This window comes from Salmo trutta, chromosome 28 (assembly GCF_901001165.1).
Source record: "Salmo trutta chromosome 28, fSalTru1.1, whole genome shotgun sequence".
NCBI lineage: Eukaryota > Metazoa > Chordata > Actinopteri > Salmoniformes > Salmonidae > Salmo > Salmo trutta.
The window spans coordinates 33,632,937-33,777,115 of record NC_042984.1 but is presented as its reverse complement, the minus strand read 5'-3'; the positions used below and the strand labels follow the sequence as shown (position 1 = coordinate 33,777,115).

The following is a 144,179-nucleotide window of genomic DNA, read 5'->3' as shown; positions in this document are numbered from 1 at the left end:
ATGTGTGATTCCCACCATGTAGCATGGAGGAGGAGATGTGATGGTGTGGGGGTGCTTTGCAGCCTTCTGCAGCGATACGCCCTCCCATCTGGTTTGCGCTTAATGGGACTATCATTTCTTTTTCAACAGGACAATGACCCAAAACACACCTCTGGCCTGTGTAAGGGCTATTTAACCAAGGAGAGTGATGGAGTGCTGCATCAGATGACCTGGCCTCCACAATCACCCAACCTCAACCTAATTGAGATGGTTTGGGATGAGTTGGACCCCAGAGTGAAAGAAAAACCTTCAGTCCTTCAAGACTGTTGGAAAAGCATTCCTCATGAAGCTGGTTGAGAGAATGCCAAGGAGAAATCTAAAATATATTTTGTTTAAAACTTTTTTGGTAACTACATGATTCCAAATGTGTTATTTCATAGTTATGATGTCTTCACTGTTATTCTATAATGTAGAAAAAATCTTGAATTAGTAGGTGTGTCCAAACTTTTGACTGGTACTGTAGCTCTCTGAGTGCAACTACGTGGCTACACACACACACACGCACGCACGCACGCACGCGCACACACACGCGCACGCACGCGCACGCACGCGCACGCACGCACGCACACGCACACGCACACACGCGCACACACGCACACATGCACACACACGCACACACACACCCTCATATCAAGGGAGCTCTGTGTGTTTTGATCTATACCTTGAGATGCTTCAGGGGTTTTGGGGCCCATCAATAATGGAACTATTTTGGTAGCGAGGGATTCCCTCGCGACTACTGACAGTTATTTGATTAACATGAAATATATAAATGTAAAATCTATAGCCCTCTTTCTCATCATCATTGTTTTTCTCTTTAGATACACCTGATCTACAGTTTAGATCATTGTTAGTCTGGTGGGTTGTTTCAATGCTGCTCTGGAATAGATGGTGCTGTTCTACTGTGGATACTCTACAATGGAGGAATCTTGAATATCCTAACTTCTCCTTCGCTATAGCCAGGCTCATACTATCTAGCATGTTCTTATTACCTGTTGTGAACACCACCCCCCCACCCCCCGTGTCACACCACCTCGGCACTTCCTTCGCTCTATTATTAAGGAGGCCAGTGCCAAAAGTGAATCCCACCCCTCATTTTTCTCCTCACCAGGTTTAATGAAACAGCTTCTTTTTTTCTTTCCTTTTTCTCCACCTCCCACCCCCCAGCAACAAGCCAAAAGCACAGATGATCTGCCTCATCATTGAAGGTGGACTGTGTACGTGTGCGTGTCGGCGTGTTTGTTTGTGTCAACAACACCCAACCTTAATTGGTCTTCATGTACTTCCTGTCTTTCCCTCAAAATACGTCCTGAATTCATCCGCTGAAGTAATTCGTTATCGAGTCTGAGCAAACAGTCACCGATCAAGTATTTTCTCTCGCCAACACAGATGAACAGAATGGACAGAACGCTCACCCCACACATCTGCCCTGTGTTTGCTGTGTAGCGAAAGAAGGAGAGGAATCTATCTATTCATCTGTCAAGTCCGTGTTAGTCATCACTTGCTGGAGAGAGTGTCTTTGATTTGAAAAATCAATACATATATTGTGGAGGCTTCTCTCTGTGGGTACTCTGTGCCTTGAAAAGGAACTCAGCATCCGAGTAAATGCCTCTTCTTAGTCATCATGCCACTCCTATTTCCTAACTACACTGTTCAATAGTTTTCAATGCAGGGTTTTCGCTGAAGCGGACCTTGTAAGGTAAATGGATAACGCTTGATTGAAGCTTCTTTTAAAACCATTTTCTTCTGTCTGAGCACCCTTTTCAGCTATTCAATGTCGATACCAAGTCTTTTTTTATCATCCTTGCAATGCAAGGTGAGTACATCAAAAAGTGAAAAGCTGTATGGTTCATGCTCAGCTCTTGACTATGAAAGGCCTCATATATATATATATATATATATGCCCATCTTTGCCAATGAGCTGAAACTACAGTATGCCAGCATATGGAATGTGTAGAATGGAGTGATAGGGGAGCATTTGGTACAAAAAATATTAGGCTTTATCTGTCTAAGGGGGGAGTTGAGGTGCTGCATAGAGACAGCTAGGGCTAGAGGGGGGACTATGTCAAGTGAGAAAGAGGGAGGAAGGAAAGGGGGAGGAAGATGAAGATATATCATTCAGGATGAAAGGTAAGACAGGATAAAGAGGATATAGTATTTCTGGAGGTGAAAACAAACGGATGGACTGTGGACAGAATTTGGACGTTGGAACTCAAGGGTAACATGCTGACTACACCAGACACGCGAGTGCGTGCACCATCGTCCACATGTTTATTTTGTCTATCCCACCAGACGCCACCATGACACACAGGTTAAAAAAACTAAATCAACTGAGAGAGTGTGAGTGTGAGCAGAGAGGGAAAGAGAGTGTGAGCAGAGAGAGAGAGGAGAGAAAGGAGAGCGAGGAGAGAGAGATATTAGAGGTGGCGGGGAGGAGGAGGATAGAGAGAGAGGTAATGAAAGAGAGAGTGGGGAGCCACACTTGGCTTGAGGATTCCATGGGGTCGAGGAGAGACTTTGAGATGGTGAGTTAAGGGACAGAACAGAAGGGCTTGTGGTCATTCATATTCATGTATACTAGCCAGCTGGTCACTGAGAGGAGAAACATGCAGATGGAGAAGCGGTACGTCCTTCACGAAGACTCCAAGACTGATTTGAGCTCTACTCTGTCTCCAACCAAAGACTGTAGGAGATCTTAACCATCTATCTACTACCTTTCTGTTTTGTTGGCGACTTGACAGGGTTGGACAAGCCATCCCACATCCAGCTGGTAGAACATTTATGCAAGTTGATTAAAGGGGATTTGACACCCTTTGAAAAGACCGAAGCCCACCAAATATAGGAGAGAGTTGACTACTGGAAACTGCACATTAGCGTATGCACTATGAATCTTTCCAGGTGCTTACGCTTGCTGAGCGCACTTTTCTTCGTGCATCCTTCTCAAGGTAAAGTCTTGTGAAATTCGACCTTTAATTGATGTTGTCTCTGTGAGTTTCAGTTTATAGGCTGATCACTGACATGCTTGTTGGACTTGACTTTACTGTTTCCTATAGATGATAAATTGTTTAGATTATGTCATGATAAAACATGAATCGTATGTTACAGATGTGTATACTTGTAATGTGATCCATAACAAATGTCATATCAAATATTCTCAAACATATAAACCCCACACAATATCAGTTGTTTATCACAATGATTTGCAATGACAAATTTTCATTATGGATCATGTTGATTTTAAGCCTGCTTTTGAGAGACGGATTCCCTGTTGTGCTTGTTGTTTGGACTCAGTTGTTGTGAGGGAGTTGGAATATGGTGTGCATCACAGTAGGTTGATGACACCGTCTAATTGGGGAGGATGGGCTTGTGGTAACGGCTGGTTTCCATGTGTTTGATACCATTCCACTTGCTCCGTTCCAGACATTATTATGAGCCGCCGTCCTCTCAGCAGCCTCCTGTGCTGTGCATACACTATTGACTAATGAAAACAAATTCATCATAAGGAGGACAGATTTAGGTACACTGAATATTCATGCAAGCCAAAGGAAACCACTTCTTTTATATGTGTCCCTGGACAGCACAAATGTATTTTACAGGAGAGACCCATACCAGTCTTTACCAGTCACATTCAGATATACAGTAGCTTTTCATCTAGTTGTGTCAGTTAAAATAAGTCATTGTTTTACAGTAAACAGATTTCATTCACAATTACACAGTGAGGATGATGATAATCGTTTAAGAGAAATTATAAACTGGGTGGTTCAAGCCCTGAATGCTGATTGGCTGATAGCCGTGGTATATCAGACCGTATACCACAGGTTTGACAAAACATTTATTTTTACTGCTCTAATTATGTTGGTAACCAGTTTATTATAGCAATAAGGCACCTCGGGGGTTTGTGATATATGGCCAATATACCAAGGCTAAGGGATGTTCTTATGACCTTGTTGTTTAAATGTTGTCTTTGCCAGTAAGGAGTGGCTAAGAAATGGATAGAGACCATTGTAAAGAACAGTCTATCAAGAGCCAAAATAAGACTGATACAGACACCTACCCTCAGTGTTGAAAATAAACTTGTATCTATTGAGAAGCCATGCAGGATGCATATCTCTTGTTTTGTCTGCGACAAAGCTTGTAAGTCAAAATCCAACAATAGGGACAAACATACCTGTCCCTCCCAGCAGTTATTGGAACGAAAGGTTTCCCTGACGCGTCTCAAGGTTGTCCGGTGTCTGGACATGTCAAGCAGATCCAGGTGTAAACGGAGAGAAGAAAAAACAAGTATATCCCTTTAATACGTTATTGATCCTGAGCCTTTAAAAATAGAAGAGGATGCCAGATTTCAGGCAACTGAAGGACAGCCCATCAGCTTTGATTGAGTGGAGATGAGGACCTGAGTGTAAGGGCAGCATGCTAAGATGCACTGTGTCACCGACTCACCATTGTTAATGTTCACACTTAGGTATCTTTGCAGAAGTCTGTTATATTTGGCAATTAACATCCTATAGGGCTGTGTATGTACAGTACTCAATACATGTGCAATGGCATAGAAATAATGAATAAATAAAAGACTGGGCTTAAACATCCCCCAGACTTTGCTCTCACTCCTCTCCTAATTGTTCTCAGGCATCGTTAGGTCATCCTCCCTGCTATGTGAGCCGATTCTAAAAAGGAGGGATGTAATTGAGTTCACTCATCTGAGCCGAATGGGAGGGAAAGAGAGGGGGAGGGACGGAGAAAGAGAGAGTTAGGGGAAAGAGAGAGGGGGGAAAGAGAGAGGGGAAGAGATAGTGAGAGAGAGCGGCTGAGACGAGAGAGCGCGAGAGAGAGGAGAGAGAGAGAGAGGGGAAGAAAGAAAAGAGAGAGGGAGAGAGGGGAAGAAAGAAAAGAGAGAGGGAGAGAGGGGAAGAAAGAAAAGAGAGAGAGAAAGCGAGGGATGAGAGGAGTTTCGCCTGATCGCGCCATCAGCATGTATAAGCGTGAGAGAAACAATGTACTCCAACTGCCTTCAGCCTTCATTCCTCTTTTTGATCCTCTTCTGCTTCCTTCTCTCTCTCGATCTGATACTGTCTTATGTTACCATATGCCAACACTCAGCAGAGGTCCCCCCCTTTCAGATTACACCTCCTATCCAAATGCAAAGAGCTGTTTTTACGATGGCTGTCTGCCTGAGAGAAACTCATTATAAGATATGAGCTTTTGGTGGGGGGAGGGGTGGGGTCTACAGTTTGTATGCAGTGTTGCATATGTGTGACCTCTCAATTTCTGCGTCTAATAGATCTCTCTTTTTAGATGACACACATGATTGTACTCTGAGTTTAAATGTCGGGGAGTTAAAGGTCCAATGCAAAAGTATGTGTAAAGGTTAAAAGAATCCAAGAATCTAAAAAGGAGAATAGACATGGGAATGAGCTCTCCAGAAGGAGTTTCTGATGGGAATGAGCTCTCCAGAAGGAGTTAATGATGGGAATGAGCTCTCCAGAAGGAGTTAATGATGGGAATGAGCTCTCCAGAAGGAGTTTCTGATGGGAATGAGCTCTCCAGAAGGAGTTTCTGATGGGAATGAGCTCTCCAGAAGGAGTTTCTGATGGGAATGAGCTCTCCAGAAGGAGTTTCTGATGGGAATGAGCTCTCCAGAAGGAGTTTCTGATGGGAATGAGCTCTCCAGAAGGAGTTAATGATAGGAATGAGCTCTCCAGAAGGAGTTAATGATGGGAATGAGCTCTCCAGAAGGAGTTTCTGATAGGAATGAGCTCTCCAGAAGGAGTTCATGATAGGAATGAGCTCTCCAGAAGGAGTTAATGATAGGAATGAGCTCCCCAGAAGGAGTTAATGATGGGAATGAGCTCTCCAGAAGGAGTTTCTGATTGGAATGAGCTCTCCAGAAGGAGTTAATGATTGGAATGAGCTCTCCAGAAGGAGTTTCTGATGGGAATGAGCTCTCCAGAAGGAGTTAATGATGGGAATGAGCTCTCCAGAAGGAGTTTCAGATTGGAATGAGCTCTCCAGAAGGAGTTAATGATTGGAATGAGCTCTCCAGAAGGAGTTTCTGATGGGAATGAGCTCTCCAGAAGGAGTTAAATGATGGGAATGAGCTCTCCAGAAGGAGTTAATGATGGGAATGAGCTCTCCAGAAGGAGTTAATGATGGGAATGAGCTCTCCAGAAGGAGTTTCTGATGGGAATGAGCTCTCCAGAAGGAGTTTCTGATTGGAATGAGCTCTCCAGAAGGAGTTAATGATGGGAATGAGCTCTCCAGAAGGAGTTTCTGATGGGAATGAGCTCCCCAGAAGGAGTTTCTGATGGGAATGAGCTCTCCAGAAGGAGTTAATGATGGGAATGAGCTCTCCAGAAGGAGTTAATGATGGGAATGAGCTCTCCAGAAGGAGTTAACGATAGGAATGAGCTCTCCAGAAGGAGTTTCTGATGGGAATGAGCTCTCCAGAAGGAGTTAATGATGGGAATGAGCTCCCCAGAAGGAGTTTCTGATTGGAATGAGCTCTCCAGAAGGAGTTAATGATGGGAATGAGCTCTCCAGAAGGAGTTTCTGATGGGAATGAGCTCCCCAGAAGGAGTTTCTGATGGGAATGAGCTCTCCAGAAGGAGTTAATGATGGGAATGAGCTCTCCAGAAGGAGTTAATGATGGGAATGAGCTCTCCAGAAGGAGTTAACGATAGGAATGTCAAATCAAAGTAGCAATATAGTTGGTAGGTACTAGCCAAGCATCAGGAGTAAGATACTAGATGATTGTTGTCTGACTTGTATGAAAAGACAACGATTTACTTCCTGATTGCACATGGGTATATGTTTTTCATTACATAATATTAATACCCTGAAACAAAAATACCAATAGAAAAGTGACGACAGTAGGTTATTGAGTTAATGATAAAGAATACGTATTTCACAGAGGGTCAGCCTAAGCATTCACTTGTCCACTGTATGTAGCCCAAGTAAGCAGTGGCCTAAGATCTATTTTCAAACACTCATTTGATACTGTACCAAAATGCAGTAACTTGTTGTTCTCCAAAGCTGTGTGTGGAACTAGACTCCCTGACTATTGTCTTTCTTCCTCCCCCCCAGTGTGTCCTCTTGGTGGACCCCGGGTCCATGCTTTCCATGCTGCCCATGCCGCTGAGGAGAGGCTTCTCAAGAACCTGTTTGCCCACTACAACAAGCTGTCCCGGCCTGTGGCCAACACCTCAGACGTGGTGCTGGTCCACTTTGGCCTCTCCATCGCCCAGCTTATCGACGTGGTTAGCAAACTCAAACGACTCCTATAGTTATTCACATAATTTTGTTGTGATTGACAGATGCACTGGGGTGAAGTCTTTAACTTAAACTTCAGTCAAATTTCCACGTGTCAAAAGGAAACTAGTGATTTAGGTAGAAGTTAGGATTCACTGTGCTTGGCCACACTGTAGTGCAATATAATTGTTTTAAACATGACTTGATCTGTTTTAGTCTTATTGATAGGCTGAAACATGGTTGAAGACTGGTTGTGAAACCATATGAGTCTATAGCCATGTGTCAGGGGCAAGACCTATGCCAGGACCCTTCATTTCAAGAATTTTAAAGCGCTTGTCCCCCCCCCCCTAGAAACTATGAGAAAGTTATTGACTCCAGAGACTGTAATAAACCTATACAGCGAGTTGGATTTTAAAAGGCAAATACAATCATTGGTCTTCACAGCCTTTAACTCATTAATTAAAAGCTTTAGATTAAACTTGTGTACCATGTTTCCTAAGGGGATGGTCCTCACAATGTTGACACACAATTAAAAGGCTTACTCTCTCCACTTGCCTGCTTTGCTGCCTCTAAAGAGTAATTTCTGGCTAGAATTACCGGCCAAAGACTTGTGAGCAGAGAACACAGGCAGATTTTTTTTCCAAAAGGAATGTTACATTGTGTTGTATTCACACATTTGTCTAATGTTTATTTTGTAACTTAGTCATGAAGCATATGGCTTTCTTGGGACAAATAGGACATAGGCGTTTAGGGACCAAAAAGCTGATCATTAGAAATTCAACAAGCACTTGTGGGTAGCATGTTGTTTGAGTTTTCAAAATGCTTTACAGGACTGTATTATCATACATGATTCACCACTATGCATACTTTAACCCAAATGTTCATCTTGGAACATCTTGAAAATAATTTTGAGAGGAGGGAAAGGGATACCTTGTCAGTTGCACAACTGAATGCATTCAACCGAAATGTGTCTTCCGCATTTAAAGGTTCAATATGCAGAAATCGCTCCACTATTTCCTGGTTGCAAAAATTCTAATAGTTTGCCTAATTTCAGTTTATCATTGTACCATCTAAACCGCTGTGAAATATATTTTCAATAACCCACAATATTGTGTTTTCAGCTCATTTGAAGCCGATGTACAAAACCTAGTAAAAGACACAAAAAATAAACGTAAGAATGGCAAGAATTGAAATAGCGCACATAGAACTGATCTACCTCTTCTTAGACTTGCTTTCAATGAAAATAACAGATCTATAATGCAGATTTCAATATGAATTTGGTCGGGACTCCCACTAAATGACATATTGCAGTTTTAACACAAAGAGAGGTGCGGGGGGCTGCTTTAATCAAGGTCCACATCATTGACTCCCAGGGAGCAGTTGTTGTGAGGGCAGAACAGCAGATTTTTCCACCTTTTGGTTACTGTCCCAACGCTCTAACTGCTAGGCTACCTCCCACACCAAAGTTAACATTAATAGGTAATTTGAGGCAAAGCAGTGCAATCTCCCTAAATATTTGTGTGACCTTATGTCTCTATAGAGTAAGAATGTTTTGTGAAGAAAAAAAATTATATATATATATATCTTTTTTTTTTCTTCCAAAAACACATATATATATATGGAGCAGATTTTCATCAAGGATCTCTCTGTACTTTGCTTCGTTCATCATTGGCTCGATCCTGACTAATCCCTGCCGCTGAAAAACATCACCACAGCATGATGCTGCCACCACCATGCTTCACCGTAGGGATGGTGCCAGGTTTCTCATGGTCTGAGAGAATCTTGTTTCTCATGGTCTGAGAGACTTTAGGTGCCTTTTGGCAAACTGAAACTGGGCTGTTATGTGCCTTTTACTGAGGAGTGCTGCAGAGAGAGTTGTCCTTCTGGAAGGTTCTCCCATCTCCACAGAGGAACTCTAGAGCTCTGTCAGAGTGACCATAGGGTTTTGGTCACCTCCCTGATGAAGGCCCTTCTCCCCCGATTGCTCAGTTTGGCTGGGCGGCCAGCTCTTGGAAGAGTCTTGGTGGTTCCAAACTTCTTCCATTGAAGAATGATGTAGGCCACTGTGTTCTTGGGGACCTTCAATGCTGCAGACATTTTTTGGTACCCTTCCCCAGATCTGTGCCTCGACACAATCCTGTCTTGGAGCTCTACGGACAATTCCTTCATGGCTTGGTTTTTGCTCTGACACGCACTGTCGACTGTGGGACTTTATATAGACAGGTGTGTGCCTTTACAAATCATGTCCAATAAATTAAATTTACCACAGGTGGACTCCAATCAAGTTGTAGAAACATCTCAAGGATGATCAATGGAAACAGGATGCACCTGAGCTCAATTTCGAGTCTAATAGCAAAGGGTCTGATTACTAATGTAAATGGGAATTTTTGTTTTTAATTCATAATAAATGTGCAACATTTCTAAAAACCTGTTTATGCTTTGTCATTATGGGGTATTGTGTGTAGATTGCTGAGGATTTATTTTTACTTAATCCATTTTAGAATAAGGCTGTAATGTAACAACATTTGGAAAAGTCAAGGGGTCTGAATACCTTCCGAAGGCACACTATATTTATATTTATTTACATTTTTATGGTACACCCTTCAACTCCATCCTTCTTTTTGTGCAAACAGGACGAGAAGAACCAGATGATGACGACCAACGTCTGGGTGAAACAAGTACGTTCGAATCAAATGCAGAGCTCCATTGTATATTAACTGGGCCATAGAATTAAATAGAACACAAATAGAATAGAATATAATAGATCTCTATGAACTATAATTAAAAAATAATTATAATTAGGTGGGTGCTTATCTAAGTGTGTATTATATGCATGTGTGAAATGAAAATGTATTTTTTACATATCCCAACACACCCTCGGAGAGTGCGGTCACGGCAAGAGCAATTGCCATGATTGTATTTCACATTTACCTTTGACATATATTCTTTGTAATGTAACGTGCCTACATGAATATAACATTTCATCTTTATTCCCCGCAGGAGTGGAATGATTATAAACTCCGCTGGAACCCAGAGGAGTATGAGAATGTCACCTCCATCCGCATCCCCTCGGAAATCATTTGGAGGCCTGATATTGTGCTTTATAACAAGTAAAGTACTTGTTTTTAGGCAATCCTTCACTTCAAACAAGTTGCCTAAGGTGTACCGAAACTAACAGTGTAATAGTTTGACAGCTGGACAGCAACTCGTTATGAAAGACTTCAATATTGACTGATGCATATTCCGATTTTCGATTCCAAATTCCGACTCCGAATTCCAATTTTCCTTTTTCGCTTGGTCTGTCCCTCAGTTCCACTCTGGGGAATCCCCATTGGGACCTGCATGAGTCAGCTTCCCCATCTCAAGGGTCATTCCAATAGTGAACATATGGGGTGTATTTAGTAGTTATGCCCTTAGCCCCTCGCTTTTGCCCCCTCAAGTGTTCTCCAGAGTAGACTGATTGTCACCGTTCGTCACCGTTATAGAGTGGAACTGAATGCGTGGACTGAACGAAAAAGGAAAACCAGAACCGGCTTATGTATTATTGTCTTATATAGACCGCTGTTTTGATGAGTAACGATTGCGGTCGGGGAAATCCCTTCACAACAAATGGGATGAGTATTAGAACAGCTGGAAATATGTTTAAGCATCGAGCCAAATCTTTCGTCCTATGTCATTACTTAATTTGGCTAAAATAGATCTGAGAGAGGTCAGTCAAAATGAGCCTGGTCGTAAACAAAACGTATTTGATTTATTACATTGCACAATGCAATACACTAGGAGGGGAATAGAGGACAAAATGTGATTGGATGTGCTTTGGGAGGTCAAAGACAACATGTATCCTTTTGACTGATACCCATTGTTGGACACATTTTACATTCTGTAAAAGGGCAGTAAATTGATAAGGATAGCTAGATTGGGTTTCTAACCTGCAGCTGGGTTTTCATAACCGGGCTGGTGGCTAGGTGAACCATACAGACATTTGAGAATGATTGGATATCACAAAGAAACATCATCACCTTTCGCAGTTCATTGCATCCAGACTTTTAGTTTCATGAAATCAATAAATTAACATGTGTGGTCTAATGTGAAAATAGTCCAAGCAAACATGGAAGCATGAGTTCAAAGCTCAGTCAATTATTAGTAGTACACAAATTACATTTACTGTTGGCAGCAGGCAGGGAAAATGCATTTGGGAATATTGCAAACTCAGTTCATGAGTACATGCATTTTGTAGTTTTGTTCCTCAAAAATGGTGTTTGTTGGTGTGTTCCTTATTGTACCTGAACATGCAGTCAGTGATAATATAGTGTTGTATTGTGTAAAATTGTTCATGAATAACACTGGGTTTGGATCTGTTAAATTCTTCACAAATGATTTAGTGCTAATTTAAGTCTGGAAACCAATGCTGACTTAAGAAATGCACGCAAAGTAAAAAAAAATGTAAATGGTCCATATAGTATTTGTAGACTAAATCCTTAAAGTAACTGTCATATTTCCAATGATGATATTGCATGAATAACACATTCAAGGGGTTGCTACTTCTCTAATGTATTTCCTCTGTAGCGCTGATGGTGACTTCGCGGTGACCCACCTGACCAAGGCCCACCTGTTCTACGACGGACGCATCAAGTGGATGCCGCCGGCCATCTACAAGTCCTCCTGCAGCATTGATGTCACCTTCTTCCCCTTCGACCAGCAGAACTGCAAGATGAAGTTTGGCTCGTGGACTTACGACCGTGCCAAGATCGACTTAATCAGCATTGCCAGTGACGTGGACCAGATGGACTACTGGGAGAGCGGCGAGTGGGTGATCATCAACGCAGTGGGCAAGTACAACACCAAGAAGTACGAGTGCTGCACCGAGATCTACCCCGACATCACCTATTACTTCATCATCCGCAGGCTGCCGCTCTTCTACACCATCAACCTGATTATACCATGTCTGTTGATCTCCTGTCTGACTGTCTTGGTCTTCTATCTGCCCTCCCAGTGTGGCGAGAAGATCACCCTGTGTATCTCTGTGTTGCTGTCTCTCACCGTCTTCCTCTTGCTCATTACCGAGATCATCCCGTCCACCTCGCTGGTCATCCCGCTCATCGGCGAGTACCTCCTCTTCACAATGATCTTCGTCACCCTCTCGATCATCATCACCGTCTTTGTGCTCAACGTGCACCACCGCTCGCCGCGCACCCACGGCATGCCGCACTGGGTGCGCCGGGTCTTCCTGGACCTGGTGCCTCGTGTGCTTTTCATGAAGCGTCCACCAGCCACCGCCAAGCAGAACTGCCGGAAGCTGATTGAGATGATGCACCGGACCAGCTCCTCGACAGCAGTCAGTCAATCGCAGTCTTTCTGGGCCGGGGTGGAAACAGGGCTAGGACAGCTAGGACAGCTGGGACACACACTGCCTGCCACCCCCTCTGACAGCTCCAACATCCTGGCCCTTTCCCCTTCACCATCTCCCTCTCCTACCCAGGGCCTGCCCTTGGAAGAGCACCCTCTCAAGGCCCCCCAGCTCTTCTGCCGCTCCCCTTCCAGCCAGTACTCCATCCTCCTGGAGGAGCCTGGCAAGCTTGGGAACACCGCCTCCTCTTTGTCCTGCTCAACCCACTCCTCCACTCCGTCCTCCTCTCCCCCGTCTCTGCCGCTGGGTCCCCTGGGTCCAGTCCACTCTCTTCCCCGGGACGAGCCACGAATACTGTCCCCCAACGGGCGGAGCCACAGTGTAGAGCACGTGTTTGACCACCAGAGGGAGCCTAACTGGGAGCCCCCCCAAAGGGTCGGGCACCGCTGCCGCTCCCACAGCTTCCAGTACTGCTGCCTGCACGAGGAAGGGGGTGGGGTTGCTGGTGGTGGCAAGGGCCGAGAGGCTGTAGGTGAAGGAAGGCTAAAGAGACAGGTCCTGCTAGACCAAATAGCTAGAGCCTCCTCCACAGAGCCCACCGTTGATCTAGTGATCCGGGAAACCATGGTCCCCAGAATATCCCCGTCGATGAGAAGGGCCATTGAGGGTGTGCAGTACATCGCTGACCACCTCAGGGCAGAGGACGCCGACTTCTCAGTGAGTTTGTTGACATTACCTTTTCTGTCAGAGTTCCTTAATTTCCTTATGAACCATAAATGGTTTTAATAACATTCTCTCAATGTTGAAAGTACCGTTGTCTTCTATGAAGATCTTGTTGCAAGGTTACCCTATGACTTGATATACTGCAGGGGTCTCCAACAGGTCGATCGCAAGCTACTAGTACTGTAGCTTGCAGCCCACATATGAGTAGCTCGCCAAACAATTCTGAAAATACATGCAATTGTCACGCTTTCCATTGCAAACTGTCATAAACAAATCTCACAAGTTTCAGACACTGCAAGCTCCCAGCTACTATCAAATCAACAAAACATTGACATTCTCCTACCCCTGGTTTGCCACTATTGGCTTAAAAAGCCAAACCTAACACATTATCAGCCAATACATTTTCAGCAATATTGTGGTGCGTGCATTTGTCTTTCACTACGTGTGTAGCCAGTTGATTTGATAACCGCCTTGTGGGTTGACAGACATACTTTCCACAAAACTGTCTCAATTAAATGTTAACTGCAAAGTACACTTACCTGGCAGAAGTATTTCATGAGTAAGTACATCATTTGTATCTATTATTTGTTATTTGCAAACTTTGCCATGAAATGAGCAGCAGCAGTACAGAATCATTGCTAGACCGGCACATTCCTCACAAGCTTGATCAACCAATCAAATGTATTTATGAAGCCTTTCTTACATCAGCTGATATTACAAAATGCTGTACGGAAACCCAGCCTAAAACCAGCAGGGTCAAATAATAATAATCACAGTGTTTGTCGAGGGTGCAACAGGTCAGCACCTCAGGTGTAAATGTCAGTTGGCTTTTCATAGCCGATCATTCAGAGTATCTCTACTGCTCCTGCTGTCTCTAGAGAGTTGAAAACAGCAGGTCTGGGACAGGTAGCACGTCCAGTGAACAGGTCAGGGTTCCATAGCCGCAGGCAGAACAGTTGAAACTGGAGCAGCAGCACGACCAGGTGGGCTGGGGACAGCAAGTAGTCATCAGGCCAGGTAGTCCCGAGGCATGGTCCTAGGGCTCAGGTCCTCCAAGAGAGAGAAAGAGAGAAAAGAAAGAAAGAGAGAGAGAAAAAGAGAAAAAGAGAAAAAGAGAGAGAGAATTAGAGGGAGCATACTTAAATTCACACAGGACACCGGATAAGACAGGAGAAATAACAGACTGACCCTAGCCCCCCGACACATAAACTACTGCAGCGTAAATACTGGAGGCTGAGACAGGAGGGGTCGGGAGACACTGTGGCCCCGTTCGACGATACTCCTGGACAGGGCCAAACAGGCAGGATATAACCCCACCCACTTTGCCAAAGCACAGCCCCCACACCACTAGAGGGATATCTTCAACCACCAACTTACCATCCTGAGACAAGGCCGAGTATAGCCCACGAAGATCTCCACCACGGCACAACCCAAGGGGGGCGCCAATCCGGACAGGAATATCACGTCACTCAACCCACTCAAGTGACGCACCCTTCCTAGGGACGGCATGGAAGAGCACCAGTAAGCCAGTGACTCAGCCCCTGTAATAGGGTTAGATGCACAATTTAAGGGAAATTACACTCAAAAATCTATTTGTTAGTTTTCCCAAAAAATTGTCTTATGTGATTTAAGCATTGACAAGGACTCAGAACATCCAATTTTGTTGTTTCTCAAGGAACAATTGTAATTTTGAGAGTAAAAATAATAATAATTAAAACGTAATTTGTGAAAATATAAAACAGATTTTATGGGGCCCCCCTTAGAGTTGTTTATTAACCACTATTTTACCAGATATATTGACATAGTGGACTACTTTATCTTGTACACTAAAGACCCGGGGAAGAGTTGCAGGGGAGAGGAGAAGAATGTACCTATTTGAAAGCTAGCAAAAAACAAGTAGCTCGCCACACGTTTCATTTTTTAAAAGTAATGCTAGAAAAGGTTGGAGACCCCTGACATACTGTATATTGTAGTCATGATCCACATGAAAAGTCTTTAGGTAAAAGTAAGGTTTAGCTCTGGGGTATTCAGAAAAAATGGCATTTGAGACTTTTCTCACTACCTTGCCAAATCCATTCCTTCATATTTAATGGATGGCCGCTCCCCTAAATCTGTCAATACAAGCCTTTCCAGGTGTCCTTGAGACAAAGTTCCTGTGTTTTCTTTTGAAGCACAACAGGGTCGTGGTATTGCGAGCAGAAAACCAATAGGCAGGAAATCACTTTGATGTCCTTGGTAAAGATATATCGATAGATGAGAGTCATAGGCAAACAGGTGTGACACAGACAAGCTTTGATTAGCAATCGAGGATTGTTTCTACTGTGAAGAGAAGCTGCTGAATAAACAAGCCAGGGCAATTCCAAGGCAAAGATTGTTGGTCTCTGCAAAAGATAGTAGCACAATGTAGCTGAAGTATATGGCCAGGAGCTCTAGCCAGTGTATACTTCTCTTTGAAACAAATAAGGCTTTACAATGTTGTCCTGAATATTTCATAAGCAAGCTGGGAATGACTGACATTGAAGGGATAGCTTCCCCTTGTAATGAAAAAAATCATCAATTCGCGAGAAATCAATCAAGGGCAGAAATTGACAGCCTGTAAAGTGTATGTGCGGTGTGGTGTGGATATTCGAAATGACCATCTCATCTCTTTTCTTCTTCTCTATCAGGTAAAGGAGGACTGGAAGTATGTGGCCATGGTCATTGACAGGATATTTCTCTGGATGTTTGTACTAGTGTGTATACTGGGAACACTGGGACTCTTCCTTCCTCCTTGGCTGGCTGGAATGATCTAGAAACCTAGATTCCAGACACAATGAAACCGTGTGGAAGTCCGATTCTGAGAGAGATTAACAAGAGACACGGAGTTACAATGCAAAGTTACCTGTGAGTCTCTCTAGGCCAATGTATTTCTAGGTTTTCTAATAGTGGTTGATTTGTATTTTATGCCTTTTTTGTTACTTTTTAGATTGAACGTGTAAGCCACTGTCTTTATTTGTGGTTGCCATTGTGTACAGGTTATCATGAGGTTATTCAATGAGACATGGGGGGTTGTCTTTCATTGATTCCACAGAGCATATGAATTCTTTATGAGGCCAAAAGGCTGACAGTGAAAACATCCTTCAAAATTTCAATTTGACATTGAGCTGCGTAGCCCAAGTCCTCACCAATGTATAACGAATTACTGTAAGGATGGGCTGGCCTACGCACACACATACACACACACACACACACAAACACATATACACCTTAGTGTCAGAGGTGACACGGAAGGTTTCTGATTCATTAGCTTGAAATGCTGAAACTTGAATTAATCCGTTTCAATTAAATGGAGGGTAATGTAAAAAAACAAACAGGAATTTGTGGTTCATCAGGAAAAATCATATCCTATCACAGTTTGTTTATCTGATATTTAATTTTGCCTGATGACATAAACTATATATACAATAGTATGTGGACACCCTTTCAAATTAGTAGATTTGGCTATTTCAGCCACTCCAGTTGCTGACAGGTGTATACAATTGAGCACACGGCCATACAATCTCCATAGACAAACATTGGCAGTAGAATGGCCTTACTGAAGAGCTCAGTGACTTTCAACGTGGCATCATCATAGGATGCCATCTTTCCAACAAGTCAATTCGTCAAATTTCTGCCCTGCTAGAGCTGCCCCGGTCAACTGTAAGTGCTGTTATTATGAAGTGGAAACATGCTGAAGCACATAAATATCATCTGTCCTCAGTTGCATTACTCACTACCGAGTTCCAAACTGCCTCTGGAAGCAATGGGATCTTCATGAAATGGGTTTCCATGGCCGAGCAGCCTCAGTCAAGCCTAAGATCACCATGCGCAATGCCAAGCGTTGGCTGGAGTGGTGTGTCGTGACTTTACTTTCATTAATCTGATGACTGTTATTTATCTAATCAACTAACTATGTTTAATTGTTACCCTATTAAATTAATCATGTAACAATTAACTCATTAGGAATTTGGGGCACCACGAGAGCGGTTGTTGAAAGAGTTACCATCTCCCAATTTAAACTTTACCTATTACATCCATAAAACAGTCAACGTATTAATCATAACCTCGTATCATATCATCATTCTGAACAGTCGTAACCTCCTGCATCTGCAGAAAACCCAGCCTTACTTATAATTCAGTACTACACAAATTGGTTTAATTATTTATTTACTAGCTAACTAAATGATAACACAGGATAAACATACACACTTAACCTCTCTAGGGCAGGTGGCACCAAATCGTCCCACCTACGTAACAGCCAGTTGAATCCTGTGGCGTGATATTCAAATACCTTAGAAATGCTATTACTTCAATTTCTCAAACATATGACTATTTTACAGCATTTTAAAGACAAGACTCTCGTCCGATTTCAAAAAGGCTTTACAACGAAAGCAAAACATTAGATTATGTCAGCAGAGTACCCAGCCAGAAATAATCAGACACCCATTTTTCAAGCTAGCATATAATGTCACAAAAACCCAGAAGACAGCTAAATGCAGCACTAACCTTTGATGATCTTCATCAGATGACACACCTAGGACATTATGTTATACAATACATGCATGTTTTGTTCAATCAAGTTCATATTTATATCAAAAACCAGCTTTTTACATTAGCATGTGACGTTCAGAACTAGCATACCCCCCGCAAACTTCCGGCGAATTTACTAACAATTTACTAAATTAGTCACGATAAACGTTCACAAAAAGCATAACAATTATTTTAAGAATTATAGATACAAAACTCCTCTATGCACTCGATATGTCCAATTTTAAAATAGCTTTTCAGTGAAAGCACATTTTGCAATATTCTAAGTAGATAGCCCGGCATCACAGGGCTAGCTATTTAGACACCCAGCAAGTTTAGCCTTCACCAAACTCCGATTTACTATTAGAAAAGTTTGATTACCTTTCCTGTTCTTCGTCAGAATGCACTCCCAGGACTTCTACTTCAATAACAAATGTTGGTTTGGTCCCAAATAATCCATAGTTATGTTCCAACAGCGGCATTTTGTTCGTGCGTTCAAGACACTATCCGAATGGTAAATAAGGGTCACGCGAACAGCGCATTTCGTGACAAAAGATTTCTAAATATTTCATTACCGTACTTCGAAGCATGTCAACCGCTGTTTAAAATCAATTTTTATGCCATTTTTCTCGTAAAAAAGCGATAATATTCCGACCGGGAATCTGCAATTAGGTAAACAGACGAAAGAAAATACAGCATGGGGTCGACTCGGGCACGCGCCTAAGCCCTTTGTCCTCTGATCGGCCACTTGGCAAAGGCGATAATGTGTTTCAGCCAGAGGCTGCCTCGATATCGTTCAGCTTTTTCCCGGGCTCTGAGAGCCTATGGGAGCCGTAGGAAGTGTCACGTTACAGCTAAGATCCTGAGTCTTCAATAAACAGAGGCAAGAACAACAACACCTTGTCAGACAGGCCACTTCCTGCATGAAATCTTCTCAGGTTTTTGCCTGCCATATGAGTTCTGTTATACTCACAGACACCATTCAAACAGTTTTAGAAACTTTAGGGTGTTTTCTATCCAAAGCCAATAATTATATGCATATTCTAGTTACTGGGCAGGAGTAGTAACCAGATTAAATCGGGTACGTTTTTTATCCGGCCGTGTAAATACTGCCCCCTAGCCCTAACAGGTTACTACATTAGGAAAAGGTCCCTAGCGGACTGACACAACATATGGCTGCTTCTTACACAACGACATGGAGAGGGAGAGAAAGAGACACTTATCGTTGATACATTTTAGGAACTACTCTCACTGTAATCATATACTTTGCACACGAATCGCCGGCAGTTTGGAGTAAGAAATCATGAATGTATTTACTTTTATATGCCTTCGTACACTGTGGATCTCTGTCGGAACCAGCCCTCCTTAGGAAGGGTGTTGGGCCTTTCAGCGGCACGCTTGTAAGGCTCTGATTGTCCAAAAGGGGTCTCGCCCTCCCCCGTCTTCTACTGTTGTTCACTCTGGAAGATGCTCCTTGGAAGATGGGCTAAACTGCCATGTCGACGGTTCCCATTGGTGATGATTAGTAGAATAAGGTGATTTGAGAAGAGTAGTAGAATAGGATGGTTTGAAGAGTTGCAGAATGGTCCCACTTAAATGAGCTTTTCTAGATACTTTCTTAGGACAGCTATTCAGCTGTACCAGTGATTGTCTGAGGGGAGTTTTCTTCTCCACCTTGTGTTGGTATTCAGGGTTCAAACCACTTTACATGTACAGCTGCAGCCTGGCGATGTTCTGGTTCATCCCTTTTATGCACTCTGGTCGAAAGGGACGGTTCTATCAGGCTGACACGCTCTCTGACCTCACTACTTACTGTGCAAAGATTATAGGAGACAAATTATCGCATGGCTACTAAATTCACATTCCTATCTTAACAAAAATACTTTCAGCATTTTTCATAGTTCATATATAATGTAAAGGATGGAGACTTCATACACGTAGTGTATATACTTTTCAAGTTACAATATTTCCTTTATAACACTTAATGACATCACAAAATAACAAATCATGTGAAATTATTATTCTTTAGCTCGCCTCTAGACCACTCCCCACGTTAGGAATATTTTTCCAGTATTCGCTTTAGAACATGTTAGAGTTTCGGCAGGAAAATTCTCTGGAGACAAAGGTGTTAATTTGGAGAGGGATGTTCTCTGGATCTCCTCTCCTTTAATTTATGACAGGGTGTGAGCTGTCAACCCCCCACCAGCTCCCTCCTCCCTTCTGTGGGTGAGAGAGGGTCTGGTTACTGTCATCCATTGCCAAGCTGGTCTGATCTGACCCATTCGGATCTTCACAGGACAGTAATACTCGCAGCCATAGGACTCTGGAGCAGTGGAAATGCACTCTCTGGAGTGATGAATCACACTTCACCAATCTTTGGCAACAATTTAGGGAAGGACCTTTCTTGTTTCAGCATGACAATGCCCCCGTGCATGAAGCGAGGTCCATACAGAAATGGTTTGTCGAGATTGGTGTGGAAGAACTTGACTGGCCTGAACAATTCACCTTTGGGATGAATTGGAATGCAAACTGTGAGCAAGGCCCAATCAACCAACATCAGTGACCGACCTCACTAATGCTGCTGTGGCTGAATGGAAGCAAGTTCCTGCAGCAATGTTCCAACATCTAGTGGAAAGCCTTCCCAGAAAAGTGGAGGCTTTTATAGCAGCAAAGGGGGACCAACTCCATATTAATGTCCATGATTTTGGAAAGAAATGTTTGACGAGCAGGTGTCCACATACACTACATTACCAAAAGTATGTTCACCATCCTAAGACAATTATGATAATCAGCAATAGGGACTCACAGATCATAATAAAGTTCACAAATGTATTTTACAACCTGATGAATCGACACAATCTTGATTACCTGTGTTTGGGTGATGAGTGAAATTGATTCTCAATTTGTTTCAGGAGCACGATTTTAATTAACCATATTTGCAGTCTCAGCTGTTAGATATTGATTTTGATGATGGAACAAAGGTAATTTGTCAATGAAAAGAGCACAAAGTCTATTTTTTAAAAGATGTACAATAGTTTTATCGTTCAAATCTTGGTTAAATGTTGTTCACTGTATGATTTTGTATCTCTCTTGTAACACTGCTATTCAAATGTGTCTCTATTGAATAACTTCTGAGTTGTTACATTCGGATTTCAAACCACTATGGATTTGATTAACACATTACTGGTTACCAGTAGCCTTATCAAAGACTGTGCGTCCATAGTGTTCTGTCAAACAAAGAGCAACAGTGATAGAAGCACTATATGATGTTGAAACACACAAGTCAATGTAATACAGTGTGCCAGTGCAGTGACTGCATCTGTTCATGTAATATAGATGGTGTGAAATTTAAGACATATGCAAAAGAGTTCATTTTGGAGTTCAAATGTTAATCCACAAAACAACAAATTGCATAACTGGAGAGCATTTAGATTTTTATTCATCCATATGCTTGTTTGATGTTTTCATTGATGGCTGATATGTCACATTATATTGTCTTCCTTATCATTCCAGAATGTAGTTTCTATTCAACCCTTAACCAACGGGATTTATTAGACTTCTATTTAAAAAAAATAAAGTATTTGTTTGAAAGTTGCCAATGTATGTTTATTTCAGTCCAAGCAGTCCATAGACAGTACCAGTCAAAAGTTTAAGAACACCAACTCATTCAAGGGTTTTTCTTTATTTTACTATTTTCTACATTGTGGAATAATAGTGAAGACATCAAAACAATGAAATAACACAAAATGAAATAACACAAAAAAGAAACTACACCTGGCTATAAGCGGAGCCTTGTCTGGCGGCGAAACAGTTCATTCAGACTCATTTACTGACTTATAAATAACATACTCAGCAAAAAAAGAAACGGCCCTTTTTCAGGACCCTGTCTTTAATAGATAATTCGTAAAAATCCAAATAACTTCACAGATCTTCATTGTGAAGGTTTTAAACACTGTTTCCCATGCTTGTTCAATGAACCATAAACAAGTAATGAACATAAACCTGTGGAACGGTCGTTAAGACACTAACATCTTACGGACGGTAGGCAATTAAGGTCACAGTAAGGACACTAAAGAGGCCTTTCTACTGACTCTGAAAAACATGAAAAGAAAGATGCCCAGCGTCCCTGCTCATCTGTGTGAATGTGCCTTAGGCATGCTGCAAGGAGGCAATAAATTGCAATGTCCGTACTGTGAGACATCTAAGACAGTGCTACAGGGAGACAGGACGGACAGCTGATTGTCCTCGCAGTGGCAGACCACGTGTAACAACACCTGCACAGGATCGGTACATCCGAACATCACACCTGCTGGACAACTGACCGAATTACACCATGAATGCAGAATCCCTCCATCAGTGCTCAGACCGTCCACAATAGGCTGAGAGAGGCTGGACTAAGGGATTGTGGGCCTGTTGTAAGGCAGGTCCTCACCAGACATCACCGGCAACAATGTCGCCTATGGCACAAACCCACCGTCGCTGGACCAGACAGGACTGGCAAAAAGTGCTCTTCCCTGACGAGTCGCGGTTTTGTCTCACCAGGGGTGATGATCGGATTCGGGTTTTTTGTCAAAGGAATGCGTGTTACACCTAGGCCTGTACTCTGTAGCGGGGTTGATTTGGAGGTAAAGGGTCTGTCCTGGTCTGGGGCGGTGTGTCACAGCATCATCGGACTGAGATTGTTGTCATTGCAGGCAATCTCAACGCTGTGCATTACAGGGAAGACATCTTCCTCCCTCATGTGGTACCCTTCCTGCAGGCTCATCCTGACATGACCCTCCACCATGACAATGCCACCAGCCATACTGCTCGTTTTGTGCGTGATTTCCTGCAAGACAGGAATGTAAGTGTTCTGCCATGGCCAGCGACGAGCCCGGATCTCAATCCCATTGAGCACGTCTGGGACCTGTTGGATCGGAGGGTGAGGGCTAGGGCCATTCCCCCCAGAAATGTCTGGGAACTTGCAGGTGCCTTGGTGGAAGAGTCGGGTAACATCTCACAGCAAGAACTGGAAAATCTGGTGCAGTCCATGAGGAGGAGATGCACTGCAGTACTTAATGCAGCTGGTGGCCACACCAGACACTGACTGTTACTTTTGATTTTGACCCCCCCCTTTTTTTCAGGGACACATTATTCCATTTCTGTTAGTCACATGTCTGTGGAACTTGTTAAGTTTATGTCTCAGTTGTTGAATCTTATGTTCATACAAATATTTACACATGTTCAGTTTGCTGAAAATAAACGCAGTTGACAGTAAGATGACGTTTCTTTTTTTGCTGAGTTTAGTAACCAAAAAAGTGTTAAACAAATCAAAATATATATTACATTTGAGATTCTTCAAATAGCGACCCTTTGCCTTGATGATAGCTTTGCACACTCTTGGCATTCTCTCAAACAGCTTCATGAGGTAGTCACCTGGAATGCATTTCAATTAACAGGTGTGCCTTGTTAAAAGTTAATTTGTGGAATGTCTTTCCTTCTTAATGCGTTTGAGCCAATCAGTTGTGTTGTGACAAGGTAGAGGTAGTATGCAGAAGATGATCTTTCACCAAATAGGGCTAAGTCCATATTATGGCAAGAACAGATCAAATAAGCAAAGATAAATGACAGTCCATCATTACTTTAAGACATGAACGTCAGTCAATCCAGAAAATTTCAAGAACTTTGAAAGTTTCAAGTGCAGTCACAAAAACCTCAAGCGCGATGATGAAACTGGCTCTCATGAGGACCGCCACAGGAAAGGAAGACCCAGAATTACCTCAGCTGCAGAGAATAAGTTCATTAGAGTTACCAGCCTCAGATTGCAGCCCAAATAAATGCTTTGCAGAGTTCAAGTAACAGACACATCTCAACATCAACTGTTCAGAGGAGACTGCATGAATCAGGCCTTCATGGTCAAATTGCTGCAAAGAAACCACTCCTAAAGTACACCAATAAGAAGAAGAGACTTGCTTGGGCCAAGAAACACGAGCAATGGACATTAGACTTGTGGAAATCTGTCCTTTGGTCTGATGAGTCCAAATGTGCGATTTTTGGTTCCAAACGCTGTGTCTTTGTGAGACGCAGAGTAGGTGAACGGATGATATCCACATGTGCGGTTCCCACCATGTAGCATCGAGGAGGAGGTGTGATGGTGTGGGGGTGCTTTGCTGGTGACAGTGTCAGTGATTTATTTAGAATTCAAGGCACACTTAACCAGCATGACTACCACAGCATTCTGCAGCTAAACGCCATCCCATCTGGTTTGCGCTCAGTGGGACTATCATTTCTTAGTCCACAGGACAATGACCCAACACACCTTCAAGATGTGTAAGGGCTATTTGACCAAGAAGGAGAGGGATGAGTGCTGCATCAGATGACCTGGCCTCCACAATCACCACTGACCTCAACTCAATTGAGATGGTTTGGGATGAGTTGGACCGCAAAGTGAAGGAAAAGCAGCCAACAAGTGCTCAGCATATGTGGTAAATCCTTCAAGACTGCTGGGAAAGCATTCCAGGTGAAACTGGTTGAGAAAATGCCAAGAGTGTGCAAAGCTGTCTTCAAGTCAAGGCAAAGGGTGGCTACTTTGAAGAAGTTTGTTTAACATTTCTTTGGTTACTACATGATTCCATGTGCTATTTCATAGTCTGGATGTCTTCACTATTATTATACAATGTAGAAAATAGTACAAATAAAGAAAGACTTTTGACTGGTACTGTACATCAGTAAGAAAAAACTTCCAGAAACATATGAAAAACTTAATTGAAACTTTCAGAATATTGACTTTTGGATTAAGCACTCTTCCATTCCTAACCTTTGAGTGGTATAGCTCACTGATCAACTCTTAAATATTGAAATTAATCTTGAGACACACTGGCAAATAAGTTGTATTTGCTTTTTCTTTGGTCTCACAGCTCAATGCCCACTGCTATTTAGCCTCAATGAAAGTATCTAATGTTACACCTGAAGGCTCAGACAAATGTCCTCAGTCCTGACCTCAAGTCCAATGATTGTATTTCCACTGCCTCAGCACAGGAACTAGCATTGATCTGTGTATAGAAAAACACAGCCAGAAATGTTTTTGCCATTAGGCACGATATGGAAGCACAGCACTTTTAAAAAGGTTAAATACTTGCAGTGACTGACTTCAGCAAATGCAAAATAAAAGTTCACTTGAATTGTATTAATTCGAAAGTATGCCCGTTACACTCTAGAGTAAGTCGAGAACACCACATTGTCCGAATCTTTCAGGGTACTTGTGCTCATTGAAATAATCAAATCAAAACAGAAATTAAGAAAACAAAAACAACATTTTAGTTTCCCGTTGATACACAATAGTGGGTAGAAAATTTGATTTCTTGATGGAATAATGAGACTTTTGAGTAAGACTATGGTCTGTATTATTGCAATGGCAAATGGACCTACTGTACAAACTCAAGTAGTTAATGACATATTGTAGTATACTAATATCAATCTTCTCTTCGTTGGTTTGCACCATTTGCAATATTTAAATAGGTGGAGACAAAAGGCCATGGAACTAAATTAACTTAATAATTAGCACAAAATATCAGGTTATTCAATTCATCTTTGAGAAAGGGACCTTTAATTATCTTTGTGATTTTTTTCCCAGCTTGATTTTCAAACCCTTTGATAACTGATTAAAAAGTGATAATATCAGTATAGTTTGAGTTTAATGAGTCAAATCTGATTAGGCAAACAGATACTGCAAATAGACACTGGGTACAAGAGCGAAACCAGTGCAACAGTCAACCTTCAAATATCTGAAAAAAATCCATTGCGCTATGTGGCAGTCAATGATCTGCTCGGTTTCTTACAGCCCTTAAATCCAGTCAAATCAGTTTTCACCAGATTCATATATGGACAATCTCTATATAGGGCTATGGTCAAAAGGGATGAGGAAGATAGGGTGAGAATGAAGATATATGGTATGAGAAAGGACAGATAGATGGAAGGAATGAGGAAAGACAGAAGGGATGAGGAAGAACATTTATAAGGAAGGGATGAGTAGGGACAGAAAGAAGGGCTGAGGAAGGACCAACAGAAGAAAGTGACGAGTAAGGACAGAAAGAAGGAAGTGATGAGCAAGGACAGTAAGAAAGAAAGGATGAGGAAGGACAGAAATGAGGAAGGAAATAAGGAAGGATGCATTTTCCCTGTCTTTCAACAGGTCCACCTAAAATGATAATGCACTGCAGTGGGATATGAAAGTAATTGGTTTCTGATACCTATTTTCCAAATGATAAGCCAATAAATCTTTGAAATGCCTATAGCATAAAGGTTAATGGAATTGGTGGAAAATCAATTCCGTAAGAAAGTATTTATCGGATCCCTAAAAAAAAATGCTGCAACAATTACTGGCCGAAATTGGCATTGGATATTATTGTGTATGAATCAGAAGTAACACATACATAAGGGGACAAGGAAGATACGATATGTTCTAGTTAAGATGAGCACCGCAGCAAGTATGCAGAGGCTCAGTCATTCCAATTAGCCTGTAGCCTAGCTGTCCTGTTGGTAGTGGAAAGGTTATATGCAATCCCTATGTAAAACATCTGTCAAAGAACCACCCAATCAATTCTCCAATCACATCTCCTTAATCACATAAGCCTAGCTGGGATGAGTGCCATTTAGCAGGGAAGACCTCTTAAAAGGCCAATCAGTCTAAATACATCAGGCGAACAACATTGGAAACCCAACAGCTAATGAATCTAGAGCATGAGGCCCAAGAAATGTGAGTGAAACACATACACACTCATGCATGCTCACACACACACACACACACACACACACACACACACACACACACACACACACACACACACACACACACACACACACACACACACACACACACACACACACACACACACACACACACATTCTCTCTCTGGGTCACTGATGGACGAGCTGAGTATCTTGATGTGTGTACAAAATACAATTCATGTTTAATAAAATGACACTTAGGCCCTAATGCACACAGTAGAAGCAGAAAAGGGTTAAATTACAGAGTAGGCTACGAATGGCACATCTCCGAAAGGCGCAATGCATTTATCGAAATAGTCTCTGGACAGGGTTGATTTTTACAATGTTTACATACATTGTCTTTATAGTATTGTAATCTTTTAATAATTTGACATCGCAGTCTTGTGATATTGAAGTTGTCTCCACCTCTATTTTAACGCCACACTAGCATGTGTCTTTGTGAGACCCCCTGAAAAATCAGAAGAAAAAAAATTATATATAAAAACATATATATTTATTTATTTAGTCTTTAACTAGGCAAGTCAGTTAAGAACAAATTCTTATTTACAATGACGGCCTACCAAAAGGCAAAAGGCCTCCTGCGGGGAGGGGGGTTGGGATAAAAAAAATATTTCTTTAAATATATAATATAGGACAAAACACACATCACGGCAAGAGAGACAACACAACACTACATAAAGAGAGACCTAAGACAACAACATAGCTAGGAAGCAACACATGACAACACAGCATGGTAGCAACACAACATGACAACATGGTAGCATCACAACATGGTAGCAGAACAAAACATGGTACTAACATTATTGTGCACAGACAACAGCACAAATGGAAAGAAGGTAGAGACAACAACACATCACGCAAAGCAGCCACAACTGTCAGTAAGTGTCCATGATTGCGTCTTTGAATGAAGAGATTGAGATGAAACTGTCCAGTTTGAGTGTTTGTCGCTAGCTGCAGCAAACTGAAAAGAGGAGCGACCCAGGGTGTGCTTTAGGGACCTTTAACTGAATGTGACTGGCAGAACGGGTGTTGTATGTGGAGGATGAGGGCTGCAGTAGATATCTCAGATAGGGGGGAGTGAGGCCTAAGAGGGTTTTATAAATAAGCATCGACCAGTGGGACTTGCGTCGTGTATACAGAGATGATATACCCGTATACATATATATATAATATCATTTCACAAAAGTAGCGCACTGGGACTTTAATATTCCTGTATTAATGGACCAATACAGCTGTCTGCAGCACAGAGGAGACTTGTCCAGCCCCCCACCCGTTATTATTCGAAACATTAGCATACATTTTTATTCATAGGTCACCTTCAAATAGAAAGTGTTCATAGGTGATAGCAAAAGCATCTGTACCAAAGCAGCCATGAGTACACTACTTTCTCAAAAGCGTGAAGTCACCTTATTTTCTGAATCACGATTTCAACCTTTTAATAAAATAATTGAAAGACCAAGAGTGAGATTGCTAAAAATGTCCGTCTGGATCAGTAGATTCAATCACCACACCCCCATCACACGGCTGCTTCAGACAATGTCTGTGTATGTGGAGAATGAACTCATTCTCCAATTTCATTATTTAATAAAAAGAGACAATAGCAGTAGCTTCAAAGAGGTTGAGTATGAGGAAGGCGGGAGGCGGGTGAAGGGAAGGGCTTCACTTCAAAACTCCCAAAAGGTCTCTGAACTCCCAAGGTTTCAATCCCCAAGTGAGTAAAAATCACATTTGAGGTGGGCGAGAGCCCATCAAAGCTGGCAGCCACATCTGGTCAAAACTATTCCAATTTCTTCTGTCAAAATCTGTCAAAGTTTTCGTAAGAAAAACAAATATGAAAACAAAGTCTTTCTTGAGCAAAAAAAAATTATTTCCAGTACACTTCAATTTTTGTTGTGCATGAGGTTTATATTTACAAAGAATGAAAAATGTACAATAAAATGTACAATAAACATTGGCAAAATATACAGTATCAGTCAAAAGTTTGGACACACCTACTCATTCAAGGGTTTTTCTTTATTTTTACTATTTTATATATCAAAACTATGAAATAACACATATGGAATCATGTAGAAACCAAAAAAAGTGTTAAACAAATCAAAATATATTCTATATTTTAGATTCTTCAGAGTCGCCACCCTGCCTTGATGACAGCTTTGCACACTCTTGGCATTCTCTCAACCAGCTTCACCTGAAATGCTTTTGCAAAAGTCTTGAAGGAGTGCCCACACATGCTGAGCACGTGTTGGCTGCTTTTCCTTCACTCTGCGGTCCAACTCATCCCAAACCATCTCAATTGGGTTGAGGTCGGGTGATTGTGGAGGCCAGGTTATCTGATGCAGCACTCCATCACTTTCCTTCTTGGTCAAATAGCCCTTACACAGCCTGGAGGTGTGTCGGGTCATTGTCCTGTTGAAAAACAAATGATAGTCCCACTAAGCGCAAACCAGATGGGATGGCGTATCGCTGCAGAATGCTGTGGTTGCCATGCTGGTTAAGTGCACCTTGAATTCTAAATAAATCACTGACAGTGTCACCAGCAAAGCACCGCCACACCATCACACCTCCTCCCCCATGCTTCACGGTGGGAACCACACATGTGGATATCATCCGTTCACCTACTCTGCGTCTCACAAAGACACGGCGGATGGAACCAAAATCTCACATTTGGACTCATCAGACCAAAGGACAGATTTCCACTGGTCTAATATCCATTGCTTGTGTTTCTTGGCCCAAGCAAGTCTCTTCTTATTGGTGTACTTTAGTAGTGGTTTCTTTGCAGCAATTCGACCATGAAGGCCTGATTCACGCAGTCTCCTAAGAAATAGTTGATGTTGAGATGTGTCTGTTACTTGAACTCTATGAAGCATTTATTCGGGCTGCAATCTGAGGCTGGTAACTCTAATGAACTTATCCTCTACAGCAGAGGTAACTCTGTGTCTTCATTTCCTGTGGTGGTCCTCATGAGAGTTTCATCATAGCGCTTGATGGTTTTTGCGACTGCACTTGAAGAAACGTTCAAAGTTCTTAATTTTCCGGATTTGACTGAACTTCATGTCTTACAGTAATTATGGACTGTCGTTTCTCTTTGCTTATTTGAGCTGTTCTTGCCATAATATGGACTTGGTCTTTAGCCAAATCTTCTGTATACCAACCTTCCCTTGTCACAACACAACTGATTGGCTCAAACGCATTAAGGAAAGAAATTCCACAAATTAACTTTTAACAAGGCACACCTGTTAATTGAAATGCATTTCAGGTGACTACCTCATGAAGCTGGTTGAGAGTATGCCAAGAGTGCAAAGCTGTCATCAAGGCAAAGGGTGGCTACTTTGAAGAATCTCATTTCTGATCCCCAGCAACATGGAGCAGGTTCCTGCTCCCCGTCACTTGCTCCCCACAGTAAGCACGAGGAGTTGGCTCAGGTCTCCACCCTGACTGCCAAACTTGTGCCCCCCAAAACATTTTTGGGGGGAATGCCTCTCGTGCTTCCTTCGTTGCCTTGCCTGTTGATCTCGTCGCTGTACTTCCCTCGCTGCTTCTACCTGTTCCCATGGGAGGCGATCCATACCGGCCTGGATTTCCTCCCACGTCCAGGATACTTTTCCCTCCAGTTTGTCCTCCCAAGTCCATTTCTCCTGCTGCTCCATTCCACGCTGCTTGGTCCTTTCATGGTGGGTTATTCTGTCACGGCTGTTCGAAGGAGCGGACCAAAATGCAGCGTGTTCATAGTTGCACATATTTATTAAACGTGAAACTTAATGCAATACATAAATAACTTGAAAACACAAAACAACAAACCGTGACGCAGAGAGGAAAACACACTACCCAAAAGATAATAACCCACAAACAACAATGAGAAAAACCCCTACTTAAATATGATCTCTAATCAGAGGCAATGAGGATCAGCTGCCTCCAATTAGAGATCAACCCCAAACAATCCCAACATAGAAATAAACAAACTAGAACTTAAACATAGAAATAGAAAACATAGAACATCCCAAAACACCCCCTGTCACCCCCTGCCCTACTCTACTATAGAAAATGACATCTTACTAGGGTCAGGACGTGACAGAAACTACACACTCTTTTGTCCCGTGCCCTCCTGCACACTTCTTACACCTCGGAATCTCCCTCCTACATACTGCTGCAACATGATCATAAACTTGCAACCTGAACATGATCATAAACTTGCAACCTGAACATGATCATAAACTTGCAACCTTTAAATTTATATATATATACAGTTGAAGTCGGAAGTTTACATACACTTAGGTTGGAGTCATTAAAACTTGTTTTTCAACCACTCCACAAATTTCTTGTTAACAAACTATAGTTTTGGCAAGTCGGGTTAGGATATCTACTTTGCGCATGACACAAGTTATTTTTCGAACTTTTTCGAATTGTTTACAGAAAGATTATTACACTTAAAATTCACTGCATCACAATTCCAGTAGGTCAGAAGTTTACATATACTAAATTGACTGTGCCTTTAAACAGCTTGGAATATTCCAGAAAATGCTGTCATGCCTTTAGAAGCTTCTGATAGAATAATTGACATCATTTGAGTCAATTGGAGATGTACCTGTGGATGTATTTCAAGGCCTACCTTCAAACTCAGTGCCTCTTTGCTTGACATCATGGGAAAATCAAAAGAAATCAGCCAAAACCTCAGAATAAAAATGTGTAGACCTCCACAAGTCTGTTTCATCCTCGAGAGCAATTTCCAAATGCCTGAAAGTACCACGTTCATCTGTACAAACAATAGTACGCAAGTATAAACACCATGGGATTACGAAGCCGTCATACCGCTCAGGAAGGAGATGCATTCTGTCTCCTAGAGATGAATGTACTTTGGTGCGAACAGTGCAAATCAATCCCAATCCCAGAACAACAGCAAAGGACCCTGTGAAGATGCTGAAGTACAAAAGTATCTATATCCACAGTAAAACGAGTCCTATATTGACATAACCTGAAAGGCCGCTCAGCAAGGAAGAAGCTACTGGTCCAAAACCACCATAAAAAAGCCAGACTACGGTTTGAAACTGCACATGGGGACAAATATTGTACTTTTTGGAGAAATTTCCTCTGGTCTGATGAAACAAAAATAGAACTGTTTGGCCATAATGACCATCGTTATGTTTGGAGGAAAAAGGGGGATGCTTGCAAGCCGAAGAACACCATCCCAACCGTGAAGCACGGGGGTGGCAACATCATGTTGTGGGGTGCTTTGCTGCAGGAGGGACTGGTGCACTTCACAAAATAGATGGCATCATGAAGCAGGAAATATATGTGGATATATTGAAGCAACATCCCAAGACATCAGTCAGGAAGGTAAAGCTTGGTCGCAAATGGGTCTTCCAAATGGACAATGACCCCAAGCATACTTCCAAAGTTGTGTTAAAATTCGTTTAGGACAACACAGTCAATGTATTGGAGTGGCCATCACAAAGCCCTGACCTCAATCCTATAGAAGATTTGTGGGCAGAACTGAAAAAGTGTGTGCGTTATGTTTGGAGGAAACCTGACTCAGTTACACCAGCTCTGTCAGGAGGAATGGGCCAAAATTCACCCAACTTATTGTGGGAAGCTTGTGGAAGGCTACCCAAAAAGTTTGACACAAAGTAAACAATTTAAAGGCAATGCTACCAAATACTAATTGAGTGTATTGAGTGTAACTTCTGACCCACTGGGAATATGATGAAAGAAAAAAAAGCTGAAATAAATCATTCTCTACTATTATTCTGACATTTCACATTATTAAAATAAAGTGGTGATCCTAACTGACCAAAGACAGGGAATTTTTACCAGGATTAAATGTCAGGAATTGTGAAAAACTGAGTTTAAATGTATTTGGCTAAGGTGTATGTAAACTTCTGACTTCAACTGCATGTATGTACGTATATGTGTGTGTGTGTGTGTGTGTGTGTGTGTGTGTGTGTGTGTGTGTGTGTGTGTGTATGTATGTATATACACACACACACACACACACACACACACACACACACACACGTGATGTATTTGATACCATTCCGCTTCAGCCAATAACACAAGCCCGTCCTCTGCAATTAAGGTTCCACCAACCTCCTACACAGTGCATTCTGAAAGTAGTCAGACCCCTTGACTTTTTTTACATGTTGTTACATTGCAGCCTTATAAAAGGGATACAATTACAAAATGACCTCCTCAATCTACACACAATACCCCATAATGACAAAGCGAAAACAGGTTTAGACATTTTTGCAAATGTATTACAATTACAAAACAGAAATACCTTATTTACATGAGTATTCAGACCCTTTGCGATGAGACTTGGAATTGAGCTCAGTTGCATCCTGTTTCCATTGATCATCCTTGAAATGTTTTTACAACTTGATTGGAGTCCACCTGTGGTAAATTCAATTGATTGGACATGATTTGGAAAGGCACACACACCTGTCTATATAAGTACCCACAGTTGACAGTGCATGTCAGAGGAAAAACCACGCTATGAGCTCGAAGGAATTGTCCGTAGAGCTCTGAGACAAGATTGTGTCGATGCACAGATCTGGGAAAGGGTACCCAAACATTTCTGCAGCATTGAAGGTCCCCAAGAACAGAGGGGCCTCCATCATTCTTAAATGGAAGAAGTTTGGAACCACCAAGACTCTTCTTAGAGCAGGCCGCCCGGCCAAACTGAGAAATCGGGAAAGAAAAGCCAAGAACCCAATGGCCACTCTGACAGAGCTCCAGAGTTCCTCTGTGGAGATGGGAGAACCTTCCAGAAGGACATCCATCTCTGCAGCACTCCACTAATCAGGCCTTTATGGTAGAGTGGCCAGATGGATGCCACTCCTCAGTAAAAGGCACATGACAGCCCGCTTGGTGTTTGCCAAAAGGCACCTAAACAAGAGATTCTCTGGTCTGATGAAACCAAGATTGAACTCTTTGGCCTGAAAGCCGAGCGTCACGTCTGGAGGAAACCTGGCACCATCCCTACGATGAAGCATAGTGGTGGTAGCATCATGCTGTGGGGATGTTTTTCTACAGCAGGGAATGGGAGACTAGTCAGGATCAAGGAAAATATTAATGGAGAAAAGTACAGAGAGATCCTTGATGAAAACCTTCTCCAGAGCGCTCAGGACCTCCGACTGGGGCGAAGGTTCACCTTCCAACAGGACAACAACCCTAAGCACACAGCCAAGACAATGCAGGAGTGGCTTCGGGACAAGTCTCTGAATGTCCTTGTGTGGCCCAGCCAGAGCCCGGACTTGAACCCAATCGAACATCTCTGGAGAGACCTGAAAATAGCTATGCAGCGACGCTCCCCATCCAACCTGACAGAGCTTGAGAGGATCTGCAGAGCGGAATGGGAGAAACTCTCCAAATACAGGTATGTCAAGCTTGTAGCTTTATACCCAAGAAGACGAGGCTGTAATCGCTGCCAGAGGTGCTTCAACAAAGTACTGACTAAGGGTCTGAATACTTATGTAAATTTGATATTTAAATTTTTATTTGTAAGAAATAAGCAAACATTTCTAAAAACCTGTTTTTGCTTCGTCATTATGGGGTATTGTGTGTAGATGGGGTATTGTGTGTGAAATTGTATCAATTTCAGAATAAGGCTGTAACATAACAAAATGTGGAAAAAGTCAAGGTGTCTGAATACTTTCCGAATGCACTGTATATACACTACCGTTCAAAAGCTTGGGGTCACTTAGAAATGTCCTTGTTTTTGAAAGAAAAGCACATTTGCTGAGAAATGAAGGCTATTCCATGTGAGAAATTGCCAAGAAACGGAAGATCTCATACAACGCTGTATACTACCCTTCACAGAAAAGCGCAAACTGTCTCTAACCAGAATAGAAAGATGAGTGGGAGGCCCAGGTGCACAATTGAGCAAGAGGACAAGTACATTAGAGTGTCTAGTTTGAGAAACAGACGCCTCACAAGTCATCAACTGGCAGCTTCATTAAATAGTACCCGCAAAACACCAGTCTCAACGTCAACAGTGAAGAGTCGACTCCGGGATGCTGGCCTTCTAGACAGAGTTGCAAAGAAAAAGCCATATCTCAGACCGGCCAATAAAAAGAAAAGATTAAGATGGGCAAAAGAACACAGACACTGGACAGAGGAACTCAATAGAGGAACGCAATGCCATTGGGGGTACGCCAAATAAAAATTTGATTTGCATTTTTTTTTCACATTTTCAACGGGGCAATACATTTGGGTGAGGTTTTTTTCTCGCATGAGTAACCTCGTTTCACTGCCCCAAATAAAATTAAACCATCTAGTGTTCAGCGAAATAACAACAATGTCAAATACAGGCAGCCTAGTCAAATAATGAACAACCAATCATATTAACCGTTACTCTCTCACGGGAATTCATGTTGGTATCTGTACTGATGGCGCAAAAGCCATGACAGGGAGACGTAGTGGAGTGGTAACGCGCGTGCAAGCAGTTGCTCCCGACACCACTGCGGTACACTGCAGGATCCACCGAGAGGCTCTTGCTGCCAAGGGAATGCCTAACAGCTTGAAAGACGTTTTGGACACTACAGTGAAAATGGTTAACTTTGTTAAAGCAAGGCCCCTGAACTCTCGTGTATTTTCTGCACTATGCAATGATATGGGCAGCGACCATGTAACGCTTTCACAACATACAGAAGTGCGCTGGTTATCAAGGGGCAAAGTATAGACACATTTTTTTTAATTGAGAGATGAGCTTAAAGTTTTATTTACTGACCAGAATTTTCACTTGTCTGACTGCTTGCATGATGATGAGTTTCTCACACAACTGGACTATGTTTTTTTTCGCCTGAATGATCTGAGTCTAGGATTACAGGGACTCTCCGCAACTATATTCAATGTGCAGGACAAAATTAAGGCTATGATTAAGAAGTTAGAGCTGGGGGGAACAAAATGGCGCCGTAGAGAGAACACGGTGTTTCAGCGAGCTCACGCGGTATTCGTAAATTTATATTCTTACATTAATCTCCTAGCTTGAAAAAGTGGTAGAATTGGCTAAATAAGTTACCCTACAATGAGTCTTGGCGACTATTTCTCAAAAATCTCCGACAACATGCCCAACAGAGCTACTAAGAAGTCGACCAAAATCGCCATCCCTGTAGAGGTGCAGGAGGAGCTAGCTAACGTTAGCGAATCTAACAACATTGCGGATCCAGGCACAATGGACCTGGTGATTCAAAGGATGACAGATAACATTACTAAAGTGATCGATGTTAAAATAAGAACGGTCCTGGAAGCAATAGCAGGCCATTCAGCTGAACTACAGAGGGTTGTCAAACGTGTTGCTGAGGCGGAAGGAAGAATTGCTACTGTGGAAACTTCAACTACATCCATGGACACTAAGATAAAAGCACTTGAGAAGCAGGTGCGCGAAATGGCGGAGCACATTGACGACTTGGATAATCGAGGACGCAGATGCAATATCCGTGTTGTGGGACTCCCGGAAAATTCTGAAGGGACACGTTCAGTAAAAATTTTTGAGGAATGGATCCCTGGCTACCTACAAATGGACACTAAGGCTGGTCGTGTGAAGCTAGACAGAGCACATCGCTCTCAAGCACCGATACCTGGTCCCAATCAGCGCCCACGACCAGTGATTATAAAGTTCCACAACTTTACCGACAAGCAGCGCGTCATGGATGCGGCTAGAAACATCGGTTCTGACGGTAGTCAACGTAAAGGTCCAAAGGTCTCATTCTTCAATGATTATTCCACAGCGGTTGTACGAAGGCGCAAAGCGTTTGATGAGGTGAAGGCTCGACTCAAGAGAATGAAGATCGACTACGCACTGCTGTACCCGGCCACATTGAAGATTATGGTCAACGGATCGCCTAAAAAACTCTACACATCTGAAGAGGCTGCTGCGTTTATTGACTCTCTCGGGTAAATAACCTTAAGCTGCACCTCCGCAGCATTGGATAACGTCTTATTTTATTTTGAATCTGATCATGAAACAGTGATGTAAGTTCTCATGTGCTCCTGTTCAGTAATATTCGTATCGGTATTATTTTTCTTGCTAAAGTAACTGCCGCCGTAGCTCAGACTGAGATATGTGTGAACCTATATTGGTGCCCAGGCTTGGTTTTAGGTGGAAGAGCCTCAATCTTCTTCTATTGATTTTAATTTCCACATATATAAAGGATGAGGCTATTGAGTGGCAATGCGGACTTAAGAGTCTACATTGGAAAGTTGAAATCCCCTGCATGTTAGCTAGTGGGAAAACCCCCTTATGGATTTTTACATGTTTAATTTTTGGGTTTTGTATAGTTCGAGTTCAGGGTTCATATCGTTTGTTTGCGCTCAGTGAGATAGAGGAGAGTTCAACACATGGAAAAAGGTACCACCCCATTTTTACAGTAGGATTCAGTCTGGATATTGAATGGTCAAAGCGCAATGGCAGGTAACAGACTACGTGTATGTACATTGAACATTAGAGGGAGCCATAACCCCATTAAAAGGAAGAAGATACTATCCTTTTTGAAAAAAGAAAATATTGATATTGCCCTGTTACAAGAAACCCATTTGAATGGTAAGGAGCATCTGAAATTACAACAAGGGGGGTTTGGTCAAGTGTTTTTCTCATCATTTACATCCAGAAGTAGAGGTGTAGCAATTCTTGTGAAAAAGAACCTACCACTTAAGGTCTTGAAGTGTGTGAAAGATAAATTGGGTCGCTTTGTTATAATTAATGGTACTTTACAGGGGCAGAGCATTTCCATAATGAATATTTACTTCCCCCCTGCCCACCCCCCTGACTTCCTCACTAAGGTATTTCTAGACTTTTCAGAATTAAACTCAGACACTGCAGTGGTCGGAGGGGATTTTAATTGTTTGTTGAACCCCCTTATTGATAAGCTTCCCAGTGGTATAGCCTCACTCTCTCCTCAAGCTAAGTCACTTACAGCCATTTGTGATGATCTGGGGTATGCTGATGTTTGGAGAGCTTTTCATCCCTCCAACAGAGAGTTCACTTTTTTCTCTTCACGGATGTCAGACTAGAATAGATTACTTTTTTATGCCCAGGACGTCGCTGCAGTCTGTTTTATCCGCTAGGATAGGAAGCATAGTCATATCTGATCATGCGGAGGTGATCCTGGACATAAAACTCAACGGGGCATTCAATCAGTCAAGACATTGGAGGTTGAATACAACCATTCTTAAAGACCATACATTCACATCATATTTTATTACAGAGTTTAAAGCATTTTTCTCTATTAACTCTCAATCAACAGATAACCCCTCACTCCTTTGGGAAACCTGTAAGGCGTACGCCAGGGGTCTGATTATGTCATACGCAGCCACTAAGAGGCGGAAAAAGCGTGAAAAGCAAAAAACACTAGAGGGTGAATTGGGAACTAAAGAGAAGGACTACATTAAAACTCCCACTCCTGCCTTATTAAAGGAAATATCAGTCATTAGATCAACGCTGGACTCCCTCCTAACACAGGACGCTGAAAAGAAAATGAGATTTGTCAAGCAAACTCACTGCCACTAATTGTGAAAGGAGACCAAACTGGCTTCATTAAGGGACGTAGGTCATGTAACAATGTCAGACGGCTCCTTAATGTAATTGAAGTCTACCAACAAAGTGCTATGGATGGTCTTGTGCTCTCCCTAGATGCTGAGAAAGCATTTGATCGTGTGGAGTGGTCTTACCTATTCTTTGCTCTAAATAAATTTGATCTGGGGGACAACTTTATAAAATGGGTGAAAGTTTTATATGATGATCCTCAGGCTGCTGTCCTTACTAATGGACTACGGTCAAATAGCTTCTCTATACACAGAGGTACCAGACAGGGCTGTCCTCTGTCCCCCCTCCTATTTGCACTTGTTATGGAACCACTGGCCGAGGCCATCAGGGTAACGCCTGCTATACAGGGGCTGCTCATTGGTGATGTTCACCATAAAATAAGCTTGTATGCTGATGATGTCCTGATATTCATTTCTAATCCCGAGACTTCAATCACATCTCTGATTAACACTATTGAGTTATTCAGCGAATTCTCAGGCTACAAGATTAACCTAACTAAATCAGAGGCTATGCCGCTTGGTAACCTTCACTCTGTACCTAACACTTCTCCCCCCTTCCCTTTTAAATGGTCTCCCTCAGGTTTTACGTATCTGGGTATATTTGTAACTCCTAAATTCCAACAAATGTACAAAGCCAATTTTGTTCCCTTGTTTGACACAATAAGACAGGATCTGGAGCGCTGGAACTCTCTTCCGATTTCATGGTTGGGTAGAATATCCCTCTTGAAAATGAACATTTTACCTAGGCTACTTTACCCAATCCAAATGATCCCAGTATTACTCTCCAATAAGGTAATAAAGGATGTAAATGGATGGCTAAGTTCCTTTATATGGAGTAAACGCAAGCTAAGACTTAAGATGGCAATATTGCAGCTGCCAAATTCTATGGGTGGCTTGGATCTACCCAATATCAGGCTCTATCAGTGGTGTGCCCACCTATGTTATATTTCGGACTGGATCACAAACGATGACTCCTCTATTTGGTTAGACATTGAGACTTCTCTTTCAAAATACCCTTTACAGGACCTTTTGTTTTTCACAAGTTTCAAGTCTGTAAAAGATCGCTGTAACAACCCCATTACACTTAACACACTCAAAGTATGGAGGTCAGTTCAACGTTACCTGGGAAGGTCCAAACTAACCTCTGCTCTTACCCCAATTCTTAACAACCCAGATTTTGTCCCAGGATTGCTGGATGCTGGCTTTAACGTTTGGCTTAATAAGGGCATACGCAGACTAAATGACTTATTTGCGGATAAGATTTTATTGTCATTTGAGCAGATGGTCGAGAAATATCAACTCCCAAAGCAGGACTTTTTCCGTTTCCTACAAGTAAGACACTATATTCTGAAGAGCACCACCTTAATTGGTAACCCTGATATGTCTGTCATTGAAAGAATGCTTTTTTCCCCACAAAGGAAAATGTCTGTAAGTCTGTTTTATGATGCTTTAAGGTCCTTTTCCGCTATCGACACACAGAGGGTGAAACAAGTGTGGGAGAAAGAACTGTCTGTTACCATTGACGAAGAGATGTGGGAGGACATTTGGAAATATGCAAAAACAATATCTATATGTAATCGTACTAGAGCAATTCAATGAAGAATAATACACAGATTGCATATATCCCCAAATCGCAGACATGCATTTAGCCCCGCTTCCTCCTCTCCTCAGTGTCTCAAATGTACAACTGATACAGGCACCCTAACACATTGTTTATGGTCATGTCCCAAAATACAAAGATATTGGTCTGGTGTTCTGCAAGAGATTGAAAAGATCCTAGGGGTCGATCTAGAATTGGACCCAGTTTCTCTACTGTTTAGGTCTCCCTAGTAGGCATGTAACTTCTGTGGGTAAGAGGAGGCTTTACAACATCCTCACCTTCGCAGCGAGGAAAAACATACTTTTACAGTGGATTAGTGATAAGGTTCCCTCTATTAAAGATTGGCATAAGATACTATTTGAATGGGTGCCGCTGGAATATCTGACATGTGCATTGCACTCTAAGACAGATCAGTTCTACAAAGTATGGGAACCTTACCTAAATTACCTAGAACCTGAAGTATCAGCTATTATGCTGCAAGGATTCTCTTAGAAGGGTGATCTATGTATTCCAGAATTACACTGTACGGTCCGTGTGGGGAACTCAACTTCTTGGTTTAAACTGAGCATTTTATTTTATTTTATTTATTTACTATGTCTTTATTGTTATTTTTTTTCTGTTTATGTTTGTTTAAAATGTATGTATTGAGAGATGCAATGAGGGGGATGGGGTGAGAGAAGCGGGGAGAGGGAAATGGTGGGTGTGTGTGTACGTGCGTGCATACATACGGATATGTGTAAGCGAGTGCTGTTTTTTTTTTGCCTTGTCTTTGTTGTTGTATCTCTTAATATGGGTGAAAATTGTGAAACCCCAATTAAAAATACTGTTACAAAAAAAAAAAGAAGTTAGAGCTCTTCTCTGTCTGCATTAACAAGGATAACACACAGGTCTTTCCATCATTGTATGATTTTTTGTGTGCAAATGAACTCAAGTTTACGGACAATGTCAAATGTGATATAGCAAAGCACCTGAGTGAGTTTGGTGGACAATAACTCAGGTAATTTCCCGAAACGGATGACACAAACAGCTGGATTCGTTATCCCTTTCATGCCTTGCCTCCAGTCCACTTACCGATATCTGAACAAGAGCCTTATCGAAATTGCAACAAGCGGTTTTGTGAAAATGTAATTTAATCAGAAGACACTGCCAGATTTCTGGATTGGGCTGCGCTCAGAGTATCCTGCCTGGGCAAATCGCGCTGTTAAGACACTGATGCCCTTTGCAACCATGTACCTATTTGAGAGTGGATTCTCGGCCCTCACTAGCATGAAAACTAAATACAGGCACAGACTGTGTGTGGAAAATGATTTAAGACTGAGACTCTCTTCAATACAACCCAACATTGCAGAGTTATGTGCATCCTTTCAAGCACACCCTTCTCATTAACCTGTGGTGAGTTACTCACAATTTTCGATGAACAAATAAGGATTTATATGTAAGATGGTTAAATAAAGAGCAAAATGATTGATTATTATTATTTGTGCCCTGGTCCTATAAGAGCTCTTTGTCACTTCCCACGAGGTGGGTTGTGACAAAATTTCACACTCATTCTTATGTTTAATAAATATATTGTATAGTGTGTGGCAGACTTACAATGATGGCAAAAAACAACATTTGAGAGTGCGCTGACCCTGGTGCTAGAGGGGGTATGCAGCTGGAGGTTGAATGTTTGAAGGGGTACGGGACTATAAAAAGTTTAGGAACCACTGCACTATACAATCCCTTTGCAATTCAGTAGTACTTTTCATGAGGGCTCCCACATGCTGACCTCTGTTGTCACCTATTAAGGAAATGACCTCGATAACCACATTTTCGGCAGTTAAATGCAACTACAAAACATTATTTTTTTTAAAGTAATCTGTTAATGTTTTTTTCAACACTATAATTGGTTTACAAGCTTGATCGCTATTTTTGACCATTAGACCAGTGGTTCTTAACCTGGGTTCGATCGAACCCCAGGGGTTCGGTGAGTCAGTCTCAGGGGTTCGGCGGAGGTCAAGACACACACCCGACTCATATGATTCGTGATGACACGCCCCGCTTGGCCATCATTGGCTGCAGGTGATCACGCAACATCGCTTGGCCTATCTGTGCTGCAGGGAATTTGGCGCGCTCAGTAGTCGAATTGTGACTGTCGTGATGGTACGTCGTGTGATTTCTTTCTTAATATTTTAATCCCTTCATACTAACTATGTCGAGCAAAAAAAGAAAGTGGTCGGACGAATATGTACAATATGGATTCACATGTATAACGGAACGTGATGAGAGTCAGCGTCCTAACTGCATGATTTGCAATGCCAAGTTGAGCAATTCTAGTCTAGCACCGGCAAAACTAAGAGAACACTTCCTTAAGCTGCATGGAGATGGACAATACAAGAACACAACGCTCGCTGAATTCAAGGTGAAGAGAGCCATTTTTCCAATTAAGAAGGGTTCGGTGAATGCGCATATGAAACTGGTGGGGGTCAGTACCTCCAACAAGGTTAAGAACCACTGCATTAGACAATTGGGCGTTTCTCAATGAGTTCAAAACATGTGTCATGGCTGTTATAAGGAGCGGACCAAGATGCAGCGTTTGTGTTCCACATATTTATTATAGTGAAACGTGATGCAATACATAAATACTTAAACTAACCAGAAAACAACAAACCGTGATGCAGAGAGGGAAAAAACACTACTCAAAATATAATCACCCTCAAGGACATGTGGGACAAACATCAACCAAATATGGCCTCCAATTAGAGACAACGACAACCATCTGCCTCTAATTGGAAGTCATGCCAAACAACGACCAACATAGAAATACAAAAACTAGAACTGAACATAGACTTACAAAAACAGATAAACACCCCCTGTCACGCCCTGACCACTCTACCATAGAAAATAACAACTTACTATGGTCAGGACGTGACAGCATGTGAAGGCATCCAACTGATATTTGCGATTTCACAACTGGTAAAGTTTCCCACTAGTTATTACCAGTTGGAGGGCCGTTCAAATAGATTTTTCCCAGTCGTGTGTGGTAAACAGAGAGAATAATAAAGCTATAATCTTTACTGTATATATGTGAACGCACGGGCAGTGCCATTGAGGCCATCTGCAGTTTGAAGTAGTCAATTCTCTTCTTCTACAAGTTCTATGAGTTAGCAAACAAACTGAAAGGGTGCATACTGCCATCTAGAGTGTGTTGTTTGAACAGGTATAAAGCAAAGGATGGCAATACTGCCACCTTCAGTTATGGAATGTTTGCTTACTGGCTGATCCCTTCTGATGACCCAGATGGAATCATGTAATCCTTTCTTCACCCAAAGGAAGTCCCACCCAATTGACTTGTTAAAATGGGCTTTATCCATGGTGATAAATTCCCACTGCCCACCAGTTTACAAACTGCAGCATTATTTACACCTGTGATTGACTTTTTATTGGTTATAAAACAATGGACATTACCATAGCACATGTTGCACAACAAAACACTATTATTTGGACAGTTATACATGTATTATTTTTATATCTTTTTAAAATTATTTTATTTTATTGAGGTGGGGCAGTAAAGAGGAGAACGGAAGGGTAGGGGAGTTTGCGAGTCAGAAGGGCATGGGTCTGATTCAAATCCATGCCGACTCTGGTAGCCTAGGCTGTACATGTGTGCCGGGGTCCACAGCACTAAGAATACATTTTCATTTAGCTCATTTCTTACAACCATTTTCATGAAGATGAAGGCTGTATATTAAACAGTCTTGACCTCTTCCAACATAGTGGAAAAGTGTAACTAAAGTGTGTGATCATTAACCATGAGAATATGGTTTACTGTAAGAAAAAGGACTAAAAAGTAGTGCATCTCAGACTGTGTGATGCTTTGTTTGTCTCACTAGATGGAGACATGGAGTAGAGTTTCGATGATTTGTCTGAATAATAAATGGTTCAGTCAGAGATTGGCTTTCCAACTGTCCCTCACGTGAAGGGGAAGTATATTTCACCAACTTCAACTCAGGTCTAAATGCTTAATATGCTTCAGATGCTGCATACACCTGGCCAGACATATTATGCCACTGAATGTGGACACATTATCTGATTACAGGACGCAGGCGTGGTGGACATTGGACAGAGTCACACATGTTGGACATTACTGTTATTTATCAGATCTATATTTAATATACAGTGTATGAAACAAGACAACACACCATTGTAAAAGGGAATGTCTATAGAATGGCTGCATAGATATCTCTAGCTCCCTGTCTGTCTGCCCTCTAGTGTCAAGACTATGTTGTACCATTACACAGAAACAAATTAAATTTTTTATCATGTCAAATACAAATAATTTCAATTTTGGCCTTCATGAAAGCATTAGGAAAGGAGTCTTCGCCAAAGGTAACCTACTACTTAGCTGTCATTAATCAATAGTCTCATGGTTTTCCCCCGTGCAGGACATTTTTGCCTATGGAATTAGAAGGGACATTTTGTCAATGTCTGTCCACAATAAAATACATGATAAAGAAGTTTGGAAGTTGACATTCCCTATCCCTAGAATGACTTTCATTATCCCTATGATAGGCAATGGCATTGCGAGAGAGATGGGATTGTTTGGGAGGGAGTTTAGCCCATCTGTGGTTCTTCCAGCTATCCCACCTTGGTTTCTTTCTCAGCCAGTGATTGATCTAGGGTTGCCTGAGAGGGTAAGAGATGTTGAGGAAGGAGTAGATTCAGTTGTGGAAGGAGTAGATTCAGTTTTTATTTTTTTATTTCACCTCTATTTAACCAGGTAGGCAAGTTGAGAACAAGTTCTCATGTACAATTGCGACCTGGCCAAGATAAAGCAAAGCAGTTCGACACATACAACAACAGAGTTACACATGGAGTAAAACAAATATACAGTCAATAATACAGTAGAAAAATAAGTCTATATACAATGTGAGCAAATGAGGTGAGATAAGGGAGGTAAAGGCAAAAAAGGACATGGTGGCAAAGTAAATACAATATAGCAAGTAAAACACTGGAATGGTATTTTTGTAGTGGAAGAAAGTGCAAAGTAGAAATAGAAATAATGGGGTGCAAAATAAATAAATAAATACATAAATACAGTAGAGGAAGTTGTTTAGGCTAAATTATAAATGGGCTATGTACAGGTGCAGTGATCGGTGAACTGCTCTGACAGCTGGTGCTTAAAGCTAGTGAGGGAGATAAGTGTTTCCAGTTTCAGAGATTTTTGTAGTTCGTTCCAGTCATTGGCAGCAGAGAACTGGAAGGAGAGACAGCCAAAGGAGGAATTGGCTTTGGGGGTGACCAGAGAGATATACCTGCTGGAGCGCATGCTACAGGTGGGTGCTGCTATGGTGACCAGTGAGCTGAGATATGGGGGGACTTTACCTAGCAGGGTCTTGTAAATGACCTGGAGCCAGTGAGTTTGGCGACGAGTATGAAGCGAGGGCCAGCCAACGAGAGCGTACAGGTCGCAGTGGTGGGTAGTATATGGGGCTTTGGTGACAAAACAGATGTCACTGTGATAGACTGCATCCAGTTTATTGAGTAGGGTATTGGAGGCTATTTTATAAATGACATCGCCGAAGTCGAGGATCGGTAGGATGGTCAGTTTTATGAGGGTATGTTTGGCAGCATGAGTGAAGGATGCTTTGTTGTGAAATAGGAAGTCAATTCTAGATTTAATTTTGGATTGAAGATGTTTCATGTGAGTCTGGAATGAGAGTTTACAGTCTAACCAGACACCTAGGTATTTGTAGTTGTCCACATATTCTAAGTCAGAACCGTCCAGAGTAGTGATGCTGGACGGGCGGGCAGGTGCGGGCAGTGATCGGTTGAAGAGCGTGCATTTAGTTTTACTTGTATTTAAGAGCAGTTGGAGACCACGGAAGGAGAGTTGTATGGCATTGAAGCTCGTCTGGAGGGTTGTTAACACAGTGTCCAAAGAAGGGCCAGAAGTATACAGAATGGTATCGTCTGCGTAGAGGTGGATCAGAGACTCACCAGCAGCAAGAGTGACATCATTGATGTATACAGAGAAAAGAGTTGGCCCAAGAATTGAACCCTGTGGCACCCCCATAGAGACTGCCCGAGGTCCGGACAACAGGCCATCCAATTTGACACATTGAACTCTATCAGAGAAGTAGTTGGAGAACCAGGCGAGGCAATCATTTGAGAAACCAAGGCTACTGAGTCTGTCGATGAGGATGTGGTGATTGACCGAGTCAAAAGCCTTGGCCAGGTCAATGAATACGGCAGCACAGTATTGTTTCTTATCGATGGCGGTTACGATATTGTTTAGGACCTTGAGCGTGGCTGAGGTGCACCCATGACCAGCTCTGAAACCAGATTGCATAGTGGAGAAGGTGCGGTGGGATTCGAAATGGTCGGTCATCTGTTTGTTGACTTGGCTTTCGAAGACCTTAGAAAGGCAGAGTAGGATAGATATGGGTCTGTAGCAGTTTGGGTCAAGAGTGTCGCCCCCTTTGAAGAGGGGGATGGCCGCAGCTGCTTTCCAATCTTTGGGAATCTCAGACGACACGAAAGAGAGGTTGAACAGGCAAGTAATAGGGGTTGCAACAATTTCGGCAGATCATTTTAGAAAGAAAGGGTCCAGATTGTCTAGCCCGGCTGATTTGTAGGGGTCCAGATTTTGCAGCTCTTTCAGAACATCAGCTGACTGGATTTGGGAGAAGGAGAAATGGGGAAGGCTTGGGCGAGTAGCTGTGGGGGGTGCAGTGCTGTTGACCAGGGTAGGGGTAGCCAGGTGGAAAGCATGGCCAGCCGTAGAAAAATGCTTATTGAAATTCTCAATTAAAGGGGATTTATCGGTGGTGACAGAGTTTCCTATCCTCAGTGCAGTGGGCAGCTGGGAGGAGGTGTTCTTATTCTCTATGGACTTTACAGTGTCCCAGAACTTTTTTGAGTTTGTGTTGCAGGAAGCAAATTTCTGCTTGAAAAAGCTAGCCTTGGCTTTTCTGCCTGCCTGTGTATATTGGTTTCTAACTTCCCTGAAAGTTGCATATCACGGGGGCTGTTCGATGCTAATGTAGAATGCCACAGGATGTTTTTGTGTTGGTTAAGGGCAGTCAGGTCTGGTAGAGAATAAAGGGCTATATCTGTTCCTGGTTCTAAATTTCTTGAATGGGGCATGCTTATTTAAGATGGAGAGGAAGGCATTTAAAAAAAATAACCAGGCATCCTCTACTGACGGGATGAGGTCAATATCCTTCCAGGATACCCGGGCCAGGTCGATTAGAAAGGCCTGCTCGCTGAAGTGTTTCAGGGAGTGTTTGGCAGTGATGAGTGGAGGTCGTTTGACCGCTGGCCCATTACAGATGCAGGCAATGAGGCAGTGATCGCTGAGATCTTGGTTGAAAACAGCAGAGGTGTATTTAGAGGGCAAGTTGGTTAGGATGATATCTATGAGGGTGCCCGTGTTTACGGCTTTGGGGTGGTAACTTGTAGGTTCATTGATCATTTGTGTGAGATTGAGGGCATCAAGCTTAGATTGTAGGATTGCTGGGGTGTTTAGCATGTCCCAGTTTAGGTCACCTAGCAGCACGAGCTCTGAAAATAGATGGGGGGCAATCAGTTCACATATGATGTCCAGAGCACAGCTGGGGGTAGAGGGTGGTCTATAGCAGGCGGCAACGGTGAGAGACTTGTTTTTAGAGAGGTGGATTTTTAAAAGTAGAAGCTCAAATTGTTTGGGTACAGACCTGGATAGTAGGACAGAACTCTGCAGGCTAGCTCTGCAGTAGATTGCAACACCGCCCCCTTTGGCCGTTCTATCTTGTCTGAAAATGTTGTATACTGCTCAAAAAAAGAAAGGGAACACTTAAACAACACAATGTAACTCCAAGTCAATCACACTTCTGTGAAATCAAACCGTCCAATTAGGAAGCAACACTGATTGACAATACATTTCACATGCTGTTGTGCAAATGGAATAGACAACAGGTGGAAATTATAGGCAATTAGCAAGACACCCCAATAAAGGAGTGGTTCTGCAGGGGGTAACCACAGACCACTTCTCAGTTCCTATGCTTCCTGGCTGATGTTTTGGTCACTTTTGAATGCTGGCGGTGCTTTCACTCTAGTGGTAACATGAGACGGAGTCTACAACCCACACAAGTGGCTCAGGTAGTGCAGCTCATCCAGGATGGCACATCAATGCGAGCTGTGGCAAGAAGGTTTGCTGTGTCTGTCAGCGTAGTGTTCAGAGCATGGAGGCGCAACCAGGAGACAGGCCAGTACATCAGGAGACGTGGAGGAGGCCGTAGGAGGGCAACAACCCAGCAGCAGGACCGCTACCTCCGCCTTTGTGCAGGGAGGAGCACTGCCAGAGCCCTGTAAAATGACCTCCAGCAGGCCACAAATGTGCATGTGTCTGCTCAAATGGTCAGAAACAGACTCCATGAGGGTGGTATGAGGGCCCGATGTCCACAGGTGGGGGTTGTGCTTACAGCCAAACACCGTGCAGAACATTTGGCATTTGCCAGAGAACACCAAGATTGGCAAATTCGCCACTGGCGCCCTGTGCTCTTCACAGATGAAAGCAGGTTCACACTGAGCACATGTGACAGACGTGACAGTCTGGAGACGCCGTGGAGAACGTTCTGCTGCCTGCAACATCCTCCAGCATGACCGGTTTGGCGGTGGGTCAGTCATGGTGTGGGGTGGCATTTCTTTGGGGGGCCGCACAGCCCTCCATGTGCTCGCCAGAGGTAGCCTGACTGCCATTAGGTACCGAGATGAGATCCTCAGACCCCTTGTGAGACCATATGCTGGTGCGGTTGGCCCTGGGTTCCTCCTAATGCAAGACAATGCTAGACCTCATGTGGCTGGAGTGTGTCAGTAGTTCCTGCAAGAGGAAGGCATTGATGCTATGGACTGGCCCGCCTGTTCCCCAGACCTGAATCCAATTGAGCACATCTGGGACATCATGTCTCGCTCCATCCACCAACGCCACGTTGCACCACAGACTGTCCAGGAGTTGGCGGATGCTTTAGTCCAGGTCTGGGAGGAGATCCCTCAGGAGACCATCCGCCACCTCATCAGGAGCATGCCCAGGCATTATAGGGAGGTCATACAGCCACGTGGAGGCCACACACACTACCGAGCCTCATTTTGACTTGTTTTAAGGACATTACATCAAAGTTGGATCAGCCTGTAGTGTGGTTTTCCACTTTAATTTTGAGTGTGACTCCAAATCCAGACCTCCATGGGTTGATAAATTGGATTTCCATTGATTATTTTTGTGTGATTTTGTTGTCAGCACATTCAACTATGCAAAGATAAAAGTATTTAATAAGAGTATTTCATTCATTCAGATCTAGGATGTGTTATTTTAGTGTTCCCTTTATTTTTTTGAGCAGTGTAGTTAGGAATGAAGATTTCAGAGTTTTTGGTGGTCTTCCTTAGCCAGGATTCAGACACGGCTGGGACATCTGGGTTGGCAGAGTGTGCTAAAGCAGTGAATAAAACAAACTTAGGGAGGAGGCTTCTAATGTTAACATTTACATTTTAGTCATTTAGCAAACGCTCTTATCCAGAGCGACTTACAGTAGTGAATGCATACATTTCATACATTTTTTTGTTTTTCCGTACTGCATGAAACCAAGACTATTACGGTTACAGAAGTCATCATAGTATAGCCTTCCCTGTAGCTCAGTTGGTAGAGCATGGTGTTTGCAACACCAGGGTTGTGGGTTTGATTCCCACGGGGGGCCAGCACAGAAAAAAAAAATGTATGATATGTATGAAATTGTATGAAATGTATGCATTCACTACTGTAAGTCGCTCTGGATAAGAGCGTCTGCTAAATAACTAAAATGTAAATGTAAAATGTATCAAAAGAGAGCGCCTGGGGAATAGGAGTGGAGCTAGGCACTGCAGGGCCTGGATTCACCTCTACATCACCAGAGGAGTAGGATAAGGGTACGGCTAAAAGCTATGAGAATTGGTCGTCTATGACATCTGGAATAGAGAGTAAAAGGAGCAGGTTTCTGGGGGCGATAAAATAGCTTCAAGGTATAATGTACAGGCAAAGGTATGGTAGGATGTGAATACAGTGGAGGTAAACCTAGGCATTGAGTGATGATGAGAGAGATATTGTCTCTAGAAACATAGCATGTATGGGTGGTGGAACTGAAAGGTTGGATAAGGTATAATGAGCAGGGCTAGCGGCTCTACAGTGAAATAAGCCAATAAACACTAACCAGAACAGCAATGGACAAGGCATATTGACATTAAGGAGAGGCATGCTTAGCCGGGTGATCATAAGGGTCCAGTGAGATTCAGACAGCTAGCCGGGCCATAGGTAGCAAGCTGGCAGAAGATGGGGGGAGCTCTGTTTTTAGCCACCTCGTGCGTTTCCATCTGTAGATTAGTGGGGTTCTGTGTGGTAGAGGGGACCAATCCAATTGGAAAAATAGTTATAGTTATAGTAGCCCGAGAAAATTGTCCGATAGACCTATTCAGATAGCAGCCGACAAGACAGCTAACGATTAGCGGGCCGCAGATGTAAGTGAACATTTAAGAACACAACACGAATTTGAATATTGAAACAATGTTGCAAATGTCGGAGAGACAGACAGGCAAGGTTTATACAAATCTCCGCTGTTGAAAACTAAATGCTAGTCTAAAAGAAATGTGAGATAATATCTAATTGGTTTTTATAGTGGGGATCAAGTTCATAAATTGCCTGGCTGGGCTGATTAGACAGTCAGATGGAACAGAGTAAATAGGTATTTCAACATCAAAGCTTTAGCAGGTGGTAACTTATGGAATAGACACCGGCTGGAATGCGGTTTTAACCAATCAGCATACAGGATTAGACCCGCCCGTTGTATAAACCAGCATAGATAACTGTATAAAGATTATAGACGGGTTGGTTGTTTAGCAACAACACTGAGTCGGAAGTTTACGTACACTTAGGTTGGAGTCATTAAAACTTATTTTTCAACCACTCCACAAATTCCTTGTTAACAAACTATAGTTTTGGCAAGTCGGCTAGGACATCTACTTTGTGCATGACACAAGTAATTTTTCAAACACTTGTTTACAGACAGATTATTTCACTTATAATTCACTGTATCACCATTACAGTAGGTCAGAAGTTTACATACACTAAGTTGACTGTGCCTTTAAACAGCTTGGAAATTCCAGAAAATTATGTCAAGGCTTTAGAAGCTTCTGATCGGCTAATTGACATAATTTGAGTCAATTGGAGGTGTACCTGTGGATGTATTTCAAGGCCTACCTTCAAACTCAGTGCCTCTTTGCTTGACATCATGGGGAAATCAAAAGAAATTAGCCAAGACCTCTGAAAAAAATGTGTAGACCTCCACAAGTCTGGTTCATCCTTGGGAGCAATTTCCAAACGCCTGAAGGTACCACGTTCATCTGTACAAACAATAGTATGCAAGTACAAACACCATGGGACCACGCAGCCGTCATACCGCTCAGGAAGGAGACTCATTCTGTCTCTTAGAGATGAACGTACTTTGGTGTGAAAAGTGCAAATCAATCCCAGAACAACAGCAAAGGACCTTGTGAAGATCCTGGAGGAAACAGGTACAAAAGTATCTATATCCACAGTAAAACGAGTCCTATATCGACATAACCTGAAAGGCGCTCAGCAAGGAAGAAGCCACTGCTCTAAAACCGCCATAAAACAGCCAGACTACGGTTTGAAACTGCACATGGGGACAAAGATCGTACTTTTTGGAGAAATGTCCTCTGGTCTGATGAAACAAAAATATAACTATTTGGCCATAATGACCATTGTTATGTTTGGAGGAAAAGGGGGATGCTTGCAAGCCGAAGAACACCATCCCAACCGTGAAGCACGGGGGTGGCAGCATCATGTTGTGGGGGTGCTTTGCTGCAGGAGGGACTGGTGCACTTCACAAAATAGATGGCATCATGAGGTAGGGAAATGATGTGGATATATTGAAGCAACATCTCAAGACATCAGTCAAGAAGTTAAAGCTTGGTCACAAATGGGTCTTCCAAATGGACAATGACCCCAAGCATACTTCCAAAGTTGTGGCAAAATGGCTTAAGGACAACAATGTCAAGATATTGGAGTGGCCATCACAAAGCCCTGACCTCAATCCTATAGAAAATTTGTGGGCAGAACTGAAGAAGCGTGTGGGAGCAAGGAGGCCTACAAATCTGACTCAGTTACACCAGCTCTGTCGGGAGGAATGGGACAAAATTCACCCAACTTATTGTGGGAAGCTTGTGGAAGGCTACCCGAAACATTTGACCCAAGTATAACAATTTAAAGGCAATGCTACCAAATACTAATTGAGTGTATGTAAACTTCTGACCCACTGGTAATGTGATGAAAGAAATAAAAACTGAAATAAATCATTCTGACATTTCACATTCTTAAAATAAAGTGGTGATCCTAACCGACCTAAGACAGGGAATTTTTACTAGGATTAAATGTCAGGAATTGTGAAAAACTGAGCTCAAATGTATTTGGCTAAGGTGTATGTAAACTTCAGACTTCAACTGTATGGGGCTAAACGGACGGGGTTGGCTTAGATTGTTGACAACATGTAAACTTTATTTAGTCTCCAATATTTATTGAAAACAAATACATTTGCAAAATTAGCACTTGTTGTCTCTCAAATATATTGCTACTGTCGGTTAATTAGCTATCAATTTTTTGCCATATTAGCATAGACGCCTCAAAATAAGACATGATATCAAGAACAATGATTTTCCACATGGTAGCTTCTTGTCATTGTTGCTTGCAATATGGCCATACAAAATCACAACAACACACAGCCTTCTGCCCCACTGAAGTGTGCGTATTGTTTTCGTAAGGTTGTCAGCTAACCCATCTATGTGTATTATGTATTTTTGGCTTAAAATTAGATGAGAGTAGGGCCTCCCGAGTGGTGCAGTGGTCTAAGGCACTGCATCGCAGTGCTAGCTGTGCCACTAGAGATCCTGGTTCGACTCCAGGCTCTGTTGCAGCCGGCAGCAACCTGGAGACGCACAATTGGCCCAGTGTCGTCTGGGTTAGGGGAGGGTTTGGCTGGCAGGGATGTTCTTGTCCCATTGTGCACTAGTGACTCCTGTGGTGGGCCGGGCGCAATGCATGCTGACACGGTAGCCAGGTGTATGGTGTTTTCTCTGACACATTGGTGCAGCTGGCTTAAGCGGGCATTGTGTCAAGAAGCAGTGTGGCTTGGCTGGGTTGTGTTTCAGAGGATGCACGGCTCTCAACCTTAGCCTCTCCCGAGTCTGTATGGGAGTCGCAGCGATTGGACAAGATCCCCATTAGCTGCTGAAGTCCTTATGTAAATAGAGCACAAGCATTTGTTTTCATAACTTTGCTCTTAAAGAACGAAAACTGTGACTAACAGTGAAACAAATCAACATAAACGCCCCTTTTCAGGACCCTGTCTATCAAAGATAATTCGTAAAAATCCAAATAACTTCAGATTTTCATTGTAAAGATCTTAAACACTGTTTCCCATGCTTGTTCAATGAACTATAAACAATTAATGAACCTGTGGAACGGTCGTTAAGACACTAACAGCTTACAGACGGTGGGCAATTAAGGTCACAGTTATGAAAACTTAGGACACTAAAGAGGCCTTTCTTCTGACTCAAAAACACCAAAATAAAGATGCCCAGCGTCCCTGCTCATCTGCGTAAACATGCCTTAGTCATGCTGCAAGGAGGCATGAAGACTGCAGATGTGGCCAAGGCAATAAATTACAATGTCCGTACTGTGAGACGGCTAAGACAGCGCTACAGGGAGACAGGATGGACAGCTGATTGTCCTCGCAGTGGCAGACCACGTGTAACAACGCCGGCACAGGATCGGTACATGCAAACATCACACCTGCGGTACAGGTACAGGATGGCAACAACAACTGCCAGAGTTACACCAGGAACGCACAGTCCCTCCATCGGTGCTCAGACTGTCCGCAATAGGCTGAGAGAGGCTGGACTCTGAGGGCTTGTGGGGTGGTCTCACCAGGTCCTCACCAGACATCACCGGCAACAACGTTGCCTATGGGCATAAACCCACCGTCGCTGGACCAGACAGGACTGGCAAAAAGTGCTCTTCACTGACGAGTCGCGGTTTTGTCTCACCAGGGGTGATGGTAGGATTCGCGTTAATCGTCGAAGGAATGCGCGTTACACCGAGGCCTGTACTCTGGAGCGGGATCGATTTGGAGGTGGAGGGTCCGTCATGGTCTGGGGCGGTGTGTCACAGCATCATCGGAGTGAGCTTGTTGTCATTGCAGGCAATCTCAATGCTGTGCATTACAGGGAAGACATCCTCCTCCCTCATGTGGTACCCTTCCTGCAGGCTCATCCTGACATGACCCTCCACCATGACAATGCCACTGCTCATTCTGTGCGTGATTTCCTGCAAGACAGGAATGTCAGCGTTCTGCCATGGCCAGCGAAGAGCCCGGATCTCAATCCCATTAAGCATGTCTGGGACCTGTTGGATCAGAGGGTGAGGGCTAGAGCCATTCCCCCCAGAAATGTCTGGGAACTTGCAGGTGCCTTGGTGGAAGAGTGGGGTAACATCTCACAGCAAGAACTGGCAAATCTGGTGCAGTTCATGAGGAGGAGATGCACTGCAGTACTTAATGCAGCTGGTGGCCACACCAGACTCTGACTATTACTTTTGATTTTGACCCCCCCTTTGTTCAGGGACACATTATTCCATATCTGTTAGTCACATGTCTGTGGGAACTTGTTAAGTTTATGTCTCAGTTGTTGAATCTTATGTTCATACAAATATTTACACATATTAAGTTTGCTGAAAATAAATGCAGTTGACAGTGAGAGGACGTTTCTTTTTTTGATGAGTTTAGCAGGTAGGTCATGAAGACAATTATAAGGGCACAAGGCAAGACCCAGATGCAGATGGTTTGAGACTTTGATATTTATTAATCAATCAAAAAGGCGTAGGCAAGAGAATTGCCTGTCCACGACCAAAGGTCAAAACCAGTTCAGAGTCCAGAAGGTACATAGTGGCAGGCAGGCTCGATGTCAGGGCAGGCAGAATGGTCAGGCAGGTGTGTACGTTGTCAAAAAACAGGCAAGGGTCAAAACCGGGAGGACTAGCAAAAAGAGAATAGAAGCAGGCGAACGGGAAAACACGCTGGTTGACTTGAAAGACATACAAGACGAACTGGCACAGAGAGACAGGAAACACAGGGATAAATACACTGGGGAAAATAAGCAACACCTGGAGGGGGTGGAGACAATCACAAGGACAGGTGAAACAGATCAGGGTGTGACAACAATCAAATATCTGTATCAGTACAGAAAGGGCTTTTCCTTGCTGTCATGGGAAAATAAGCTAGAATAATACTCACGACCCACATGATGGAGACAGTACTGTATGACAGAGAACTTCTTAAGGCTTGGCGTCCCGCTAGTGGGACACCTGTCGACAACATCCGGTGAAATTGAAGGGCGCGCAATTCAAATAAATAATCGTATTTATAAAATCCTTCTTTATAAATCGCAAAAGGTCTGTTTAGTTGGCGCCACCGATTTCAGTAATCCACTTGTTCAATATGCAGACAAAGGAATCCAAAAAGCTACCGCTAAACTTTGTTCAAACAAGTCAAACTACGTTTCTATTTAATCCTCAGATACCTTAAAATGTAAATAAACTATAATATTTCATACAGAAAGAAGAATGTTCAATAGAAAACTAAAATTAGCAGTCGCACGCCGACAGACTGATTTTCCACTGTGACTCTTTGTACCAAAACTCAAAATTCTTCCTCATTTTGGAAGAAACAAGCCTGTAACCTTGAACAAAGACTGTTGACATCTAGTATAAGCCATAGGAATTGCAAAGTCAAGGCTGCTTGCCAATGAGCATATACCCATATTCTGCATTTACTCATCATCATTTATGAAAAGGATGAAGGTCCGCCACAGAATAATTATAGTAGACGGCATTTGTCCGAAAGTGATTGATGACCTATTTTATGTGTCAAGTGGTTATGCCCATTTATGTACATCCTGACCGGATGTTCTCACACTATCGAGTGAGTGCTTTTGTAACTTGATAGTACAGCTGTTTTGGGTAAAGACTGTGTTTGCAATGTCCTGGTGATTGGTGTGTAGTCATCTTGTTGAACTGAAAGAAGATTGGGAAATTTGGGAATTTATGTAGTGAATGGGGAGGCCTGAATTTGAACATTTTAAACAGATGGGAATTTTTGTACTGAACTTATGGAGCTGCTGTTAAGGGAGCTTGTGAAATGAAAAAGTATTTTCCGGGTAGGTCTGCCTGAGTATAAGTAACTGTTAGACTTATCCTATTTGTATTTATTATGGATCCCTGCCAAAGCAGCAGCTACTCTTCCTGGGGTCCAGCAAAATGAAGGCAGTTTATAAAATTTTAAAACATTACAATACATTCACAACACACTGCATGGCCTCAGGCCCCTACCACATAGTGCGTATGTTATCGTGTGTGTGTGTGTGCGTGTGTGTGTGTGCGTGTGTGTCTGTGCCAATGTTTGTGTTGCTTCACAGTCCCCGCTGTTCCATAAGGTGCATTTTTATCTGTTTTTTTTATCTAATTTTACTGCTTGCATTAGTTACTTGATGTGGAATAGAGTTCCATGTAGTCATGGCTCTATGCAGTACTGTGTACCTCCCATAGTCTGTTCTGGACTTGGGGACTGTGAAGAGACCTCTTGTGGCATGTCTTGTGGGGTATGCATGGGTGTCTGAGCTGTGTGCCAGTAGTTTAGATAGACAGTTCGGTGCATTCAACATGTCAATACCTCTCATAAATAAAAGTAGTGATGAAGTCAATCTCTCCTCCACTTTCAGCGAGGAGAAATGGACATGCTTATTATTAATATTAGCTCTCTGTGTACATCCAAGGGCCAGCCGTGCTGCCCTGTTCTGAGCCAATTGCAATTTTCCTAAGTCCTTTTTTGTGGCACCTGACCACACGACTGAACAGTAGTCAAGGTGCGACAAAACTAGGGCCTGTAGGACCTGCCTTGTTGATAGTGTTGTTAAGGCGGCAGAGCATCACTTTATTATAGACAGACTTCTCCCCATCTTAGCTACTACTGCATCAATATGTTTTGACCAGGTGGGACCAAGTCATTGTTTTACAAGTCACAAGTAAGTCTTAGCACTCAAGTCCCAAGTCAAGTCTCAAGTCAAGACCATGAAGTATCAAGTCAAGTCTCAAGTCCTAAACTTTGAGTTTCGAGTCCTAAACAAGTCATAATGTGCTCTTCACCAAATGTAATACCATTTCATATTTTTAACAAGAGTAATAGTATATTACATTTACGCAAATCATGAATGCTTTTAAAAATATATTTATTACTTTCCAAATAAACGTTATATTTCCATGGAAATACATGGGTAGCCATGAGAAAGTCTTTCTTCCCGCATGTTTTGCAAGTTGCAATCCGTTTTTTGTAGATACAGCGTCGTCTTTATATCCAAAAATAATAATTTGGGGTATCATCTTTCCAAGGGCTCCATCTGAATTCACCCGCCGACATTCCTCTGCACTGCCACGCACAACTGTTTCTCAGCCTGCACAATTTGATTGGCTGCTGTCCGATTCAAACTGTAATCCGTTAAATGAAGAGTTGATGCGCTGCACACTTTTTTTAATAGCATCATTTTTAATATTTGGGCTTGGGGAGGGTATCAAGTCAGGTCGAGTCAAAAGGCTCAAATCCAAGTCAAGTCATGAGTCACTGGTGTTAAAGTCCAAGTCGAATTGCAAGTCATCATATTTGTGACTCGAGTCTGACTCGAGTCTGACTCGAGTCCAAGTCGTGTGACTCCAGTCCACACCTCTGGTTTTGACAATTTACAATCTAGTGTTACTCCAAGCAGTTTAGTCATCACAACTTGCTCAATATCCACATTATTTATTACAAGCTTCAGTTGAGATTTAGGGTTTAGTGGGTGTCCTATGTCAAGTCTAACACAGATAAACCGATAAATCACAGAAAACTACAGAAAACATTTCTAGGAGAGAGAGAGAACCCTTCCCGAGGCCTTCTTTTCTAAGACGTCTTTCCAACAATTAAACATAATTATACATTTTAAATATATATTTTGTAGTAATGTGTGATAATATGTATGATACATGTAAAGGTTTAGTAACAAAACAGAGGCATAGTTTAATATTGCATAGTAAACTTTTAATAATAGTAATACGTTTAAATGTTGGTAGTAACATTTTGGAAGAAATAAAGGGTTTTAAAATGTAATTTACCTTTAATGAAATAAAAGGCTCTGTGTGTGTGTGTGTGTGTGTGTGTGTGTGTGTGTGTGTGTGTGTGTGTGTGTGTGTGTGTGTGTGTGTGTGTGTGTGTGTGTGTGTGTGTGTGTGTGTGTGTGTGTGTGTGTGTGTGTGTGTGTGTGTGTGTGTGTGTGTGTGTGTGTGTGTGTGTGTGTGTGTGTGTGTGTGTGTGTGTGTGTGTGTGTGTGTGTGTGAGCGAGAGAGCATGTGTGTGTGTGTGAGCATGTGGGTGTGTGTGAGCATGTGGGTGTGTGTAGCAGGGCGTTAGGTTACAAACAGAGAAACTTACTGAAAACATTATTTTCTAAGACAAATACATGTGGCTGTGTGTGTCTCTGTATGTGTGCTTATACAAGCGTTTTTTAAACCTGTCTAACCTCTGACTTTCCAAAATACTTCTCGGCATATCCATATGAAGGGTCAATAAATGTTTACAACCCTTACACCTCAGGAGACCACATAACAAATAGAATTTGTGCTTATATGAGGCTTACGGTTTATTGGTTTATGATTCTGTTGGAAGAGGAATCGCTGTAGGTGTCACTGTCTGGGTTAAGACTACTGTGTGTTGTGAGGATTATGTTGTGTTATGATATGCCTACCTGATTTCCTAACACAGATAAGGCAACAGTATCGGCTGTCAGTGACGTAAGAATAGGTTTTGTGTGGGCAGACAAAGCATGGAGACTAGTGAAGTGTAGGCCTATGTGAATAGCATAGGAAACTACTAGTGATCCAAATACCATTTTTGTCCCAACCCTAGCAACAGTTTCAATACTATCAATCTGACCCTGAGTACACATTCAAAATAACTTCCATTACTATCCAGATTCTCAATTAACATAACAAACCAGTGGTCTCCAACCGGTATAATTTAAAAGAATGTCCCGAACAACAATGCATTGGCAAGTCAATTCAAGCAAAGCCAGTATGCGGTGATAATGTATTGAACCTATAGCTTACTGCACAAACCTCATTGCTACAGTACTGTTTTTAATTGGTTATTGTTGCATAGGCTTACATTTTTTAAGTCATGGTAATAAAAAAAATCAGAGCGGTAGATCTCAGCATGCGTTTTGACACAGAAAGTGATCTTGACTCAGAAAAGGTTAGTGACTGTCACGGTTGTCTGAAGAATGGGACCAAAGCGCAGCGTGTGTATCGTTCCACATTTTATTATAACTGTGAAACTATGCAAGACATACAAATAAACTAATGAACAAAACAACAAACCGTGACGAAGAGGTGCAACATACACTTACTCAAAATAATCTCCCACAACTCCTAGTGGGAGAAACAACAACTAGAACCCCACATAGAAATACATAAACTAGACAAAAACCTCCAACATAGAAAAAATAAACTAGAACCAACAGACATAAATAAACTTGACAAAACCCTCTGTCATGCCCTGACCTACTCTACCATAGAAAAATAAAAGCTTTCTATGGTCAGGACGTGACAGTACCCCCCCCCCCCCCAAAGGTGCGGACTCCGAACGCACAACCCCAAACAACAACAAAAAAAACCAGGGAGGGTTAGGGTGGGTGTCTAATGTCGGTGGCGGCTCTGGTGCAGGACGAAGAACCTTCACATCCTGTGGATCCTCCTGCATCGGAGGCGGTTCTGGTGCGGGACGAAGAACCCTCACATCCTGCTTATCCGCCAGCATAGGAGGCGGCTCCGGTTCGGGGTGTAGCCCCCGCTCCGCCGGCTGATCCCTCCGCTTTCGTGTCACCGGACTGCGGATCGTCGCCGGAGGCTCCGGACTGCGGATCGTCGGCGGAGGCTCCGGACTGCGTATCGTCGGCGGAGGCTCGGGACTGCGGGCCGTCTCGGGAGGCTCGGGACTGCGGGCCGTCTCGGGACTGCGGGGCCGTCTCGGGAGGCTCCGGACTGCGGGCCGTCTCCGGACTGCGGGCCGTCTCCGGACTGCGGGCCGTCTCGGGAGGCTCCGGACTGCGGGCCGTCTCGGGAGGCTCCGGACTGCGGGCCGTCTCGGGAGGCTCCGGACTGCGGGCCGTCTCCGGAGGTTCCGGACTGCGGGCCGTCTCCGGAGGTTCCGGACTGTAAACTGTCGCCGGAAGCTCTGGACTGGGAACTGTCGCCGGAAGCCTTGGACTGGGAACTGTCGCCGGTAGCTCTGGACTGGGAACTGTCGCCGGTAGCTCTGGACTGGGAACTGTCACCGGAAGCTCTGGACTGGGAACTGTCACCGGAAGCTCTGGACTGGGAATGCGCAATGGTGGCCTGATGCGTGGGGCTGGCACAGGTGGTGCCAGACTGGTAAAACACACCTCAGGGCGAGTGTGGGGAGCAGGAACAAGACACCCCGGACTGGGCAGGCGCACTGGAGACCTAATGTGTGGGGCTGGCACAGGTGGCGCCAGACTGGTAACATGCACCTCAGGGCGAGTGCGGGGAGCAGGAACAGGACACACCGGACTGGAGAGACTCACTGAAGGCCTAGTGCGTGGAGCCGGGACAGATGACCCCAGACTGGTGACACGCACTTCAGGGCGAGTGCGAGGAGGAGGCACGGGACTTACTGGGCTGTGAAGGCGCACTGGAGACCTGGTGCGTATAGCCGGCCTCAATTGTACCGGAACTTTAACACACTTCTCAGGACGAGTACGGGGAGCTGACACAGGACGTACTGGCTGTGAAGGCGCACTGGAGACCTGGTGCGTATAGCCGGCCTCAATGGTACCGGAACTTTAACACACTTCTCAGGACGAGTACGGGAAGCTGACACAGGTGGCATTGGACGACTAACACACTCCTCAGGGCGAATGCCGTGTATGCTACGCCAAATCAACAGCTCTCTCTCTTTACTCTCCAATTTATCCAACAATTCCTCAAACGTCTCTAAATCTCCCCTCCGTTCACTCTCCTCCAATTTATCTAATATTTCCTCAACGGACTCGTCCCTCGGCCTCGCCGACCAACCCATGTGCCCTCCCCCAAAAATATTTTGTGGTTGCTTCTTGGGCTTGCGTTGTTGCCGTGCTAGTTCCTCGTAGCGTCGCCGTTCTTCTCTCGCTGTCTCCGCCTGCTTGCCTTGATGGTATAACGCCTCGTAATATCGCCGTTCTGCTCTCGCTGCTTCAATCTCCTCTTTAGGACGGCGATACTACCCGGGCCTTGTCAAAGGTCCTGCCCCATCTAGGATTTCCTCCCAGGTCCAGTCCTCCTGACCACGCTGCTTGGTCCGGGTAGCTTTCTATGGTCAGGACGTGACATTGACCACTGTAATAAACCATAAACTTACAAATAAAGCACTTTAATATTGCAAGAAACATGCTGGATTTCTGGGAAAGAATGTACACCATTTACCAGAATAGCAAGACACTGCTGAGAAAACCCCATAAATTATTGAAAATGTTATCCCACTGGGCACAGATGTCAGTTCAACATCTAGTTTTTATTTACATTTGGTTGAGTTGCCAACTAATGGGAATTCAAAGTGAAATCAACAAAACATTTCACCATGTCATTGGATCCAGGTTAAAAGTTGGGTGAAAAAAATATGAAATTCCCTTACATTGACGACTTTTTGCAAATCCAATCAGTTTTCCATGTTGATTCCAAGTCATCGCATTGATTTTTTTGGGCTGTTGCCCAGTGGGATCATAATACTGGTTCTGTGAATACAATAATTGGTCCTTCTATTTTCCACAACCCCGGAAAAACTCATAGTAGCTGTTGCCTTGTGTAAAAAGAAGTCTTGGAAAATTACAATTTTGCTTTAATATAATGACATAGTAATGGAAAGTATACATTGACATTTGTAGTTACGTCAAAGGTAAAATTGAGATGATTATAGGGTGTGGGTGTGTGATTGATTAGTTTTGATGGTCACAGTCTTTTTCACTGTCATACGTCATGCATTTACTGTAAAAGACTACTGACATGAGAAAATACATGAAAAGGTCATCCATTCACTGAGCAATCAGCGTAGGAGTTGGGGATACCAATCTTGTTAAGAACACACTGCATGAATATTGAATAACAAATATCATAGGGACCAAGTTTTTGCTCGGTGAGTCGGTATTTACACAACTATGTTGAAACTAACAGTTACTAGATCCGTCAGTTCATGCCACTGGGAAAGGATTATCCCTAGATTTGGCAGTCACCCATAATGTGGATTGAAATTGTTGATTAATTTGAGTTGGAGGCTGCGGTGCATTTGTCCTACTGCTTATAGGTCTACTGTTGATTCTTAGCAGTGGCTATTGGATGTTACTTTAACATTAGATTTAGACGTTTGGCAGTCATGCATGTGGATTGATATTGATAGAAATTTGTGTTGGAGGCGCCAGTGCATTTGACCTACTACTTATAGGCTTGTGTGGCTAACCTAATGCATAGAGACCATGTTGATGAAAGTACTGTAATTAAATGTTCATTTCAATGCCAGGTGGCAAGGTCCTAGATGGAGTACCTGGGGCATCATTTATAAAATGCTCTTTTTATATCAAATTTCAGCATTCAATTTTGCTTTATATAAAGTCTTCATCCATGAATAAAGTTGTGTTAGTCACAAATAAGGTTGCAAAGCGGGGCTATATTAATGTGAACTGAGATTTTTTGGCTTTCTAGTGGCCTTTGTGGAAACTTCAGATTATCACAGGTTAAGAGATAATTTTACTGGTCAATTACACACAAGGTCCAACAAAAATGTTGAATCTGCTTATAACCTAACCCTTCCGAAAGACACACATATAGTGGCAAGAGAAAGTATGAGAACCCTTTGGAATTACCTGGATTTCTGCATAAATTGGTCATAACATTTTTATCTAATCTTCATCTAAGTCACAGCAATAGACAAACACAGTGTGCTTGAACTAATAACACAGAAATTGTATTTTTTCGTCTATATTGAATACATCATTTAAACATTCACAGTGTAGGTTGGAAAAAGTATGTGAACCCCTAGGCTAATCACTTCTCCAAAAGCTCATCGAGTCAGATAACCTGGAGCAATCATTGAGACGAGATTGGAGATGTTGGTTAGAGCTGCCCTGCCCTGCATATATATATGTATATATATTTCAGTTTGCTATTCACATTGCCTTGTCTGATGTGATCCATGCCTCGAAACAAAAGAGATCTCAGAAGGCCTAAGATTAAGAATTGTTTACTTGCATAAAGCTGGATACAAAAGTATCTCTAAAAGTATTGATGTTCATCAGTCCACGGTAAGACAAATTGTCTATAAATGGAGAAAGTTCAGCACTGTTGCTACTCTCCCTAGGAGTGGCCGTCCTGCAAATATGACTGCAAGAGCACAGCGCAGAATGCTCAATGAGATTAAGAAGAATCCTAGAGTGTCAGCTAAAGACATACAGAAATCTCTAGAACATTCTAACATCTCTGTTGACGAGTACATGCAACTTATTATGTGACTTGTTAAGCAGAATTTTACTCCTGAACTTATTTAGACTTGCCATAAGAAAGGGGTTGAATACTTATTGACTCAAGACATTTCAGCTTTTCATTTTTTATTCATTTGTAAAAATGTTGAAAAACAAAGTCCAACTTTGACATTGTGGTGTATTGTGTGTATATCAGTGTCAGAAAATCTCAAGTTAATCCAATTTAAATTCAGGCTGTAACACAACAAAATGTGAAAAAGGGGTGTGCAGGCACTGTATATGAATACATATTCTAAAAGTTATTCAAATGTAAATTACCAAAGTTACCATAGAGTGCCATAAAGGGCTATTTTTGAAAGTATTAGTGACAAGCGTTGCCATTTGAAGTGCAGCATGACCTTCAGACGTGACACCAACAGAGTTCAATCTGACACCAACAGAGTTCAATCTGACACCAACAGGCTCTTGAACCGTTTCTACCCCCAAGCAATACCAGTGATAAATAGATAACAAAATAGCTACATGGACCGAGTTTACCTTGTACCTTTATTGATCACAGGGCCCTACACACTCATACACACTGTCACTCCAACACACACACTCACTCCATTATTTGCTCACACATTCATACTGACTCACCCAATAACTTTTTTGCATTATTGGTTAGAGCCTGAAATTAAGCATTTCACTGTAAGGTCTACACCTGTTGTATTCGGTGCATGTAACAAATAAACTTTGATTTGATTGATTTGACCCTACACACCAGCACACTCAATTACATGCAAGCTGCTGCTACTATGTTCATCTTATATCCTGTTGCCTAGTCACTTTACCCCTATACATATCTACCTCCATCACTCCAGTATCCCTGCACATGTTAATATGGTATTGGAACTGACACTAAATATTTCCTGTATATAGTATGCTTTACGTACTTACTTTGTGTATTTCATATTTCCTATTGTTATTTCGTGTTTTTTTCTAGTAATACATTGTTATTGATTATTGCATTGTTGGGTTTTGAGTTTGCAAGAAAGTAATTTCACTGTAATTGTGCATGTGACATTAAAAATTTGAAACTAAGGCGGTACGGGCCAGTATGGGGTCCAAGCAAAATAAATAGTGGTGGTAAGCCGTACCGGTAAAACGTGAGCCTATCACAATTAATACAACATGCCCAAAAAACTAGAAGCTTTTCACCATTACTGCATGTCAGCCGCATGACAAATTAGCTAATTGACTAGAAACCGGGTGGTATACGCTCCAAATTGTGATATGAGGAGAACACTTACATTTTGTCAAGACGGAGATGAGTGGCCTAGACGCTCGAGGACAAGGCAGAGATGAGTGGCCGAGACCGAGGAGCGCGTGGACAACAGTGGATGAATCAATTCAGGCTACAAGTGTAGGCCTAATGAAAAGACACGTAGGCGTTTTGTAAGGGATGTTTCTCCATTCATCAAATTGCTGGTGCACAGTTGGGGTTTGGATGATGAAATGATTTTGTGAATGAACGAATGTGTGAGGGTAGTTTACAGGAGCATCTTTGTTAAGGGATTGTTTGACAATTAGATGAAAACATGACTGGTTGTGTTTGACAAATTAACCCTTGTGTAGTCTTAACATTCTGTATACTCCCCTTGTCCTAAGGGTAAAAAATGACCCGCCTTCACTACACCCCTAAAATAAAGCAGCTTAATTTAATTTTAAACCCCACATCTATTTTGCATGAAGAACATCAAACTTTGTGAATATCTGGGTTATCCCTCTTTATAATGCATAAAGACTGCATTTAATCAGTGGACACACCTCATTTTTATTACAACACACCTGTCATAATTGTTTTCTTCACTAAAGTAGGTTTATTATTATTATTATTGCTAAAGGTACTGCATAGGTGTAAACATACATTTTTTTGCCTAAGAAAGTAGCAGAAATAGTTAGTCATTTTGAATGCATTTTATTGAAGGGAAACAATAAGTCTTGAACTTTTTTGGCAACATAGTGATGTATTCTTATATACGGCACAATGAGGAATTCAACTACAAAACACCAGTCTTCTATTTTTTTTAACCATTGCTCCCACCCACAATGTGTATAAACAACAATAAATAAGAATAAAATAAGATAATGGATACAAAACAAAAACGGGAAGAACATAAACCGTTTACAATATGTGGTGATATTAGCCCTATAAATTCATATTAGGAAACCATTTGTTGACTTTAGTCCTTAAATGGAACAGCCTGTCTGTGTTCAGGATATCATGCATTTGAATTGCAAAAGGTTTGCCAGGTTTGTTCCTAATAGTTTTGAGGAGGTCTAGTACAGTTGCATTTTTGGTTGTGGCTTTACCAGCACTCCTCCTGAGCACAGCCACCAGTCTTTTGTCCTTTCTTGGTGTGAGGATCTGCAGTGCCAGGAATTCCATCAACTCCCCATCACAGATAGCTTCATCTGAGTGGTTGAGAGAGTGAGAAAGAGAAAAGGAGAGAAACCAAGACAATATTAATTGACTACATTACAATAAATAATTCCACCTTTTGTGATGCACAATTAAGGCTTTTCATTTCCAGTTTTGGTAGATAAGAAAACATTATACAATTATCATTAATAAATATTTTTCCCTATGCCTACAAAAGACTATACAGAATGGACAAAATATTCTGACCTTCATGTGTTCTTGAACCAGTCCTACATGCTGAGCAGTAAACATCATTCATATCATTGCCAGGTATAGTGGTGCGACCTGGGGCACACACAGAAAACTTCTGACAGGTTTTCCTACTGGAGGACTCCGCAGAGAAGAAGCCCACTGGGCAAGGTTCACACTTCACATCAGTGTGTGCAGTTCCTGGAAAATAAGGATATTGATCATAAAACGTGTATTTAATCTGTAAACAGATTGCAGTGGTTTGCAGAGCCGACTGGAAAAATAGCAGTGGAAAAGGAGTATTCATTATGACGGGTAGCCAAACATTATCACTTAACCTACCATTGGAGATGACCCCTTCCCCGGGTGGACACCTTCTGTGCCTTGAACATGACCCATGTCTCATGTGAAACCCGTCCTTGCACTCGCACTGTCGGTTGTGCAGTTGGGTGCACGGTACGCTTTCAATCTCATCAGCCGTGCAAAAACGATTGCAGTATTGACACCGCTCGATATAGTTCCAGATCTCTGTGTAGTGGGACTTTGGACAAGGTCCGCAGTCGCTCTTGCGGTCCTTTGTGCAATGCTTCAGTAAGTATGTGCCAGGAGCGCATTGGTCGCACGTAAGGGAATCCCCTGTCGCGTCATCTCTCCAGATATAAGTCGGTGTGTGAGCGCCTGGCTCTGGCACGCTGCCACCACAGAGCGCAAATACCAGGAGAGGCAGAACACAATTTGTCAGCTATTGGAAGAAAGAGTAATGTTATCATTTAGAATTAATCATAACTTTTGTGTAGTCTACGTCTCTCAATATGACTGTCCAAATCCATCAAATTACAATTTAATTTGAGGCGTTCAGCTTCAAGAGTTAAATAGCCTAGCCTACGCTATAGCATAATATCCATTTATTTCCCATAGGCACAGAAGAGCTCGCTATATTTGAGCAGAGAAATGATACTCACCGGATGCATTTTTCTCTCTAGTCAGATAGCAACTGATGTTAACATGTTCAACGTCTTTTGAATTTATAGGGCCTGATGACTAATACTTGGGGAAGCCCTTTCCAATGACAATAGCAAAATGACCGCTTCCGCAACATCAGTTCTGTCTTTGGTATTACATAAACTAGACGTAACATATTAAACATAAATCCGGGACACTCTAATATATGTTACGTTTGGTATGGTTAAATAAGACAGCTAACTTAAGGCAAAAACGAAAGGAGGGTGATTGGTCGGGTGTATAAAGCGAAAGTCTAGCAACCCAAAAGTTGTGTTCGAATCTCATCAGTGACAACCTTTGCAACTATTTACTACTTTTTAGCTACTTTCAACTCCATAGAATGTTAGCTAATCCTTCCCTTAACCGTTTTAGCGAACCCTCCCCCCAGCTAGCTAACGTCAGCCACAATAAATTGGAATTCGTGACATTGTACGTTTTGCAAATTCGTAACATATCATACTTATTGGATGATGGACATCCACAAATTAATATATACCATACGAAATGCAACATAGGTTCAAGACCATTTTCATACCAATCATTTCTCCCATCCTGATGTGTTCCCGTGTGAACTAGTGTATACTTCAGGAGAAATTAGAGTATTGTGTCTAACAGTTATTTTAACAGTTCACTACTTGTCTAACAGTTTCAATACTGTAATATTTTCAGTTGATTATGAATAAAGGAGGTTGACAAAGCAGCTCTTAGCACCCATCAAAGCCTTTCTGATAAGAAAACAACCTAATATTTTGATCAATATCTTACAAGATATCATTAAAAAAAAGAAACAATCACATGAACATTTGTTTAATAAAAAAAGTGATAAAATATTATCATAATCTGCATACATTTATTACAACACCACAAAACCCTCACTTTTTACCATAATTTCCATACAATAGAAAGCTAGCAGCATCAGAGTAGGGGGATTCTTCTTAGAGGCTCCACTTCCAACAGCTTTCATTTCCTTTGGCTGCTGGGAAAGAAAGACGAGATTTTCCTTTGTGCTTTCCCAGGTGTTGAAACTGTAAGAGACCCAAAATTACATTGAAAAATGGTTGACACAAAATTTTTGTTAATCTTTTATATGCTTGTCTTTTTCAATTCTAACATTGTTAAATTACATTTAATCCCATTACTACATTATTAAATTAAAATGGTCATTATTGCAAACCAGCTGTTCTCAACACTACCAAATAGTGTTAATTAACAACGCCTGTTAAACAAAAATAATGGGTTCAATAATTACTTCTAGAGACTTTATGCTCACTGCAGTTACAATAGTGCTGACAATACAAGGACTTCTACTGAATTGCTACAAGTTATTTTCTCTTGAAGGCACTTGCGAATTGTCCCTTCACCTTGCATTAGTTGGCCTGAAATCCCAGAGGAAGCACTTGAGCCTGTGGAGTCACCTATCAAGGCGTCCAGCATCTCTCTGTACTGTTTCTTATGGTGAGGCCGGATGAACAGGGCAAATGCTAGGGACACAAAGGATGACAAAAATAATATGCATCTATACCGTAGCATTTCATGGTTCATCGATGGATGTTCAAATGTTACGATTTGATTTAATTTCAGATTTAAGTGAGAATGCAAAGAACTGTGCTTGCCAAGACGCTTAAGTCTAATAGGCAAGAACTTACTGCTAAGGAGGTTAAAGTCTTCGTTTTTCTCAGTTAACAAACTCACAACTGTGCCCACCAGGCTATCATAGTTGTCTGTCTTCTTATAGCTCTGAATAGCTGAGAACAGTTGGTTGGACTTCTCAAGTCCAATGGATTTTTTCACAGCCGCTATGAAACTGGCGTAGATTTGACTCTCCTGAGCAGATTGGACTGGTGCTTGGTCTTCGCATTTAGGATCAACTGGTGAGCACAGAACAAGACAAACACGTTCAATCCTGTCAGGATTTGGCCAAACCAGTAAAAAAAAAAAAAAAAGCATGTCAACTTTTATACAGCATGTGCGTGAATGTGGCCTCTCATATCTCTATCATGCTCGATCTTTGTGTCATGCTCATGCATAGCCATGAAAGACGTGGTGGTATTTCATGGTGTCAACTTGGTTGGCGAAAGATTGGAACAATAACACCACATCTGTCATGGCGAACTTTTGAACAACGTTGTGGGGAGATTTGCCTGTAAGGTGTCTATGCTGAAGCTCCTTACAAAAATTCCTTTGTAACTGTATGTTTGTAACTGAATGTAGAGGGGAATCCTTGGTTCAAAAACAAAGATTCAAGATTCAATTAAAGACTCCCCCCTCCCAAAAAATATAATCTTCAACTAGGCCTGTTCAGGAAGGCACAACTTTATGGAACATTCAACTATAAATATATTATGTAAAACAGATGTCGTGCAGATGAAACGTAGGGAATTGTGTCAGCTTTATTTGTAACATTTCTATCTGAAACGTTATGAACATTCCATCTCATAGAATACACTCCAGGTATCCAGCAGTACCTGTAAGCACTTGATTCTTTGGCAAACGCTCTTCTGTAGTCAATCTGTGGATTCCAAGGTGATGGCCTCCTTTATTAAGCAGCAGACTGGCGTTGAGCTGACTGCAGGAGCTTGAGTCAGAATCGACAACAACACCCGTCAGCTTTCCCGGCTTGGCTTTAAAACAAAAGCAAATCCAGGTTACTGGGTTGTTCAGGAGGTGAAATACAAAAACACTAAGTCACATTTTTGAAGCCTTGCTGCAACGATGGTCATAATTGTCAGAAAATTAGGCTCAGGGCCGGCTCCAGGCATAAGCGGTCACTTAGGGCCCCTGGGAGAGTTAGCATAGTAGAAAAAACAAGGTGCAATTTCTACATTTGGCTGTGCGTCTCTTGTTATGTCAGTCACTCAATTAGCTATGTCAGCTAACATTTTTTAGATTGGTAACGTTTAGCCAGATATATAAATCATAGCCGAATACCAACCAGGCATGCAGGGCATATGCCCAGGGGACCTGACCTCCAGGGGGCCCCCATTGATTTTGTTAGTCACTCATTTAGATAGGGCTATCATTAATATGTCATAAGTCTTGGTAAAATGTGTAGAATTGCATGACATTTTTTATATAATTGCTAAACTTCTCCCCCACACCATGGCAAAATGTCTAGAATTGCAGAAAGCTTGCTTTAAAACTGGAACATTTTCTCCACTCCACATGGCAAAATGTGTAGAATTGCAGGAAATTCACTTTAAAACGTTTTTCTTGCCGTCGTGAAGAGGGGGCCACTAAAATGTTTTGTCCACGAGGTGTGGGGCCCCCCAACCAAATCTCGCTGAGGGCCCCCAAAAGGCTAGGGTCAGAATGTAATGATTCAGGAGTCATGAACTGGTATGATTAAGCCAAGACACTGGGTGGGTGTCATCTTGCTGAACAAAGGTATCCTTGCTTAAATGTGAAATGACTCATGCATCACATGTACAATCACACTCTAGCCAGTCTCTTGAAATATCTGGAAAATACAGTGTTACTGAATGCATCCTACTGGTCAGTGTCAGAAACTAAGAATTGACTGCATACCCCCGTTCTGCATCAGCATTTCTTTCTCCTCCTTGGAGAGCGAGTGATCAGGTTTGTAGTCACAGCCCTGGCCAGTCAGCTCTACACACTTCTCATCAAATCTCTTCTTGTGGTGGGGTCGTATGAACTGGTAAAATCCTGAAATACAGTAAGGTTTGCATTCCTGTATGAACAAACCTGTGATATGAGCCATGTCTATCGTGAAAATGGTTACATTTCCTAAAAACAGGAATACAATAATGCAGTTTGGCAGTTCATAGTTTACACAATTTCCTTGGAATCTTGAATCAGAGAGAAGATCTGCGCTACACTAAAGTTTGTGTAACGTTTGTGTACATGTGACAATTCATGACTCACCACAGAAGAGAACTTGTGTAACTAACTTCCTTTTTCCTGCATAACTTACATAATATCATCAACTGCATTACTCATGTGCTGGCTATGACTGGCCATGACCACTTTTAACATCCCGCTTCTAATGGATTCTCTTATGACAATGATTTCAAAGTCCTGTTACAGTCAAAATGCTGATTAATGTAATTCTCTTGAAGTTGTCATTTGAAAACTGACAGTAATGACCAAAAACAGTAGACATTACAGAACCAGGAAAATCTTTTCACTGTTACACAGGAGTGGCTCATGTTTGGACTTCAGTTCTCATTCTCAGCCCGAACCCAATGGTCTTATACCAGGCCGACCTCAAATTCCAAGAATTGATTCAGGCCAGGCGGGTTGCAACCTAGCCACGCTGTGTTTGAGAAGGGAAAAAAAGTATACGTGTCTTAGCAGCTTTTACTACTGCGGTCTCTCAGCAGCCACATTATTCCAATGGCATCTGTTAACGGCGACACATTCTAACAAAATACTGTCTATGACTGCCCTGCTAATGTGCCATGCTGGACCTTGTAAACTAAGTAGACCCCTAATTTATCAAAATGTTTTCCTAATCAGGCATAGGCTTAATGCAGTTATTTCGGAATAAACTATGCATTCAAAACAGGGATTTTGAGCGACTATTCAAATGGATGTATGGCAGACAATATTTAAAGGCTCTTAAGAATTTTAATAATAATTTTATTAAAGAAATTAAATGCTTGCTGTATTTAAAGATTAAATCCACAGTAGGGGCAAACAGCGTCAAGGCCGTAATATTTTTGTTTTGTTGTTGTTGACAGAGTGGAAGTGAAATTGCAGTACATATTAGGCTCCCGAGTGGTGCAGTGGTCTAAGGCACTGCATCTCAGTGCAAGAGGCACCACTACAGTCCCTGGTTCGAATCCAGGCTGTATCACATCCGGCCGTGATATGGAGTCCCATAGGGCGGCGCACAATTGGCCCAGCGTCGTCCAGGTTTGGCCGGAGTAGGCCGTCATTGTAAATAACAATTTGATCTTAACTGACTTACCTAGTTAAATAAAAGGTTGAATTAAAATATATTTTTTATATTCCAAATTGCGCATGCAATGATGTCCAAGAGAAAAAGACGGTGTCTGTCGTTTGCAGTAACTTCTATGTTATTATAATATTGCAAACGGACGTGGCAGTTTCACCATTAAGAATTTCAGCTTTAAAAAGGCATAAATTACTTGTATGCTGTGTAATGAAATAAATGAATGTTAGATTGAGATACTGTATATTTAAGTAGGCTAAATTACTTAAGACAGAAAACAGGACGCACTAACAGCTCGATAGATTATATAAGGCTACTATAGCCTATATGCGAGTCAAGAGAAAAATAACACTTCAATTGCATTTGCTGACTTTAACCCAATATTTGCCATCCAGTTTATCATAACAAAGGTGAGTTTTCAGCTCTCTTCTCTTTTCTAAGACAAGGGCTGTTTCCTCATCCCCTCACTCCACTCCCAACTCCACTGCATTGTTCTTAACACCCGTTTAAATCAATGTACTGTTTTCTAGGGGTGTACTCATTACATTTCTGTGATGTCGGACCAAGCCTGGGCTTCAGCTCACCGGGCTTGGGTAAGACCGGCCTCAAATTTTCAGGCCCGATGAGAACTCTAGGTTGGACAAGCGTAAATGACAGCCATCGTTGTCATTCGGGGTCAATGTATGCAAGAGGGGTGCGACTTCAAGCGATGTGACTTCTGATTGCTAGTTATTTTTTCCCTATGCTTCAGTCATGCCCTCCCCCACTCTTTGACAGGCTGTGCTCCCACACGCACGTCAGGCACATGCAGCAAATGTTTTTGCTTTAACCTGTTGGGGATAGGGGGCAGTATTTGCATGGCCGGATAAAAAAACGTACCCGATTTAATCTGGTTACTACTCCTGCCCAGTAACTAGAATATAGAAAACACCCTAAAGTTTCTAAAACTGTTTGAATGATGTCTGTGAGTATAACAGAACTCATTTGGCAGGCCAAAACCTGAGAAGATTCCAAACAGGAAGCGCCCTGTCTGACCATTTCTTGGCCTTCTTGATCATCTCTATCCAAAACAGGGGATCTCTGGCATAACGTGACATTTTCTAACGCTCCCATAGGCTCTCAGAAGGCGCCAGAACGTTGAATGATGACTTTGCAGGCCATGGCTGAAAAACAGTAGCGCATTTGGTAAGTGGTCGATCTGAGAACAATGAGACTGGGGCGCTCGTGCACGAGACTCCACCATGTTTACATTTTCAGTCTTTGAACGAAAACAGGGTTTCCCGGTCGGAATATTATCGCTTTTTTACGAGAAAAATCGCATAAAAATTGATTTTAAACATGCTTCGAAGTACGGTAATGGAATATTTAGAATTTTTTTGTCACGAAACACGCCGGGCGCGTCACCCTTCTTTACCCTTCGGATAGTGTCTTGAATGCACGAACAAAACGCCGCTATTTGGATATAACTATGGATTATTTGGAACCAAACCAACATTTGCTATTGAAGTAGAAGTCCTGGGAGTGCATTCTGACGAAGAACAGCAAAGGTAATCCAATTTTTCTTATAGTAAATCTGAGTTTGGTGAGTACCAAACTTGGTGGGTGTCAAAATAGCTAGCCTGTGATGGCCGGGCTATCTACTCAGAATATTGCAAAATGTGCTTTCACCGAAAAGCTATTTTAAAATCGGACATAGCGATTGCATAAAGGAGTTCTATAACTCTTAAAATAATTATGTTTTTTGTGAACGTTTATCGTGAGTAATTTAGTAAATTCACCGGAAGTGTTCTGTGGGAATGCTAGTCACATGCTAATGTAAAAAGCTGTTTTTTTATATAAATATGAACTTGATTGAACAAAACATGCATGTATTGTATAACAATGTCCTAGGATTGTCATCTGATGAAGATCAAAGGTTAGTGCTGCATTTAGCTGTGGTTTTGGTTTTTGTGACATTATATGCTAGCTTGAAAAATGGGTGTCTGATTATTTCTGGCTGGGTACTCTGCAAGCGTCCCACCTAGCCCATAGAGGTTAACATTAGAATGTACCATTGAGTAGGATCCATTTTCTCTAGCTGAGTCAGAGTGACCTGATGACTCAGACGAGCCCAGCAGTGAACACAAAAGGCCAAGATCCATTACTATACAAGCTGAACCCACAAGCACACATACACACACCTCGGAGCAGGTTGTGGGTGTTGGCGTCCCCGGTGAAGAGGTCGGCTGCCTCGGCCAGCAGTTCGTCAAGGTCATCCATTCGTTTGTACGTCTGCAGGGCCGCCATGATTCGCTGGAAATTCACCTGACTCAGCGACCTTTTCATTTCCGCCAGGAACGACTTGGCTTTTCCCGCTTTGCCCTCCACTGACACATCAGGAGACAGGGGGATTTTCTATGGGAGGTGGGAGATATGGTGTGTTAGTGTGTCCTACATCTTAGTGTGTCTAGCCATGACAGATGCAAGGGTATTTCACTGTGTTCATTTGGTTGGCGAATGGAATGATACCTATTATTCTAAGTTGTTTGAACAACGCTGTGGGGAGATGTGCCTGTAAGGCATTTACGCTGAAACACATTAACTGTCACAAGAAATGATGAGTTAGCGTGTGATAACTGTATGCCCCCAAAAACCATAGAAGCCTCTTGACTTTTCCACTTTGTTACGTTACTGCCTTATTCTAAAATAAAATTGACACAAAATACACCATAATGACAAAGCAAAAACAGTTTTTTTTAGAAATGTTTACAAATGTATTAAAAATTTAAAAAACAGCAATACCTTATTTTACATAAGTATTCAGACCCTTTGCTATGAGACTCCAAATTGAGCTCAGATGCATCCTGTTCCCATTGATCATACTTGAGAAGTTTCTACAACTTGATTGGACATGATTTGGAAAGGCACACACACCTGTCTATATAAGGTCCCACAGTTGACAGTGCATGTCAGAGCAAAAACCAAGCCATGAGGTCGAAGGAATTGTCCGTAAAGCTCCGAGACAGGATTGTGTCGATGCACAGATCTGGGGAAGGGTACCAAAATATTCAAGCAGCATTGAAGGTCCCCAAGAATGCAGTGGCCTCCATCTTTCTTAAATGGAAAAGGTTTAGAACCACCAAGACTCTTCCTAGAGCTGGCCGCCCGGCCAAACTGAGCAATCGTGGGAGAAGGGACATTGGTCAGGGAGGTGACCAAGAACCCGATGATCACTGACAGAGCTCCAGAGTTAATCTGTGGAGATGTGAGAACATTCCAGAAGGACAACCATGTCTCCAGCACTCCACCAATCAGGCCTTTATGGTATAGTGGCCAGACGGAAGCCACTCCTCAGTAAAAAGGCACATGACAGCCCGCTTGGAGTTTGCCAAAAGACACCAAAAGACTCTGAGACCATGAGAAACAAGATTCTCTGGCTGATGAAACCAAGACTGAACTCTTTGGCCTTAATGCCAAGCGTCACATCTTAAGGAAACCTGGCACCATCCCTGCAGTGAACAATGGTGGTGGCAGCATCATGCTGTGGGTATGTTTTTCAACGGCAGGGACTGGGAGACTAGTCAGGATCGAGAGAATGATGAACGGAACAAAGTACAGAGAGATCCTTGATGAAAACCTGCTCCAGAGTGCTCAGGAACTCAGACTGGGGCTAAGGTTCACCTTCCAACAGGACAATGACCATAAGCACACAGCCAAGACAAGGCTGGAGTGGCTTCGGGACAAGTCTCTGAATGTCCTTGAGTGTCCAAGCCAGAGCCCGGACTTGAACCTGATTGAATATCTCTGGAGAGACCTGAAAATGAGGATCTGCAGAGAGGAATGGGAGAAACTCCCCAAATACAGATGTTCCAAGCTTGTAGTGTCATGCCCAATGAGACTCGAGGCTGTAATTGCTGCTTCAACAAAAGTACTGAGTAAAGGGTCTGAATACTTATGTAAATGTGTGTATTTTTTGTGTGTATAAATTAGCAGAAATATCAACCTGTTTTTGCATTATGGGGCATTGCGTGTAGCTTTTTTATTATTATAATAAATAAAAATGTTTTAGAATAATCCTGTAACCTAACAAAATGTGGAAAAAGTCAAGGGGTCTGAATACTTTCCGAACTGTACGGCACTGTACCTCTGTCTCTCCCTCCACTCCATAACATATACATGACATTTGAGTGAGAGCTGTTTGAGGGGGCCTAAACGAGGTGGAAGGAAGACTACTTGGAATTGTACGAGGTCATCACCGGGGAGTGTACTGTGGAAAACATTCAAAAACGAGGGGACAAAAGAGAGCGTCAAATCTACTCCATACTTTGCAGTCCTTCCAGGATTTAGAAATTCTGGAGGTGTCACACAATTTTAACCAATGACCTTACTTTTACAGCATAGGAAAACTGAACAAAAATTAAAAAAACATAGCATGCCACAATTTCAAAGATTTGACTGAGTTACAGATCATAAGGAAATCCGCCCATTGAAATAATTGAATTTATGGATTTCACATGACTGGAAATACAAATATGCATCTGTTAGTCACAGACACCTTAAAAAAAATAAAAAAAAAATGGGCGTGGATCAGAAAACCAGTCAGTATCTGGTGTGACAACCATGTGCCTCATTCAGCGTGACTCATCTCCTTGGCATAGAGTTGATTAGGCTGTTGATAGTGGCCTGTGGAATGTTGTCCCACTCCTCTTCAATGGCTGTGCGAAGTTGCTGGATATTTGTTGTCACGGGAACATGCTGTCATACACGTCGATCCAGAGCATTGCAATCATGCTCAATGGGTGACATGTCTGGTGAGTATGCAGGCCATGGAAGAACTGACAGCTTCCAGGAATAGTGTACAGATCCTTGCGGCATGGGGCTGTGCATCATCATGCTGAAACATGATGTGATGGTGGCGGATGAATGGCACGACAATGGGCCTCAGGATCTCGTTATGGTATCTCTGTGCATTCAAATAGCCATCGATAAAATACAATTGTGTTTGTTGTCCGTAGCTTATGCCTGCCCATACCATAACCCCACCTCCACCGTGGGGCACTCTGTTCACGGTGATATCAGCAAACCACTCACCCACACGAAGCCACACACGTGGTCTGCGGTTGTAAGGCCGGTTGGACATACAGTCAAATTCTCTAAAACGATGTTGCAGGCGTTTTATGGTAGAGAAATGAACATTAAAAAAAATTCTCTGGCAACAGCTCTGGTGAACATTCCTGCAGTCAGCATGCCAAATGCATGCTCCCTCAGACATCTGTAGCATTGTGTTGTGTGACAGAACTGCACATTTTAGAGCAGCCTTTTATTGTCCCCAGCACAAGGTGCACATGTGTAATGATCATGCTGTTTAATCAGCTTCTTTGTCAAACAAAGTAGGGCACAAAAACAGGGATCTTCTATTTCAGCTCATGAAGCATGGGATCAACACTTTACATGTTGCGTTTATATTTTTTTCAGTGTAGTTCAATCAAGCCTGTGTTGACAAACTTTTCACTCCGTCAGCGCATTTGTGACAAATTGGTTTTATGTCAATAGTTGTGTCATTGGTGTTAAATAAGTAATTACTAAGATATACAGGGACCTTGAGCATTCCCTCCAATAGCAAATATTACAGAGGGAGGGGTCTATATTAAATAATATGTAAAATATGAGGATTCCATTGCTCATTTGGTGTGTCTAAATACAAAGTGTCATTGGTGTTACTCAGTTTAAAGGAAGGCTAATTATATTGTGAACAAAATTATTAATCATATCACTTTAGTAAATGTTCTTTTAAAGGGTTAATAATCGTTCATTTTATGCATCTGTGGCCTACATTTAAGAAAATCCTCAATTACCTAAAATGTGTCATTGGTGTTACTACTCCTAGTGGTGGCACAATGTTATCACAATGGTACAAATTATTTAAAATATTTAGATGATTTAGAATAGTAAGATCTAACCAAATTACATTTAAAAATGCAGAAATAGTAAGTAAATTATTTCCAAAATGCTATGCCCAAATCAATGCCACCGCAATTCAAAGAACCACCCTACTATAACAGAGGATTGATTCACCATAGTGTGAAATCAACCTACAACTTAAATTAAATTAAACGCTTAGACTTTTAATAGTTGGGCATCAGCACACATTTCAGCAAATACATGTCTGTTTCAAATAGCTGCTGGGTCCAAATTAATTGTTTACAAGGTTACCATGGACACCGCTCTAGTCATAATTTATTTTATTCTGTCATTGTTGCTAGCCATTGCGCCACCAAAAAGAAAACATCAAATTCAAGCTAGCAGTGATCAAACTCTGGGTGTGCCGTAAGATGATCAGGGTGAACGCAAAGGAGATCTACGACACCGAGTGACAGTGGAGCCTCTGACTTCGCTGCTGGTGCAGGCTGGCTTGACAAATTCCTTAAGTGTATTGAGTTCTCAGTCAGACGGCGCACTACTGTTGGAAAGAGACGCCTGGCTCAAATAGAAGCCTGACGCTAATAAGCGCCGATTGTGTTCAGTGATTGAAGCAAATAAACGTCCAGGCTATTAATTAAAGTTTTACAGTAGTATATTTGATAAAACCATCTGGACAAAATTAAACTGTACATTTTTCATAGTCCATACGGTGACCTGAATTTCTCTTGAAAACCTACTATTTAGCCAATTTTATCAATTTGAATGTGTCACAGTTTGAATGTGTCACAGATTCAAAACGTATATTACGTCACAAGTTAATTTAACAAAATGACAGTGCCTTTTCATTGTACCTAGGTAATATTAATACAAACCATGAGGATGTTCACGGTTGGCCAAACAGACAAGACTCAACAATAGGTAATAGGCATGTACAGCACGATTTTCCGTGAGTCAGTATCACACACAGAAACCTCCGTGCCAGAATAAATAATGGAACTCCCGTTCTATGTATTTTGTTCCACAAACCCCAGCCAACGCATCCTTGTGCCAATGATGATAGGGATCAACAATGCGGGTTGACACATAAACAATGGAGTGAGAGGCTCTTGTGACTGTGGTATGAAGACAGTGTATTGGAGCTGGGGGCTAGTCTTAGCGTTAGCCTTATAGGGTATTTCTGAAATAATTGTTTGTGCCATCATTCCTCTGTGACCAAGCCGCTACAAGTTGGGGGAAGCGTGAGGATGAGTTACACAGACCTCAAACTTAGTGCACTATAGAGCTTTTAACAGCAGTTGTGTTTAGACATCCAGTATTTCACATACCCGTTCTTGGACCACTTTGATTTTTCGTTTTCCACCACGCAATTCGTCATCCACCCGCTTGTCGTACTGAAGAGACAGCGTGGATATGCGATTAGCCTAAACAGAATGGAACCATTATCAGACAATGTTGTTAGCATCATCAGCAGTTTTATTCAGTACTACATTTATACTAAAAAAAAAAACATACACTTTTGCTATGATCACCTACTGTATGGTCCTCCTAAATCTGCTGTAAACAGCCGTTACCTTACACTACCTCAGCTCATAGCGTCCCTGGATAATAAAAACAGAACCTTACATGAGCTTATTATATTATTTTCTCATCATGGTCTATTGATTGATCCATCGTGACCAAAGAAAAAAAAATATTTTTTTAAACTTTAGGACATTTGATATTTCAGGAAACTATTGAGAGAAAGAGCAGACGGGATATGTTTTCCCCCCTCAACTCAAAGATATCATATGGTTACGTTACAATCTCCATACTACACCACTTTGAATACATGCCCAATACTTTGGCTCATTCTAAGTCGCATGCTAAGATATTGGAAGGAACAAAGTCTATAGTGCATGACTGACTAACTTTAAAAGTAGTGTTACCACATCCAATAACTAGCCTAAGCTTGCAGGTATCTATTATTTATTTCGTAACTTACTAAACATGTGTATTGAGACAACCACCGCCTCCACATGGCTTTTGGGAACTGGAGCCGGAGAGCGTTTTGTTCAGACCATAAACACACAGAATTTGTTCAGCGTTAAGTGGGAAATGGCATTTAGAAAAAAAGAGTAAACAATAGGCCAGTATAAAAAGGTGCTCAACCACTGGTGGTGAATCTGTCATCCAAAGGGTAATATAAGCCCTGTAGTTTTAAATGTGTGACCTTTTGATTGTGCTGATACAAATAGACTGTATGGCTTTACAAAATGTTAGTGAGCGGATGACTGGAAACTGTATGTAGTGCTTAGCAAGTGTCACATACTTGCTAGCGATAAAGGAAACAATAGCATTATGTTTCATTTATTACAAGTATAAAATTATATTTGATTTAAATCGGTTTGATTTAATAATGTTAATTTTAACAAATAAAATCAATGAAAAACAGTATAAGTATTTCGTAGACAATTGGATGAGGGGAGTAACAGAAATAGATAGAGCTTATATTACCATTGAAATATTATCTAATATAGTTTTCACAATTCCTGACATTTAATCCTAGTAAAAGTTCCCTGTCTTAGGTCAGTTAGGATCCCCACTTTATTTTAACAATGTGAAATGTCAGAATAATAGTAGAGAGAATTATTTATTTCAGGTTTTATTTCTTTCATCACATTCCCAGTAGGTCAGAAGTTTACATACATTCAATTAGTATTTGGTAGCATTGCCTTTAAAATGTTTAACTTGGGTCAAACGTTTTGGGTACCCTTGACGCCATCTATTTTGTGAAGTGCACCAGGCCCTCCTGCAGCAAAGCACCCCCACAACATGATGCTGTCACCCCCCAATAAGTTGGGTAAATTTATTGTGGAAATTCCTCCTGACAGAGCTGGTGTAACTGAGTCAGGTTTGAAGGCCTCCTTGCTCACACATGCTTTTTCAGTTCTGCTGACAAATTTTCTATAGGATTGAGGTCAGGGCTTCGTGATGGCCACTCCAATGCCTTGACTTTGTTGTCCTTAAGCCATTTTGCCACAACTTTGGAAGTATGCTAGGGGTCATTGTCCATTTGGAAGACCCATTTGCGACCAAGCTTTAACTTCCTGACTGATGTCTTGAGATGTTGCTTCAATATATCCACATAACATCATGAGGAAGGAAAATTATGTATTTTGTGAAGTGCACCAGTCCCTCCTGCAGCAAAGCACCTCCTCAACATGATGCTGCCACCCAATGCTTCACGGTTGGGATGGTGTTCTTCGGCTTGCAAGCGTCCCCCTTTTTCCTCGAAACATAACAATGGTCATTATGGCCTAACAGTTCTATTTTTGTTTCATCAGACCAGAGGATATTTCTCCAAAAAGTGTGATCTTTGTCCCCATGTGCAGTTGCAAACCACAGTCTGGCTTTTTTATGCCAGTTTTGGAGCAGTGGCTTCTTCCTTGCTGAGCGGCCTTTCAGGTTATGTCGATATAGGATTTGTTTTACTGTGGATATAGATACTTTTGTACCTGTTTCCTCCAGCATCTTCACAAGGTCCTTTGCTGTTGTTCTGGGATTGATTTGCACTTTTCGCACCAAAGTACATTCATCTCTGGGAGACAGAATGCGTCTCCTTCCTGAGCGGTATGACGGCTGCGTGGTCCCATGGTGTTTATACTTGCCTACTATTGTTTGTACAGATAAACTTGAGGCGTTTGGAAATTGCTCCCAAGGATGAACCAGACTTGTGGAGGTCTTTTTTCTGAGGTCTTGGCTAATTTCTTTTGATTTTCCCATGATGTCAAGCAAAGAAGCACTGAGTTTGAAGGTAGGCCTTGAAATACATCCACAGGTATACCTCAAATTGACTGAAATTATGTAAATTAGCCTATCAGAAGCTTCTAAAGCCATGACATTTTTCTGGAATTTTCCAAGCTGTTTAAAGGCACAGTCAACTTAGTGTATGTAAACTTCTGACCCACTGGAATTGTGATACAGTGAATTATAAGTGAAATAATCTGTCTGTAAACAATTGGAAAAATTACTTGTGTCATGCACAAAGTAGAGGTCTTAACCGACTTGCCAAAACTATAGTTTGTTAACAAAAAAATGGTGGAGTGGTTGAAAAACAAGTTTTAAATGACTCCAACCTAAGTGGATATAAACTGTATGCTAGCTCATATTTAGTCAACTAAAACACGTTTTTGCTCAATGCTGTGGGTTCTTAGCATTTACCAATCAGTCTCCTTATTTCATCACTTAAGGACGGTTTCCCTAAGTGAGTCCAGGACTCAGCTTGATCTGGTACAACGATATTGGCAGTTGCATCAAAGCAGTGCAACATGCATTTCTCCTTCTGCATCAGTTTAACCAGACGTGTTCAGTAAAACATTCCTTGATATTATTTTGAAGGACCACCATCCTCGAACTCATCTGTTCAGACAGAGGTTTCTGTAGTAAAGCCAAGTGTACCCTCTCCTCGCCCCCTAGGGCCTCGTCTTCATCTCCATAGCGGCTGTCGCTGTGCTCCAGGGCGTCCAGCAGGCCGGCTGGCCTCCTCCGGCTCGCCTCCATCTCCGTTTCGTACTCGATGCACAACCTAGCCATGCCGTTCCCCTCACTGCCGCCATGCTCATCTGAGAACAGAAACAGGAGACAGGTGATGAGACAAGTCACTTCCAGACCCACAAACATGACCAGACCTGTGGCAAATGGTTCAGGTCTCTCCTGAAAAAGTAATTTTGCATCATCTCAACAAGACTAACCTGGTTAAATAAAGACTTTCATACATTACAGCTGCACTTGATTTAGTTTGCCCACCCATTACAATGGAACCAATAGAATAGTCCCAACAGTGGAAACGTCAAATTAAATCACATTTTATTTGTCACATATGCGGAATACAACAGGTCAAATTAAAATCAAATTGTATTTGTCACATACACAGTTAGCAGATGTTAATGCGAGTGTACTGAAATGCATGTGCTTCTAGTTCCGACCATGCAGTGATATCTAACAAGTAATCTAACAACTTCACAACAACTACCTTATACACACACACACACACAAGTGTAAAGGAATGAATAACAATATGTACATAAAAATATATATGGATGAGCGATGGCCGAACGGCATATGCAAGATGCAGATGATGGTATAGAGTACAGTATATACATATGAGATGAGTAGGGTAGGGTATGTAAACATGATAAAGTTGCATAGTTTAAAGTGACTAGTGATACATTTATTACATCCAATGTTTAATTATTAAAGTGGCTAGAGATTGAGTCAGTATGTTGGCAGCAGCCACTCAATGTTAGTGATGGCTGTTTAACAGTCTGATGGCCTTGAGATAGAAGCTGTTTTTCAGTCTCTCGGTCCCAGCTTTGATGCACCTGTACTGACCACGCCTTCTGGATGATAGCGGGGTGAACAGGCAGCAGCTCGGGTGGTTGTTGTCCTTGATGATCTTTTTGGCCTTCCTGTGACATTGGGTGGTGTAGGTGTCCTGTAGAGCAGGTAGTTTGCCCCCGGTGATGCGTTGTGCAGACCTCACTACCCTCTGGAGAGCCTTACGGTTGTGGGCGGAGCAATTGCCGTACGAGGCGGTGATGCAGCCCGATAGGATGCTCTCGATTGTGCATCTGTAAAAGTTTGTGAGTGTTTCTGGTGACAAGCCGAATTTCTTCAGCCTCCTGAGGTTGAAGAGGCGCTGCTGCGCCTTCTTCACCACACTGCCTGTGTGGGTGGACCATTTCAGTTTGTCCGTGATGTGTACGCCGAGGAACTTAAAACTTTCCACCTTCTCCACTACTGTCCCGTCGATGTGGATAGGGGGGGTGCTCCCTCTGCTGTTTCCTGAAGTCCACGATCATCTCCTTTGTTTGGTTGATGTTGAGTGAGAGGTTATTTTCCTGACACCACACTCCGAGGGCCCTCACCTCCTCCCTGTAGGCCGTCTCATTGTTGGTAATCAAGCCTACCACTGTAATGTCGTCTGCAAACTTGATGATTGAGTTGGAGGCGTGCATGGCCACGCAGCCATGGGTGAACAGGGAGTACAGGAGAGGGCTGAGAACGCACCCTTGTGGGGCCCCAGTGTTGAGGATCAGCGGGGTGGAGATGTTGTTACCTACCCTCACCACTTGGGGGCAGCCCGTCAGGAAGTGCAGGACCCAGTTGCACAGGGCGGGGTCGAGACCCAGGGTCTCTCGAGCTTAATGACGAGTTTGGAGGGTGCTATGGTGTTAAATGCTGAGCTGTAGTCGATGAACAGCATTCTTACAATGGTATTCCTCTTGTCCAGATGGGTTAGGGCAGTGTGATTGCGTCGTCTGTGGACCCATTGGGTCGGTAAGCAAATTGAAGTGGGTCTAGGGTGTCAGGTAGGGTGGAGGTGATATGATCCTTGACTAGTCTCTCAAAGAACTTCATGATGACGGAGGTGAGTGCTACGGGGCAATAGTCATTTAGCTCAGTTATCTTAGATTTCTAAGTTGGCTGCGGTGAAGGAGAGCAGGCAGGTTTTGGTAGTGGGCCGTGTCGTTAGCACTGTATTGTTCTTAAAGCGAGCAAATAAGTTATTTAGTTTGTCTGGGAGCAGGATATCGTGGTCCGCGACGGGCTGGTTTTCTGTTTGTAGTCCGTGATTGACTTTTGACCCTGCCACATATCTCTCGTGTCTCAGCCGTTGAATTGCGACTCTACTTTGTCTCTATACTGACGCTTAGCTTGTTTGATTGCCTTGCGGAGGGAATAGCTACACTGTTTGTATTCGGTCATGTTTCCGGTCGACTTGCCCTGAATAAAAGCAGTGGTTCGCGCTTTCAGTTTTGCATGAATGCTGCCATCAATCCACAGTTTCTGGTTGGGGAAGGTTTTAATAGTTGCTGTGGGTACAGCATCACCGATGCACTTGCTAATAAACCTGCTCACCGAATCAGCGTATTCATCAATGTTATTGTCCGACGCTATGCGGAACATATCCCAGTCCACGTGATCGAAGAAATCTTGAAGCGTGGAATCAGATTGGTCGGACCAGCATTGAACAGACCTGAGCACGGGCGTTTCCTGTTTTAGTTTCTGTCTATAGGCTGGGAGCAACAAAATGGAGTCGTGGTCAGATTTTCCGAAAGGAGGGCAGGGCAGGGCTTTGTATGCGTCGCGGAAGTTAGAGTAACAATGGTCCAGGATTTTTTCCTCCCGGGTAGCGCATTCGATATGCTGATAAAATTTAGAGAGTATTGTTTTCAGATTAGCCTTATTAAAATCTCCAGCTACAATGAATGCAGCCTCAGGATATGTGGTTTCCAGTTTACATAGAGTCCAATGAAGTTCATTCAGGGCCATCGATGTGTCTGCTTGGGGGGGATATATACGGCTGTGATTATAATCGAAGAGAATTATATTGGTTGATAATGCGGTCGACATTTGATTGTAAGGAATTCTAGGTCAGGTGAGCAAAAGGACTTGAGTTCCTGTATGTTGTTATGATCACACCACGTCTCGTTAATCATAAGGCATAACCCCTCGCCCTTCTTCTTACCGGAGAGATGTTTTTTTTCTGTTGGCGCGATACGTGAAGAAACCAGGTGGCTGTACCGACTCCGATAGCGTGTCTTGAGTGAGCCACGTTTCCGCGAAACAAAGAACGTTACAATCTCTGATGTCTCTCTGGAAGGCAACCCATGCTCGGATTTCGACTACCTTGTTGTCAAGAGACTGGACGTTGGCGAGTAGTAAACTCGGGAGCGGTGCGCGATGTGCCCTTCTACGAAGCCTGACCAGAAGACCGCTTCTTCTGCCCCTCCTGCGGCGCCGTTGTTTTGGGTCGCCAGCTGGGATCCGATCCATTGTCCTGGGTGGTGGACCAAACAGAGGATCCGCTTCGGGAAAGTCGTAATTCCTAGTCGTAATGTTGGTAAGTTGACGTTGCTCTTATATCCAATAGTTTCTCCCGGCTGCATGTAATAAGGCCTAAGATTACCTGGGGTAACAATGTGTTACGTTCCCCAGTTTCTGTGCTGTGGTTTGTATATTTTCATGTATGCGTTTCAGGAAATGGCTTCCTGAAATTCTCCAAGCAGCTGATTGGTCGGCCCCATTGCTAATTGGAGAGCTGACCCCGCCCCCTCGTCAGGACGCAGCTGTCTCCCATTAACAACTCCTTCTGAAGCTTTATAAGCCAGTGTTCTGTTTCTCAGCAGGGGAGATGATTGCTGAGAGAGAAGGCTGATGGCTAATTCTGTGTTCAGAGTTTTCTTAAGTATTGTGTAGCTGCTGATTTGAGGTATGTGTGTGTGTCAATAGACTTGTGGTTTTGATTATTGGAATTGCTTACTTACATTTGTGTTATTCTGTTTCATTTGTTCCCAGGGGGGAAGGGGAAAGCACCTAGGGAGTGCTTAGGCAAGAGGCCTGCGGGCATACATAACCCGTAGTAGTTTACTGTCTATGCACACTAGGAAAGACCTGGGCGGACCATCCCTGTATTTTGGTTAGTGCACCAGGTGGTGCTAGTTAGGTAAGTAGTGGGTAGGCAGGTAAGGTAGGAGAGGGGGCTTTGATATTTACTTTCTTTGCTTTGGTTCCGTCCAGCCCCTTTTCCCCAAACTTACCGTGCAACGGAATAAATTCCCTGTAAACTGTAATTCTCTGCCTTATGTCATCCTTACTCACACCTACAGTCCATACCTCTTTCACACCACGGAGAGTTGAGTTGTAGCAGGATGTTGCGTTCCCTCTTCCGAGAGGCGTGCGTAACACAATGTAAGAAATAATACATAAAAAAACAAAATACTGCATAGTTTCCTGAACGCGAAGCGAGGCGGCCATCTCTGTCGGCGCCTGATGTTATATGTAGACCTTACCGTGAAATGCTTACTTACAAGCTATTAACCAACAATGCAGTTCAAGAAAGAGTTACTAAATAAACGAAAGAAAAAAAATTCAAATAACGAGGCTATATAAAGGGGGTACCAGTACAGAGTCAACGTGCAGGAGTACAGGTTAGTTGTGGTAATATGTACATGTAGGTAGGGCTAAAGTGACTACATGGACAAATTACCACGACTAACCTGTACCCCCGCCGGAGGAAGCGTTAAGTCAAGTACATCTCAAATAGTATTTAATAGGTATTGAAAGCAGATCTGCACATGACAGAACTGATGAGAAGCAAAAGCCTAAGGAGACATATTGTTATGCAACTAAAACGTTCACTCAAACCATGCTTGGTGCCACTGCATGTGTGGTGTTGATACTCACTCAGCCGTCGCCTCTTCAGACTGGGCACGTGGGAGTCCAGTACTTTGGCCTTCTGGGCGAAACCTCCCTTGGTGGAGCCCTCGGAGGAGTGGCAGGGTCCGGCGCTGACACACTGAGCATCTGCCGAGTGTACCACCCCACCACAGCTCCCCTTTGCTGGCTTCTTCTCCGGAGGAGGCCTCTGGGACATTGGAGCAGTCAAAGAGTTCAGAGGTCAAGATTAAGGTCAGAATTCAACAAAAATTGGTCTCACATCTGCAGTGAAACAACAAAACCAAATGGAGGAATAACAGTTTCATCCCCAGTTGTGCAACTCTGAATCACCCATTGACACTACCCACAGTCTAATCGAGGGAGATTGACTCCCTGTTCTGAGGAAAGGCTAGATGTAGACTTCAGTTCTGACGAAAAATCTTGGCTACAGTTCTGAGGAGAGCCGTAGGCTACAGTTCTGAGGAAAGATGTACAGTTCCCAGCCAAATGTATTGGCAACCTTGACCATTTTTTAAATAATTCCCTAATTCTTCTATAATTAATTAATAAATAAATAAATATATATATATATTGGATTCTCAACATTGCAGACACATTTTTGTTTTTGAAACTTAAGTTTACAATTTTAATTTCGAGAAGAAGATTCAAGAAACATGGGGGAGGTTTGATAATGCTGTGGGGTTGCTTTGCCGCCAGCACCGGAGGCCTTGAACATGTGCAAGGCATCATGAAATCAGCAGATTATCAAGGTGTTTGAGTCCACTATTCAACCCAGTGTGCAAAAACGGGGCATCCCTTGAAGGTGGGTCTTCCAGCAGGACAACGACCGCAAACACATCAAAAAGCACTGTCAAGTTGTGTATGGTTCACACTGCAGCTCTTTGCCCAAACTTGAAAAAGGCCTTTAAGGACGCAAGGGACAACTCAATTTTCTTCTGACTTCTTTTATTTCTTTAGTCAGTTTAGTTAGTTAATTAGTTCTTTAGTTACACTGTTGTGTACTCAAATGGTCTGCCTGGTGTTATACGCTTGGGTGGAAGGTCACTCATGATCTGTTGGCACTTTCTGGCCCTAGCCTTTCTGCACACCACACAGTTGTCAACTCTCTTTTTAGCCAGCTTCTGGCCTTTTATCACCCAGGCTTTCTTCCTCATCCGGAGGAGTGTACCTGCTATTTCTTCATGGTTTGCATCATGGGCCTCTTGGGCTAGGAGAGTGGATATCCATGCCTCATATGGTAGAATTGGTACAGCAGTCTCGTCCTCATCAAAGATCTTGAACCTCCCTCCACAAACCAAGAGCCCAGTCTCTTCATCTCTGTAAACAGTGAGTCTGTTGAGAGTGGTGCCTTGAAAGGTTATACCTTCTTGAGCTGCAAGGAACAGGTCTGTTAGTGCATCTTCACACTCCCCAACAGTGAGTACAGCTTGTTTGCCTCTGGACTTCCAGTTTGTTGAAAGAATTTCCTCCCACTTTGGTTTATCTGAGGCTGAATTCCTGGTCAACACTTCTTTCCATTTCGTTGCAGCTCTCCAAACCCAGGCAGTGACTCGGATCAGCCTGGTCAGGCTGCTGAATTTCCTGATGTCAATCAGTTTTGTTACCGCAGAGCCAGCTGGTGGTCTTCGGATCTTAGTCTTAGGTTCATCTGGGTTATTTTGCCTGCTTTGCTGTGCATCACTCTGACTTTCCTTCTGAACTCCCACTTCAGGAAGTACATCATTCTTGTTTCTCTTGGCCTGCGCTCTGGTCAGTGCTGCAGATAAATATTTCCTTTGAAGTTTGTTTATGCCTTCCTTGGCATAAGCTGCAATTTCTTTGGCTGACTTCTGTGGCCACTCTTCCATGGGTTGCCACAGGAACGCTGGTCCATTTTGCCACATGGAATCTTCTTGGAGGTCTTCCGGGGCTGCCCCTCTTGTTATGATGTCAGCACTGTTCAGGCCTCCCGGGATCCACCACCAGTCTTCGACGGATGTGGATTTCTGGATCTCTCCAACTCTGTTCGCAAAGAAAGATTGATACCCATAACTGTCTCTCTGGATTGCTCCCACCACAGTTTGACTGTCGTGCTGCGCAGACAGCACCGCAGATTTCAGCTTTCACTGCCTCCCCCTTTTGGTCCAAAGGTGTGAGTTTTGCTTTGGACTCAACCAACCTGACTTGGATGCCTTGCTCGGTTTCCCATCTGAAGTACACTACGCCTCTATAGCTCTTCTCACTTCCGTCAGAGAATGTTATTCCCCAAGGTTTACCAATCCAGTTGACTGGTGTGAGGCTTCTGTGGAAGGTGATTTGGCTAAGACGTGTGTACTCAAACAGTTTGATGGCTTCTTCTCTCAATTGTTCAGACAGAGGTTTGTCCCACGTGTTTCGGGTCAGAGTTTTGCCTCCAGCTTCTTGAAACGCCTTTCTGACAAGAATGGCACCCTTTTGTTTGGCAGGTGTGACGAGGCCTATTGGGTCATACAGGCTAGCTACTTGGCTTAGCAGTTCTCTTCTCGTCAGTGGGTTTGGAGTTTTCCCTCTCACCTCTTCTTCAAGGAGATTTTGTCCGACTCTCATCTTCTTTTTCCTCTTTGAGAAATTGATTGAAGTCATAAGGTACAGTTTGTCCTCTTCAACAAGGTATCCAACTCCAAGGGCTTTATTGTCTCCTTTCCTCATCTGGTTTGGAAGAATAAGTACTGTCCCTGACACCGCTCCTTGTTCTCCTGGTACGATCTCCTGCCTCCCACTTTGGCCTGACCGGACCCAGTGTTTGAGGAAGAATCCGTCTGTCCTCAGGATCTCTTCAACTCCTTTGGTGTCCTTGTCCAGCTTTTGTAAGTCATTATGGGAAGTCAGGATGTCATCGACATAGGCATCCTCTTCAAGGATCCTACGTTCCTCCTCCAGGTGAGCGAACATGGGCAGTTTTGCTCTCTCTCTCATGGCCAGTTGTGCAATGCACCCTGCTGGTCGATCGCCAATGTTGACACTGGTGACGGCATACTCTTCAATCTCTTGCTCCTCAGTGTTTCTCCAGAGAACTCTGTGGAGATGCATCTCCAGGTTTTCTAACCACACCGAATTGTACATCTTCCTGAAGTCGCCAAGAGCAGCATGGACACCTCTTCTGAACCTGAGTAGTACTGCTCGGATGGGATTGAGGACATCAGGCCCTTTCAGCAGCAGGTCATTCATGCTGACCCCTTTAAACTTCTGGCTGCTGTTCCATACCAGTCGCACAGGTGTTGTGACAGAGTGTGGGTTTGGCGCCACCAAGTGGCTGACATACCATACTGGTCCTTTCCAGCTGGCGATCATCTCTTTGGTGAGTTTCTTTGCTGCTCTTCTCTCCACCATTTCCTGTACTTGAGCTGTGTATGCTATTTTCCACTCTAGCTCTTTTTTTAGTTGTTTTTCTGTTCTTAAGAAGGTGGCTTCAACCCCACCCCTGTTGTAGGGAAGGGAACTTGGATCTTGAATCCAGGGGTATTTTGTGTCCCAGTGCGGTTTATCGCTGTGTGCATCTGCTTTGATGTAGGTGAGGCCTTTCCTTATGATCTCCAGCTCCCTTTCCTCACTCAGATTCATTTCCTTGCCTCCTGGTTGACAATTGCCGCACCGGCATCCTCCACACTTCGGTTCGCAAGCTGCTCCAATGCTATCCCATTTCCACCAATCCAAGAACTCTCTGCGAGCAACTGTGCTTTTGGTTTCAGCTGTGAACTCTTGTGTTTTAGTTCTCTTTTGATACTTGACAGCAGTTGCTCTCATGGATTGAGCAAAGTGCGTTCCAGACCTGTGCGCGGGCGGCCATATCGACTTCTTCAAACAGATCTGGATGTGCTCCACCAACAATCTTTCCTAGCGGGCTCTCCCATAAGACAAGGTCTCCAATCACCTTCACTCTTTGCGGAGCAAGTCTTCCTTCGTGGTGGCTTATCAGTAGCTCAATGCTCTCCGGTCTCCTCAGATCTCCTAGACTGACTTCTGGGAAGAACTTCTTGAGTTGCTCAGGTTTGATGATTCTGTGGATGTTGGCAATTTCATTCAAACCATAGCAGACAAGCTCATGGGCTCTTTCTGTGCCTCTAGGCATTTTGACCCTCACTCTGAGGAGATATCTTCTGGTTTTAACCTTCATGGCCATCCCCCCAACTCCATGGACGACTAAAGTGATGTTTTCACTTCGAAGATTTAATCTCCTGGCAGCTCTGTGGGTGATATAATTTGTGTCTGATGCCAAGTCGATCAGGGTTCCAATTTTTTGTCCTGCATTGGCAGTTACCTCGAGCAGCATTAGAATAACTGGCAATTCTTCTACTGCACTTGACACAATCTCTCCAAGCTGGATCTTTTCACCTTAGTTTGTCTTTGCGGTGATGTTGGTGAACGCTCTCTTGAATTTGTCCGCCATCTCTGGGGAGAGTTTAGATACAAATTCTTCCTGCTCCTCAGTCCGCGTATGCCTTCTCACATTGAATTGTCTTCTTTCTGAGTCACTCCTCCTGAAGTCTCCCTTCAGGCATAGAAATAAATGGTCTTTTTTACAGTTTCTGTTCCTGCACAGGTATGTCTCTTTGCATTCATCATCTTCTCCATGACAGACCAAGCACCTCTTGCAGGCCCCCAGCTTTTCTACAGCAGCCAACTTTTCCACCGGCTTCAGTTCCTTGAAACGCTTGCAAAAGAATATATTTTCTCTGTGCTTTTCATCACCACACACACACACACACACACACACCACACAGCCTCCTTTTGTTGTGGACCGCGTGGACGCATATTTCCTCTCCATGCAAGCATTTCTCTTTTCTGGCCTTTCACTCACTCCCAGCTGCTCCATTTTTTCAAGAATTTCCTCGTGTTTTCAGGAATTTAAGAAGGTTCTCAAAGTGATTGTCCGGTGTGACATTATTCCTCGGATTAACCATGAAGACAAGCCACTCTCTCTTGATGTCGTCAGGTAACTTGCTTTCTATGGATCTGATCACTAGAGGGTTGTTGATGGCTCCTGTGTTTCCAAGCTCCGTGAGGTCATCCAGGGCCTTCTCTATAGTTTGGATCATGTCGATAACTTTCCTAGGCTTATTTGCCCTTAAAGCAGGAATTTTCTCCAGATCCTCCATTATCTCCAAGGCTTGTTTCCATATCTGTTCTCCAGCAGCCTGAACATGTCCTCAGCAGTGTTGTAAGAAGACAAACGGAGGCCTCTGCATATCCTCTCATCTAATGGTCAATGAGTTGGATCCTCTTTACCTCGACTGAGCCTGTTGGTTCCCCCTGCTTTTGCAGACTCTCCCAGTCTCTTCTCCATCGATGGAAATTCCTTTTATACCCACTGAACTTGGGTAGACAGATTGGCTTTATCCTCAGTGTCGGTTGTGGAGCTGGCATGGGCACCTGCAGCACTCTCCCTCTGTCTCTCTCCTCTTCTGCAATTCTTTGTGCTGTGAGAAATCCTGCCCTCCTTGCTTCAAGGTTGTTGCCAAATGCCTTCAGATCCTTCACTCTCCCTCCGAGCCTTTCCTTTTCTGCCACCGGAATCCACATCTCCCACTCTGCTAGGCTTGCGATTGCATTTTGGACTTGTGTTTTCACACTATCCCACCGTAGCTCAAAGCCATCTCTGTTTACAGCGGTAACAGGTATATGAGCAACTCCATCACAGGCTGTCTCGGTTTCATGGATTGCAGACTTCACCTCATTTTCGCCATATCTAGGCCATAGATTGGACTGGACTATCTCCCTGACCTCATCCAATCATGCTTCGCATTCTTGGAACGTCTTCTCAACTTCAGTCTGCTTCTCCTTGCTCAGTTTAGCTTCTTCACCCTCATCGGTTCCAGCTTCAATGTCTGCCAGAAGGCCAGCCCTGGACTCGTCATTTGTCTCACTGACCGTCCTCGCCTCCGACTTGAGCTTCTTGAACTCCTCTTGTAGTTCTCTTTTAGTCATGTGCTTTGCGACTCTGCTGAGGAAGTTTGCCTGCTTGGTAAAAGTGCTTTTAGCTAAAGTTATTTTTTGCTTCAGCTCCTTCACTGTTATTCCAAGAGCTTCCTCCGCCATGTTGAGATGTCAGTCAATATTCCTCTCTGCGACGACAGCTTTCCTGACTTCAGGCCGTTAATCCTTTTGTCTTCACTGCCACGCGGTTATCAACTGTCAAGTTGTGTATGGTTCACACTGCAGCCCTTTGCCCAAACTTGAAAAAGGCTTTTAAGGACTGAAGGACGCAAGGGACAACTCAATTTTCTTCTGACTTCTTTTATTTCTTTAGTCAGTTAGTTAGTTATTTAGTTAGTTAGTTAGGTTGATAACCGGTTGAGTCTCCAGAATCCTAAATGAGCTGAATGTGTATGAATGAGAGTCTCCTCTTCCGTAAAGGACTTCCAGTGAAATGCTTTTCCAAACATTTCACCACCTGCTATCACAAAGGTGCACCAGTATATATGTTCCCCAGGGAAACACAAGCTAATGATGGGTTCCACAATGCATACACTCTTTCGCCCCTGCTGGTGTTTTATCTTTGAAATCAGTTGAAGATCTGAACGCCTTGAATATGAATACCTGTCTTTTGACGCAACAAGCACACAGGAATGGTTCAAGAATAAACACCGGACTGTTCTGGAGTGGCCAGCGATTAATCCAGATCTGTATCCCATGGAAAACCTACGGTGAGATCTGAAAACAGTAGTTTGTCGAATGCACCCCTCAAAATTGGCAAAATTTGAGCAGTTTGCAGCTGAAGAGTGGGCAAAACCACCAGTAGAATGGTGCAGCAAGCTGATGGCTACGAAAAGCATTTGTCAGCAGTTATCTTGGCCAAAGACCGTGCAAACCAAGTATAAGCTCTTCTGTGCTAATAATTTTATCCATGCCATTTGTTTTTCTTTTCAGAATTGTTATTGTAAACTTCAGTTACCAAAAACTAAAATGGTTCAAATTGTGTGTGGAGACCAAAAGTAATTTTGAATTTCAACAAATGTTTGAAGAAATAAGGAATAATTTTAGAAAAGTGCAGGGTGCCAATACATTCGGCCAGAACTGTAGGCAAGGGGTTCCCAAATCTGTTTGTGTCTGGGACCCCTTTTGAGATGGCAAATTCATCAGGAACCCCCTCATAATATCAGAACACAACTCCTACTTTATAGCGCAAAAAAAATTGCATACAAGTATCTGCAGTTTAATGTTGCCCATGCTACGTCAATGGGTTGCGCAGTGCATTCTGGACGATTCTGGGACAAGGAGCGCTCTCCTTCAAAGAGTCTATTGGGCACTAGCTCAAAAACTTAACATTAGCACGAATTTCGTCAACAAGAAGTACAACATTACAAATCTTTTCCCGAGATATGAGATAATTAACTTGTCATCTGTAATATGTTATAGCTTTGGAATAATGACTATGTACTTACAAGGGAAATAAGCATGTTTCTCGAAATATACACTGACTTAAAGGGATTGTGTGACGATTAGCTTAGCAACCACATGACGCAGTATGACAACGTGAACGCAATTGGTCGACAGTCTGCTGGGTGGGACGTTATACAGTGCATTCAAAAAGTATTCAGACCCCTTCACTAATTCCACATTTTGTTACAGCCTTATCCTAAAATGAAAAAAAAAAATATTTCTGGGGAAGGGTACCAACACATTTCTGCAGCATTGAAAGTCCCCAAGAACACAGTGGCCTCCATCATTCTTAAATGGAAGAAGTTTGGAACCACCAAGTCTCTTCCTAGAGCTGGCCACCTGGCCAAACGGGGGAGAAGGGCCTTGGTCAGGGAGGAAACCAAGAACCCAATGACCACTCTGACAGACCTCTGTGGAGAACGGGAGAACCTTCCAGAAGGACAACCATCTCCGCAGCACTCCATCAATCAAGCGGGCACATGACAGCCCGCTTGGAGTTCGCCAAAAGGCACCTAAAAGGACTTTCAGACCATGAGAAACAAGATTCTCTGGTCTGATGAAACCAAGATTGAACTCTATGGCCTGTATGCCAAGCATCACATCTGAAGGAAACCTGGCACCATCCCTACGGTGAAGCATGGTGGTGGCAGCATCATGCTGTTGGGATGTTTTTAGCAGCAGGGACTGGGAGACAAGTCAGGATCAAGGGAAAGATGAACAGAGCAAAGTACAGACAGATTCTTGATGAAAACCTGCTCCAGAGCGCTCAGGACCTCAGAAGGTGAACCTTCATCCCAGTCTAACAGAACAACGACCTTAAGCAAACAGCCAAGACAATGCAGGAGTGTCTTCGGGACAAGTCGCTGAATGTCCTTGAGTGGCCCTGCCAAAGCCCAGACTTGAACCCGATCAAACATCTCTGGAGAGACCTGAAAAAAGCTGTGCAGCGACGCTCCCCATCGAGCTTGAGAGGATCTGCAGAGAAGAATGGGAGAAACTCCCCAAATACAGGTGCCAAGCTTGTAGTGTCATACCCAAGAAGACTCGAGGCTATAATCTTTGCCAAAGGTACTTCAACAAAGCACTGAGTAAAGGGTCTGAATACTTATGTAAATGTGATATTTCAGGTTTTTATTTGTAATAAATGTGCAAAATTCCACAAAAGAAAAAAACTGTCATTATGGGATATTGTGTGCTGATTGATGAGGGGGAAAAACGATTTAATCCATTTTAGAATAAGGCTGTAGAGTGACAAAATGTGGAGAAAGTCAAGGGGTCTAAAGACTTTCCAAATGCACTGTACGTTCCTCCATTCATATCTCCTAAAAAGGCAGACAAATAGGAAAAATGTGCTAGACCCTCTGTTAAATTACACATTTCTTGAGGAAGGAATATCGCAAAAAGAGACAAAATAGCCTCCAAGACTCTACTCAGCAAACTGGATGTAGTCTTTCACAGTGCCATCCGTTTTTCCCCATATACTACCCACCACTGCGACCTGTATGCTCTCGTTGGCTGGCCCTCACTTCATATCCGTTGCCAAACCCACTGGCTCCAGGTCATCTATAAGTCGCTGTTAGGTAAAGCCCCGCCTTATCTCAGCTCACTGGTCACCATAGCAGCACCCACCCGCAGCACGCGCTCCAGCAGGTATATTTCACTGGTCAGCTCTAAAGCCAATTCCTCCTTCGGCCGCCTTTCCTTCCAGTTCTCTGCTGCCAATGACTGGAACAAACTGCAAAAATCACTGAAGCTGGAGACTCATATCTCCCTCACTAGCTTTAAGCACCAGCTGTCAGAACAGCTCACAGATCACTGCACCTGTACATAGCCAATCTGTAAATAGCCTATCCAACTACCTCATCACCATATTGTTATTTATTTTGCTCCTTTGCACCCCAGTACCGCTACTTGCACACCCATCTTCTGCACATCCATCACCCCAGTGTTAAATTTGCCATACTGTAATAATTTCGCCACTATGGCCTATTTATTGCTTCACCCCCCTTATTTGCACACACTGTATATAGACTCACTCTATTGTATTATTGACTGTATGTTTGTTTATTCCATGTGTAACTTTGTGTTGTTGTTTGTGTCGCACTGCTTTGCTTTATCTTGGTCAGGTCGCAGTTGTAAATGAGAACTTGTTCTCAACTAGCCTACCTGGTTAAATAAAAGGTGAAATAATTGTATTTTTTTAAATGACCCAGGGCAATGATATAACATCACTCAGATGCACAAAAACAACAACATTCAAAATGGGTGAACCTTTCCTTTAAGGGTTATTATTACAGTACATTCCAAATGTATAATTTAACGGTTCCCTCTCAAGCAGTCAGAAAGTCACTCAAGATGTACTCTTCTACTTGACCCACTTACAAGTTTCTGTGCAACTCTGAAGAACTGCGCCACGTCACGGACCACATTTCCAAAGTTGTCGTAAGTGCGCACGTAGGGCCTTATCCATGAGGGTAGCTGGGCACGTGCGTCTGTGCTTTTGAACCTGGAGGAAATAGCCAACGGACACTATAGAGTTGCATGATAGGAAAAACTCTGGTAACACTAGAACGTTCAGTAATAAATCATTTAAGGCATTTACAAACAGTTTGTTCACCATTTATAACTCATTACTACCACATTGGAGAAGGTTGGTAAGCTACTGCTTATTCTTTATCATTGATATGATTTAAGCCATTTTGACACCTTAAAAGAGCATCAGGTACTGCTGGAATGTCTACCAATGTCCATCTTTTTTGTGAGAAATTACACTGGTCACTCAAAACATTTATAAAGTATAGCCTAGATAGCCATCACTTCATATGAGGAACCACAAAAACGCTTTACTAATGATTAGTCAACAGTTTAAAAAGGACCTATATTAAACATCTTATGAATTATTTATGAATACAAGTTGTTTGTGTGTGAATAACTAGCTTACTAACATTTACAAATGGGAGAAATGTTGAGCAAACGTTAAATGCCTTCTAATTGGTTTATTACTGACTGTTATTAGAAAGTGTTACCAAAACTGTAACAGTCAGTCTGACGATACTGACAGAGACACTAGATTGAATAATCCACCCTTACAACAGAACAATGTAAACAGAAGTTCTATTCAGTGTCAATATTGAATAGAGACAGACATGAGTGACTCTATTGAAAAAATAACTAATATTGGATTCGGGGTGAACATTGAACACTGATATACTAGAGACATGATAGATCAGAAGCAGAAGGATAAAGCATAAAGGAGTGTAAGAGACTGGTTTTTACATCAGAAGTTACAGGGTATCTGTAGGAGACAGTGGCTGTGGAATGTGCTGGGTGGATGGGAGTAAGTCACGGGAGTGCGATAGGGGATACGGGTGGAGAGCTTTGGATTAGACATCAAGGGGTCAGGTCAGGTCACCATAAGGAAGACAGAACGGTTTATTACGCTATCACTTTGTCTTCCTGTCGAACCATAAGATGTAAGGATTGGAGAGAAGGAGGAGTGTCTAAAGTGGAGTATATATATACACTTGTAGTGGTGGAAACATGTCTTTGTCTGAATTACAGCTGTAACGACCCTTTGGGAAGAATTAAACTTGGTTAAGCTTCACTAGTGTCCATGAGTTATTTATTCAAAATTGGAACCTAACACTACCTACCAATACATAGATGAGATAGCTGATGTTTTCAACTTCAACATAATAGCTGGTGATTCCTAAATCACTATAACGTTAATATTCTATATTGATGGTGACAAGTGATGACTTGCACATACTGTACAGTACCAGTCAAAAGTTGACACACCTACTCATTCAAGGGTATTTAATTATTACTATTGTCTACATTGTAGAATAATAGCGAAGACTTCAAAACTATGAAATAACATATGGATTCATGTAGTAACCGAAAAAGTTTTAAACAAATCAAAATATGTTACATTTGAGATTCTTTGAAGTAGCACCCTTTGCCTTGACAGCTTTGCACACACTTGGCATTCTCTCAACCAGCTTCACCTGGAATGCTTTTGCAACAGTCTTGAAGAAGTTGCCACAGATGCTGAGCAATTGTTGGCTGCTTTTCCTTCACTCTTCATCTCAATTGGGTTGAGGTCGGGTGATTGTGGAGGCCAGGCCATCTGATGGAGCACTCCATCACTCTACTTGTTGGTTAAACAGCCTTTACACAGCCTGGTGGTGTGTTGGGTCATTGTTCTGTTGAAAAACAAATGATAGTCCAACTAAGCCTAAACCAGATGGGATGGCGTATCGCTGCAGAATGCTGTGGTAGCAATGCTGGTTAAGTGTGCCTTGAATTCAAAATAAATCACTGATAGTGTCAACAGCAAAGCACCATTACACCTCCTCCTCCATGCTTCACGGTGGGAACCACACATGCGGAGATCATCCGTTCACCTAATCATCGTCTCACAAAGATTGACTGACCATGTCAAAGTAATGATGGACTGTCGTTTTCTTTGCATATTCTTGCCATAATATGGACTTAGCCCTATTTTTGGGTTATCTTCTGTATACCACCCCTACCTTGTCACAACACAACTGATTGACTCAAACGCATTAAGGAGGAAAGAAATTCAACAAATTAACAAGGCAGACCTGTTAATTGAAATGCATTCCAGTTGTGCAAAGCTGTCATCAATTCAAAGGGTGCTACTTCAAAGAATCTCAAATATAAAATGTATTTGTTTAACACTTTTTTGGTCATGATATGATTCCATGTGTTAATTCATAGTTTTGATGTCTTCACTATTATTCTAAAATGTAGAAAACATTAAAAAGGAAAAACCCTGGAATCAGTTGGTGTGTCCAAACTTTAGACAGGTACTGTAGGAGTTATGAGGCAAAGGACGATGACTAGAATCCTATAGGACAATATAGTTGATGTGCCGGTCATGTGATGTTTACAATGTTAACCTCTATTTCTAGAGACATGTCATGTTCCGTCACCAACGCTGCCTGAAGAAGAATATAGGCTGATCTGCTCCTACTTGAATATACAGTTGAAGTCAGAAGTTTACATACACTTAGGTTGGAGTCAATAAAACTTGTTTTTCAACCACTCAATAAATTTGTTGTTAACAAACTATAGTTTTGGCAAGTCGCTTAGGACATCTACTTTGTGCATGACACAAGTAATTATTCCAACAATTGTTTACAGAAAGATTATTTCACTTAATCACAAATCCAGTGGGTCAGAAGTTTACATACACTAAGTTGACTGTGCCTTAAACAGCTTGGAAAATTCCAGAAAAATGACGTCAATTGGAGGTGTACCTGTAGATGAATTTCAAGGCTTACCTTCAAATTCAGTGACTCTTTGCTTGACATCATGGGAAAATCAAAGGAAATCAGCCAAGACCTCAGAAAATGTAAACCTCCAAAAGTCTGGTTCATCCTTGGGAGCATTTTCCAAACGCCTGAAGGTACCACGTTCATCTGTACAAACAATAGTACGCAAGTATAACACCATGGGACCACGCAGCTGTCAAACCGCTCAGGAAGGAGACGCGTTCTGTCTCTTAGAGATGAACGTACTTTGGTGCAAAAAGTACAAATCAATCCCAGAACAACAGCAAAGGACCTTGCGAAGATGCTGAAGGAAACAGGTACAAAAGTATCTATATCCACAGTAAAACAAGTCCTATATCGACATAACCTGAAAGGCCGATCAGCAAGGAAGAAACCACTACTCCAAACCCGCCAAAAAAAAGCCAGACTAGGGTTTGCAACTGCACATGGGGACCAAGATAGTACTTTTTGGAGAAATGTCCTCTGGTCTGATGAAACAAAAATATAACTGTTTGGCCATAATGACCATTGTTATGTTTGGAGGGAAAAGGGTGAGGCTTGCAAGCCGAAGAACACCATCCCAAACATGAAGCACGGGGGTGACAGCATCATGTTGTGGGGGTGCTTTGCTGCAGGAGGGACTGGTGCACTTCACTTGTTGGCAATCACAGAGGTCAGACGTTTCTTGTAGTTGGCCACCAGGTTTGCACACATCCCAGGAGGGATTTTGTCCCACTCCTCTTTGCAGATCTTCTCCAAGTCATTAAGGTTTCGAGGCTGATGTTTGGCAACTCGAACCTTGAGCTCCCTCAACAGATTTTCTATGGGATTAAGGTCTGGAGACTGGCTAGGCCACTCCAAGACCTTAATATGCTTCTTCTTGAGCCACTCCTTTGTTGCCTTGGCCGTGTGTTTTGGATCATTGTCATGCTGGAATACCCATCCACGACCCATTTTCAATTCTCTGGCTGAGGGAAGGAGGTTCTCACCCAAGATTTGACAGTACATGGCCCCGTCAAATGATGCGGTGAAGTTGTCCTGTCCCCTTAGCAGAAAAACACCACCAAAGCATAATGTTTCCACCTCCATGTTTGAGGTGGAGATGGTGTTCTTGGGGTCATAGGCAGCATTCCTCCTCCTCCAAACACGGCGAGTTGAGTTGATGCCAAAGAGTTCCATTTTGGTCTCATCTGACCACAACACTTTCACCAGTTGTCCTCTGAATCATTCAGATGTTCATTGGCAAACTTCAGACGGGCATGTATATGTGCTTTCTTGAGGAGGGGGACCTTGCGGGCGCTGCAGGATTTCAGTCCTTCACGGCGTAGTGTGTTACCAATTGTTTTCTTGGTGACTATGGTCCCAGCTGCCTTGAGATCATTGACAAGATCCTCCCGTGTAGTTCTGGGCTGATTCCTCACCGTTCTCATGATCATTGCAACCCCACGAGGTGAGATCTTGCATGGAGCCCCAGGCCGAGGGATATTGACAGTTCTTTTGTGTTTCTTCCATTTGCGAATAATCGCACCAATTGTTGTCACCTTCTCACCAAGCTGCTTGGCGATTGTCTTGTAGCCCATTCCAGCCTTGTGTAGGTCTACAGTCTTGTCCCTGACATCCTTGGAGAGCTCTTTGGTCTTGGCCATGGTGGAGAGTTTGGAATCTGATTGATTACTTCTGTGGACAGGTGTCTTTTATACAGGTAACAAGCTGCGTTTAGGAGCACTCCCTTTAAGGGTGTGCTCCTAATCTCAGCTCGTTACCTGTATAAAAGACACCTGGGAGCCAGAAATCTTTCTGATTTAGAGGGGGTCAAATACTTATTTCCCTCATTAAAATGCAAATCAATTTATACAATTTTTTACATGCGTTTTTCTCTATATATTTGTTGTTATTCTGTCTCTCACTGTTCAAATAAACCTACCATTAAAATGAGAGACTGATCCTTTCTTTATCAGTGTGCAAACGTACAAAATCAGCAAGGGACCAAATACTTTTTCTCCCCACTGTACATGTTTGTAAACAATTGTTGGAAAAATTACTTCTGTCATGCACAAAGTAGAAGTCCTAACCGACTTGCCAAAACTATAGTTTGTTAATTAACAACACATTTATTGAGTGGTTGAAAAACAAGTTTTAATGACTCCAACCTAAGTGTATGTAAACTTCAGACTTCAACTGTACCCGATGATCACCTGAAATGACCAGCATGCACCCCTGGTGATCACCTGAAATGACCAGCATACAATACTGACCTGTGGTCGCACAAGAAGATAGCCCCGTAGTCATCACGGTGGCGAATGACTCTTCCAATAGCTTGGTTCACTGCCCTGGACGCCTGCTGTCTATACCAGTTCTGCCCCGATAGGTACTACAGACACACACATGGAAAGACAGAGAAACACACTTATTAACTAGATGTCCAACTTCTTAGTGCATGAACATCTTTGCCAAAAATGTTTTAAAGTAAATGTTTTGTTTGCTTTTAGTGAGAAACAAAATGTGAATTGACAATTTACATGAACTTCACTTCTGTAAGGGTACCCATTAGTGAAGTCCTAATAAATCCTGTAATATATCATCAGTCTGAGGACCAGCGAAGGGGCTTCCTCTATACCTGCACCCCAGGGGTCTTCTTCCTGCACATCTCATCCAGGTACTGCATCTTCAGAATGACCCGGGGGTCCATGCGGGGCGGGAATGGGAGGCCAGTGATTATGACCCCTCGGCCATACGTGTCAGCAAAATCCAGCCCCTCGCTGGCCTGGCAGAGGTACAAGGAAACCAATCAAAGCACACAGAAAACACCATGTATGGGCTTAAGATCAATTCAGAGTGATGTCTCCATGCGTTGTCAAAATTGTAGCGACCTTAACCTAACACTTAGCGACCTCGTTAAGAGGTTTGGATATCTTGCCGAGACAGCTGAGGTAGTGGTCAATTTCACTTCGAGTCAAAATGCAAGTCGAGATCTACCGCTCAGAATTTTTTGTATTTTAAACATGACTTATAAAAACAGAAGCCTATGCAACATTAACCTTTTACAGTTCTAGAACAATGAGGTTTGTGCAGTAGGTTTAGCCCAATACATTACTGCATATGGGATATGCTTGAATTGCCCTGCCAATGTTGCTCTTCTCAGACCATTTCAAAATAATATTTCAAAACTTGATGTATGATCACACCAGTAATAGATCAGTTGTTGTAGTACTTGTGAAGCACAGCTCAAGTGAGCATAAAATTGATGATTGAAAATATATTATCCACATTTTTTTTCTCCACTGGTCTGACACGGTCAGTCTCAGCGGAGGGAGGTAGAGAGCAGCTCCCTCCCTCCACTGAGACTGAACAAAAAGGGGACAACATCTTCCAACTGATTGTGAAACTCGAGTCGCACCGCATTATTTCTGCTTTTTTCATTTTCTACATTGGTGTCAGAAGTGGGATGGAACCCGTGAGGCCATCAGAGGGCCATGTGCAACTCAGGAACTTGGTATACAGAGGCGCGGGAAACGCTTCCCCGAAGGAAGGGGTAGTATAGCATCCTTAACCCAAAACCTTGTGACCTCGCCAAACAGTTTGGATGTCTTGGCGTAACAGCTAAGGTGTTGGGTTGACAGTCACTGGACACGGGTTCAAGTCCCAATCAGCGGTACCCCCTGAATTTGCTACAAGATATTTACGTCAAAAGGCTTAAACAATATTTTTTATAAGGTTTCTGTTCACAAAAAGTAGATTACCCAATGAAATGATTAAGACGGGACACACTCCAGGAACAAATGTAAGTACATTATTTGTTTTAATTAAAAATCATAATAACAGAACAGCAGCCAGTGCTTGAGAGGATGCAATAGGCAAAACTGGTTGAAATTAAGTCATAATGATGTCATACTGTATCAGCCAGTTTCTGGTTGTATTTACTGGGAAATGGTTCTCAAACAATGCAGTATTTTTCAGGTATGAGCCATGCCTAAAACTCGGAGGCATGTGTGCAGGTTTTTCCTCGATTTTTTTTACACAATACAAACAGACAAAAGACAACATACCGAGGTACAAACATCAACGACATCATACCCGCCCAGACACCTTTTCTCACGCCTATCTCCAGTGACTGTAATCGTCTCTGCAACGTCCTCAAATTGCATTACTTTGTTCATTTTACATTTTAGTCATTCAGCAGACGCTCTTATCCAGAGCGACTTACAGTAGTGAATGCATCCATTTCATGCATATTTTTTTTTGTACTGGCCCCCCGTGGGAATCGAACCCACAACCCTGGCTTTCCACACACCATGCTGGCGTTGCAAACACCATGCTCTACCAACTGAGCCACAGGGAAGGCCAGGACAGATGTTGTTCCTCTCCATTGCACGCACTCTTTCAATATTTACATAATAAAGTATATGATTTTTCCATTGTCTTAACGATGGAGGATTGGTTGATTTCCAGTTTAAGTATACGTTTTTAATATAGATAATTGACAAGAACAGTATCGTCCAGCCCATCAGATATCTTACTACACCCCAGTAGCAGTGTTTTGGGGTGGGAGATCACTAGGAAAGCCAAGCCGAGGAAGAAAAATAGCCATATTACAACTTATGTGTTGTGATAATTGCGTTGTTTGGTCTATAACCTGTTAGTTCATATGCCTTGCCACCGTGATATATAGGCCTAAGGCCGAGACAATAAGAAGACAGAGTGGCAGAATAAATTCAACCACACAAAACCGGAGAGCAACATCTGTCCTGTTAAGTCCACAAAGCATATTGCATGTAACAAACAAGTTAGTATTTCAGACATTTTTGGACTACTAAACTACTATTGATTTAGAACCATGCAGAGTTAGGCTACCACAAGTCACAAAGAAAACAGGAGCTGCCTATACTGTTCCAGCTTTAACATTTCAACATAATCAAAATCACCTATGCTTAGTCTAATACAGTGACAACTAAACGATACCAAAAACAATCCAGTCCAATCAACATAAGCTAAATACACTGAGAAAAATGTAAAACGCAACATGAAAGCAATTTCTAAATATTTTACAGAGTTACAGTTCATATAAAGAAATCAGTCAATTTAAATAAATTCCTATGGCCTTAATCTTTGGATTTTACATGACTGGGAATACAGATATGCATGTATTGGTCAGACACCTTCAAAATAAGGTAGGGGAGTGGAACAGAAAACCAGTCAGTATCTGGTGTGACCACCATTTGCCTCATGCAGCACGACATCTCCTTAGCATAGAGTTCATCAGGCTGTTGATTGTGGCCTGTGGAATGTTGTCCCACTCTTCAACGGCTGTGTGAAGTTGCTGGATATTTGCGGTAACTGGAACCCGCTGTCGTACACGTCGATCCAGAGCATCCCAAACGTGCTCAACGTGTGACATGTCTGGTGAGTATGCAGGCCATGGAAGAACTGTGACATTTCAGCTTCTAGGAAATGTTTACAGATCTTTCCGACTTGGGGCTGTGCATTATCATGCTGAAACATGTGGTGATGGCGGCGGATGAATGGCAACAATAGCCCTCAGGATCTCGTCACGGTATCTCTGTGCATTCAAATTGCCATCGATAAAATGCAATTGTGTTCATTGACCGTAGCTTATGCCTTTCAAAAAGCAAATCGAAACTGGCTTCCCTAAACTTTTTTTGGGGTGTGCCAGGACTATTCACAGTTGAGCTCGTTTAGTTCAACGCTGATTGGCTATTATTTCATTTTATTATCAAGGGAGGCCAAATGCTCGCTGGCTTCCATTGCAGCAACAACTTCACTCTTTTTGACCAGACAGAATCAGATAGATGGGCTACACATAAAGAAACAGGGTAGGGCGGCAGGGTAGCCTAGTGGTTAGAGCGTTTGGCTAGTAACCGAAAGGTTGCAAATTCAAATCCCCAAGCTGACAAGGTACAAATCTGTCAGTCTGGCCCTGAACAAGGCAGTTAACCCACTGTTCCTAGGCCGTCATTGAAAATAAGAATTTGTTAACTGACTTGGCTAGTTAAATTTTAAAAAATTAAAAAGAGGGGCGCTTGCTCGGATGCTTTCTCCTGCGAGATGCATGCAGCCTCTTGCGAATTAATGTGTATTTTATGAAACACAGAGACAAAAGATATACAATTACTTTTTTCTTTGAATTTTTTCGGGAAGCCTGGCTTCCCTTGACATCCATGAACGCACGCCACTGCTGCACCCTTATATGGAATATCTTGAAATATGCAGACAGAAAGATTGAAAGTAAATTTAGATTGTGATACTTCTGACAGCCAACTTTGTAACTCTGCCCATAACTTTTGGACTTTAAAGCATTCCCAGAAAATGACTCTGTTGTTGTGCTGTAGAATGTGTTAATTTGGTCTTGTATAATAAAGTGTGCTGTTTTTCCAATGAGGCCTGGTGACATTCTGCTTTGCCAAATCAGGAACTACTGTGTTGACATTTAAAAAGAGGTAGCATGCTATGTTTCCCTAACATGACGATGTTAGGTCATGGAGGGTAAACAGTGACCTTTTGGTAGAAGTGATTTACAGTATGTGAGTGGGCGACTATCTGAACCAGTAAATGCTATAAAGCCATCAGAGCAGAGGAAGTACTTCAGGCAAGAATATGGGGAAGACAGACTGACCATGACAAACAAACAGGTCTTACCTTTCCCCGACAGACCGCAAAGAAGCTGCCCCCTTTAGATTTTGAGTCATTGACTTTGTCATAATAACCATCAATTATCTAGACAAAAGGGAAATGGTATGGGTTAAGTTAGTTTCGCTGTACTAAAGATAGTGCAGGAGAAACATTCCCATGAATACTGTCATTTACTGTTACGGTCACAAAACTGCAGGTAGTGACAGAGTACATGCAGCGTTTTGCATGGGACTGTCTACAGCACTGACCTCCGTGAACGTCCCCTTTCCCCTGGGCTCCACAAACATGGGCTTTATGTTTTCAATGCGGTCGGCATGCCCGTTGGCCTGGGAAAAAAGCAGGCATAGAAGAGCATGTTATTATATTAAGTAAGACCAGAGGATTCTCATCACAGGCTCAGCATCAAAAATGAAGCAGGAGGATCCCCTACACACGCAGTGCCTTCAGAAAGCATTCAGACCCCTTTACTTTTCCCACATTTTGTTACGTTACAGCCTTATCCTAAAATTGATAAAATTGTTTCCCCCCTCAATCTACTCACAATAGCCCATGATGACAAAGCAAAAATAGGTTTAGAGTTTCTCCCATTCTCCTCTGAAGATCCTCTCAAGCAGTGTCAGGTTGGATGGGAAACGTTGCTGCACAGCTATTTTCAGGTCTCTCCAGAGATGTCCAGGCTCTGGCTGGGCCACTCAAGGACATTCAGAGACTTGTCCAGAAGCCACTCCTGCGTTGTCTTGGCTGTGTGCTTAGGGTTATTGTACTGTTGGAAGGTGAACCTTCGCCTTCCCAACAGTTCTCCCATCTCCACAGAGGAACTCCAGAGCTCTGTCAGAGTGACCATCAGGTTCTTGGTCACCTCCCTGACCAAGGCCCTTCTCGCCCGATTGCTCAGTTTGGCCAGGCGGACAGCTCTAGGAAGAGTCTTGGTGGTTCCCAACTTCTTCCATTTAAGAATGATGAAGGCCACTGTGTTATTGGGGGCCTTAAATGGTGCAGACAATTTTTGGTACCCTTCCCCAGATCTGTGCCTCGACACAATCCTGTCTCGGTGCTCTACGGACAATTCCTTCGACCTCATGGCTTGGTTTTTGCTTTGAAATTTATTTTCAACTATGGGACGGTATATAGACATGTGTGTGCGCCTTTTCAAATCATGTACAATCAATTGAATTTACCACAGGTGGATTCCAATCAAGTTGTAGAAACATCTCAAGGATGATCAAAGGGTCTGAATACTTATGTAAATAAGGTATCCGTTTAATTTTGTATAAATTAGCAAAAAAAAAAAATGTCATTATGGGGTATTGTGTGTAGATTACTGAGGATTTTTTTTATTTAATCCATTTTAGAATATGGCTGTAACATAACAAAATGTGGAACAAGTCAAGGGGTCTGAATACTTTCCGAAGGCACTGGATAAGGTCTTTAATTTATGATTCATCACACCGCTTGTCCTCAGCCATCTAGGCAACATACACTGCTTTGGATCTGGTCCTATGCCTGCTCCAGCGTTGAATTTCTGCATTACGGTGACGTCATTGTCCAGACCTTGCATCCACGCAGTTACCAACACATGGCAACGACTGTTGCCATGTCTAGGTAACCATAGAAGTGTAGAGTTGGCATCAGCACATACTGTACACATACAAGGCTACCTCTACATCAGGCCTTGGGTCAATTCAACACAAAATCATTTCGCTGCAGGAAATGGATTGATATTCAAATCCTAAACTGAAAAGTACTTTCATAGAAAAAGTTATCAATGTATGGGTGGAATTTCAAAAAAGTTGCTGAATTGAGGGTGTTCAAATGGTGACAACCTCTTTTCTGAGGGATCTCTGAGCTGCACTCACCCTCCAGAACTCCAGCGTCTTGTCCATCACAGGGTAAGAGGGGAAGAACACCAGCAAACCGTGAGGGACAATGCGGCCCAGATTCACTGCAGAAAGAAAAAGGAGAAAGAAGGAGAATTGAGGTAATTTAGTAGAATGGGTTGTCTCCCGTATGTTTCTCGAGCCAATGCTCTCTAGCATTAAAGCAATGGCTGGAAGTCTAGTGAAACTACCTTTAACTTCCTTCATACTGGACACAGAGATACAAATGGTATCCACGAGTTCATCTGACTCAGGGGAAGTAGATAACGGGCATCATTGCTAAAATTCCGTAGTATCCCTTTAATATACTCCTCCCCGATAACAATTTGCCACTGGAGGTCATTCTCAAGGTCCTTGTATATCTCTGTAATGAGTGATTTTCAAGGTGTTTACAGCAATGACATAAAAATTAAGGAAACACATTACACTAGTAAAAAATATGTATATTAATAGCCTTTGTTTTTATTAATCAATACATTAAATTATTTTGTTCACTTTGGACCATTGAATTTTTTTTGAAAGAAACCTCTAAATCCCAAAACATCTCACTACAACTCTACACACCACTACTGGGACAAGTCAATTTGATTATCCCAAGTTCTTTAAACAATGCACAAATAATATTTTGCAGTATCAAAAGGACTGGCATTATGTTTTAACATTGCAATATATACAAAAACATTTATGATGTGTAACTAGTTTCTCTCATGGTTGCAAAGGCAAGATACACAAATTCCACCGCAAATCAAGAACGCACAGATATTAATTTGTAGAATTTGTTCATCTTACCAACAGTGTTCCCTAAAGATGCCATGTTTTCAGGGACAAACCTTTGAAACAAATAGTGAATGTGTGTTAATTAACCTAAAATTATATTAGCATACATGCAGCTCCTTCAGAAAGTATTCAGACCCCTTGACTTTTTCCACATTGTTACGTTACAGCCTTATTCTAAAGTGGATTTAAAAAAAACATTAATCTACACACAATAATCCATAATGACAAAGCGAAAACAGGTTTTTAGAAATTGTTGCAAAATTATATTAAAAAAGACTGAAATAGCTTATTTACTTAAGGATTCAGACCCTTTGCTATGAGACTTGAAATTGAGCTCAGATGCATCCTGTTTCCATTGATCATCCCTGAAATGTTTCTACAACTTGGAGACCACCTGCAGTAAATTCAATTGATTGGACATGATTTGGAAAGGCACACAACGGTCTATAGAAGGTCCCACAGTTGAAAGTGCATGTTAGAGCAAAAACCAAGCCAAGAATTTGAAGGAATTGTCTGGGGAAGGGTATCAAAATATTTCTGTAGCATTGAAGGTCCCCAAGAACACAGTGGTCTCTATTATTCTTAAATGGAAAAAGTTTGGAACCACCAAGACTCTTCCCAGAGCTGGCTGCCCGGCCAAACTGAGCAATCGGGAGAACAGGCCTTGGTCAGGGAGGTGACCAAGAACCCGATGCTCACTCTGACAGAGCTCTAGAGTTCCTCTGTGGAGATGGGAGAACCTTCCAGAAGGACAAACATTTCTCCAGCACTCCATGAATCAGGCCTTATTGGTCGAGTGGCCAGATGGAAGTCACTCCTCAGTAAAAGGCACATGACAGCCCGCTTGGAGTTTGCCAAAAGGCACCTAAAGACTCTCAGACCATGAAAAACAAGATTCTCTGGTCTGATGAAACTAAGATTGAACTCTTTGGCCTGAATGCCAAGTGTCACGTCTGGAGAAAACCTGGCACAAACCCTACGGTGAAGCATTGTGGTGGCAGCCTCATGCTGTGGGGATGTTTTTCAGCGGCGGGGACTGGGAGACTAGTCAGGATTGAGGCAAAGATGAACGAAGCAAAGTACAGAGATCCTTGATGAAAAGCACTCTGGAGCAGGTTAGGACCTCAGACTGGGGCTAAGGTTCACCTTCCAACAGGACAACGACCCTAAGCACACAGCCAAGACAACGCAGTAGTGGCTTCGGGACAAGTCTCTGAATGTCCTTGAGTAGCCCAGCCAGAGCCCGGACTTGAACATCTCTGGAGAGACCTGAAAATAGCAGTGCAGCAACGCTCCCCATCCAACCTGACAGAGCTTGAGAGGGTCTGCAGAGAAGAATGGGAGAAACTTCCCAAATACAGGCGTGCCAAGCTTGTAGCGTCATACCCAAGAAGACTTGATGCCGTAATCGCCGCCAAAAGTGCTTCAACAAAGTACTGAGTAAAGGGTCTGAATACGTATGTGAAATGTACGTTTTTATTTTTGATAAATGATCTTACATTTAAAAAACCTGTTTTTGCTTTGTCATTATGGGTTATTGTGTGTAGGTGAGTGATTTTTTTTTAATACAAAATGTGGAAAAAGTCAAGGGCATCTGAATACTTTCCAAAGGCACTGTACATTACACCAGAGAGGGTAGTCACAGCGGTGGAGGTGCCCACCTGCGGTCAAATGCTGAGCTGAGCTGCACGCTGTCTGGACCGCGGTCAATTATGCTGACAAAGATCTGATCATGCTGAATCACATGCGAGTTCTCCAGGCATACTGGAAAGGGACTGTGGGGGCAAGGGGTCAAGAGAAGAAGTGAAACCCAAAAAAGGAAACCCAAGGTCAGTTGAAAACACCAAAAACAGAACTGTCTCTTATGTTATGGACAAGAGCATCTGCTAAATGACCAACATGTGAATGACAAGACAAGTAGGTGATGAACAAAATTGATAGCTAATTTCCTGTTATAGCTTTTTTCCCCCTCTGTGTGTGTGTGTGTGTGTATGGTTGATAAATAACACACTCACATTTGCATTTCGGAGGTGAACGAGGACAGAGGGGAGAGGGTCCCGCTGGTGAGGATGATGCTGCGCACGCCCTGCCTCACCAACTCCTGCATGCTGATCCCAGGCGAGAAGCACCAGTAACTCAGAACATTTCCTGGAACACACCACAAGAAAAACATCACCACTGGTTATTTAAAATCGTAAAACACCATTCAACCGGGGAACTCGGTCCAAACATGAGCGCAGATGTCCGTAATTCACTCTGTCTAGCTCAGTAACCTGAGTTGGATGGAGAATGGCCAAGCAACACCGCCTCTAGCTAGATCTAAAGTGACCGGTTGATTCAGATTTTCTTTAAGGAGGAGAGCAGAGGACTTCTGTTCTATAATGTACAGGGATCTCAATGTCAACCTGTAGGACAAGGGCCTTTATTCTCAAATCGTCTCAGAGTAGGAGTGCTGATCACTGAGAGCTTTGTACATAAAGCCCCAGGTCCCCCGTCAATATAATCTTATTCATTATGATCTAAAAGGCCAAACTGATCCTAAAATCAGCACTCCTTCACTGACACGCTTTGTGAATACAGAATGAGATCTCAGTGTTCAAAATACATACAGTGAGGGAAAAAAGTATTTGATCCCCTGCTGATTTTGTACGTTTGCCCCCTGACAAAGAAATGATCAGTCTATGATTTTAATGGTAGGTTTATTTGAACAGTGAGAGACAGAATAACAACAAAAACATCCAGAAAAATGCATGTCAAAAATGTTATAAATTGATTTGCATTTTAATGAGGGAAATAAGTATTTGACCCCCTCTCAATCAGAAAGATTTCTGGCTCCCAGGTGTCTTTTATACAGGTAACGAGCTGAGATTAGGAGCACACTCTTAAAGGGAGTGCTCCTAATCTCAGCTTGTTACCTGTATAAAAGACACCTGTCCACAGAAGTAATCAATCAGATTCCAAACTCTCCACCATGGCCAAGACCAAAGAGCTCTCCAAGGATGTCAGGGACAAGATTGTAGACCTACACAAGGCTGGAATGGGCTACAAGACAATCGCCAAGCAGCTTGGTGAGAAGGTGACAACAGTTGGTGCGATTATTCGCAAATGGAAGAAACACAAAATAACTGTCAATATCCCTCAGCCTGGGGCTCCATAAAAGATCTCACCTCGTGGAGTTGCAATGATCATGAGAACGGTGAGGAATCAGCCCAGAACTACACGGGAGGATCTTGTCAATGATCTCAAGGCAGCTGGGACCATAGGTCACCAAGAAAACAATTGGTAACACACTACGCCGTGAAGGACTGAAATCCTGCAGCGCCCGCCAGGTCCCCCTGCTCAAGAAAGCACATATACATGCCCGTCTGAAGTTTGCCAATGAACATCTGAATGACTCAGAGGACAACTGGTGAAAGTGTTGTGGTCAGATGAGACCAAAATGGAGCTCTTTGGCATCAACTCAACTCACCGTGTTTAGAGGAGGAGGAATGCTGCCTATGACCCCAAGAACACCATCCCCACCGTCAAACATGGAGGTGGAAACATTATGCTTTGGGGTGTTTTTCTGTTAAGGGGACAGGACAACTTCACCGCATCAAAGGGACGATGGACGGGGCCATGTACCGTCAAATCTTGGGTGAGAACCTCCTTCCCTCAGCCAGGGCATTGAAAATGGGTCATGGATGGGTATTCCAGAATGACAATGACCCAAAACACACGGCCAAGGCAACAAAGGAGTGGCTCAAGAAGAAGCACATTAAGGTCCTGGAGTGGCCTAGCCAGTCTCCAGACCTTAATCCCATAGCAAATCTGTGGAGGGAGCTGAAGGTTCGAGTTGCCAAACGTCAGCCTCCAAACCTTAATGACTTGGAGAAGATCTGCAAAGAGGAGTGGGACAAAATCCCTCCTGAGATGTGTGCAAACCTGGTGGCCAACTACAAGAAACGTCTGACCTCTGTGATTGCCAACAAGGGTTTTGCCACCAAGTACTAAGTCATGTTTTGCAGAGGGGTCAAATACTTATTTCCCTCATTAAAATGCAAATCATTTTGTAACATTTTTGACATGCGTTTTTCTGGATTTTTTGTTGTTGTTATTCTGTCTCTCACGGTTCAAATAAACCTACTATTAAAATTATAGACTGATCATTTCTTTGTCAGTGGGCAAACGTACAAAATCAGCAGGGGATCAAATACTTTTTTCCCTCACTGTACGTGAAACATCCTGTTTCCATTAGATACAGTGCCTTCTAGGGTTGTTTGCACTCTGAAGCAGGTTCTCATCAAGGATTTGCCTGTATTTGATTCCATTCATTGTTCCCTCTATCCTTATCAGTCTCCCAGTCCCTGCCTCTAAAAAGGATCTCCATAGCATGATACTGCCACCACCATGCTTCACGGTTGGGATGGTATTAGACGGGTGTTGAGCTGTGCCTGGTTTCCTCCAGACAAAGTGCTTTGCATTCAGGCCAAAGAGTAACATTTCTCTAATCGGAGACTGTTGTCCTTTTGGCAGGTTCTCCCACCTCAGCCAAATAACTTTTGTAGTTCTGTCATTGGGTTCTTGGTCACCTCCCTGACCAAGGTCCTTCTTGCCCACCTCCCTGACCAAGGTCCTTCTTGCCCGGTTGGTCAGTTTGGTTGGACGGCCAGCTCTAGGCAGAGTCTGGGTAGATCCATATTTTTTCCATTTCCCAATGGAACTGTACGCTTGGAAACTTTCAACACTCTAGAAATGATTTATTCCCTTCCCCAGATATATGCCTCAGCACAATCCTCTATCGGAGACCTATGAACTTCATGGTATAGTTTCTGCTCTGACATGCACTGTCAACTGTGGGACCTTATAAAGACATGCGTGTTTCTTTGTAAATCTTGTCCAAATAATTGAATTTGCCACAGGTGGACTCCCAAGTTGTAGTGACATCAAGGATGATCAAAGGAAATTGGATGCACCTGAGCTCAATTTGCAAAGAGGTGTGAATACCTATGTAAATGTTGTATTTCTCCATTTCATTTTCAATAAATTAGCTAATTAACATGTTTTCACTGTCTCATTATGTGTAGATGGGTTTTTATATTTTATCCATTTTGAATTCAGGCTAGAACAACAAAATGTGGAATAAGTCAAGGGGTATGAATACTTTCTGTATGCACTGTAAATCATGATTGGAGGCTACCAATCAAAAGTTACAATGGAGTCCTCAAGAGGCCACCTCACTAATTCAGCACTGCTTAGCGCTATATACTGTAGTCCTACGGAGTATTATCCCATTTGTCTAGGCAACTTGAGATCTGTGTTCATAGTGTTACTGTTGGAGCAGTTTATGAAAAAGCCTATGTTTATTATTTTGACAAATAAAAAAGGATATGTATATAAAAATACTTACCTTTATGTTTAAATAATATTTTGTTATAATGAAGGAAATATCTACCTGTGGTGGTCGGTACCGTTTAAGATGAGGGAGGACAATTATTATTTAAAAAATGTATGCGCATGGCCTTATTTCTATTACAGCATATGGATGACTATCATTCATATTCCATTCACCCAGTTCAACGTAACATCGATATGTTTGGGCTACTACATGAGACTCAAATTTTCCCTATAGCCATCATGAGGTTGCTACAACCTAGCCTATGAATGAAAGTTTACAATGTAGGTGCACAGGTTGAGAGAAACATTTTAGTAATCAAGGTGACTGTCAGTGACACATTCAATACTGCCTTGCACACTCTTGCTGATCTAGGTTGTAATCATTTCGTTCTGTTTTCTTCCGTTTAAGAAATGTTTTTCTACAGAAATCGGCGGAATGAATACACCCCTGATCACATGCAAACACAGTTTACTTTCATTGCAGCCACATACAAACAGCATGATCACTTTGCTCGTTGCAATTCCTTCTCACATCTACGCGCTATCCTCCTCTCTCACATTTTCCCTTCGCTTGTGGACTTCAGTGCACAACACATTAGCTGTCTGTGACCAGGCAAAAAAAAACATTCCAAGTCAAACCTTCATATCATAACTGCTACACAGCCTACATCATTGTCACCATATTAGCTAGCTAATGTCATAGTTAGCATAGCTAATAGAACTGACGCATTAGTAAACCCACTACAATCATGCAGTAGAGTGTACAGTCAGCAAACAGTTTAGCATTTACACCAGCGGGCCTGAGGCAATAAATTAAGAAAACCAAAAGCTCAGCTAGACTTAGAAAAGTTTCAGTTTTGGATAGCCATTGCCAGATAGCTAACATAGCATCTCTCTCTGAGCCGGGTGTTTGTGTAGGCTCAACTAGTTAGCTGCATTCGCTAAGTAAGCGAAAGTGAAAAAATAAAAATGACATCTCTCTCTTCTCCATTTTTGAAGAAATGTATTTGTTCAACAATGACTGACACAGAAAGTTACCTTGTTTTTTGGAGGAAGATGAAGACCACACATCAGTATTTTGTTTTTTCTTATGATGGCTGGTGTCTTTATGGATATGGACCTGTGACAGCGGATGTGCCAAAACAGTATTAAAACCATGGTTCAAATTTACAATTCTGATTGGCATTTGTATATCCAGATACAGATGTGATAGTGACTGCAGTGCCTAATACATACCTTAAATTTAGTGGTGCTGGATTGCATGTTGGGCGGCATGTTTGCACCTTTGTTGCCCTCTTGTGTATCAACGCAGAACACCAGCTTGTGAGAGAAAAGAAGAGAAAGATAAGAAAATACATGATACAGTATTCACATTGGACATACATTGATAGACTTTTAAAACAAGGACATTGTTCCTGTTCCAATGCTTTGGATTTTGCTTTATTTCAACCACATCTCCCTTCTCTAATCCCTCTATCATCCCCCTCTTCTTTCTTTCCCTGATCCTGTTTCTTTACTTCCCTCTGTCCCAGCTGTAGGACAGGAAACCCCCTGAAAATCATTAGGTCTGAGAAGTGCTCAACATCTTTCAATTCCAATGAATTGTTGTTACATCTGCACATTTAGTGTAAAAATGTTAAAAATAAATACATGAAAGGGAAAAAAACAACGCTTTAAAAGTGCACCAAACCTGAATTATGTCCGCCACTTTCTGTAATCCATTTGTGTTCATGAATATGCCTGGTTCTGTTAAAAGAAATAAACACTGATGGTATCGCCGCCATCACTAACTATGTTCAGACACTCAGCATTCAAATTACAATGTAAGGTACAGTACTAGAAAAAGGCAGTGAAAAGTGAAAGTCAATAATGGAAGGCTTAACTTAAATCCTAAGACTACAATGACTCAGGACTTCAGACAAGTGGACATACAATAGCTCAATAATAACGTTTTAGAATTTTCATTGAATTAGCTTTCAAAATGTTATTTTAGATTTGAACTTGATATCACATCAGAATGGCTGAATAAAGGGGAAGCCATATGAACAGAGACTCACTTCCAGCCAGATATCCAGTGATCTGCTCCAGGGCTTCAAAGATGGGCGTCCTTGTGTCGAATGTGAGGTGAGCCTTCTGGAACAACTCATAGATGAAGCTGAGAGGGATGATTTAAAGTGTACAGAATGTGGATGAGCGCTTTCTACAGTGCCTTCAGAAAGTATTCATACCCCTTGACTTATTCAACATTTTGTTGTGTTACAGCCTGAATTCTAAATGGATTAAATAAATAAATCCTCACCAATCTACACCCAATAACCCATAATGACAAAGTGAAAACATGCTTTTAGAAATGTTTGCAAATTTATTGAAAAAGAAAGAAATATCTAAATAAGTATTCACACCCCTGAGTCAATACATGATAGAATCCCCTTTGGCAGAGATTTCAGCTGTGAGTCTTTCTGGGTAAGTCTCTAAGAGCATTGCACAACTGGATTGTACAATATTTGCACATTCATCAAGCTCTGCCAAGTTGGTTGTTGATAATTGCTAGACACCCATTTTCAAGTCTTGCCATAGAATTCTGCTTGAACATAAGTCAAAACTGTAACTAGTCCACTCAGGAAGATTCAATGACGTCTTGGTAAATAACTCCAGTGTATATTTGGCTTTGTGTTTTAGGGTTTTGTCCTGCTGAAAGCCAATTTTGTCTCCCAGAGTCTATTGGAAAGCACACTGAACCAGGTTTTCCTCTAGGATTTTGCCTGCGCTTAGGTCTACACTTTGTATTCAAGACATGTTCATTTCTTTGCCACATTTTTTGAATTTTTACTTTAGAGCCTTATTGCAATCAGGATGCATGTTTTAGAATATTCTGTTCATATTCTGTAGTTATTTTCACTCTGTTATTTAGCTAGCTTGTGGAGTAACTACAATGTTGATCCATCCTCAGTTTTCTATCACAGCCATTAAACTCTAATTGTTTTAAAGTCACCATTGGCTCATGGTGAAATTACTGGGTAGTTTCCTTCATTCCGGCAAATGAGTTATGAAGGATGCCTGTATCTTTGTAGTGACGGTGTATTGATACACCATCCAGTGTGACTAATAACTTCGCCATGCTCAAAGGGTTATTCAATGTCTGTCCCCCTGAATACTTTCCTGAATACAAATGCCTCTCAAAGAAAGGCCCCTATTGGTAGATGGGGAGGGGGGGGGCCCTCCCCATCTACCAATAGGTGCCCTTCTTTGAGAGGCATTTGTGGTTGAATCTGTGTTTGACATTCACTGCTCGACTGAGGGAACTTACAGATAATTGTTCAGTGCATTCGGAAAGTATTCAGACCCCTTGACTTTTTCCACTTTGTTACGTTACAGCCTTATTCTAAAAGGTGTGTGCCTTTCCAAATCATGTCCAATCAATTGAATTTACCACAGGTGGACTCCAATCAAGTTGTAGAAACATCAAGGATGATCAATGGAAACAGGACGCAAGTGAGGTTAATTTCGAGTCTCATAGCAATGGGTCTGAATACTTGTGTAAATAAGGTGTTTTTTTAATGTTAATACATTTGCAAACATTTATATTTGTTTAATCCATTATAGAATAAGGCTGTAATGTAACAAAATGTGAAAAAAGTCAATGGGTCTGAATACTTTCCGAAGGCACTGATACAGTGCCAGTTAAAAGTTTGGACATACCTACTCATGCAAGGGTTTTCGTTCTTTTTTTTACTATTTTCTACATTGTAGAATAATATTGAAGACATTCAAACTATGAAATAACACATATGGAATCATGTAGTAACCAAAAGTGTTAAATAAAAATATATTCTATATTTTAGATTCTTCAATGTAGCCACCCTTTGCCTTGATGACAGCTTTGCACAGTCTTGGCAGTGTCTGAATACTTATGTAAGTTATTTCTGTTTTTTATTTTTAATATATTCGCAAACATTTCTAAAAACCTGTTTTCGCTTTGCCATTATGGGGTAGTGTGTGTAGACGGATTAAATAAAAACATTCTCTCATCAGTTTTAGAATAAGACTAACGTATCAAACTGTGGAAAAAGTCATGGGGTTGGAATACTTTCCCAATGCACTGTATTTAGGCTTGCTCCAAAAACAAAAAAAGGTTGAATACTTATTGACTCAAGACATTTCACCTTTTCATTTTTAACATAATTCCACTTTGACATTATGGGGTGTAGGTGTGACAGGTTAAAGGAAATACTCATAGCCTGTTATACATTAAAAAGTATTAGTAAGATCATAGTATGTGAGGATCTTAAAACATCTAAGGTTAAAAAGATCATGCATTCTGTATTAGTTGATAGAGATTGATAAGATTCATATAATTGTGTTAAAAAGTTAAAATCCATCAAGTGTACAAAGGGTAAGAATTGTAAAAGGAATGTGTAAATGTTATATTGATTACTTTATTTTGTGGTGCTTAATTGAAGGGGAAAAGTGTTAATCTGTGATCTACTAAATGCTCTTTATGAGCCTGAGATCGATTGCTCTGGTCTCCACCCAAGTTCGCGGGGAAATCGCGGTCTTTTCCTCATTACAGTAAAAGTTCTCAGTGAGGAAACAATACCGTATCACTCTCGTGATTATTTCTCCCCTTTTTCAGGGGCGTAACATAGGCCAGTTACATAATCTCTCAAATTTAATAAATTTTAAATTCAGCCTGTAATACATCAAAATATGGAAAAAGTGAAGGGGTGTGAATATTTTCTGAAGGCACTGTAAATGCAAGCATGATGCTTTGAAAAGCGTTACTAAAAAAATACACTAATGTGCATGAAGTGTAAAATGTGCTTTACCCTTCATTATCTTTGGAGATGACAGCAGTAACCAAATGCATAGCCTGTCAAGTGCTTTTGCAATGGTGCTATGAGGTGAGTTCCAAAATAAATGCACTGACTTTATCCTTAATTCTCTTTTGGGTGGTGATGACAGCCATAAGCAAAAACATCTCAATATTAATATCACGTATACCCTCTGTAAAACCCAAAAGCACACACCTTCCAGGTTTGGTGACCCCCTTGTCCGACACGTCGTAAGAATCAATCACCGCCTCCAGATCCAGCAGTATCTCTGCAAAACCATTTATGTAAAAAGGGAGTTGTGCAGTGCAATCTCTAAGATATTACACATTTAAACCATTGGACACATTCATTGGTGAAATCCCATGCTTCTTAAAGCAGCAATCAGCAGTAGAAACAATAACAAAGCAGTCTCCCTCGCCCTGGTTTGGTAAAAAGCTGAGGGATGGGCCTGGAGAAATGTAACCACTCTCAAATGCATAGGGCTATAGATGCAAAAACTGACCATCCATATCAAAATGATAGCTTCAACACATGGTTAAAACTATATAGGGGGCGGCAGGTAGCCTAGTGGTTAGAGCGATGTGCCAGTAACCGAAAGGTTGCTGGATCGCATCCCTGTGTCATTGTAAATAAGAATTTGTTTTTAACTGACTTGCCTAGTTAAATAAAAAGGTTAAATTAAAAATATACTGCTCAAAAAAATAAAGGGAACACTTAAACAACACAATGTAACTCCAAGTCAATCACACTTCTGTGAAATCAAGCTGTCCACTTAGGAAGCAACACTGTCAATAAATGTCACATGCTGTTGTGCAAATGGAATAGACAACAGGTGGAAATTATAGGCAATTAGCAAGACACCCCCAATAAAGGAGTGGTTCTGCAGGTGGTGACCACTTCTCAGTTCCTATGCTTTCTGGCTGATGTTTTGGTCACTTTTGAATGCTGGCGGTGCTTTCACTCTAGTGGTAGCATGAGACGGAGTCTACAACCCACACAAGTGTCTCATGTAGTGCAGCTCATCCAGGATGGCACATCAATGCGAGCTGTGGCAAGAAGGTTTGCTGTGTCTGTCAGCATAGTGTCCAGAGCATGGAGGCGCTACCAGGAGACAGGCCAGTACATCAGGAGACGTGGAGGAGGCTGTAGGAGGGCAACAACCCAGCAGCAGGACCGCTACCTCCGCCTTTGTGCAAGGAGGAGCAGGAGGAGCACTGCCAGAGCCCTGCAAAATGACCTTCAGCAGGCCACAAATGTGCATGTGTCTGCTCAAACGGTCAGAAGACTCCATGAGGGTGGTATGAGGGCCCGACGTCCACAGGTGGGGGTTGCGCTTACACCCCAACACCGTGCAGGACGTTTGGCATTTGCCAGAGAACACCAAGATTGGCAAATTCGCCACTGGCGCCCTGTGCTCTTCACAGATGAAAGCAGGCTCACACTGAGCACATGTGACAGACGTGACAGTCTGGAGACGCCGTGGAGAACATTCTGCTGCCTGCAACATCCTCCAGCATGACCGGTTTGGCAGTGGGTCAGTTATGGTGTGGGGTGGCATTTCTTTGGGGGGGCCGCACAGCCCTCCATGTACTCGCCAGAGGTAGCCTGACTGCCATTAGGTACCGAGATGAGATCCTCAGACCCCTTGTGAGACCATATGCTGGTGCGGTTGGCCCTGGGTTCCTCCTAATGCAAGACAATGCTAGACCTCATGTGGCTGGAGTGTGTCAGCAGTTCCTGCAAGAGGAAGGCATTGATGCTATGGACTGGCCCGCCCGTTCCCCAGACCTGAATCCAATTGAGCACATCTGGGACATCATGTCTCGCTCCATCCACCAACGCCACGTTGCACCACAGACTGTCCAGGAGTTGGCGGATGCTTTAGTCCAGGTCTGGGAGGAGATCCCTCAGGAGACCATCCGCCACCTCATCTCATCAGGAGCATGCCCAGGCGTTGTAGGGAGGTCATACAGGCACGTGGAGGCAACAAACACTACTGAGCCTCATTTTGACTTGTTTTAAGGACATTACATCAAAGTTCGATCAGCCTGTAGTGTGGTTTTCCACTTTAATTTTGAGTGTGACTCCAAATCCAGACCTCCATGGGTTGATAAATTGGATTTCCATTGATTATTTTTGTGTGATTTTGTTGTCAGCACATTCAACTATGTAAAGAAAAAATTATTTAATAAGATTATTTCATTCATTCAGATCTAGGATGTGTTATTTTAGTGTTCCCTTTATTTTTTTGAGCAGTGTATATAGTTTTTGTTTAAAATGTTCTTTGTTTCCAAACATTGGCATAAAACAAGCTTATATTTTGGGTTCTGATGGGGTACAACTAATGAGGCATTTATAAGTTAAATTCTTCATGAATCATTGGGTACATATAATTCATTTATAAGTCCAAAAATGGATGTAGCAACTGCTGATTGCTCCTTTTAAGATAGGAGTGTATGATGGTTGCATGACAAACATTAGGATAAAATAACTTACGTTTTATTTTAGCAATGGTGGTTATGTCCAATTTCAAACCTGGAATGAAAGAATCGTTAAAAGGTGGCACTTTCAAATAAAAAAATGTTTCCGTTTCAAATTGAACAATGTAGTAAAATTTGTCATAACAATACAATTCACACATTACTCAATCAATGGAACCAGGAGGACACTACTTCAAAGATCTCTGCATATGAATACGGGGGGGGGGAAATCATGAATGCTTGTCCTTACAATGAGTTTCCAAATTGTGTAGACAATAATTATTCTGACCCCCGTTTATGGATTCCATATTGAAGTCCTCCGAGACGTCTCCTCGCCCGGCTTCTTTGGCCTGCTCCGCTAGCAGCTTGTCCACAGCGTCAATGGCTGATGCCAGGTCGTAGGGCGTGAGGTCAAAGGATGTGGACTCCTCACACATCTTCTCCTGTGGGCATTTTCAGTGGTCAGAGGCAAAATTTACAGTGGTTCATGTTCATAAGGGTATACAACGGAAACAGTTTCCTTTGTTTTGCAAATGAAAAAGGAGTACTTTGTTTTCAAAACATCCAGGTAGTCCATCCCTGTTTGTCAGTTTTCTTCCGTTTAGTGCCTAATGGATATTTTCCTGTTCATGAGTTTTGCACAAAGTGCTAAATACCTGAAAAATGGTCTCGTAATACCTGGTAATGGTTGAACCGCCATGCTCAAACCTTTCTAACGCAGGAATATATTAGGATGTTGGTGAATCATTTCTGCAGATCCTCTCAAGCTCTGTCAGGTTGGATGGGGAGCGTCATTTTACAGCTATTTTCAGATCTCTCCAGAGATGTTAGATTGGGTTCAAGTCCTGGCTCTGGCTGGGCCACTCAAGGACATTCAGAGATTGGTCCAGAAGCCACTCTGCAGCCGAAGCACACAGCCAAGACATGGCTAACGGTCGTGGTCCTGTTGGAAGGTGAACCTTCGTCCCAGTCTGAGGTCCTGAGTGCTCTGGAGCAGGTTTTCATCAAGGATGTACTTTGCTCCCTTCATCTTTCTCTCGATCCTGACTAGTCTCCCAGTCCCTGCTGCTGAAAAACATGGTGCCAGGCTTCCTCCAGACGCTTGGCATTTAGAAACCAATCATGGTTTCATCAGAACAGAGAATCTTGTTTCTCATGGTCTGAGAGTCCTTTAGGTGCCTTTTGGCAAACTCCAAGCGGGCTGTCATGTCTTTTACTGAGGAGTGGCTTCTGTCTGGCCACTCCACAATAAAAGGCCTTATTGGTGGAGAGCTGCAGAGATGGTTGTCCTTCTGGAAGGTTCTCCCAGCTTCACAGAGGAACTCTGGAGCTCTGTCAGGTTGACCATCGGGTTCTTGGTCACCTCCCTGACCAAGGCCCTTCTCCCCCCGATTGCTCAGTTTGGCTGGGCGGCCAGCACTAGGAAGAGTCTTGGTGGTTCCAAACTTCTTCCATTTAAGAATGATAGAGGCCACTGTGTTACTGGGGACCTTCAATGCTGTAGAAATGTTTTGATACACAACCCTGTCTCGGAGCTCTACTGACAATTCCTATGACCTCATGGCTTGGTTATTGCTCGGACATGCACTGTCAACTTTGGGACGGTATATAGACAGGTTTGGGCCTTTCCAAATCATGTCCAATCAATTGAATTTACCATAGGTGGACTCCAATCAAGTTGTAGAAACACCTCAATGATGATCAATGAAAGTCTCATAACAAAAGGATCTGAATACTTTTATATATATATATATATATATATATATATATATATATAAAACACACACACACACACACACACACACACACACACACACACACATATAAATAGGCAACAATTTCAAAAAACCTGTTTTCGCTTAGTCATTATGAGTTATTGTGTGTTGATTGATAAGGAAAATGTTTTATTTAATCCATTTTAGAATAAGGCTGTAACGAATCAAAATGTGGAAAAAGTGAAAAGTGAAGGGGTCTGAATACTTTCCGAATGCACTGTATAGTACTGCAGTAGGCAATCAGAGTTGGGAGACTGAAGAAACAACAGCCAGCCACTTGGCAGCCTTCCAGATTGTTCTCAAAGTTGAAATAACTCCAAACTCCTGGACTGGAGGTTGGAGAAAGACACAGAGAGAGACAAGAGGCTGCCACTGAAAGCAAACAAGTTTGGCCTGAAATTAAAATGGAGACATAAATCAACTTGGCTGGTTCTCGTTTTTTCTTCCAACCTATAAAATGGATTGAAGTTGGGGCTTGGGGGGACTAGGGGTGGCATTGTTGACACACTATGGATGCAGATCTTGATTATTTGGCTTAGTCATGCTCGTGCTCTGCAGTTTCTGTTTGTCTGGCAGTCATTTAAAGGCTGCTCTTTAGTTTCACAAAAGCAAACTACAGCTACTGTCGCTGATGCCTTACTGAAATACATATAACTCAACTCTCTCTATCCACACAGTCAAAAACAATAGTTGTAAAGGAAAGCCAACAGTGTGACGAGGGCTATAATAATGATAATGGACATTTTTTCTCAAAGGGGGAGAAGCCAATCAGGGCCACGTACAGTAGGCAAACATTGTGGATAGAAATGTACTATTTATAACAAATATGCCTCTCTGACTCCATTCGTGACCATGTTCCACAATGTTATAGTGCTGTGCGACGTTTGTTCTTGGTAGCCATGAGGAGTTTGTTTTGGAGCATATGACTGCCGGGTTATTATTGCAAAGTCAGGGTCTCCTATTAGTGCCGGGAGGCTGGGCGCCAACACCCTTGCGTGACTTGCACATCGCCTCCCCATGTTCTATTCCGTCCCCCACTCCGATCTGGTTGTGGTCTAAAAAGGCAGGCAGGGAGGGTGTACACTGACTGCAGTGCGGTGTGTGTGATCAGGCAGTGGCCAGATTGCGTAACACCCAGAGGAGAGCAGGTTGTTCTCAGGCTCTCTCACGGAAGGCTGCCACACTGGCTCTGGCTGGAGGGGGTATAATAGGACACACCAGGATAGTGTTGTTCAGTAGGGAGAAAAGGTTGTAAAAAGGCAAGGTACTACCTGAATTTGTCCAGTAATACTTTTTTGATTTTCATGTTTTACAGTGTGTTTTAGTGAACACGACCCTGAAGGTAGAGGATAGAAAATAACTGGGATAAAACAGATAAGTATTAAAATACCCTCAAATAAAAAAAAGGTGACATTCTGTACTGTTGACTCATGAAACATTTGATCTCAAATCCAATATGCTGGAGTAAAGAGACAAATTAAAAGATTTAGCTTTACTTTCCAAATAAATACATAGGGGAATGTATATTGATGAAATGTGTTGGTGGTATTTTTTGCAACTTGTAGTGTTAATTATATTTTTCGCAGAACTGTGTGCACACGTTGCAATGTACCCCATAAACATCCTCTTATAAAAAAAAATGTATCTTCCTATTGTGCCCCGATGAAGGCATTTAGCCAAAAAAGTGCTTTGGATAATCGACTACCTTAAAATTGTATTAACATTTTCCTTTAAGAGAGGCTGAATGCTTTATATCTTCGTGGAACTTAGATGTTTCAGAATGTTGGTGGGTGAAGATGGGGATCATCAATTATCAATGACCTCCATTGCTCATGAATAAACCAAGAAGACCTGCAGTCCAACTTACCACGTTATGCGCTTCGTCGAAAATGACCACTGCCCCTTTCAACTCGATGTTGTGCGCCCTGCGACTCTGCCAAGCAATGAGGAAGAAATGTAAAATGAATTGTGAAAAGAGCACAATTTTGTGAAAATCTACGATTTTAAAAGCCAATATGTATTCTATATGCATCCATGACTAAAACATGCTAATATAGCAGTCTAAAATAAGCCTGACAGGGGTTTAATGGCTAGCACATGAGAAACTTGTGCTGTAAGTAAGAATGACCAAGTACCTAAAAGCAGCACTTAGACCTTTTCAAGGCAGGCATGACACAGCAGTTTCTCCAATTAATCCGATTAATCGGAATGGCTGATTAATTAGGGCCGATTTCAAGTTTTCATAACAAATCGGGATTTGCCGATTTTTTAAAAATTTTTATGTTGTTTTTTTTACCTTTATTTAACTAGGCAAGTCAGTTAAAGAACACATTCTTATTTTCAATGACGGCCTAGGAACGGTGGGTTAACTGCCTTGTTCAGGGGCAGAACGACAGATTTTTACCTTGTCAGCTTGGGGATGCAACCTTACGTTAACTAGCCCAACGCTCTAACCACCTGCTTTACGTTGCCAAGGTAAGTTGCTAGCTAGCATTAAACGTATCTTGTAAAAAAAACAATCATAAACACTAGTTAACTACACATGGTTGATGATATTACTAGTTTATCTAGCCTGTCCTGCTTTGCATATAATCGATGTGGTGCGCATTCGCGAAAAAGGACTGTCTTTGCTCCGACGTGTACCTAACCATGAACATCAATGTCTTTCTTAAAATCAATACACAAGTATATATTTTAAACCTGCATATTTAGTTAATATTGCCTGCTAACATGAATTTCTTTTAACTAGGGAAAATGTGTCACTTCTCTTCCAAACAGAGTCAGGGTATATGCAGCAGTTTGGGCCGCCTGGCTCGTTGCGAACTGTGAAGACAATTTCTTCCTAACAAAGACAGCCAACTTCGCCAAACGGGGGATGATTTAACAAAAGCGCATTTGCGAAAAAAGCACAATCGTTGCACAACTGTACCTAACCATAAACATCAATGCCTTTCTTAAAATCAATACACAGAAGTATATATTTTTAAACCTGCATATTTAGCTAAAAGAAATCCAGGTTAGCAGGCAATATTAACCAGGTGAAATTGTGTCAGTTCTCTTGCGTTCGTTGCACGCAGAATCAGGGTATACAGAATCTGGCTCGTTGCGAACTAATTTGCCAGAATTTTACAGAACTATGAAATAACATTGTAGGTTGTGCGATGTAACAGGAATATTTAGACTTATGGATGCCACCCGTTAGATAAAATACGGAACGGTTCCTTATGTCACTGAAAGAATAATGTTTTCGAGATGATAGGTCATTAATATGGTCAAATCCGGAAACTAAGGTTTATTATATTATAGTTAAGTCTATGATTTGATATTTGATAGAGCAGCCTGACTGAGCGGTGGTAGGCAGCAGCAGGCTCATAATAGTCAAAGGTATATGGTTTAAAGAGAAATAGTCGACGCGTCATAATTCCTGTAATAACTTGCGGCTGAACTTGAAAGGGGTTCCTTCGTTATTTTACCGTTCATGTCTTCCATAGAGAATGTCTTGATCTACTTCAAATAAGGTCTGTGTTTTGTGCTTAAACCGCCTCTGCGTTTTGATACCCGTGTAAATCTCACTAGGTAACGTTTGTCAACATATTTTCATAAATCCACTCTACAAAAAAATGTATCTTCGCTTATATTGATCAGAGTTATATCCTATGAATATCTACACAGTTATAAAATTGGCAAGGTGGTGTAAGCCTAAACCAAACACAGACCTTATTTTAAGTTAATCTAAAAATATCCTATGGAATAAATGAAGGAACTGCTTTTCAGATTTTGCTAGAAGGTGTCATGGGAATTATGACTCGCACTTTGGTAGTCAATTCTTACCATGCCCATTATTAAAATAGGATTTCCTGCATATAGAAATTACAGTTTTTGTTTTCAGCATTCATCACAGGTAACTTAAACTCTATTTATATTATTCAAACAGTTGAGAGTATTTGTCTCCTAAGCAGACTCTTCAGTATCGTTGTCACTTCAGAGCTGTGTGTGTGTGTGTGTGTGTGTGTGTGTGTGTGTGTGTGTGTGTGTGTGTGTGTGTGTGTGTGTGTGTGTATAATATATATATATATAAAAAAAATCATAAATCGGCAGCGGCTTTTTCGGCCCTCCAATAATCGGTATCGGTGTTGAAAAATCATAATCGGTCGACATCTACTCCAAAGCCTACATTTGTACTACTATTAAGCAACTGGCTAAAACTGAAATCTAAAATATTGCATTATAACTTTGCAGAGAGAGAAAACAGACATTTTTCCTTTAGTGTGATTCAACAATAATACAACATAACGAGCAGTTAAATTTGATTCAACAAAGCCCGTCAACTGACAGGTCAACAAATCTTACTTGGTAGCATTGGATATACTGTATGATGCTCTGTGAATTCTTGTTTGATTAAGTAAATGACTTGCTAGTACTATAAAGCTAAAGAATGGTCAAGACCATTTTCAGGGAGAAATGATTGCGCCTCCTCACACATCAGGGTCATATTCACTTGGCACCAAACAGAAGACAACAGACTTGGAGAGGGTGAGACTACCTTAACTTATCCAATAAGAAACCTTTGTTTTTGTGCTCGGTGCAAAACATTTTGCTACGGTGTGCACTAATAAATACGACCCATATGGCCTCGCATTCTCAGAATCACAGAAGAACACGTGGCTCACCTTTGGGTCCAGGAGATAGTTGTAAGGCATGAATATGATTTCTGCCTGCTGTTTCAAGGAGCGTGAGAGGTAGTATGGGCAGACCCTAGGGAAACAAGGCAACTGTGAGACAAAGAAAAAAGGGATGCTCCAGTAAACCAATACATTTTCAAAATAGGGATATTAAAGTCCTCTCCAGAAATAAGTCAATGATTGCATGAAGAAAGAGTACGGCAGAGAGAAAGAAAAAAAACTTGAGTTTAGTGTGATTTGGAATGAAGATGATGGGCACAGGTTAACCTCTCTGGGACGACCCGCGATACACACTATTAACAGCCAGTGAAATAGCAGGGCGGCAAAATCAAAACAACAAAAATCTCAAAATTCAAATTTCTCAAACATACAAGTATTACAAGTATTATAGATAATGTTAGGACAGCGCCTAAACAAGAAAAACCACACAGCCATTTTCCAAGCAAGGAGAGGCGTCACAAAAACCAGAAATACAGCTAAAATTAAATCACTAAGCTTTGATGATCTTCATCAGATGACACTCCCAGGACTCAATGTTACAAAATACATGTATGTTTTGTTCAATAAAGTTCATATTTATATCCATAAACCCCATTTTACATTGGCGCGTGATGTTCAGAAAATGTATTCCCTCCAAAACTTCCAGTGAATGAGCACATCAATTTACAAAAATACTCATCATAAACGTTGATCAAATTTACAACAGTTATTGAAAGAATTATAAATACACTTCTCCTTAATGCAACCGCTGTGTGAGATTTTAAAATAGCTTTACGGCGAAAGCACATTTTTCAATAATCTGAGTACAGAGCTCAGCCATCAAAGCAAGCTGTACAGTTACCCGCCAAGTTCTGGAGTCAACTAAACTCAGAATTAGTATTATAAATCTTCACTTACCTTTGCTGATCTTCGTCGGAATGCACTCCCACAAGAAATGTTATTTTTGTTCGAAAAACTCCATATTTATGTCCAAATACCTCCGTTTTGTTCACGTGTTCAGATCACTAATCCAAATGAATAACGTGCGAGCGCAAAACCAGAGACGAAAAGTCAAATAGTTCCATTACCGTTCATAGAAACATGTCAAACAATGTTTACAATCAATCCTTAGGGTCTTTTTAACATAAATCTTCGATAATATTCCAACCGGACAATAGCGTATTCATTACAAAAGAAAAAGAAGGAGCGACGCGCCTGCGTGCTTGCGCAGTAAACAACTCATTGGTCCCAGGCTTGAGTCAGCTCCTATTCTCTGCCCAATAACAGTAGAAGCATAAAACAAGGTTCTGAAGACTGTTGACATCTAGTGGAAGCCTTAGGAAGTGCAAGTTTGAATAGGGATTAGATAGAAAAACTACAAGTCACTTCCTGGTTGGATTTTTTTTCTCAGGTTTTTGCCTGCCATATGAGTTCTGTTATACTCACAGACATCATTCAAACAGTTTTAGAAACTTCAGAGTGTTTTCTATCCAAATCCACTAATAATATGCATATCCTACCTTCTGGGCGCGAATAGCAGGCAGTTTAATTTGGGCACGTTATTCATCTGAATTTCTGAATACTGCCCCCTGTCACCAAGAAGTTAAAGACTGAATTCAATCAATCTTCATTAATAAGTATGAAAAGAATTGACCTTGTAAAAACACAATAGTGTCAAACTAAACCTCCCTGGCAAAACTGTAGCTGAGTGAATAATTACAAATCCCATATGGCTACATCCAAAAGTTTGCCTCTAGTCCTTACACCCCCTGCCGATCTGAATTGCAAGACAAATTAATTACAAAACATAATGCCTCAAAATACATCCTCCTGTTTTCCAGGTTTCTATTAGTTGCCAGTGTGGGTGGCACTTCAGAGGGAATCCAGTGGGCTGCCATACTGTAACTGATGGCTCCAGCTATAACTGAAATCCTTCATATCTGGCAACCGGCATCCCCTGAAACAGCATTTGCAGCTTAAATGCTCCAGAGACATTAATATTCCAATATGCCCTCCATAAACAAGACTAATGATACCGGTTTGTAGCCAAGCTGGTAAAGCTAGGGGTTTGGAAGAAGGAGTGGAATAGTACAAGGGGTGGAATGGGAGATTTCATACCTTTGCTTGTTGCCAGCTTTCACCAGATCTTCAACATCCAGAATGGAGTTCACCAGGTCTTTATCCATGCTCTTTTCTGGAGATGGGAGAATATCAAAGATCCGATTTCACAATTAATTGCAGGCATTTTAATTCATTCAGCTATTGGTCAATGACGATTACTATCTTGGGGAAGAAAAAAAAGAGACAGCTGTAGACAATAGCTTATGAACTTCTGTTTTTACTAGATTATGTCGATGTCCTCAATCATAGAGGATAATAAAAGTCTGTGCTTAAAGACAGTATCAGGCATAAAGATACACATATTACTAGTGTAATATATTATAGTAGTGTTGGATTTAATTCTGTGGTATGAGCCATCCTCTCTCAATCTCTTTACACGCATACCTTCAACATTGTTGTAGAAGACGCACGACCTGGTGGATATCTTTTGCCTACACATGTGAACCTGGGAAGAGAATACCATGTCAGTCAGATTCAGGATAGATCAACTCTGAAATCCAAAAAGAATGTCTAACATGTATATTTATGGATAAAAATAAGTTGTAAAGGACAGAATGTGTTATTTATATCATAAAGATTGAAAATTGTAAATCATGTATTGTACAAGCAAAGCATATGGATTTGGTAAAGTGATTAGAACAGGGTATAGACTGATTTGGTAAAGACAGAACACAAACTAATTTGATGCCTCACACATTCTGACTTGACATCTACTAATTGCACGTTGACAGAAGCTCACTGCACCTCTACTGTCCATCCTAATATGGTTGATTCATCCCAAGCTGTGTTGACCTCTCAGACTTTATTCCTATCCTTTCTGTACCTTAAGGTGGTTGCTCTCCTGACGCATCACCTCCGGGTTAATACAAAGCTGCTCCCTGGATCCTAACACACACACTTTGGGCCTGAAAGTCAGAGAGCAACACAATTTTAACACTGACAATAATTGCAACGTACACAAGGGTGTGAGTCTTCTAGGATTAACAAGAAGGCCCTTACCTGTAGGAAGTGTTCTTTAACTCGTTAATGACCTGAGTCAGCTGAGAATGTGTCCTGGATGCATAGATGATCTTTGGAATATCAGTATAATAAGCTACAAGGGACAAAGATATCATAAAAGGGATTAAAAAAATGTATTAACATACAGGTGTAAATATAAAAGCATGGTGATCTACTAAAGAAAACAAAATGTAGTATGTATAAAGCGTGTTAAGAAAAACAACAATCTGTTAAATACTGATACAAACTATGTGAACTGGACTGCATATTTTGCTGAATTAGCCTAGTTTTGCAATCAGCAACATCGCGATGGCAGTTATATGATAGATTAGCAGTTTTTCATCCAGAACAGATGCTATGTGTGTGGTGCCCATACTTGTTGTGTCTCCATCTGTTGCAGCGGTCCCCCACGATGCCAATGGTGTATTGGGGAAAAGCTCGGCTCCTCCCATCTTTTCTGCTATCTTCCTGGCAGAAATGGTGTCTTTGAAGTAGTCCCTCCAGGCAAGGGTGGCACACAGCAGGCATAGGGTTTTGCCCGTGCCTGTCGGACTCTCCAGAACCCCATTTACCTTCTGAAATACACTTATTAAAATGTGTTTCAACCAAAAAGGTTCAATAGCGTTCCCCTTGCACTGCTGAGAATCTGTTGGTTTGTGTAGCGGCTACTGTCCATACACTGTCGCTAGGTTGTTTGCATTAGACTTTTTAAAATTATTATTTTGTATTAATTCCTGCATTTATTAATTCAGGTTGATAGTTAGCTAATTAATTTATCTGAGCATGTTACTGTACCCATCTTAAACCCACCTCAATCTAACCCGACGACCAATGACATTTCACAAAAAAATGCACTTCCTGGATAGCTTGCTAACTTTGATAGCAAGATGGTCATGTTTGAAGGTTCATAAAGCACACTTACGTTTTGTAGACACTCAATCACCTTGCTCATATAATCCTTCTGACATTCGTATGGGGTGAAAGGGAAATCCACAGTTATCCCTTTCAAAGTCAGTGGAGGCATCGTTTTTCAGCAGGCTCGCGCAGCTTGCTAGCTGGCTACATTAGCAGATTAGTAAACTAGCTCTTTAGCTAAAGCAACCTAACAAGTACCTGCTGTCAAACCACAGCACTGGTCAGCACCTGAAACATAACTAAAGATGCATGGATTTGCTTGGCTGATGTATCTCCCCGAATTCAATTCACCTGAATTAAAGACAGTCAGTGCTATTCCACTTTCATGCTTGGCGCGAACTCTCTGCTTTCACACATGCGCACTTACGCAAAGGCATGGCTCTTTGCTGCCTCTTGATAGGCTCATCTACTAACTCAATGGACATTAGATTATTATGTGCTCTGACTGTTGATGTGTTTGCTTGAATTCAAATGGTACGGTGGCCAATGCTTATAGTCTTTATTCACAACAGAATGTCTGTGATATTGTCAGGCAGTGTCATTGATATGAAATCAAAGACATTTTGCGCACACACACACACGTGCAGACTACACAACCACACTCACAGACAGACAAACATGCTAGGAGGTATGCTCTCTTTCTCTCTCGTAAGTTAGCAGCGCAACCAGAAATGATCAAAAGCGCCTTATAAACCGGGTGGTTCGAGCCCTGAATGCTGATTGTCTGAAACAGTGTTATACCACGGGTATGACAAAACAATACTTCTATTGTTCTAATTACTTTGGTAAACAGTTTATAATAGCAATAAGGCATCTCCGGGGTTTGTGGTATATGGCCAACATACCAAGGCTAATGGTAAGCAGTGGTATATTGGCCATAAACAGTACCACAAGTCCTTGGCCCTTATTGCTTAATTAGACATAATGTATTCGTTGTAGAAGTTGATCTCAAAAAGCCAGACAGAAGTAGATAATAAGAAAAATAATATGCTTATTTAATGAAAACAAGACACTTGGATGTTCACCTCAATAAGAGATCAGTCATGGGGTTCATATATACAGTCATTGGGTTGTTCAATGGCATACATGTATTTCTTTTTAATCTATCACTTGGTGATTTCATTTCAGAGAGACAAATAATCATGTTTTGTTGCAAAACGCTATATATCCGCCTCACTGAGAGAAACAAGTAGTACTGCTAAGTTTTACATAGTGAACTGTGAATTGAATTATCAATACAGCAATATAGATCTGTATGTAAATATTAACATTTGACATTTTAATCAGATGCTCTTTATCCAGAGCGACTTACAGTTCATTCATCAACCACATATCACAGCCAAATATACAGGACTTGAATATTCCATTCCAGCTAAACAATTGATAAATAGTGTTTTTGCAACAAAACCCATTTTAATACACATCTAAAGTCTATTAATAAAAAAATTGAGAACAGTAAGATTTTACACACACATGAAGGTAATCAATAATTTCTGATGAAAAAACACAAATGTGAAAAATTGGTGGATATAGCTTTTTTTTCATATAAATGCAATATAAAAACATGGATATTTTCTTTTGCAGACAGGAAGCTTTGCCATGCTCTGCTGCCAGTATCCAGAAGGAGAGTCCAGTTCAAGATTTAATTGACGACAACAACAAAACTCGTATCAACAATTCTTGCTCCAGACCTTCTTGCTTCAACACTTGTGTGTGTTTTTATCCCAAAATGACGGAGCACTTCTCTGAGCTCCAAGGTGCAACAAGCTAGAAGAGCCCAAACTGACCTAGCTCTGGTCCAGTAATTTGTGAAAGTTCTTCCACGTTAGTGTACATTCCGCCACTACGACTGGAGCACAATCCCCCACTACAAGTGGAGGAATGCGCACAAGTGCCCTGGACCAGAGCTAAACCTGAACCAGTAAGCTCAAACAATGTATTGCTAAGGGCTCCTTACATGTACAGTTTTCCTATATATACCATGTGATACTGTATGTATACAGTATATGTCTGATATCTTTGGTTCCATCCATCAGTGTTGATGTTAGAGGGAGGATTCCCCCCAATGAACATGATTGATGTTCCCTATTAGTGGCCACAGTGAGCTGCTCTTATTCCACATGGATCCTCCGATACCAGCTTCTCAATCATATTGCAAATGCCATAGAGCCAACACACACCCATTTATATACCCAATATGCCTTTCCTTATATTATAATCCCAATTATAATCCCAGTGTGATTGCTGCTGGCATCATATTCAAATAGTGTTCAAAAATCTGTTGTTCTGCGCCTGAGCAAGGCAGTTAACCCAACGTTCCCCGGGAGCTGATGACGTGGATGTCGATTAAGGCATGAATGTCTGGATGTCTGATTCAATGTCTGGGCTCTGGCTGGGCCACTCAAGGACTGTGAGACTTGTCCCGAAGACACTCCTCTGTTGTCTTGGCTGTGTGCTAACGGTTGTTGTCCTATTGCTCCGTTCATCTTTCCCTCGATCCTGACTAGTCTCCCAGTCTCTGCCACTGAAAAACATCCCCACAGCATGATGCTGCCACCACCATGCTTCATCGTACGGATGGTGGCAGGTTTCCTACAGAAGTGACACTTGGCATTCAGGCCAATTTGTTCAATCTTGGTTTCATCAAACGAGAGAATGTTGTTTCTCATGGCATGAGAGTCTTTCGGTGCCTTTTGGCAAACTACGGACAAATACTTTGACCTCATGGCTTGGTTTTTGCTCTGACATGCACTGGCAACTGTGGGACCTTATATAGACAAGTGTGTGCCTTTCCAAATCATGTCCAATCAATTGAATTTACCACAGGTGGACTCCAATCAACTTGTAGAAACACCTCAAGGATGATCAACGGAAACAGGATGTCCCTGAACTCAATTTTATGCCTCATAGCAAAGGGTCTAAATACTTATGTAATTCAGGTATTTCCGTTTTTGGAAAAAGTCAGGGGGTCTGAATACTTTCCGAATGCACTGTAGGTATCTGTGTTCACAAAGCACTAGAATGACTGCCTGAAATTCCACCTGGCTCAGATAGAAGGAATGTGCAGTTTTGCATTGGGAGATATGAAAGCACCTCTACAATTTAGAGCAGATATTTTAAATGACTGGATACCCCATTTCCCAAAACCAATTACCCTCCAAAATATATAAAGGACAAGTCAAACGTTTGAACACATACTCATTCAAGAATTTTTCCTAATTTTACTATTTTCTACATTGTAGAATAATAGTAAAGACATCACAACAATGAAAAAACACATATGGAATCATGTAGTAATCCAAAAAGTGTTAAACAAATCAAACTATATATTTTATATTTTACATTTTTTAAAGTAGCCACCCTTTGCCTTGATGACAGTTTTGCACATTCTCTAAACCAGCTTCACCTATAATGCTTTTCCAACAGTCTTGAAGGAGTTCCCAAATATGCAGAGCACTTGTTGGCTGCTTTTCCTTCACTCTGCGGTCCAACTCATCCCAAACCATCTCAATTGGGTTGAAGTTGGGTGATTGTGGAGGCCAGGTCATCTGATGCAGCACCATCACTCTCCTTCTTGGTAAAATAGCCCTTACACAGCCTAGAGGTGTGTTGGGTCATTGTCCTGTTGAAAAACAAATGATAGTCCCACTAAACGCATACCAGATGGGATGGCGTTTAGCTGCAGAATGCTGTGGTAGCCATGCTGGTTAAGTGTGCCTTGAATTCTAAATAAATCACTGACAGTGTCACCAGCAAACAACATCACACCTCCTCCTCCATGCTTCACGGTGGGAAGCAAACATGCGGATATCATCCGTTCACCTACTCTGCGTCTCACAAAGACACGGCGGTTGGAATCAAAATTCTCACATTTGGACTCATCAGACCAAAGGACAGATTTCCACCGGTCTAATGTCCATTGCTCGTGTTTCTTGGCCCAAGCAAGTCTCTTCTTCTTATTTGATTCCTTTAGTAGTGGTTTCTTTGCAGCAATTCGACCATGAAGGCCTGATTCACACAGTCTCCTCCAAACAGTTGATGTTGAGATGTCTGTTACTTGAACTCTGTGAAACATTTATTTGGGCTACAATTTCTGAGGTGCAGTTAACTCTAATGAACTTATCCTCTGGGTCTTCCTTTCTTGTGCCGGTCCTCATGAGAGCCAGTTTCATCATAGCGCTGGATGGTTTTTGCGACTGCACTTGAAGAAATTTTAAAAGTTCTTGAAATTTTCCGGATTGACTGTCCTTCATGTCTTAAAGTAATGATGGGACTGCCGTTTCTCTTTACTTATTTGAGCTGTTCTTGCCATAATATGGACTTGGTATTTTACCAAATAGGGCTATCTACTGTATACCACCCCTACCTTGTCACAACACAACTGATTGGCTGAAACGCATTAAGAAGGAAAGACATTTCTGTGAATTGAAATGCATTCCAGGTGACTACCTCATGAAGCTGGTTGAGAGAATGCAAAGAGTGTGCAAAGATGTCATCAAGGCAAAAGGTGACTACTTTGAAGAATCTCAAATATAAAATCAATTTTTATTTATTTAACACTTTTTTGGTTACTACATGATTCCATATGTGTTATTTGATAGTTTTTTTTGTTGTTGATAGTTTTGATGTCTTCACTATTATTCTACAATGTAATAATGTATATATTCCCCCATTGCATTAAAATAGTTTGATGTGTAATTGATAGATAGATAGAAATTGAGCTCAGGTGCATCCTGTTTTCATTGATAATGCTTGAGATGTTTCTACATTTTGATTGGAGTCCACTTGTGGTAAATTCAATTGGTTGGACATGATTTGGAAAGGCACACACCTGTCTATTTATTTTTTTAAATAGGCAACTCGGTTAAGAACAAATTCCTATTTACAATGACAGCCAATTGTGTGCCACCCTATGGGACTCCCAATCACGGCCAGATGTGATACAGCCTGGATTTGAACCAGGTACTATAGTGATGTCTCTTACACTGAGATGCAGTGCCTTAGACCTTTGTGCCACTCAGGAGCCCAATATATAAGTTCCCGCAGTTGACAGTGCATATCAGAGCAAAAACCAAGCCATGAGGTCGAAGGAAATGTCCGTAGAGCTCCGAGACAGGATTGTGTCAAGGCACAGATCTGGGGAAGGGTACCAAAAAATATCTGCAGCATTGAAGGTCTCTAAGAACACAGTGACCTACATCATTCTTAAATGGAAGATGTTTGGAACCACCAAGACTCTTCCTAGAGCTTGACGCCTGGCCAAAATAAAAAATCGGGGGGGAAGGGCCTTGGTGATGGAGGTGACCAAGAACCTGATGGTCACTCTGACAGAACTCTAAGGTTCCTCTGTGGAGATGATAGAATCTTCCAAAAGGACAACCATCTATGCAGCACTCCACCAATCACTACAGCCCGCTTGGATATCAAGCATCATGTTGAGGATCTTCAGAGAAGAATGGGAGAAACTCCCCAAATAAAGGTGTGCCAAGCTTGTAGGGGCATACCCAAGACTCAATGCTGTAATCGCTGCCAAAGGTGCTTCAACAATGTAATGCGTAAAGGGTCTGAATATTTCAGTTATTTATTTGTAATACATTTACAAAAAGTTGTAAAAACCTGTTTTTGCTTTGTATTATGGGGTATTGTGGGTAGATTGAAGAGAAAAAAAAACAATGAATACATTTTAGAAAAAGGATGTAACGTAATAAAATGTCAAGGGGTCTGAATACTTTCCGAAGGCACTGTAGATACAGTTGAAGTCAGAAGTTTACATACACTTAGGTTGGAGTAATTAAAACTCGATTTTCAACCAATCCACAAATTCCTTGTTAACAAACTATAGTTTTGGCAAGTCAGTTAGGACATCTACTTTGTGCATGACACAGGTAATTTGTCCAACAATTGTTTACAGAAAGATTATTTCACTTATAATTCACTGTATCACAATTCCAGTGGGTCAGAAGTTTACATAAACTAAGTTGACTGTGCCTTTAAACAGCTTGGAAAATTCCAGAAAATTATGTAATGGCTTTAGAAGCTTCTGATCGGCTAATTGATATAATTTGAGTCAATTGAAGGTGTACCTCTGGTTGTATTTCAAGGCCTACCTTCAAACTCAGTGCTTCTTTGCTTGACATCATGGGAAAATCAAAAGAAATCAGCCAAGACCTCAGAAAACAAATTGTAGACCTCCACAAGTCTGGCTCATCCTTGGGAGCAATTTCCAAATGCCTGAAGGTAGCACGTTCATCTGTACAAACAATAGTATGCAAGTATAAACACCATGGGACCACGCAGCCGTCATACCGCTCAGGAAGGAGACACGTTCTGTCTCTTAGAGATGAACGTACTTTGGTGCGAAAAGTGCAAATCAATCCCAGAACAATCGCAATGGACCTTGTGAAGATGCTGGAGAAACAGGTACAAAAGTATCTATATCCACAGCAAAACGAGTCCTATATCAACGTAACCTGAAAGGCCGGTCAGCAAGGAAGAAGCCACTGCTCCAAAACCGCCATAAAAAAGCCAGACTGCGCTTTGCAACTGCACATGGGGACAGACATAGTACTTTTTGGAGAAATGTTCTCTGGTCTGATGAAACATAAATAGAACTGTTTGGCCTTAATGACCATCATTATGCTTGGAGGAAAAAGGGGGATGCTTGCAAGCCGAAGAACATCATCCCAACTGTGAAGCACGGGGGAGGCAGCATCATGTTGTGGGGGTGCTTTGCTGCAAGAGGGACTGGTGCACTTCACAAAATAGATGGCATCATGAGGTAGGAACATTTTGTGGATATATTGAAGGAACATCTCAAGACATCAGTCAGGAAGTTAAAGCTTGGTCGCAAATGGGTCTTCCAAATGGACAATGACCCCAAGCATACTTCCAAAGTTGTGGCAAAATGGCCTAAGGACAACAAAGTCAAGGTATTGGAGTGGCCATCACAAAGCCCTGACCTCAAGCCTATAGAAAATGTGTGGGCAGAACTGAAAAACCATGTGCGAGCAAGAAGGACTACAAACCTGACTCAGTTACACCAGCTCTGTCAGGAGGAATGGGCCAAAATTCACCCAACTTATTGTGGGAAGCTTGTGGAAGGCTACCCGAAACGTTTGACCCAAGTTAAACAATTTAAAGGCAATGCTACCAAATACTAATTGAGTGTATGTAAACTTCTGACCCACTGGGAATGTGATGAAATAAATAAAAGCTGAAATAAATCATTCTCTCTACTATTATTCTGACATTTCACATTCTTAAAATAAAGTGGTGATCCTAACTGACTGAATTTAAATATGCTCTCCCTAATTCTCTCTTTCGCTCTCTCTCGGAGGACCTGAGCCCTAGGACCATGCCTCAGGACTACCTGGCATGATGACTCCTTGCTGTCCCCAGTCCACCTGGCCGTGCTGCTGCTCCAGTTCCAACTGTTCTGCCTGCGGCTATGGAACCCTAACCTGTTCACCGGATGTGCTACCTGTCCCAGACCTGCTGTCCCAGACCTGCTGGAACCCTGACCTGTTCACCGGACGTGCTACCTGTCCCAGACCTGCTGTTTTCAACTCTCTAGAGACAGCAGGAGTGGTAGAGATACTCTCAAAGATCGGCTATGAAAAAGCCAACTGACACTTACTCTTGTGTTGCTGACTTGTTGCACCCTCGACAACTACTATGATTATTATTATTTGACCATGCTGGTCATTTATGAACATTTGAACATCTTGGCCATGTGCTGTTATAATCTCCACCCGGCACAGCCAGAAGAGGACTGGCCACCCCTCATAGCCTGGTTCCTCTCTAGGTTTCTTCCTAGGTTTTGGCCTTTCTAGGGAGTTTTTCCTAGCCACCGTGCTTCTACACCTGCATTGCTTGCTGTTTGGGGTTTTAGGCTGGGTTTCTGTACACCACTTTGAGATATCAGCTGATGTAAGAAGGGCTATATAAATAAATGTTATTTGATTTTATTTGATACTGGATTAAATGTCAGGAATTGTGAAAAACTGAGTATAAATATACTTGGCTAAGGTGTATGTAAACTTCCGACTTCAACTGTAGATAGAAAGATAGTGTCACGTTCGTCGTAGGAAGGATACCAAAGCGCAGCGTGGCTTATTTTAATGTGAAACTTTGCAAAACAAAAAATAAACTACAAACAAAACACAAACCGTGACGAAAGCGGTGCAACATGCACTAACTCAAAATAATCTCCCACAAACACAGGTGGGAAAAACAACTACTTAAATATGATCCCCAATTAGAGACAACGATGACCAGCTGCCTCTAATTGGGGATCATACAAAAACCCCAACATAGAAAAAAGAAACTAGAACCAAACAACATAGAACTAAATAAACTAGATAAACCCCCCCAGTCACGGCCTGAACTACTCTACCAGAGAAAATAAGAGCTCTCTATGGTCAGGACGTGACAGATAGATACACTACAAAAGTATGTGGTCACCCCTTCAAATTAGTGGATTTCGCTATTTCAGCCACACCCGTTGCTGACAGGTGTATAAAATCGAGCACAAAGCCATGCAATCTCCGTAGATGAACATTGGTAGTAGAATGGCCCGTATTGAAGAGATCAGTGACTTTCAATGTGGCACCATCATAGGATGCCACCTTTCAGTTGGGGCTGCCCCTGTCAACTGTAAGTGTTGTTATTGTGAAGTGAAAAGGTCTAGGAGCAACAACGGCTCAGCCACGAAGTGGTAGGCCACACAAGCTCACAGAACAGGACACCCAGTGCTGTATCACGTAGTGCTTAAAAGTCGTTGGTCCTCGGTTGCAACACTCACTACCGAGTTCCAAACTGCCTCTGGAAGCAATGTCAGCACACAAACAGTTTGTTGTGAGCTTCATAAAATGGGTTTCCATGGCCGAGTAACCGAACACAAGCCTAAGATCACCATATGCAATGCCAAGCGTCGGCTGGACTGGTGTTAAGCTTGATCGCTCAACATCAGAGCACGACCTCACTAATGCTCTTGCGGCTGAATGGAAGCAGGTCCCCGCAGCAATGTTCCAACATCTAGTGGAAAGCCTTCCCAGAAGAGCGGAGATTGTTATAGCAGCAAAGGGGGGGCCAACTCCATATTAATGCCCATGATTTTGGAATGAGACATTCGACAAGCAGGTGTCCACATTCTTTTGCCCATGTAGTGTAGATAGATACAGTAGAGCGATAGATTGTTTGGGTTATGCAACTTGGTTAATGGAAAGAGAAAGAAAGGTTTTAGGAGTGTGAACTTAGAGACAATTACTTTTTACTGACTTTACTATTGGATATAGATGTACAAGCAGTTGCAAACAACTCGCCATTTCAATACACAAGAATAGACTACAAATTGGTTGGTGGTCGGTGGCACTGTCCGTGGTGCTGAAGGGGTGTCCTTAATCCACACCTATGCCCATGCCTCTTAAGGTGCCAAAAGTGAAGGCTACCATTTTCTGTTAGTCTTAGATAATAATCCTATACACCCATCCATCTGCCTCTGTCCATCCTTATAGCCACCCATATCCTGTGTGCGTGCACGCGTGTGTGTCTTCAAGCGCTCACTCCTCCGCCTCTTCTCCTTAACCCCTCCTCTTGACAGACCGCAGCCCGTTAGATCTGACTAGAGTGCGTTGTTCATTGTTCATTAACGCAGCAGCGGACAGCTTCCACCCTCACACGGATACACAAGCATTTCTTCTCCCTCATCGCCTTTCCCGTCAGTTACCATGGCGAGCACAGTATCAGGTAAGAGTCGGGGAAAAGCGTTGTTATTTCAAGCATAGTCGGCTGCGTTACTGTAGATTTGGTGATGGCTCGAGGTGCGACCTGTCTGGGTGACTAGGAGCAACCCGTGTGGGTGCACTCACTTCATGTTACAGACAAGGCTACCATATAGAGTCACCTAGCCTACCTATTGACTAAACGTTAGGCTAGATTACGCTAAATATACGCTCAAACAGTAAAGCCTTTGATGGAATATTTCAAACGTTGTATAAACGACGGTCTTTGTGATATTGACGAAAGGTTACTGGTCCTGATGCAGATGGGACCACTCCTTTTGTCACAATGTCGCTTAGCGCGAGTTATGTTTTACAGCACAACTTGCGTCATTTCAAATAATGTAAGATCCCCAATATGACATACAGTAAGCAATTTCTGATCAATATTAATTTGTGGAAATGAATAGACTTTGATGGATGCATCCCATGGGCACCAATCAAAGCTCAAAACTGAAATGCTTGTCCAGTTAAAAAAAGAAGTAGGGAAATGAGTCACTGGAGACATAGATAATAAAAACGTGCAATTGTATAGATTTGGCCAATTGTGGCAACACAATTGCTGAATAGGCTACTGATGTGGGGAGGTAACATTTTGGTAATCGGTTCTCTTGCTTGCAACTTACTCAAAAAATGAGTGTAAATGTTAATCCAAAGTTTGAACATGTCTTATTATGATTGTATTGTGTGTGTGTGTGTGTGTGTGTGTGCGTGTGTGTGTGTGTGTGTGTGTGTGTGTGTGTGTGTGTGTGTGTGTGTGTGTGTGTGTGTGTGTGTGTGTGTGTGTGATGGTTTGAAAATCTGGATGGTTTATGTCTATGTCATGTAAAAGGTTGTCAGGTGTGTTGTGCCTGGCCTAGTCCTAATTAGCCAATGTCACATGTGTATTGACTGCAGACAGACACCAGACATTAGCCACTAGGGCCAGCAGTAGCACCCTGCTCAGCTGGTAAACAGAGAGAGATAAAGATTGGAGAGAGAGAAGCCTCTAAGGCCTCCACCGTAGTAAGGAAAGACACCTGGACCCCAGTGTGATATCTAAATTCTGCAGCTCAAACACTTTGTAACCCCTCTTTCTGGTAGAGCTGGCCTATATCATGACAGTGTGCGTGTGTGTGTGTGTGTGTGTGTGTGTGTGTGTGTGTGTGTGTGTGTGTGTGTGTGTGTGTGTGTCTTGCTGTGGATCAATAGCTCAGTGCTGAGCAGTAGCGGCCACACCCTTAGCGACAGATAGAATCAGGGGGGTATACAACAGCAGTTCATGTGTTCAGTTGTATTACAGGAATACAGGTTATTTGTTCTGTACAGTGTATTATCTTATAATAATAAATAATTATCTAACTCCTCAGCTAAACACATGCTTTATGCCCATTTTTCACTGAAAGCCTACTGTAAAAATGATACTCTCAAATGTATTACTTAATTTATATACATTTGTACAATGGTTTTACTGTAGCACTTTTGGTGGACAGATAGAGATAATGCACATTAAAACCTAACCCAAGACTAGCAAGAGTCAGTCCTTGTTTGTTGTCTCTGCCATTGTCTCAGTCCGGCTGGAAGAGTATTGAGCAAATCAAAAGAGGGAGGTTAAAGAACAAGCTCGCACTTCCTGTCAAAATTGAACTGCTTTGACCTTTGCGCTCTGTTCCAATCAATGGCCCAATTCCATTCTGATTATTCACCCCCTTCCCCTCTGTCCTGGTTGATTCTCCTTCGGGGATCTAAAAGTATCAAATAGGGTTAAGCAATATAGCCGACTAGCTGGCCTATGTGGAGCTATAATCATATGTTTGCTTACACCCAACATAATCTGCCTATCCAGAAAGTTTGAGATCTATAACAAAGGGATACATAATGTTGATGGGAAGGGAACAAGATATTTTATTGGAACCTTCCCTTGGAATGTTTGGGGGAGTGATCACAGCTTGTGTATCTGTATCTGTTTCTTAAGTGGTCTAGAAAGTAGGTGAACCCCCTATGGTGTTCTTTGCTTCTGGGTGTTCTGTGTCTGCTGGGTTCCCACCAGTGGTACGTCGTTACATGCCAGCTCGTTTTGATCAAAGTCAGTTCTTTTGAAGTTGTAC

The 144,179-nt window shown here is 42.2% G+C and overlaps 4 protein-coding genes across 5 annotated transcripts in view; 2 read left to right on the top strand and 2 right to left on the bottom strand.

The window, feature by feature from the left end:
• Positions 1 to 7,142: 7,142 nt before the first annotated feature.
• Positions 7,143 to 16,143, top strand: chrna4b (cholinergic receptor, nicotinic, alpha 4b). The gene is made up of 5 exons (XM_029719724.1): positions 7,143 to 7,289; positions 9,915 to 9,959; positions 10,282 to 10,391; positions 11,848 to 13,345; positions 16,018 to 16,143. Exons 2-5 carry the CDS (start codon positions 9,930 to 9,932, stop codon positions 16,141 to 16,143), a joined length of 1,764 nt encoding a protein of 587 aa, XP_029575584.1. The 5' UTR covers positions 7,143 to 7,289; positions 9,915 to 9,929.
• Positions 16,144 to 65,408: 49,265 nt separating this feature from the next.
• On the bottom strand, positions 65,409 to 67,146 carry LOC115166073 (tumor necrosis factor receptor superfamily member 6B). The gene is made up of 4 exons (XM_029719722.1): positions 67,077 to 67,146; positions 66,457 to 66,856; positions 66,133 to 66,315; positions 65,409 to 65,918 (listed from the first exon to the last, which is right to left on the bottom strand). Exons 1-4 carry the CDS (start codon positions 67,083 to 67,085, stop codon positions 65,653 to 65,655), a joined length of 858 nt encoding a protein of 285 aa, XP_029575582.1. The 5' UTR covers positions 67,086 to 67,146; the 3' UTR covers positions 65,409 to 65,652.
• Positions 67,147 to 67,907: 761 nt separating this feature from the next.
• On the bottom strand, positions 67,908 to 132,734 carry rtel1 (regulator of telomere elongation helicase 1). Of its 2 annotated transcripts, none has more exons than XR_003870267.1 (33): positions 132,321 to 132,734; positions 131,775 to 131,973; positions 131,399 to 131,492; positions 131,223 to 131,304; positions 130,784 to 130,844; positions 130,397 to 130,472; positions 128,288 to 128,372; positions 125,485 to 125,550; positions 122,132 to 122,285; positions 121,859 to 121,897; positions 119,558 to 119,630; positions 116,588 to 116,685; positions 116,221 to 116,276; positions 115,767 to 115,850; positions 115,569 to 115,650; positions 111,170 to 111,302; positions 110,816 to 110,929; positions 109,167 to 109,207; positions 108,357 to 108,442; positions 106,749 to 106,826; positions 106,507 to 106,584; positions 102,470 to 102,616; positions 102,108 to 102,223; positions 96,935 to 97,058; positions 87,161 to 87,341; positions 82,370 to 82,533; positions 79,258 to 79,353; positions 74,212 to 74,425; positions 70,642 to 70,779; positions 69,582 to 69,737; positions 68,809 to 68,984; positions 68,478 to 68,597; positions 67,908 to 68,141 (listed from the first exon to the last, which is right to left on the bottom strand). XR_003870267.1 is itself a non-coding variant. In XM_029719721.1 (33 exons), exons 1-33 carry the CDS (start codon positions 132,420 to 132,422, stop codon positions 68,077 to 68,079), a joined length of 3,624 nt encoding a protein of 1,207 aa, XP_029575581.1. In that variant the 5' UTR covers positions 132,423 to 132,732; the 3' UTR covers positions 67,908 to 68,076. The 2 variants fall into 2 exon arrangements, 1 of the variants encoding a protein (XP_029575581.1); XM_029719721.1 differs by having other exon boundaries at positions 68,763 to 68,984; positions 132,321 to 132,732.
• Positions 132,735 to 141,821: 9,087 nt separating this feature from the next.
• LOC115166071 (stathmin-3) overlaps positions 141,822 to 144,179 on the top strand; it is a 12,380-nt gene continuing 10,022 nt past the window's right edge. The window contains exon 1 of the mRNA XM_029719720.1: positions 141,822 to 142,060. Coding sequence (XP_029575580.1) covers positions 142,042 to 142,060 — 19 coding nt within the window. The 5' untranslated portion in view covers positions 141,822 to 142,041. The remainder of the gene's footprint in view (positions 142,061 to 144,179) is intronic.

Coding starts and splice junctions, on each gene's coding strand:
- chrna4b (XM_029719724.1), top strand. CDS start 9,930: ATGATGACGACCAACGTCTGGGTGAAACAA. Junction 9,960..10,281: donor CCAACGTCTGGGTGAAACAA/GTACGTTCGAAT, acceptor TATTCCCCGCAG/GAGTGGAATGATTATAAACT. Junction 10,392..11,847: donor GATATTGTGCTTTATAACAA/GTAAAGTACTTG, acceptor TTTCCTCTGTAG/CGCTGATGGTGACTTCGCGG.
- LOC115166073 (XM_029719722.1), bottom strand. Junction 66,316..66,456: donor GGAAGGGGTCATCTCCAATG/GTAGGTTAAGTG, acceptor CTTATTTTCCAG/GAACTGCACACACTGATGTG. Junction 65,919..66,132: donor TGGTTCAAGAACACATGAAG/GTCAGAATATTT, acceptor TCAACCACTCAG/ATGAAGCTATCTGTGATGGG.
- rtel1 (XM_029719721.1), bottom strand. CDS start 132,422: ATGCCTCCACTGACTTTGAAAGGGATAACTGTGGATTTCCCTTTCACC. Junction 115,851..116,220: donor AAGTGGCGGACATAATTCAG/GTTTGGTGCACT, acceptor TTCTCTCACAAG/CTGGTGTTCTGCGTTGATAC. Junction 82,534..87,160: donor TCTGAAGAGGCGACGGCTGA/GTGAGTATCAAC, acceptor TTCTGTTCTCAG/ATGAGCATGGCGGCAGTGAG.